The sequence below is a fragment of the Ascaphus truei genome, chromosome 2 (genome assembly GCF_040206685.1).
Source record: "Ascaphus truei isolate aAscTru1 chromosome 2, aAscTru1.hap1, whole genome shotgun sequence".
NCBI classification, from domain to species: Eukaryota; Metazoa; Chordata; class Amphibia; order Anura; family Ascaphidae; genus Ascaphus; species Ascaphus truei.
Window position 1 is genome coordinate 255,634,160 of NC_134484.1, and position 144,179 is coordinate 255,778,338.

At 43.3% G+C, this 144,179-nt stretch overlaps 2 protein-coding genes across 7 annotated transcripts in view; one reads left to right on the forward strand and one right to left on the reverse strand.

The window, feature by feature from the left end:
* Positions 1–36,942, forward strand: part of COL15A1 (collagen type XV alpha 1 chain) — a 378,174-nt gene extending 341,232 nt beyond the window's left edge. For 3 of the 4 annotated variants that reach the window (XM_075586146.1, XM_075586145.1, XM_075586143.1), the window contains 12 exons: positions 1,045–1,078; positions 3,533–3,622; positions 5,073–5,122; positions 5,576–5,659; positions 7,528–7,672; positions 25,904–25,968; positions 26,863–26,991; positions 27,122–27,181; positions 28,357–28,416; positions 32,008–32,193; positions 34,073–34,188; positions 34,955–36,942. In XM_075586146.1, the coding sequence (XP_075442261.1) occupies positions 1,045–1,078; positions 3,533–3,622; positions 5,073–5,122; positions 5,576–5,659; positions 7,528–7,672; positions 25,904–25,968; positions 26,863–26,991; positions 27,122–27,181; positions 28,357–28,416; positions 32,008–32,193; positions 34,073–34,188; positions 34,955–35,171 (1,236 nt within the window). In that variant the 3' untranslated portion in view covers positions 35,172–36,942. The remainder of the gene's footprint in view (positions 1–1,044; positions 1,079–3,532; positions 3,623–5,072; positions 5,123–5,575; positions 5,660–7,527; positions 7,673–25,903; positions 25,969–26,862; positions 26,992–27,121; positions 27,182–28,356; positions 28,417–32,007; positions 32,194–34,072; positions 34,189–34,954) is intronic. The other variant, XM_075586144.1, reaches the window with a different exon arrangement.
* An 11,704-nt stretch (positions 36,943–48,646) lies between these two features.
* On the reverse strand, positions 48,647–100,975 carry TGFBR1 (transforming growth factor beta receptor 1). Of its 3 annotated transcripts, none has more exons than XM_075586149.1 (9): positions 100,686–100,975; positions 71,410–71,655; positions 67,964–68,206; positions 67,244–67,474; positions 65,750–65,917; positions 63,253–63,409; positions 60,467–60,612; positions 55,105–55,235; positions 48,647–53,258 (listed from the first exon to the last, which is right to left on the reverse strand). In XM_075586149.1, the coding sequence occupies exons 2-9, from the start codon at positions 71,627–71,629 to the stop codon at positions 53,133–53,135; spliced, it is 1,422 nt and encodes a 473-aa protein (XP_075442264.1). In that variant the 5' UTR covers positions 71,630–71,655; positions 100,686–100,975; the 3' UTR covers positions 48,647–53,132. The 3 variants fall into 3 exon arrangements, with proteins under 3 accessions (XP_075442264.1, XP_075442262.1, XP_075442263.1); XM_075586147.1 differs by lacking the exon at positions 100,686–100,975 and adding an exon at positions 99,641–99,879; XM_075586148.1 differs by lacking the exon at positions 100,686–100,975 and adding an exon at positions 99,641–99,874 and having other exon boundaries at positions 60,467–60,591.
* Positions 100,976–144,179: the final 43,204 nt, after the last annotated feature.

Genomic DNA, 144,179 nt, shown 5'->3' on the forward strand with positions numbered 1-144,179 from the left:
GGTCTCCTACCCCTCAACCCCTTAAGGGGCTGAGAGCCTGTCTCCTCCTGGCCAGGAGAGACTCAGCTCCACTCCTCCTCAGACCAGACTCGCCACTAGACTCTGTAATTTAGGACACTTCCTCCCTAAGGCACACAGGGGGAGGGCACAGAGTCTGCACCATGATTGGCTGTACACAGACTCAGTTCACCTCCACCCCAGTCACTCAAGGAGGCAGCATGAGGGGGGGTAAACCCCACAGGACAGCCTACCACTGCCTATAACTACTAGGACTTACGTGACAGGAGGTAGAAAGTATACTCTGGACCAGCCATGGCTACATATACATCTGTCACACTGTCGGGAAAGATGTCAAAGTAAGCACAACAATTTTCTAAATGATATTTTTATGCCAGAGATGTTTAAAGCATGCTCCATGATACAACAGCTTCTGACAAACAGAATAAAGGAAGGATATGCAAACATGTTTATTTATGTCAGCATATCTCTGAGATCCGGGCTGGAAAATATTTGATGATTAATGTAGTTGTTACTGTCAGGAAAGTGTCATTTTATTTATTGCTGTCTCTTATTCAACCTGTGAAAATAATCCATCATTACCCAAATCTTCTTTTTGTCTTTATAGTTTAAATGTATTTTTTTTTTTGCAGCTTTGTTAATGTAATAGGCAATAGTCAATCATTGCATGTAATTGACAGCATGGTGTATGTGAAGGCAGCATGCTAAGCACTAAACAATTAAAGGGGCAGTCCTGTATAGCAGAGCAAACATGTAACCAATGTATCTGTGTAATTGGCTACCTTTGAAAAGATGAGTAACCCCACAAGGCAATTTACAGCATATTGAATATGACCCATTCAAGTGAATATGTTATATATATATATATATATATATATATAAAATCATAGAGACTGCCTCTTTAAATGAACAGAATAGAGGAGAATGAATGTAATAAGACGTTTGGGTCCGAGCATGCTCCAATATCTAAATATTAATCACAGGATCAACATTAACATATGAATTGAATATGTTTGTCTTTTGCAGGTAGACACTACTGAAGGTGTAGCCAGTATGTGCGGTATGTGTATACTGTAAATATATATATATAAATGTATTCTGTATAGAGTCTTGCAATTAGCAGTTGAAATAGTTAATATGGATGGAATGATTATACTTCTTGGTAAAGGTTAAAAACAGTAAGGATAAAATGTAATAGATTGGTAAAGTAGGTTATGTTATTTTATGATACCGTTCTTGGAGTTTAGTATATTGTATATAGTATTGTCTTGTGTAATGTTATCCACTACTCCTGGACATAAAGGCTACTCACTAGAAAGCTACAGTCAGCTTGCCCTATTTAAAGCAGCCTTCCATTAAAAGAAACCTGGGTGGGAAAGAAGAGGTCTCCGGAGCTCAACCACATTGATTTCACTTCTGGGGAATCACTGCTTGCCAAGATACTGACTGTACTGTACCTCCGCAGGTGCTACTTGTGCTGCATGGAGGTTTAAATGTTTAAATCCCCTGTATCCTAGGCATCCCACCTGCTCCTTTAAACAAGTTCAGGGAATAAGGTTAAAAGGTGTGTGTACCTCTCTGTACATTCAGCAGCTTCCTACTTAGTCTGAAGATATTGAACAAACTTTTTTGGTGGCACCAGCTCTGAAGGGGTTATTTATTAAAGTGTGATGGTGCCGACTGGACACTGTCCCACGAAAACTCCCATCGTCTTCACGTCTTTAACGTCCCATCTAAAAAACACATCTGGAATGCTCAGCTAGGGTTCTCCTTGTACATATTTCATTTTACACACTTTAAAAAGTAATATTTTTATTATTTTTTTGCATTCCTGTTATTCTGTTTCTGCAGATGCGAACTTAATATGTTAACGTAGAAGAATAGCATGATAGGGTATATAGGTGGTACGCTATTTCCTCAGTCTTTCAACCATGTCTGTAATCCCCACAAGTTAAAGGGTAGATGTGTGATGGCCATTCACTAGAATGGTCACTTTTGCTTGATCACATGTATAGTCCATTAATGAATCTAATTTAAAAGCATATATATTATACACATTGTATATTTCAAATGATTTCAAGCCACTGTCCTACAACACTATACATTGAAAAAGCAGTACATTATGGCTGCCTTTTGTAGGTCCCCCCTTCCACAGTTTCACAAATCTATTAACATGTCAGCAGATAACAGGCAGGACACCTTCACCATAATTCCCAAGGAGAGGCAGGAGAAAGACTCGGCACTACTTGGCCCTCTAAACCATGTATTTTCATCTCCAAACATCCATGTCAATGTATACATGTGTCTCTGTGTGAACCCTGTTTCTATGTTCAACTGACACTTCAACTCCATTACAAATTCCCAACTGTCCCCCCTAGAACCCTGCGCTGGTGGCTCATCCAAAGGTTCCATGAGCAGCAGCTCAGCTCTTGCACTGTCTTTGCCTCCTTTAGGGCATTACTCTTTCAATATTCTGTGAAGATGTCTTTCTGGTGCTGGAGAAAAATGAAAGTCCCATTCATTTAAAGCAGCAGTCCAAACTGCCGGGTTTTTTAACGTTTTACTTTTTTCCTTTTAATATGGACATCATTACAGTCCACACAATGATACGTAATTAGCTAAGTTGCCGATCGATCGGTGAATATTCGGCTCGAGGGTTCAATAAATGGCTGTCAGTGCAGCATAAGAGGACCAAAGATGCAAAGTTCTGTGGGGAAGATCATGTGACCAGGCAGTCACTAGATACAATTAGTTCACTGCTAAAAAGAGAAGGGGCCTGTGTTTCTAGCATATACATTATACACATTCAGAGGAGTCCCTTACTGCAAATAACAGTAAAGCGAGTTGATAATCTCCGACGTTCTTTGTTAATATTAGTTGATTGTCCTGGCACATGTTCCATCTGGGATTCCAATAGTAAACGATTGAGAACTACTATTATAGACATATACACCGTTATCGGAGTCCAAGAATCCATATATATTAAATGAGACGTGGTAGTTCTGAACCAAAACAAAATGTGAATGGAACGAACAAGCTTCATTGACTTCAGGCCGGTTTTACCTATGGTGCGCCTTTAGGCACTCACCTTTTTGCCCTGACACCCTCCTCCTCCTTCAGTGTCACAACGTCAAATGACGTCGCAACGTCACGTGGCATCAAATCATGCCGTGACGTCGCGTTTTTATGGTAACGTAATGCCGAAGCTGGAGGAGGGAGGTGACGGAACGGAGCACCGGCCTTCCCAAATCTTCCGGAGGTGGTAAATGGGAGGAAATGGAGGCGGTGGGGCGCTGAAATGTCGCCCCCCCCCATGGATTTTGCCATCCAATACCTAGTGGGCCTATTGGGAAATACGGGCCTGACTTCACTGATGTTCGAAATAACCTTGTAATGAGTAAGACTTACTCCAAATGACTGTGGAGAATGGCAGATAAGTAAGCCTTCATGTATCAATAATATGTATAGTAAGGGATTCTTCTCAATTAATTATTCATTTTTTTTTCTCTCACAGGTCCCAAAGGAGAAAAGGGCTCTTTTGGACTACCTGGCTCATCAGGTTCAAAAGGAGAAAGAGGCGATGTAGGCCCACCTGGGCCACAAGGTGCAGTATAATAAATAGAAATATAATACACCAGTCATCACTTTTGTAAAAATTGTTGAATGTAATTGATATTTAATTCTATTGCCTATTATTGAACACAAAAATGAAGCTATTAGTTCTGCTTCAGTGAACTAATGAGTCGGTTATGGAAAGCGTTAAGGATCATACTTAGTAAGCAGCGCCACTCCATGAGACATATTTAATGCTGCAATAATCAGTGTGGCCCTTTTCGACCCTTGGAAGTGAATGGTCGTAAGGTGTTTTCTGGTACCAGAAGATGTCTTATGGAGAAGCACTGTTTAGTACATGTTACCCTTTAGGGTCTGTTCATTTTAATAGGTGGAAGGTGTCTTATGGAGTAGCACTGCTTAATAAATATGGTCCTGAGGGTGTATTTTAAGTTCTATGCTGCCAGATTTGTTATGGATCGTGATACCTTTTAATGGAGTTTCTCATGGTACATGAGCTTTGGAGACCTCACAAGTCCTTTGTTTCAGCTTTCGGTGTACCTGGAGAGGATACTTGGGAAACAAAATTTGGAATTGTACATATGAGGAGGTGGCTTGCCACGTCTTGAAAGTTCATGTACTAACAACATCTCTGAAGACATTGATATGTTAAAAGGTATCACAACCTGTAACATGCAACAAATTAGACCAATATGGCATCTGGATCTGTGAACTAAACCTTTTCATGCTAATATATGAGTCTCTTCCATCACTAATGGAGCCCAACTACTGTATATACATGTGTTGTATCTAAAACAGACTGATAGCACTATTTTATCAGACATGATTTTCTTTGTTAGCTTTCTTCTAGAGCTACAATGCATTTTCTGTGAAGAAGTTCTGGTAGACACTGTTGGACTTTATGGTATACAAGGTTTTATATAACTTGTGTGATGTGCATTGATTGTTACACACCGATGTAATACTAAAACAAAACAAAAATTGCAGTAAGGAAGGTCTACTTATCAAAGTCCCAAAACTGGAGTAAAATTACAGCAAAAAATTAAAACTGATTTATTAACGTAAAGGATTTATTTATTTTCTCCTTTGATACATTTGGTCCTGATCTGCACCAGCTTTGCCCCAGTTTGGTTGCTGGTAGACTTTGATAAATCGACCCAGTGGTATTACTATATAATCAAATACTCTTGAGATTCGCAGATCTGTAGCTATGATGTTTTTATATTTGTTACCTACCAACAATAGCCTTCTTTTATCTGGGTCTCAGTTATAAAAATGAATTGTCAAACTCCAGAGCCTGTTTACTTGACACCATCATATCACATGCTATTATGCATCAATAATCTATTTTGGGCATGGTTTGAAATTATTAATTGTCATGAAGTGTTCATTACATTAATCAGCATAATTGTTTTAATATTAATTAAATAGATAAATTGCACACACCATATGATAACATTAATGCTGTTAATTTATTTCAGGTTCACCTCTGAATACCCCTTACTTGAACCATTACCTTGCTGGCATAAAGGTAACATTTCTCTCTGTAAATTTGGTTGTAATATAGTTGTATTCTGCAACTAATTGAGTGTTAAGCCATAAGTGTTAGAAAGGCCAAGTAACAATCTGCCATGTATTGTAGGTCCATTCTAGGACTAAAGGAGTAACTAACTCTTCATCCTACACTTTTATGTCCAGTGTTCTTATTTGTGTACCTTCTCGTTTACCAGTGGTTGTAAATACAAATCATGTGTACACATTAATCAGAGACCTGTTAGCGCTATACACTATAATTTGATCTATTGTACAGTATGAGAAACTCTCATTATTAGTCGAACATACGTTATCACAGCCTAAGCTAAACCTACCCTTCTTCAGGACCAGTAGAACGACTTGATTTTTCAACAACATACTAAAACGCTACGCACATGGTTGGTGCTGTATGAAAATAATTTAGTGATGTTACTTGTTATTCATTTACAAGGGTGAAAAAGGGGAAAGGGGAGATTCAAACAATGGGGTTTTCGTACAAGCACCACCGGGGCCTCCTGGCAGACCTGGAGAAATGGTAAGTAATATTTTCTCATAAGAAGATCATTGTAGAATAGTAGATGTAGACAGCACATTTGGCAGTATTTCTCATTAGTGGTGTCTCTATGGCATAAGCAATCAAGGTAAATAACGAAGTTCAAGATATCATCTACACATTTGTGGACGTCATTGTTCTACATACAGTACTCATCAGTGGTAAGTGTACTGATTCAAACTGACATGATATGCATTGTGGTCCATATTTACTTAGCAGTCTTCTGCCTTAAGGCACATTCCGGCGCTGGTAGTCACCTGGCAGTCCATTGACGTGAAAGGGCTGTAAAGGGTCTTCCAGCAACAGAAGGCGTCTTATGGCAGAGGACTGATTTGTAAATATGGTCTTGTATTCTTGGCTAAGGAGAGAAGACAGTGGAGCCCTGTAATGTCGATCTGCATAGAAACTCAAAAAAGCTAGCATCACCATTGTTTCTGATTCATATGTAGGTAGTCGAGAGTGGGCAATTAGGAAGTTTGAGCTTTCCCCCCTTCATTCAATTTTACAGGATATAATTTTTTTAATAAGAGACTGTGGGCATTTTCTATACTGCCTGTGCCTCTTTCTGTCCATATTTTTTTACCCTTACCTGTAGCAGAGTCCCCCGACGTCCATGGAGACCCCAGTTCCTGAGATATTGTTGTTTTTTTGTGTCAGTTTTTGACAAAAAAAAACTCCAACAGATATGGCTGTTTGGTCACAAATAGAAAGTCACAACGTCATCTCCTAATGATGTTGCAACTTTCTATTGGCCACCGGAGTAAACCCACGTTCATTTTATAACCACCGGGCAAGTATTGCCGCTCGTCGATAGGGAATTGGGTGATCCTCAGAGTTCAAAGGACCCCGGCTAAAATCAGAGGGACCCATTGCTTCAAGCTATTAAAAGTATGGGGAACCGCACAGATTGGTACAGTACGTTAACATAATGGGAAAGCGTTTACATTTCTAATATATATTACCAAAGAACATACAGTATCAATTGAACTAAGAAATATTGAAAGGTTGGATAAAGTTCATAAATAAGAGGCTTTGGGCAGTATGTTAGATTGAGTTTAGAGACAGAAAATAATGCTAATGGATTTTGGAGTTTTATGCAGCATTATATAAAAAGAAAGAGAGAAAGGGGAGTTAAAAGGTTTTTTTAAAGGATTTGTATTGCTTTCACATATAAAGACACAGCACCAACAGTAATTTACTGTATTCTGAAGCAATTGTACTGTATGTCTATTGAGTGAACTTACCCGAATGTGTATTCTGCAGCAGCACTACAGGAATATCTACTTGGAAAGCATATAGAATGAGGATGCTAACACTGATTACAGTACAAGTTCCATATAGACACACAGCATTGTAAATCAGGGTTCTGATATTAACCTTTCACAGTGTTCAATTATGTTATGCCTGGAAAATACAACAGGTTATTCAAACACAGATCTTATGCATGGAGCACATGACAATTATCATGGATATGATGAACCTGTAAGCTCAGTCACCTTTCAAAGCAACTGATTTAGTTCATTTCATTTGAATTGTAAGCACCAACCCTTTATCTTCCACACTAACTTGGAATTAGTAAAGGAGATTAAAACTCCAATTTCTTAATAAGCAAATGGGATTTGTGACTTCTAACACGTATGGAAATGTTGCGCTTTCAAGATACCTAGAAATGCAGATAAACTTCATTTTGCTCATCCAGCCAATTCCAGAAATCCACAGGATGTGGCATGCTCCTTGTTATATTGATACAGAAGACTAAAGTCCTCCTCAGCCCCTTTATAAAAATTAGTTTACAGTATGTCTTCTTAGAGATTTTTGTTAATGGTCCCATTGCATTTTTGTTTGTATAGGGGCCAAAGGGGGATTCTATTGTTGGTCCAAGAGGTCCCCCAGGAGTGCCTGGACTTCCCGGACCTCCTGGATATGGCATCATTGGTCCACCTGGACTTCCAGGACCCCCCGGGCCTCCAGGACCTCCCGCCATATTTGGTTCAGGTTTGTCACTTCATGGTAGCCTTTATCATTGGGTGAATGTGTATGCTAAATCAACTAAGGTATTATTTTCTGGCAAATAGACAATATTTCAATAATTTCAGGAATAATCAGACAATACAGCAGGCAAAGTGATTTTATCCACAGAAGGAAGTAATACATGTTGATATGAAAACATATTAATCTGCATATTATTGAAGCAATAGAGCCTCATAAAGCCACTCAACGTTTACTCTAATTTGTAAAATAACAAAATATGGTTGTTTACTAATGCCTGTAGAGTGCATGCTTGTTCAAATCCTGCAATGTGTTGCAGTTCTTTCCGGCAGCAAAGTGTTTAAAGGACCATAATGTGGCTAACGTTTGGAAATCTAGAGCTATGGATCTCTGACACATAATACCAACTTCTTTGGGTTTATCACTGAATGAAACATATCCACATGTTGAATCATTTTAAACGCAATTCCCTGAGATAATGTCATATGAAATGAAATATTGGAAAGAAATGAAGCGGCGGTCAGAGAGGAATTTCTATAGTGTAGCATGTTATTTTTCAGTTGGAAAAACATGCATATAAAAGTTGCACTCACAAAAGATCTTGATTGACATTGCTCATCAAATGTAATGGTGGAGGATCCCAAGACTAGCACTGCTGCTGTTACTTCAGGCTCCGGTTCTACTGGTTTAATTGGACATTGAGCCGCTTACCCAGGACTGCCACTTCAGCCCTTTTCCCATGCGGCAGTCCTCCTTTCTGCTGTCAAATCCCTCCTTTTCACATGCCTCATGGGAGGTGACGTGTTAGTAGAAGCATGAAACGTGTTGGAGTAGGCAGTAGAGGATAGTAGTGAAGGCGGAGACAGGCTTGGGCACCCATAGAGGCATGTGACTGCAGGAAAGGGAATTTAAGATGGCATTGTGGGAAAAGAACTTAAGTGACATTACTGACAAGCGTCCCTGTATTCAATAAACCAGCAGTACCGGTGCATTGACAACAGCAATACCAGCCTTGCGATCCTCCACCAGTTGTTTTTTAAGAGTGATGTAAATCAAGAGCCCTTGTGAATGAAACGTGTACATGTATGTTATTCCAATTAAATAATAACATACTACACTATAAAAGTTCCTTACATGCATAAATAGTCCACAGATAATCTAAACCAAAAAGAATGACACAAAGCGTCCAAATACAAACCACTCAAAATGTTGTTAATAAATATAAAAAGCCAAGGTAGATGCACTTCATCTAAGGTGCTCCTGTATTGTGGCAGTCACCGGGTTAACAAATAAATAACAGGGTATACTGTAGCAGCAGTGACACGATCAGGGGTATAATAGTGTATTCCCACCAGGAAGTCAGTGTCTCTAGTGTATACCAGAAAACATGGAAAGTAGATGTAGCCAGGTCCCCTTTTTCCCCCTTACCTCTGATGCTGGGAAGGGGGTGGCAACGGCTGCTCAGCCGGGTGCGGGGGAGGCTGGAGCTTGTCCGGAGCACCAGAGCTTTGCGGTGGGACACCGGCACAGGACGCTGCCATTTTGGATTATCACGCATGCGCGATAGGACACCCGCACATGCGCAGAAGGAATATGTGCTGGCCATCTTGCCCACGGCTCCGCAAAGGGAACTACAAGTCCCATGAGCCTTAGGGGAGCTGGCAGAAAGAGTTACATTTGGCGCGCTTGGCACCACACATCAGTCGGGAGAGGGACCCCAACGGAGCAGGTAGTGTCCAGAAAGCAGTGCTTCCCTGGACTAGGCCAGATTGCCCCGTGGGCCCCAGCTAGGACCCGGCCACGGGTAGTTTGTGGCTGCTGCAGGGAAGGCCCATAGATAGGGACATTTACCCAGTAGTTACAGTGGTAGTGCACCGGTGGAATACACCAGGCGGTGTGCGCGGCCTGTGGTCTTGGACTAGACCGCAGACACCTTAAAGTGACATTCATAGGGACACACTCCAGCGGGAAACCCCTCAGAGGCGGACGCCTGCAGACAGGAGAGGATCCGGTAGACCACGTCGTGGGATCACGTTGCGGCCTGCGGACCCACCATCTTTCATCAACCCTGGTCTGGACGGAGACTGGGAAGGTATCCACAAGTGCACCACCGGCTGGACACACAGTGAGTAGTGCTACTCCACACACTTTGGGGTGGGCTTGGTTCTGTGGACACTCTAGGTGGTTAGGTGCCATGGGCATCTCAGTACTTTGCGGGAGCCTCACTAGGTTGGGGGTTCTACACTGTGGAGATATTATGACGGTACGGCTTTATTATTGGGTTGATGTTCAGTAAATACTATTGTTATATACCCGGTGTGTGTATTTACTGTCTGTATTGTGTTCCTCCGAGGGGTTATCCCGCTGCGCTGGCATCCCTCCCATGTGGAGGCGCTGCACCAGAGTGAATGAACGATCACCCCAGGCTCCCAGCGGCGGAGGCTACGGCCTTCTGTGAGCCACAGGTAACGGCAGCACGCATGGTTTCCCTTAGTCATGGGGAAAGGGGGCTACATTTGGAGGCGCTGCTAAGATTCAGACCTGGGATGCCGAGAGATTTTAGTACCAATTTAGAGAATAATGTTTGTACCGTCCAAACAAGAGGTCCGCGACTTCGCCTTGTAGCTCCACAAACTCCCCCACCATGTGGTTGCAGTGGGGATGTTCCCGCCAATACGTCCCACCGCAAAATCTGAAATCACCTCAAGCAACTCCCCGGTCTAGCCAATGCATGGCTCATAGGCTGCAAGTATTACCCTATGTAACGGTAGAGTATAGTAATAGCGGCCGCGGGCCACGAGATATGCAAAGAGGGTGCTCCACGGGCCCTGTATCTACCAGAAGCCCTGCCCATGGGTTGCCCAGTGATATACCCCAACCTACCAACCCTTCCGGTGACTTCTACTCCGGGACCCTCAACTGGGGTACCCTATCGGGCTGAACAATTCAATCGGCGTCTGACGTCACGGACTGGCTCCCTCAGTTATCCAGCAGTGAGGGGAGGATCATCTGGCTCCGTGATAGTCAGCGCAACACAGGATATCCAAGCGGGAGGGCGCAGCAGCAAAACAGCTGATATCACAACAGAGAGTCCATAGAGAGAACTGACTGCTTCACAAGGTTTGCTGGATAACTGAGGGAGCCGGTCCGTGACGTCAGACGCCAATTGAATGCAGAAGCAGAGGACGTGCAACAGCTGACTGGAGTCTATCACACAGCGTCTGAACCCAGAGTGGTTAAACTGCTTTTATTTGTTCTGGAGCATGTGAGTGTATTGGAGCCTCCTTGCTCGAGTATTTTTTATTAATTAAATTGTGTTGCACTATATTTTTTCTTCTTTTTCTTTACATATGCTGCCTTTTTGAGATTCCATGTGATTTATCCACCTTGGAGAGGAAGTTATTGCACTTTGTGTCCTCCCCCAGACGTTACTTTGAGTGATTGTGAAATCTCTCACACCAGCTGCATCTCCTCTTGATGATATTTATTTGTTTTGTTATCTATTAATGTATTTTTAAGGTTTGCGCTTACTTTCCTTGCACCGGTTCTGCCCAGAAGCCTGCAGTACCCTGTCTTATGGCCCATGCACGATGACCACGGACACCTGGGGGTAGATAAAACCTTCTGAATAATAAGGGACTGATTCTTCTGGCCTAAAATGCGGGAGTCCGTAGAACGCCATTGCCGGAAGTGCCTGTGGTGTATCCAGTGAAAGACACTGACCACACGTGCAGCCCCAATGGGTCATCTAAAAAGTTCCAGTCCCATGGATCTAGTCTGCATGGACTTCTTGTGCATAGAGTCCAATTCAAGAGGCATCGGGAACGTGCTGGTGGTGACCGACCACTATACGCGGTACGCCCAAGCGTTCCCTACCAAGGATCAGAAGGCGATAACGGTGGATAAATTGCTGTTGGAGAAATACTTCATCCATTATGGCTTGCCGAATCAGATGCACACCAACCAAGTGAGACACTTCGAGAGCAAGTTGATCAAAGAGCTTATCAACTTGCTCAACATCAAGAATTCTCGGACCACCTCATATCATCCAGAGGGAGATGTTCTGCCGGAGAGGTTCAACCTGCACCCTGAAGGGCTCCCAGAAAGCCGAGTGAAGCAGACATGTGGAGACACGAGTGCACGCATACAACTGCACCAAACACCGTAATTCATGATGTTTGGGCGAGAGGCACGACTGCCTGTGGACATCCGTATGAGGGTATCTACGGATGGGGTACCCAATGTGATGCATTATAAATATGTGATCCACGCATATCAGTTGGCGGAAAAAGCTTCAGTCCAGCTGAATGTGTGCAACAGAGACGGTATGACCACAAGGTCCGCTATCGGGAACTTTGGCCCAGAGACGATGTTCTCCTACACAACCTAGGGATCCCCGGCAAACACAAGCTGACCGACCACTGGCGCGATGGGTCCTTCGAAGTAGGATCCCAGATGCCAGGCCTCCTTGTCTACCGCATATGAGATGCGGATGGCAGGGTGAAGGTCTGGCACAGAAATCACTTACTGCCCATTCCTCAAGTGGGAGAAAGTGACCCCGAACCAGAGACAATAATAACGGCCAGTGAGCCAGAGGGGTTTGAAGAGCATTCAGAGTCAATAGTCGATCCAACTCAGGATCCGATGGAAGAAACCTCCACTAATTCAAACGGAGACTGGTAGGCACCACCCGAAGGAGCAACGGGTAATAGGCCTGCACCTCATGTATCCTCAGTAGTAGCTTCAGCAAGCTATCCACTTGACCCAAGAAGCCCGAGCTTCATTCCTCTAAGAGACATTGCAGAGACTGATTCACCCCTTATGAGAGGGTCAGGGCATTCAGCCCATGATAACATCTCCCAAGAGGAAGAGACTGCAGAAGAGACTCGCATGAGTCAGAGAGTGAGACGCCCTCCCACTAGATTGGCTTATGAGTGGATATGATGTGTCTCAGCAGCTGTCTCGGAGTAGGTTGGCATCTGTCATTGCCATGTTTAATGAGCTGTACAATATTGTTTAGCGTGTTATAACCGTTAAGTTGTACACATTTATATGCATTTTATTGTATAAATTTGTGTGTTATACATTGTTCCCAAGTGGGGACGTTGGTGTCTCCACCAGGGGGAGGATGAAGGCAGTTACCCTTTTTTCCCCCTTACCTCCGATTCGGGTGCGGGGAAGGGGGAGGCAATGGGTGCTCTGCCGGGAGGCTGCAGCTTGTCTGGAGCGCCGAAGCTCCGCGGTGGGACACCGGCACAGGTCGCAGCCATTTTGGATTATCACGCATGCGCAGAAGAAATATGCGGTGGCCATCTTGCCCACGGCTCCGCAAAGGGAACTACAAGAAACCATGAGCCTTAGAGGAGCTTGCAGGGAGCCGGCAGAAAGAGTTACATTTGGCGCGCTTGGCACCACACGTCAGTCGGGAGAGGGACCCCAACACAGCAGGTAGTGTCCAGAGAGCAGTGCTTCTATGGACTAGGCCAGATTGGCCCATAGACCCCAGCTTGGACCCGATCACGTGTAGTTTGTGGCTGCTGCAGGGAAGGAAAATAGATAGGGACACTTCCCCATTAGTTACAGTTGCAGTGCACCGGTGCGCATGACCTGTTGTCTGGAACCAGACTGCAGGCACCTTAAAGAGAACTTCATAGGGACACCCCTCAGAGGTGGGCACCTGCAGACAGGTGAGGATCCGGTAGACCGCATCGTGAGATCACGTTGCGGCCTGCGTACCCACCATCTTTCATCTACCCTGGTCTGGACGGAGACCAGGAATGTATCCACAAGGTCACCACCGGCCACACACACAGTGGGTAGCGCTACTCCACAGACTTTGTGGTGGGCATGGCTGTGTGGACACTTGGAGGTTAGGTGCCCAGGGCATCTCAGTACTTTGGCGGCATCTCAGTACTTTGGGGGCGCCTCACTGGTTTGGACGTTCTACACTGTGGAGGTATTGTGAAGGTACGGCCTTGTATGGCCTTGTTATTATTGGGTTGATCAGTAAATACTATTGTTATATACCTGGTGTCTGTATTTACTGTCTGTATTGGGTTCCTGAGAGGGGTTATCCCGCTGCGCTGGCATCCCTCCCAGGTGGAGGCGCTGCACCAAGGAGAATGATCGATCACCCCAGGCTCCCAGCAGTGAAGGCTCAGGCCCTCTGTGAGCCACAGGTAATGGCAGCACGCATGGTTTCCTTAGTCACGGGGAAAGGGTGCTACATTCTCCTGCTCACCTTTTGATGCTGCCTTTTGCTGAAACCTGGTATGATACAGTTGGATACATGTTGTGAGTGTTTCACCTCACCATCCTGTACAATCCTGAGATTCAGCATGAAATGTACATCACAAACATCTCCAAATGTAAAAAGTCCCCATAAGGGAATCTGCACTGTAGAAATCTTAATCCACTATTATCAGAGCAGTAATTCCCCAGATCAAAGGTTCACCTACAAGGGTAACCAAGAAACGAAGCACCGTTTTTAACCGATCACTCAGTGCTACCAAGTGTCCCGAGACCTACAGACCAGCGGATAATGGACGTCCTAGAACTGCCATACAAGTAATGAAAATCACAAATGCAATAAGTTCATCCAGGAAATAAGGTTGATGTTAACGTTATACTCACATGTATTTGTGCACCATCTATATTGAGCAAAAACGGAAAAAAATGCCAGGGCTACAAAGCATATCAAAAGCTAAAATATTTATTTGATCAAAAGTCATAAGACAAAAAAAAAACAGGGACAAAGAGTCCTCTAACGTGTTTTGCGTCCAGCTCGGTGCTTTGTTAATGGTCTTCCAGGCACTGCGGTTGCAAGCCTCCCTCCTCTATGTTGTTCCAACACATTTTATCATTTTCTCCTCCCATCTTACTTTTGGTTGGATTCCAAGGGATATTAAAAGGTCAAATATAACATTAATTTAAGTAGCAAACATTGAAAAAAATATGTAAATATATTTAATATATAAATGTTTAAATATAAATTAAAATTTTACTAAAGAAATACCCCCATATAAATGTATGTATTTAATGATCATTTAGCAAATATAAACATGTTGCCTCATAATCCAGAACACCAACTCAAGTGAGTACTTCTAATGTAAAGACCATTTGCTAAATGAAGCCAACGCTTTCTTATATTTTCTAAGAGATCATTTGGAAAGTGACAAATTCCTACCTGCCCTATGCAACAGTCAAATGATACATCTCCACATAAATCCATAGTTACAGTAAATTCAATAGTGTATTATGAAGTCAAGGTTCTTTCATCTGCCTTGGCAATTCATAATAAACGTAAATGGAAAGAGAAAATTGTTTTGACATGTAAATGAATTACTTCACGTGAAGAGGTGAGAAAAGCAAAGGAATATAGATATATATATATTATGTATTTGCATTTATATTGGTACATATATCATTCAGTATACTTTTTAATAAGATAAAGATTGCAGCTGTTAGTAATTTTTTAAACATATGGTACCTGAATCTATGCAGAAACACACACACACACACACACACACACACACACACACACACACTATAACAGTGTGAAGGAATTGGGTCACACACTTAACTGATATAAACCAGACTACTGGTGAAGGTGCTACTTTCAGAGTACCTAAAAGATATTATACAAAAATAACAAAAGAGTAGACACACCAAAAAGTTGCAGAAAATATTATTTTATTGGCCCAACATTTTGGCTACCCTCTGGAGTCTTTCACTGGGTTACTCTTGACCAAGGCTCCAGAGGTCAGAGGTAGCTGAAATGTTGGGCCAATAAAGTAAATTTTTCTACAACTTTTTGGTGTGCTTATCCTTTTGACACATATATATATATATATATATATATATATTGTGACAAACGGCTTACTCCGGGGCTCCGCCGTCTGTCCGGGACTGTTAGAACACGGTCTTTTAGGGTAGGTTAAATGATGAGACGTCACGTACTGTTCCTTTAAACAGGCTATACCTGGTTTATTCAATCCCAGGCACTGGGACTGCTACAGTGTAAACAGAAAACAAAGCCAAACAAAAAGCTGCTCGTCTGAGCGATAACTTAAAACTTAGATGTCCCTGACTCAGAGTTGGAAGTGGCTTGTCCACTTCCACCAACAAAATAAGTACCTTTGCAGTCTTTAGACAAACTAACAGAATGAATGAAGCGATTTGGGAAAGAGGCTTTCTCACCCCTCTGCAGTTCAGCAGCCTTCCAGGCTCTTGGGCGGGGCCCAGAGGAAACAGGAAACAGGTCTTATATACCTGAACTCTAATCAGCATGACAGGTGACAGAAAACAGGCAGCAGACAAACTGTGGAATGGAGTGCCTGTACTACGAGGCTGCCCTGTTCAGCTTAGACAGGACAGAAACTGTTCAGTATCCTGGGAGCCCTGTATATGGAGTTTATTACCAACCCCTGGTTTCTGTCACAATATATATATATACAAAAACACAGAAAAAACAGGCGCACTCATAGCGTAAAATTGTATAACAATAAATTTATGGAATATGGGATAAAAATATACACTCACAAACAGAGCTGAATAAAATGCATTTTTGAGTACAACTCAGCCCGTTCAGACGCAGGAACCCAAAGAGGAGGACTTCGGTGTGATGTCCGCGGTGTGTCTTGCCACAATAGCCCCTCTATGTCCCAGCAGGGACCGAAAGCCACGAGGGACGCCGCCTTCCCCTTGCTCCGGCGCTACACAGAGCATACACTGAATCAAATCTCGCGTGCGCTCGATGACGTCAGCGAGTGTCAGTATAAAATATACAAACTGGACAGTAGGCTCCACAGCAATCTCTACGCGTTTCGTCTCGAACGAGACTTCATCAGGAGTTATACTGACACTCATCTGCATATATTGCACTTTTGCTGCGTTGCTAGCATTTTGCTACCAGCCATTCAGACATTCAAGTTCCTGTTTACATTGTGAACTCTCTCCGGCTGAAACCTCGCTGACGTCATCGAGCTCACGCGAGATTTGATTCAGTGTATGCTCTGTGTAGCGCCGGAGCAAGGGGAAGGCGGCGTCCCTCGTGGCTTTCGGTCCCTGCTGGGACATAGAGGGGCTATTGTGGCAAGACACACCGCGGACATCACACCGAAGTCCTCCTCTTTGGGTTCCTGCGTCTGAACGGGCTGAGTTGTACTCAAAAATGCATTTTATTCAGCTCTGTTTGTGAGTGTGTATTTTTATCCCTTATTCCATACATTTATTGTTATACAATTTTACGCTATGAGTGCGCCTGTTTTTTCTGTGTTTTTGTAGATATCCTCAAGGAAGTGGTGTTCCCTTCATTCGGGCTGCAGAGACTCTTTTGGATAGCAATTGGAATATCTTGGGATTTGAATATATTTTTTATATATATTTTTCTGGACATTTTCTTTTTTTATGTATTTTTTATGCATTTTATTAGTTTAATACATTAATTTTTATTCTATCCACTGTGCTTAGCATAGGTTTTTTATTCTTATCTGTATTATTTTTACTTTTATTTTTACAATCACCTTTTATTTTTATAGAGATATTATATAGTGATAGGTTGGCGCTAATATTTTTTCTCTTGATATATATTCTGCACTATCGCAACTGGACTAACACGGCTATTTTCTGCTATATATATATATATATATATATATATATATATATATATGTATATATATATATATATATATATATATATATATATATATATATATATATATATAGTGATGCCCACACCACGTTATAGCATCTTTTAGTCCCAGATAAAGGCAGGAAACGTTATACTTCTCTTATATGGGGTTTATTTACAGGGATTCAATCAAATACTAACAGCCCATCGTTCCTTTAAAGCAAAACAACACATACAAATAATACCTATTCCCTTTAGGGAAAGCTATCTACACCATAGCTTTCGCCCTCACTAACCGCATGGCCAGCTAAGCTGGTTCCCAAGCCAAAAGATGCCCTGGCATATGCAACAATGTAACACAGTCACTGCATACAACAATAAAGTGTTTTTGCTTATCTGTCAGTTCTTTGGAGCAGACGTCACTGCTTGAGCACGGCCTTGCATCCTTTCTTCCTTGGGGAACTCAGCCCCACCTTGAGCCTAGAGAAACTCCTCTGTAAGTCCTCTTTACCAGCTTCCGCAGCTGGGGAGCACTTTCTATCTCCCCCCTCCCCGGGGAATACAGTCTCACGGTCTGGCAGCTTCCTGTGTCTTTTAAAACACTTTATCATTCAGTCAAGGAGTCTGATTAACTCCATAAGTTAGCAGCTGATGCAGGCTTCTCTTCGAGGAATTAACTCTCTGTGGACTGGAAAGCACACTTACTGCACTGTTCCAGCCCCTAGAAGACAGTGATGGTATCACAATGTATATATATATATATATATATATATATATATATATATATATATATATATATATATATATATATATATATATATAAATAGGTTTTACCAGATTGGAGTCCGGGAAAATTGAGACAGCACACAGTCTTGTAAGTCCAAAAGAACTATATTCAGTTTAACATGGCACCACATCCAACGTTTCGATCATCTAAACGTGACCTTCCTCATGGCACGTCCCTGAGGAAGGTCACGTTTAGATGATCGAAACGTTGGATGTGGTGCCATGTTAAACTGAATATAGTTCTTTTGGACTTACAAGACTGTGTGCTGTCTCGTTTTTCCCGGACTCCAATCTGGTAAAACCTATTTGTATACATGTGCATATGGGACAAGCATCAGCATTTTCTCTGTTGTTTACAGTGTGCCAACTGAGTGTGATTTTTTTCATATATATATATATATATATATATATATATATATATATATATATATATATATATATATATATATATATATATACATACAACAAAGACACAAGAAGTCTCAAAAACGAGCACTCAAAAAATCCCCAAAACAAATATAACTTTAATGTCCTCAATTGTAACAAACTAAAACATGATAAAAACACAAAGCAGGACCCTGAAATAGACTAAGTGACTACATATAACCTATTGCCCATATAAAAAGTCTAAACCTATACATAAATATCAAGCTAAATGCAAGAAAAAATGTCAGGTGAGATCCCAGGGAAACTAGTTCCCTGGATCAACAAGACCGGCAAGTCATAATATGAACCAAAAAGACCTAAGGGACACACTAATGAATAAACTGATATAATTCACATACAAATCATACACACTGCAAGATAGAAACCATAAGGTGCAAAAAAAAAAAAAAACACTGTGGTGGGAAGTGTGCCGAAATACAAGAAAAAATATGTGAGTATGGATTATAACGTTGGAAAAAATGACACAAAGAAATCAAAATGTCACAAAAAATCCTAACATAAAAATGAACAAATGTCCAGTAATATCCAGGATAACATAAGGTCTGAATGAACGAATAACATGAAAAGTCCATCAATTATGGCATAGGGAATAAAGAAAAAATGATATACTCATCCCCCTTTGCGATGAAGAGTGCAGTACTATAGCTCAAAGATGCCAGACAGTAGTTTCCGCCAGATATCAGAATCCAAATAATAGTAAGTCCCAAGGTCAACCAGGGAATAGGTGTCACTAAATAGAGTCTCAGGGTGACTGCAGCAGCTCCCACTCTACACGTGTTTCACCTTGTGGCTTCTTCACGGAGTGTGGAGACTGCAGGGATAGACTAACTATTTAAAAGAAAGATTGGAATTGCAGACAGCTGTCCCCAGTATAATATCACTTGCTATTGGCTGGAAGGTAAGAAGGGAGGAGGAAGGCGTGTCTTTCTGCTCAGCTGTCTGCTAATGATGCAGATGAACAGACCCTGATGGTATCCACGGACGAAGCTTTGTATCTGCTGGAGGCACGTACACCTCCGCATGGCGTCATGACGTCACAGAAAATCCATCCAATCACAGGAGTTGCTCTTCGATGCAGAACAAACAGGGAGAGGTTGTTACAGCGCCCCAATACATCTGCCAAAGACACTCGATCTTGATCTGCAATAATCAGCATTGACCCATGCCGCAAAGCTCAGGAATGTAGATCAAATCATGAGGTTTTCATTCTGGAAGTGTAGTCCAGTCAGATCTTTATGGCAGGATCCCGAACTGATGCTATGGAGGACAGGATATACATGGTTCATTACATCAGATAAAAAAGAAGAAAATTGATATATATTAAGAAAGAATGTACAGAAAATAATAAAAATCCTTTCAAACACATGAAAAGAACTCCAAAGGCACATAGTGATTGAGCTACTTCCCTTATTCTTAACAGGCTATCAATACCTGGGAACCATGAGATTACATATGTAAAGAAAGTCCAAATTACATACATGCATGTAGGTACATATACCCCACATATATGCAGGCACGTAAATATACATACCCTTGGTTTGCTATAGTTTGAACTAGGCTAAAAAGAAATGAAACCCAAAGTACATGTCACAGAAACATAGCGAAACCCAGGTAGTCGTTCAGCCCCTTAGATATCATAGTTCCGAGCTGCACGATCCACCTAGTTTCTCACTGTAATAAAGACCTTTCCAAATCCCCTCCTCTGATGCCCAATGATACCTTATCTATTGCAAAGGCTGACAAAAGATCAGGATTAGAGTCATGTTTAAGTTAAAAATGACGAGCCACAGTAGTGATCTTTTTTAATGCTTCGGTATCTTTTTGTGTATTCCGTATGTTCCTGCCATGTTCTATGATTCTGAACCTGACCTCCCTTGTAGTCATACCTACATAAATTAAGTTACAGGGACAGGTGAGATAATATATCACACCCTTACTTTTGCAATTCATAAATGAATTGATGTTATATCTGCAAGTCCCTGAACTATCCGAAAATGTATTGGTTTGGCTCATGTATTGGCAGGCTGAACAATTGTTACATTTAAAAAATCCCTTTTTGGCACAAGATGTCATGAAGTGTGGATTAGTATGTGCGGGTATAGTGACTCCTGACAAGTTTATCCCGAAGATTCGGTGATCTTCTAGTTGTCATGGTCACATGGTCACCCAGAGCTAATTTGAGCTCTGGATCAGTCAAAAGTACCCCCCAGTGTTTCCGGAAGATACTTTGCAGTTGTGGCCATTGTTGACTAAATGTGCCCACAAATCTAATTTTACCATCTTGCTTTTTGCGTACTTTGGGTATAAGTAAGGTGTCTCTTTTACAAGTACGACTATGTCTAAGTCCCTGAGATATACTATTCCTACTATATCCCCTTTGATAGAAGTTCTCCCTCATCTCAATCGCTCTTTGTTCAAAGATTTCATTTGTAGAACAATTGCATTTGATCCACAAGAATTCGCTTTTAGGTATCCCCATTATCTGATGTTTGGGGTGTGCAATATTTGCATGGAGTATAGTGTTAATAGATGTTTCTTTGCGGAAAATATCCATGGTAAGATTACCTGACTCCCCAATGCTAATCTTAAGGTCCAGGAAGTCCACAGACTCACGACTCTACTTATAAGTGAGCTTGATGTTCAGATCGTTGTGGTTGAGAACATCGATGAAGCCCTCAAACTCTGAGGCACTGCCCTGCCACATTATGAGGACATCGTCGATGTATCTCAACCACAACATAACGTGCTGTGTATCCCAAGTTATCATCTGAAAAAACATTCACACTCCCACCACCCCAAGAAGAGGTTAGCATATGAGGGCGCACATGTAGCCCCCATAGCTGTACCCCTTCGCTGGAGATAAAATTTACTCTTAACGAAATAATTATGCGAGAGTATGAAGGAGAGTAAAGTAAGCAAAAGATCAACAAGATGTGATGACAAATTCTGCATAGAAAGAAAATATCTTGTAGCCCTTAGCCCATGATCATGATGGATGCTTGTATAGAGGGACTCAACATCGCACGTAGCGATAATTGTATGTGTATCAACAATAATTGAGTCCACTCTAGACAAGTCATCCATCGTATCTCTCAAATATGAGGGCAGGGTCTCTACCGAGGGTCTTAGATAGATATCAATAAATTTGCAGATGGTTTCACAAAGACCCCCAATCCCCGAGATAATTGGTCTGCCCGGGGGATGAAGGAGGTCCTTGTGAACCTTAGGGAGCAGATAAAACATGGGAATTATAGGCCATTTGGTTATTAAGCCATTCACAATACGTTCAGTGATGATCCCCTCCCGACTTGCTTCCAAAAGGATGCTGTCAAGTTCTTTTTTAAATTTTGGAGTGGGATCACATGTCAAAATTTGATAGCACAAAGGATCCCTAAGCTGTCTAAAGACCTCTTTTTCGTACATATTTTTGGGCCAGATAACCACATTTCTGCCCTTATCTGCTGGTTTGATCTCAACTGTGGTCATTTTTTGAAGGCCCAGAAGTGCATCCCATTCTAGCTTAGATAAATTACCCGTTCCTGATTATACATGAATTTGATGAATGTCAGCCGAAACAAGACCTAGAGAATACTTCTACTGCAGAACAAGTCTGTAATGGTGGGCAGAATGTCGATTTGGCTTTCACTTGTGAGACACACTTGAGTTCGTTTTGGGCCTCTAACTCTTCACCCTCATAGATAGCAGTCATATCGTCCAAAATTTGAAGTTCTTCCGCACTCCATCTTTGTGCTTGATGTCCTTCCCGATGATACTCCTCTGATTTAGAGAAATGCTTCAGTAATAATAATTTTCTACAAAAAAGATTCAAGTCTTTCACCCACTCAAACTTGTCAGCCTGATGAGTGGGTGAAAAGGAAAGGCCCTTTTCCAGAATATTAATTTGGTCTGGAGTTAGAACAATATCGGATAGATTTATCACAGTATGTACTGTATGTTGTTTACTGTTGGGACCCCTTCTTCTTGCCTCTGTATCCATAGCGGCTGCGATCTCTTAGTTGACGCACGTCCCCGCCTCGTCCTCCTCCTCGGCCTCGTGTTTCGCGTCTGTCTAAAAAATGATGGTGATCCTCAGAATCAGATCTATGATTTTGTCTAGATTCCAAATCAGAAGAATCTATATCTGAAATTGTAACTCCTGAGGAAAGATTGGAAGATGCATGTAAAATAGTTTTAGCATTTTTCTTAACTTTTTTACCACGATTCCACTTATACAGTATACTTCTTTGGCTTTATAATCTTCTCGATCGCGGGTGAATTTCGTTTTTTTGGATATTGATAATATCTTGTTCATATTTATCCACCTCTGATGTAATTTTGTTAATTGCTGCCGTATCTATATCATCCAATTTCTGTTTGGTCAAATCAATTTTTTCTTTTATGTCTGCCAAAACCATAATATCATTTTCAATCAAAATATTCATTAGTTCCATTGAGCAAGTGCTCAGAGCTTCCTCCCATTTATCCTTAAGTTTAAGATCAAAAAATTTGTATGCTGGGAAAGTCTGTAAACGCAAACCCCTGGGTATAAGTTTGTGAAATATATACCGGTCCAGGGCAGTCTTATTCCTCCATGTTCTATCTCTTTTCTGCATGTATGATTTGAGATTTTTAATCTCATCCTTCCCCTGACTAGGAATTATTGATGTTTCACTTAAAGCTGTCTCATCTAATATGGAAAAAATGGCGTCAGCAATTGCTTGACTTCTTTCCTCACTTTCGTTAAAATCCATGTTACAATTGGAAAAAGGTGGAGCCGGAATCAAGAGCTAACTAGTAGTTATAAATAACAGTTACACAGACAGATAGAATCCGCATACACACCACATAATAACTAGGGTATTTATAGGACCATAATATGCACTCTCTAATAGAGAAAACCAGGTCGGTGCTCTGAGACAAAAATAGTTAGAATACAACAAAGACACAAGAAGTCTCAAAAACGAGCACTCAAAAAATCCCCAAAACAAATATAACTTTAATGTCCTCAATTGTAACAAACTAAAACATGATAAAAACACAAAGCAGGACCCTGAAATAGACTAAGTGACTACATATAACCTATTGCCCATATAAAAAGTCTAAACCTATACATAAATATCAAGCTAAATGCAAGAAAAAATGTCAGATGAGATCCCAGGAAAACTAGTTCCCTGGATCAACAAGACCGGCAAGTCATAATATGAACCAAAAAGAAATTAGGGACACACTAATGAATAAACTGATATCATTCACATGCAAATCATACACACTGCAAGATGGAAACCATAAGGTGCAAAAAATAAACCCACTGTGGTGGGAAGTGTGCCGAAATTCAAGAAAAAATATGTGAGGCTGGATTATAACGTTGGAAAAAATGACACAAAGAAATCAAAATGTCACAAAAAATCCTAACATAAAAATGAACAAATGTCCAGTAATATCCAGGATAACATAAGGTCTGAATGAACGAATAACATGAAAAGTCCATCAATTATGGCATAGGGAATAAAGAAAAAATGATATACTCATCCCCATTTGACATGAAGAGTGCAGTACTATAGCTCAAAGATGCCAGACAGTAGTTTCCGTCAGATATCAGAATCCAAATAATAGTAAGTCCCAAAGTCAACCAGGGAATAGGTGTCACTAAATAGAGTCTCAGGGTGACTGCAGCAGCTCCCACTCTACACGTGTTTCACCTTGCGGCTTCTTCACGGAGTGTGGAGACTGCAGGGATAGACTAACTATTTAAAAGAAAGATCGGAATTGCAGACAGCTGTCCCCAGTATAATATCACTTGCTATTGGCTGGAAGGTAAGAAGGGAGGAGGGAGGCGTGTCTTTCTGCTCAGCTGTCTGCTAATGATGCAGATGAACAGACCCTGATGGTATCCATGGACGCAGCTTTGTATCTGCTGGAGGCACGTACACCTCCGCATGGCGTCATGACGTCACAGAAAATCCATCCAATCACAGGAGTTGCTCTTCGACGCAGAACAAACACGGAGAGGTTGTTACAGCGCCCCAATACATCTGCCAAAGACACTCGATCTTGATCTGCAATAATCAGTATTGACCCATGCCGCAAAGCTCAGGAATGTAGATCAAATCCTGAGGTTTTCATTCTGGAAGTGTAGTCAAGTCAGATCATTATGGCAGGATCCCACACTGATGATATGGTGGACAGGATATACATGGTTCATTTCCTCAGATAAAAAAGAGGAAAATTGATATATATATTAAGAAAGATTGCACGGAAAATAATAAAAATCCATTCAAACACATGAAAAGAACTCCAAAGGTACATAGTGATTGAGCTACTTCCCTTATTCTTAACAGGCTATCAATACCTGGGAAGCCTGTCTGTGTGTGTGTATATATATGTATATAAAAACACAGATTTACAACAAGCGCTGGGAAACCCCAAACATTACCACATAATATATATGTATATAAGTGTCAAAAGGAGTGCTAGTGGGCGTGGCTACATGTATACAACAAAAAACAAACAAAGATGCCCAAAGCTACTTCCAATGTGACAACAATACACAGTGCAATACCTATATATTCTCTTGAAAAAGGGTCATTTAGTTCAACCCTTTGGCCAAAGCTTCTTAAGCCTGCTGCCACTTCAAGGCATGACCGTTAGCAGGTCCTAACACTACCTGAGATAAAATTCTTATTTACCTGTGTAATTACAGGAAGAATGATCAGCATTGGATCTGTTGTAACCCAGCAAAATGAAACATACATTTTATATATATATATATATATATATATATATATATATATATATATATATATATATATATATATAGACCATACGATACCGGTTGCAACACGACATCAAGGGACAGCACGCAGGTAAGTAAATCAAAAAGCAATTGCACCACCTTGAGAAAGGTCCCACTGGGGGACCGAAACGTCGGTTTTTGTGTCTTCTATCAAATATAGAACATTTTTGATTTACTTACCTGCGTGCTGTCCCTTGATGTCGTGTTGCAACCGGTATCGTATGGTCTGTTATTGCTTTATGGGATAAGCACCAAAACTTATTTACTTGCATATGGTGTGCCGGCTGTGCATTGGATTCTATATATATATATATATATATATATATATTATACTCACATACATTTTCGCTAAACGTGTTGTGTACAATTGGGTTAACCTTTATGGTGCCAAAAGTCAAGTGGCATGCAAGCGCCTACAGACTTCCAGCATTTGCGGGAATGTGATTGCTTCAGTAGCAACAGACTGACGTAAATGGAAGTGGAGAGACTCTGTTGGAGCAGTAAAAAATTATGTTTGCCATTATTTAAATCATTATTTATATAAAGTCCAGGTTATTCAGCTTTTTCTTTTTTCTTTTAGCAGTTTCAATCCCAGGCCCTCCAGGTCCACCAGGACAGCCGGGAATACCAGGATCCAGAAGTTTGGTAAACTTTTATGAGCATTCTTTCTAACTACAGCTGCAAGACTGCCCTATTAATTACTAGTCACCAGTGTTGATTTATCTAACCATTTAGCCCATAGATTGTTCATGCTTTATGCTTCTGATTAACAGGTTATCAAATAATCTATTGCACAGGGAAGAAGTGGTGTAGTACAATTTATGCAGTGCACTTGTATCCACACTTGAGTTTATAATAGATTGAGTTCATATATTGCTTTAAAATTAATACTCCGTGGCATTGATTTTAAGAAGACTTCAGATTATTGATAATAATGAGTCAAAGTTTTGATCAAGATTTGATTATTGATAAATTGGTCTGGCCACTGATCACATTGTTGATCAACAGCAGCAACTATTCAAATGTGTAATGCGAAAAAAACAAAAAATTAATGATCCTGTTCAAAAACCTGATACAGTATGATTGGCAAAACGTTTAATCACAGTACCTTTCCACTTTGCAGTGAAGGAGTTAAATAATTTTATTCAAATGGTCAGTCTCTGTGCAAAATTATTTGGCAAAATGAGTATATTGTGCTTAGTTTGCAATATTCTATATTAATGGTATTTGCTGTTGATGAATGATGATCCAACATATCTGTATATTGAGAGAGACAATACTTCAAAGTAAGAAAACATAGTGCAAAGATGCAGTCACAACAGATAGCAATGACATGTGGATTCTTAGCAGTAATTGAATAAGAATTCAAATCATTGGGTGAAGTAATACTACTGCAGTAGGGAATTGAAATCATTAGGTAAATCAATAGTACTGCAGTAGGAAAAGCAGTAACATTGGTGAAGTAAGGAATTAATTCACAATGGGAGAGTGTTGTTCACTTGTCATGCTCATGTCCTAAACATCATGTTTTACTGATAGGCAACAGCAACAAACAATGTTGACGACATGTTGCAGAAGACTCACCTAGTACCAGAAGGAACATTGATTTACTTGAGTGAAAGCAGTGAAGTTTACGTTCGTGTTCGAGGTGGATGGAGAAAAGTTCAGGTGTTGTACAATGCAGCTCTTTAACTATGCAAACATTGTATTAAAACCAATCATTCAATTTCATGACTCATTTGTTTTTCTACATGTTTATAACATCCTTACGTGCTCATGGCAAAATGTCCTCTTTTAGCTTGGTGACTTGATCTCCCTCCCTGCTGATAGCCCTCCACCTCCAGCAATTTCTGGCCACGTAAGTTGTTAATTGTAACTTTATACTTCTTACTGAATTGATCTACAGCTACAAGGTTGATGAGCTATATATCTATGTCCAATTAGTAACACCTCTGGAAGAGTCTCCACCCAGACCCCTGGTTGTTGAACGTTCTCCCCGTCACCAACCCTGTGTTTATGGTGTGATGAGCAACAATAAAACAAAACATGATATAGGATAATACTTAGAGAAGAGGTACAAAGTAATTCAAGGCAATAGGCAAATGATGAAAGGGTAAGTAGATCAGATGGAAAAGTTATGAACATTATGTATGATTAAGAGATGGATATAAGTAGTACACTTTTGTGTAGTTGAGGAATGGAGTATTCAATTGTCTTTCCCTAATGTAATATTTATCATATGGAACACCTTTTGGAAGGTAGCAGATATGGATGACGTGACAGTGATGGACATACAAATATGTACAAGACTGCTGCATAGTTCTCTTGGTGGAAAAACGAAAAAAAAGCCATAAAAATGCATTTTCCCAAAAGAAAAAAAATATTTTAGTAAAGGTTGCTAATTATGCAGACAAAAGTATGGCAACCTATACCTCCATAGAGTTCAAAATAGAAAAGAAGCTATTGCACATCCAACTTCATGCTCAGAAATTATATGCACATTTATTAATCACAAGCATCAAGGAATAACAGCAAAGGGTACTGCAGTTACACATCAATCTGAGCAGCATACATTACCTCCACCGAATTGAGAGTACATTACTGTATCAGAACAGAGCATTGTGTCTCTGGAAACTGGACGTTTTGGGATAAGGTCCTTTGTCAGATAATGGATACAATGTCAATAGTGTAGGAGTCCATACTAAAATGAACAAGAGGAAAAAAGTGACATACTGTACTTAGTGCTCATTCGCATGTCAATACCCAGAATCCCTGGCTGCAGTAGAAGCACTGTATGCTTAGAGATAAAGGGGAAAGGCAGGTTAGCAGGCCTGTTGAGACGTGAGTGTGCTCACAAGTGGTATTTTCTATTTGCTGTACACTGTGCTGTGAATGGTTTTTGCCACTTTTTTAACTCACTAGAACTTATTGTGGGTCTTGATATACATAAGTAATGCATTTATTATTCCCTTCTAGATGTTCGTCTAAGTAAATCAACAATGTCATAAAAGTACTTCTTTTTTCTAACCACAGGGATATCATCCCCTTCCTGCCCTGACTCCAGGTGTAAATACAGATTATGGAAGACCAAATGTGAGTGCAACATTTTCTTATTATGCGATATATTGATAGAAATTGCAAAGATAAGACGTTAATCTTTATACCTGCGTATTTCATAAAATGGAACCAAAATTGAATGTATTGGGCTGGGGTGCTAGGGCAATGTACATTAATTACAGTGTATAGTGTAATTAATGTACTACTACTAACTCATCTGGTAGTACAGTATCTGTCCATTACTGTTATTGCTGTGGACTTGCCTTCTCAACCCTTGCAATAATAGCCCAGGAATACATGTTCCTTTAGCTTTCCTACTCTTGCTTTTACTAATTTCTGCCCTTTGAGACAATTATTATTTATTGTAGATTCTGTTTTGTGTTTCCACAATGGATGTTCATTTATATCTGTTGCATTTGGGGGGGTGGGGGTGGAGGGGAGGTTTTTGTATCATTATTTGACCTTCCTTCTGAGGAAAAAAAGGAACAGCTCACAAAAGCTATGATAAAGTGAATTGACAAGATATACTGCAAACTGCTGGTGCATGGCTCTTTTGTAATACGCTGTAGGTATTAGCAGCAGGAATGTAACTGCAGCTTCTCACAGAGCAGAGGACTGGCTATTGGAGGCTTTACTTTGAAAGCCACAAGAGGTTGGCGGGTGTTTAAAACAAGCAAAAGACCAAATGTACTAACAAGGCAGGTGTTCTTCTCTGATGTTACCGTTTTATTTATTTGTTCAGGTCACTGTATGTTCTCTTAACTAGTTACCATTCTGTTCCTCATCCTAATTCATTTTTAGATAATGTCATTTTTTTTTAAAAGTGATAATGTCATTTATCTCCGTTTAACTGGTTTTCTTCCACAAGTTATGCTTTTACCAAATAAATATTTTGTTTTCAGCATCCATTGAAGATAGAAAATGTTCCGTGTGCAATGATTACTACAGGATTTGAGGAAAACAAACATTTGTTTAAGGTTTAGAAAATGGGGAGCCCCTTAAAAACTGTATCACAGTCTATTTTACATGATTCTGAGCCTCTCAATATATTCGAGATAATGTATTGCTTGGATCAGACTTATTTTAATTCAGATAGCATTTAATTATGCTGACAAATGTAGCAAATTCATGTAGAATACTTTGTTTGCCTCCGAAAAGAAAAAGTAAAAAAAATACCATAACATTATTACGTTTAGTTCTGTAGATTCAACAGAATTATACGTGCTCACACTCAGTTTATCTGAGTATCTTGGCATCGCCTGTGCAGCTTTCCTGTTCTGTTAGTGTGCTCCTCTCCTTGATTTCAACCCACAAGAAGGGAGAGAGTTTATAATAATGGAGTTAAGAATCCACTTCTATATGATCTCTTTTCCATGCTTCTATGACTGTGACAGTGAGGGGAGTAACCAGACCATCAATAAAGGTAATGCCGGCTGGTTACCTCCGAGCCATATTGTGGGGTTTAGAGTGTCAGCTCTTGGACCCGTTTGTTGTACATGAAATGCATGTGATTGTATGACAATAAAGAATGTGTGTGTGTTTTACCTTTCCAGGAGTGCTAACCAGTGGAGATTGAGAGGCTATGAGTTTCAAGGAGGGGGGGCGGGGGGGAGGTGTGCAGTAAAAGGGTTATCAGATTGTGACTAGGTAACCGGGGTCCAGAGTTGCTGGCCTCCCCAAAAATGTATCTGGGAATCAGGTCAGATTCCCGGGGACATATAGACACACCACCCTGGTCAAAATCCACCCTTGAAAACAATTACGCGACTCACCACCAGGTTTCCCTGCTTCAGCACAGGCCAGAAAGGTAAATGGGGGCATAGGGAAATGTGTATCCCGGGTACGGTCAGGGGTCCCTACGTTAGTGGGGAGCCCCCAGTATATGCCCAGATCACCAGAACCGGTACGGGGGTTCTGGGGTGCTTCAACCATCCCTAAGGTTGAGAGGATGTTTTTAAGTCTAAGTTCAGTGTTCAATGTATTTTGAATGTAGCCCTGAAAATGAACCTAAGCATTACTTCATTCTATTTAGATACAGTTTTCACTATAGGAAGGGCTAGGAAGGCTGAAAATGAACGTGCGCGTCTTTTTAGTCAATCCCTGTTACTAAAGGACTTAGAAGAAAAATGTGAAAATATTATTATTAATATTGTGTTTAAAGGGAAATGCTTATGCACAGTATATGAGCCGGGGACTTCCAGGTCCGTGGTTCAGAGAGACCATTTGGCTGCCAAGCTTGGTGCCAACAAGTCTGCTCGGGTTCCGGACATGAAAGCCTCATAGGTTGCCAAGGAGTGAAAGCCATTTGGGCACCGGGGCTAGACTCAAGTACTCACATCCTGGGATGAATGGCGGTCCCGGACCACTATTTGCCTCAAGTCATACTGTGAGGAGCCTAACCCCACAGGTGGCTTCTGACTGACAAGTGGCAAAGGTGCCAGGTTGGCGCATGCCCTTGTCAGAATCTGAATCCGTGCTGGCCTGGCTTAGATAGACTGGCAGCGCTCTGCGTTGGTAGGATTTCTCCCACGCTCGGATTGGCTGGAGTATTTCATGAATTAAGTCAAAATACTATAAGAAAGCCAGCAGCCAATTGGTTTGCGAGATTCACTCAGATTCTGAGCGCCAAGAAAGCAGCGGCAAATTCGAAATCGCCACAAGATGCTCTGAGAGAAATACCAGCGAGCCGGCTTCAGAAATTTCCAGGCGAGAAATTTTCAAAGTCCCATTTTTCGGGGCCAAGTTTTGAAAATAGAACGTAGCGGTCGCAGCTGGGATTGCAAGCTGAAAAGAGAACCAGGACGTTTGGTACTCTTATCCGGTCAAGGGATTTCAACAGCTCTGGAGGAGACACCGCGGTGGTGTCAGGAACTTCATGCCGATTTGAAGTCCCGGTGAATCTAAAGACTTTGTTTTACCTCTTATTTCACCTAGGAAAGTCTAGTTTTCTAGCACAGACCCCCAGTAAGTGTGTTTTCTCTTGTATTTTGTAATCCACTGTGTATACGTCTGTTTCAATGAAATAAATGACAATTTAACTATCTTGTTTTGCTCAGTGAATGATCCCGGTAAAAAGGTGTAAATAACCGTGACTATGGTTGCAATTAATTTGCCTGACTTCACACTTTTGCACAGTATTTCATATATGCTTGTATAAGTCCTTGCTTGTTTTTAGAATCGCTTCAGCATGTCTTTAGCAGCTATTGAGGTCCTGTAGCAAAGATTGCCTCTGTGGTGTTATTGCAGTTATCCTAACCTGATTCCTGCAATCTCGCTATTAGTCATCTCTATAGGCTGGTCATCTCTAAAGCCAGGCTATTGACATTAAATAAAAAATAAGCATGAACAAAAGTGTAACCTTCTCTTGAAATTTAAAGGCCAAGTTTGATGTGTATCACTAAGCAGGGTACATTGAATTGTAATGTAATGAATGCTTTATGATTTGAGGCACAGCACATCTGCAAATATAATTTGAGCCTCTCTCTCTAAACCTACAGAAGGATCTAACAAGAAACAATGTAATCGGGTTCACAAATGCAAAGAATCACAATGTGAAAAACAAAACTGCAGCAAATTAAATGATAAAGTTCAGATGTTAAACTAAGTAATCGTTGCTTCTCTTTATAGCTTCATCTTGTGGCTTTGAACTCACCCTTCACTGGTGACTTCCGGGCTGATTTCCAATGCTTCCAGCAAGCCCGTGCAGTTGGCCTAACATCCACATACAGAGCTTTCCTATCTTCACATCTACAAGATCTCCATAGTGTTGTAAGAAAAGTTGACAGATTCAACCTACCTATTGTCAACCTGAAGGTAAGAAACCCAAATGCTTTTATTGAACTCCTGCTTTACCGTTATAAATATCAGGTTACAAAACATTATTTTAAAATAACAAAATGTTTAAAATCAGCAGCTGAAAATCCCCTCTTTTGTGATACAGGCATACCCCGCTTTAAGGACACTCACTTTAAGTACACTCACGAGTAAGGACATATCGCCCAATAGGAAAACAGCAGCTCGCGCATGCGCCTGTCAGCACGTCCTGAACAGCAATACCGGCTCCCTACCTGTACGGAAGCTGTGCGCAAGTGGGGAGACTATAAAGCCTGTTACAAATGCGTTATTTACATCAGTTATGCACGTATATGAGGCTTGCAGTACAGTACATGCATCATTAAGTAGGAAAAAGGTAGTGCTTCACTTTAAGTACATTTTCGCTTTACATACATGCTCCGGTCCCATTGCGTACGTTAATGCGGGGTATGCCTGTATATTACATTTGGATAGATGTTACTGCTTTACTAAGCAGTCTGTCGCCATAAAACATCTTTACAGCCCATAGAAGTTATAAAACAGCACTAGAAGATACTTTATATCCCATAGAAGTCATGAGACAGTACTAGAAGATACTTTACATCCCATAGAAGTCATAGGACAGCACTAGAAGATACCTTGCATCCCATAGAAGTCATGAGACAGACTAGAAGATACCTTGCATCCCATAGAAGTCATGAGAGAGCACTAGAAGATACCTTGCATCCCATAGAAGTCATGAGACAGCACTAGAAGATACCTTGCATCCCATAGAAGTCATGAGACAGCACTAGAAGATACCTTGCATCCCATAGAAGTCATGAGACAGTACTAGAAGATACCTTGCATCCCATAGAAGTCATGAGACAGCACTAGAAGATACCTTGCATCCCATAGAAGTCATGAGACAGCACTAGAAGATACCTTGCACCCCATAGAAGTCATGAGACAGCACTAGAAGATACCTTGCATCCCACAGAAGTCATGAGACAGTACTAGAAGATACCTTGCATCCCATAGAAGTCATGAGACAGCACTAGAAGATACCTTGCATCCCATAGAAGTCATGAGACAGTACTAGAAGATACCTTGCATCCCATAGAAGTCATGAGACAGCACTAGAAGATACCTTGCATCCCATAGAAGTCATGAGACAGCACTAGAAGATACCTTGCATCCCACAGAAGTCATGAGACAGTACTAGAAGATACCTTGCATCCCACAGAAGTCATGAGACAGTACTAGAACAGGGGTGCGCAAACTTTCCCCCTTGCGCCCCGTCTGCACTCCCCCCTGCTCACGTCACCCTCCTTACCATGTCTCCGGCATCAAATGACGCAGCGGGGTCACGATGTCACGTTGCTATGGCGATGTGTTGCCAGAGACAAGGTAAGAGAAGTTACAGAGGCCTCACGCGATCCCCCAGCATTTAAATGCCTTGGGGAAGAGCGCAGGGCCTCTGCAACCGCCACACCCCCGCCCGAACTAGAAGATACCGTACAGCCCATAGCTGTCTTCCTGCACCTGAAGGCGTTTTGTTGGACGACTGCTAAGTAAATGTGAGACACAAATCCCAATTAGAAACAAAGCACAGTATGTAGCAGCGCTCCAGAGTATCTGCTTGAGTGACTTCAATTTGAATATATTTATTTCAATACAAATTATTTTAAAAGGTGAATAGATTTTGGAAATATTTTTACTGTTAAAGCTTATTATGAGGAAACAGTGCTTTCAAATCAGTGTCGAGATCCCACTATTGAGCTCTGTAGTGTGTGACAACTTTTTCATTATTTGTTATTGAATTTTCCTATGCAAAATCTGTGAATCCCAAATAAGAACTATGTTCTGTTTTACTGAAAGACCTGTTTTATCTTGTTAGGGTGAAGTACTTTTCCATAACTGGGAGTCAATGTTTTCTGGCAATGGCGGACTGTTTAATGCTCAGATTCCAATTTACTCTTTTGATGGTAGAAATGTTATAACAGACTCAACTTGGTAAGTTTCCTTAAAGTCCTAAAATAATAATACTGAGAATCCCAAGAAACCCCGACTTTCAAAACCCCGACTTTCAAAACCCCCATCTTCCTAGAAAATATTACTATGTAGACCTGAGCTTTGCAAAATGTTAGTTTGCCAGCCCCACTGTGTACAAACAAAGAGACCCTTTACAAATTGTGTGTGTATATATATATACTGTATATATATATTTTTGTTTTAATTGCTGGTGTATAATGAAAGTTTAATGGTATTAGGAGTCATCTCTCGGGATTCAGTAACTGAAATCTTTGGTGAAAGCCCCAATAATGTTCTCCATGTAATGGCAGCCATCAGAATGTCAAAACCTTCCATAGGATTGAATGGTAATGCTGGCACAGTACATTACAAGAATATCATGCTATTCTGGGCAATGTCATGAGTCTGTAACAACTGGATTGGACATCACAGAATAAAATAGAAACTGACAGCTATTAGACCAAAGTGTACTAGTGTTAGTGACATGTTTAAGGGGTTACATCTAGGTTATTGATGCATTTGTTACTAAAACCTGGCTCCTATAAGCATTTTTAAATAATTTTTTAAGTTTGTTTGTAAACATGGTGAGATAGCTTTGCTATTAGCATTCTTATGTGTTTAAGGACGCCAATTTTTCACAAAAGGTTTTCTGTCCACCTTTGTGAGACTGTACCTTTGGCGCAAATAGTTTGTCCACAGTACAAACGCATGTTCTGTTAACTAACTTTGATCATGTGTTATCATATAGGCCTCAAAAAATACTCTGGCACGGGTCAAGTCTGAACGGAATTCGACTGGTTCACAACTACTGTGAGGCTTGGAGGACAGCAGAGATGGCAGTCAGTGGGCAGGCATCTTCTCTCCGGAGTGGAAAGCTCCTGGATCAGAAGTCATACAGCTGTTCAAACAAGTTTATCGTGCTGTGCATAGAAAACAGTTTCATGGCTGATATAAGGAAAAAATGAGTGGTGCAACTTAGCAAAACAGAAATAACATTTAAGTTGAGAAGACACTGAAATCCGTAATGTATATATTGGACTTTAACAAATTGTACACTTTTATAGCCAAAGAAAACATACCTCATGGAACGTATAAACAATTGTGGTGGAACACATATTCCAGCCTGTACTTTGGTGCTACAGTGGAGGAGGGAGGTTCTGATAAGAACAAATCTAGTAATTGTGTTTGAGATGGGCTGGATAACAAACCTTATATAGCCCAATACACTGCAATTTATTTTCAATGTAATCAAGTCCGCTTATTTCTGAGGGTCAAGTTTTCTTCCAGTAATATTTAAAACTTCCGTTAACCCTCAAGATGCCAGAGGGGGCCTGCAACAAATTGCAATGTGAATGTGTTGCAAATCCCTCTGACAGCAAAAAGGGCTAATGTCTCCAGTTAGGCAAATGGCCAACTTGTATGTTGTGGTGTTTTTTATGACCTGTTATTTCTGTGACTCTTTGCCCTGTATGGGACTTTACAAAAGCTTAAGCCTTCTGCTGCCAGACGGGCCAGCAACTCCTTGGCCCCTCAGGCAGCAAAGGGGTAATAAGTAAGCTGCACTCATGTAAGATATTGGGTGTGCCAATCTGCCCTTCCCGACTAATACTATGGGGCTTATTCTGTAAGCTCCGTTAGCGCTGTCCCGAGAGATATGCATGGAAAGCCCCATTGACTTCAATGGAGCTTTCTGTGCAGAACGCATAGTAAAGCGTTAACCGAGTTTACAGAATAAGCCCCTATGTGTGTTGTATAGGTGATTCAAGCACCCCGTGCTGAGCAGGCGCAGTGTGTTTCAAGGTGCAGTCCCATTTAATAAATATATGAATTGCAATTAAATTAAAGTACTCAGCCATGGAAAGCATGTTCTACCATTGGTGACATCATTTAATAGATGTGCATGGACCTTAAAATATAGCAAACTTGCATAACAACATATCATGCAATAAATGTTATTTTTCTTCATGGAAACGGGGTATTTCTAGAGCTTATCTTTTCTTTAATAAAATAGTGGTCATTTTAAAGAGTCTCCAAAAAAGTGTATATCAATTCTGGTGAAATTTTGAACTATGTAATCTCTTGCAAAAATGCCACAAAACTAACAGAATTTGCAAATGTCTTCAAATTTTAAGATGTTAACTCATCTATAATAATATATATTAAAACATACATAGAGCACAAGAGATAATTTCACAATGGAGTGTGACAAGTGAAGAAAAAAATAACCAAATAAAATGATTTGACCGAACTGGACTGCACCTTTAATTAGAACCTTCCTGTAGCACATCCTGCATTAACGTATTTCTTTCTCACTCGCTGCATGCACCTCAAATCGGGAGGGTAGGGTGTGGGGGAAATACCATGAACTATTATTTCTATAGGTCATTTTCATGTGTTCATATTGTTCACACAATGAATCCATTTTGAATTCTAAATATGTGCTTAATATATCAACATAAACCGTATTACACTATATCTATATAAATATGTATTGAAGAGGCATCTCTGTACTTAATTAGTTATATTGCAAGAACCGATAGTTTTTAGCTCTCGTAACACTAATTTAAGAATAACCTTGATAATTTAACAGTACATTCCGCCCAACTAACAAGTTCTGATGCACATGAAAATACTCATTCTTGTAACATTTGATTAGAATCGTTAGTTTTCCTAGTGTCAAATGTGAACTCCAGTCTTAATGAATTAAAATAAAACTTGTTTACATGGTTTCCTAAATTGTGTTTGTATTGTATTGTATGTCTTTATTTATATAGCGCCATTAATGTACATAGCGCTTCACAGCAGTAATACATGTGGTAATCCAATAAATAACAGATAATATAAATAACAGATCATGGGAATAAGTGCTTTAGACATTAAGGAAGAGGAGTCCCTGCTCCGAGGAGCTTACAGTCTAATTGGTAGGTAGGGAGAACGTACAGAGACAGTAGGAGGGAGTTCTGGTAAGTGCATCTGCAGGGGGCCAAGCTTTATGTGCCATGTGTTCAGAATAGCCACAGTCCTATTCATATGCTTCTTTAAGCAAGTGTGTCTTAAGGTGGGTCTTAAAGGTGGATAGAGAGGGTGCTAGTCGGGTACTGAGGGGAAGGGCATTCCAGAGGTGAGGGGCAGTCAATGAAAAAGGTTTAAGGCGGGAGAGGGCTTTAGATACAAAGGGGGTAGAAAGAAGACATCCTTGAGAAGAACGCAAGAGTCTGGATGGTGCATAACGAGAAATTAGGGCTGAGATGTAAGGAGGGGCAGAAGAGTGTAAAGCTTTAAAAGTGAGGAGAAGAATGGAGTGTGAGATGCGGGATTTGATCGGAAGCCAGGAGAGGGATTTCATGAGGGGAGATGCTGAGACAGATCTAGGAAAGAGTAGAGTGATTCTGGCAGCAGCGTTTAGGATAGATTGTAGGGGAGACAGGTGAGAGGCAGGAAGGCCGGACAGCAGGAGGTTACAGTAATCAAGACGGGAGAGAATGAGGGCCTGAGTCAGAGTTTTAGCAGTCGAGCAACAGAGGAAAGGGCGTATCTTTGTTATATTGCGGAGGAAAAAGCGACAGGTTTTAGAAATGTTTTGAATGTGAGGGGCAAATGTGAGAGAGGAGTCGAGTGTGACCCCAAGGCAGCGTGCTTGGGCTACTGGGTGAATGATCGTAGTTCCAACAGTAATGTGGAAGGAGGTAGTAGGGCCAGGTTTGGGAGGAAGTATGAGGAGCTCTGTTTTAGCCATGTTGAGTTTAAGGCGGCGGAGGGCCATCCAGGATGATATAGCAGAGAGACATTCAGAAACTTTGGTTTGTACAGTAGGTGTAAGGTCGGGTGTTGAGAAATATATTTGTGTGTCGTCAGCATAGAGGTGATAATTAAACCCAAAAGATGTTATTAGGTCACCTAGAGAGTGTATACAGAGAAAAGAGAAGAGGTCCCAGGACAGAGCCCTGGGGTACCCCCACAGAGAGATCAATAGAGGAGGAGGAGGTATTAGCAGAAGAGACACTGAAAGTACGATGGGAGAGGTAGGATGAGATCCAGGATAGAGCTTTGTTCCGAATGCCAAGAGTATGGAGAATGTGAAGGAGAAGAGGGTGGTCCACGGTGTCAAATGCTGCAGAGAGGTCGAGTAATATGAGCAGAGTGTAATGACCTCTGTCTTTGGCAGCATGGAGGTCGTCAGTTATTTTAGTGAGGGCTGTTTCCGTGGAGTGAGCAGTACGGAAGCCAGATTGTAGAGGGTCTAGGAGAGAATAGGTGTTGAGAAAATGGAGCAAGCGAGCGAATACAAGACGTTCAAGGAGTTTAGAGGCAAAAGGCAGGAGGGAGACAGGCCGATAGTTAGAAAGACAGGTAGGGTCAAGCTTGCTGTTTTTGAGTAATGGTATGACTGTTGCATGTTTGAAGGAGGATGGAAAGGTTCCAGAGCAGAGGGAGGAGTTAAAAATGTGCGTGAGCGTAGGGACTATAGTAGGAGCAAGAGGTTTTAGGAGATGGGAGGGAATGAGGTCAAGAGGGCAAGTGGTAGAGGGAGAAGAGGCGATCAACAGCGACACATCCTCCTCTGAGACAGTGGAAAAAGAGTCAAGGAAGGCAGGAGGAGAGTTAGGAAGAGGTGTAGGATGGGGGGAAGAAACAGAGGGGATGTTCTGACGTATGGATTCCACCTTTTCCTTTTCCTTCCTGTTTGAATGTATTGTCTTAAATTAACATTATTCTAAAGCAAAATGTGGATATTTGGGTTATGATAATACCTCAAATGTCCTCTACTCCCATACATATCAAGTTGTATTTACAGTATTTAGCAGAGTGTTCACAGAGGGAAGGTGGTACTTGTCAAATACAAAGTCCTTCTTTATTTGTTTCATAGGCCAATTGGGAGTCTGGCTTTAAAATACCCCTGATGGCATTTCACTAGTGAATCCGCTCACTTTTCTCCACAGCAACACAGTCCTAAACACCACAAGTTCCATTGGGGTGACCTGGCAATACATACATGAATCACTTTGGTAGAAATGCTCAATGCCTGTATGGCTAGGGATTCATGGTTTCAGATTCATATATTTGATAAGGTACTCTGTTCACAATATATTTGTCCATTAATAAACCCATGTTTCTAGAAACAAAAATGAGTTGAGAGAGATATACATCTGTTATCTTAAATTGACAGGTAGATTGAATGGAAGTATGCAAAAGTAGCTTATAATGGAAAGCTGTCTCTGTACATAAATCAGGAGACGCTGTGAAGTGAAATGAGCATAATGAATTAAATGCAACTTGTTGGAAAATTAAAACTCCACGAGGGAACAAGGTAAAAATCCAGGTTGAGTCCACGGTTTTAAATCCATCATAAAAAAAAAAATGGGTAGACGGGTCCTTGACATTTTGAACGTGTCAAGATATTTTCTCCCAGTTTTATCCACGGGGTTTCGCAACATAGCTAGCATTTACATGGAGAAACAAGAAGTGTTAAGGAGGATCCAAAGGGTGCTCTCACTATGAGATGAAGTTAAGTTGCATTTGCAGGTCATCACTTTTTGGATGACCTAGTGCAGGGGTCTCCAAACTCAGCCCTCAAGAGCCGCCAACAGGCCAGTCTTTGACTGAGCCACCTGTGTTGAAACAGGGAAATCCATAAAAGCTAGCCTGTTGGCGGCTCTTGAGGACTCAGTGTGGAGACCCCTGACCTAGTGAAACCAAGACATCAACTAGACTTTGTAGTCCCTTATGACAAGTTTTTTTGTTTGTGTTCTCTCTCCTCATGCCAAACACCTTGCCAGAGTCTGATGAAATTGTGAGGGTACCTTTTGGGCATCCTAACTTAGACCTGCCAGAAGTTTCAACCAAAATCGGTGATAAAAAAAAAACAACTCAACAGTACATCTCATCGAGCAAATTCTTGACACAAAAAATTACATGTATTATTTTGCAACTTGTACTACATTTTCAGACAATTTGCTCGAACCGTTTCAGAGAAATTAATGTAAAATTACGCAAATAGGTAACCACGGTAACAACCACCTGTAGATGTATTTTGACATCTAGGTGGCAGTGATAAAAAATAAATAAAAAAAATATGGTTTTCTACAGTATCCACGATGTATACGTAACTGTTCATACATCACGGCCTTCTTGAGAATGAGTTGTGCTTTTTTTTTTTTTTTCAACTTTAGGACGGTTTGTGGGGAATGATGGTCATTGTTACATGGAAGTGTTTTGCAGTTTGTGGTATTCGGTATTTTCATTTGACTTGAAGACCGTGCTTGATCACTGTGACAAACAATAGCCAGCCTTTCTGGGCAACTTTGTCAGGTGCCTTGACAGTCAGTGGAAACTAGACTTGTATAATACTACCAAGAAAAAACATCTGGCGACTCCAGGTATAGACACCTTCTGGCTGATAGCCTGTATATGATTAATAAGTGGAGAAATGGAACAAGCCTAATGGAGGTATAGGGTTAAAGCTGTGTGCAGTTCCATTCCCAATATGTGGTGATCGGCTGCAGATGCACAGCTACACGGATGTTGTGAATACTCAGAATGACCCGTCCCCTCTGCTCCTGGCTGAACGTTCCCCTCAAGGAATATATATCTGCTGCATAAAGCTCTGCTACATTTGTGTCGGCTTTAGTATCAGAGCAGCAAATACAACAAATATAAGCACTTAATTGGTTTCTTAGATGTAAGGTTGCAGAAGGTGAGAAAAAAAATAAAAGAATGTGCATATACATGCATTTGATACTTTTGCCCACATTAACCAATTGGTTCTAATCCACTCAAGCTTCCGGTTCTGGAAAACACTTTAGAGCCCTTTCATTTAAATGGGCAGCAAGGTGTCTTCTGGCGCCTGCAAGTTTCTCCTAGTAAAGCACTGCTTGGTAAATGGGCGATACTCCCTTATACACCTATAGACCTAGCTGAGGGGTCAGCAACATAAAAGTTAAGTAATCATTCATATTTTAAGTTGCCAGAAAAGCGGTGATCTAGATAAAGGTGCACTCACAGTACTAGGTTACAAAAATGCCACGGGTGCGCAGCAACAAAAGTCCTGCTGGAGCCAGAACCACCGGTGTCATAGAAATAGAGGCACTACACTGGTCTTCCAAAGGTATTTATGATATTATCCACATGTGAACCTTTTATCAAGATAAAGTGTTAGTGACAGTACATGCCAAGTATACCCTCACAGGGCGCATCATCTTCCGAAAACAGCACCAAAACCTCCAATGAAACCCACAATATGCAGCAGGAGGGCCGTACCGTGCCAATTGCAGTAAAGTGAACAGTGACTCGATAGAGCGACAACACCAAGTAAAAAATATGACTGACAGGTTTATTGCCCGAGAATATATTAGACGCGATATTAACAAACAGGTCAGAAAAGCTCAGACTGTGAATAAGGAACTTCTTCAGACTGGCTCTAAGAAAACAGGCGAGGCCAGAATACCGATGCTGAGTTGCCTAAAGCAACTAATCACAATTCTGCTATCACACACTTCATCACTACAATCAGAGGAAAGAAAAATTACTGAGTATCATGAACCATAACCAATACAGCTGATATCTATAACACAAAACTGCTTGCTATCCTTATATCTTCGCTGTGTGTAAATGGTATCACCACCTGATGGTCAATTGTATTCACAATAATATCATAGAACCACTACATAGTGTCCAATTGCATTACTTGTAGCAATGATAGTTAACATCTGTTATTAACACATGGTAACCCTAAATGTCCATTAATGTGGATGCACATTACCCAGTAGATATATGGTGAATATGTCAGTGCATGTTGTGCCTAAAACTGGTACATAAATGCTGTTAATGTTCACAGCGCAGCTCCAACATCACTGCATAGGTTTAAACTCCTCTAATAATGATTAGATATAGTCATTGCAGTGTAGTGCATGATTGTACTTGTGCTGCAGAGTCCCTCATCTAGCTATGCTGGCATATAAAAGCTGTTTCTAGAAACAACGCAGCTCTAACATCACTGCCAAGTTGTAAACTAAACTCAATAAATCTACTGATGTAGCAAGATGCATCAGAAGTATCAATGGCAATGTATTGTAGTATATAGTACTTAGCTATTTAGTAGCGTCCGAGATACTTCTTGCAAGAGACTCTTTGCACAACAGCGACAGCAGTCAGAGGATCGCGAGCACCATGTGACGTGACCACGTCACTACGCCCTATGCGTTTCTCTCCAGGTGGAGCTTCGCCAGGGGCAGGTGAATACAGGGAACCCCCCTACTGTGTTTATATTGTATCTATTCTATTGTGAATGGTGAGCGCGTCACCAAACTAATGAGGCATGTGACGTATGTCAGCCTATAGGATGGCTCGGGGGGGGGGATAAAGACGCATTGACTGTATCCATACTGATGATAATGATCAGTGATTAAACCCTTCGGTATATAGGAAGGATGGTCCCAGGGGGGGCCTTGGCGGAGCACTACCGAAGAGGAGGGGGCTGCAACCAGTAGTGAATAACAATGATTTATTTGGTGGTCAAACAGAAGTACACGACCATGTACTTCTGTTTGACCACCAAATAAATCATTTTTATTCACTACTGGTTGCAGCCCCCTCCTTCTCTTCGATAGTGCTCCGCCAAGGCCCCCCCTGGGACCATCCTTCCTTCTACTACGCTGGACGTGATGCACCCACTCAACAAGGACAGAGCTGTGCTGCAAGAGGGAGATCTCACTATCATGGACTGATATGGTATGTACATTTTGGTTTTGCTGGGGCTTGTTTGGGACCTTTATGGTATATATGGAGATCTGAGCCAGCCACACAGCGTTACCTGTACTCATATACCACTGCAAATATTGCCAATTTGAGTCTCCCATAGCACTTATCACTGCTCTTATACACCTTGATCAAAGACTTATACTTAATTATATATACACATCCTTGGGACAGCTGAGACCCGATCATTGGGAGAATATCCCTCACCCACCCTTCGGTATATAGTGTCAGTCAGTCAGTCAGTCAATGTACAAAACCCTGTTTAGGCACTAACAGCTTGTAATCACTGTATGCGTGTTCGTATTTCTTACAAACTACTAAATTGGAAGAAAATAAATATACATAACGTTGGAAATAAAAACTGCATTATGTGAATCAATGTATAATACACTGACTGGTAAAAAAAACTGACCACCAGTGTGGGGCCAATGCGGACATGATGTATCAATGGGTTTAAATTGTCCAAAACTCTATATAGATTTGTAAGTGTAATACCATTACACATCCCAGTATTGTCACAGTATACCTAATACATACTGTGAATGTAAATGTAGATGTTGATGGCAAAACTACATGTAGACTTCCGCACCAAAACCTCATCCCAGAACCCTCAATGCACAGCTTATATAATGTGGAGGGTATAAGACTAGAGTTACAGATCTCGATCCTATTGATAATCAATCTCCATGAGGAGATGATGCTATATAATAGCAAATCTTCCTTATACTCTGGTGGAAATAGGACAGGAGATATTGAAGGGTATAATGCCTTTTGAGATTACTTAGAATCAAATGAAGGGAGCAAATGTGAAACCTTCATTTAATCCTGCCGGATTCAGAGTTTTAAGACGGTATTTCCACTCTGCTTCACGTCTTAATAACTTTTGGTAAATATCTCCACCTCTCATGTTGTTCTTCAAGTGATCAATACCAATAAAGCTTAGACATTTCACATCGCCATTATGTGATATATTTACATGGCGCGCTACCGGTGTTAGTGACTGACGTGTTCCAATATCCGTCATCTCAGTTCACGTATTGTCTTGCCTACATACTGTAGGCCACACGTACAACTAATGAGATAGATAACGTTGAAAGTTTTGCAATTTATGAAGTGTTGTATCTCATTGTTTTGTTTTGTCTGCATTGTCAAATGCTTTAGTGTTTCTGCATGTATTGGCACGCCTTACAACATCTACATTGAAAGCATTTGATTCTAGGTAATCTCAAAAGGCATTATACCCTTCAATATCTCCTGTCCTATTTCCACCAGAGTATAAGGAAGATTTGCTATTATATAGCATCATCTCCTCATGGAGATTGATTATCAATAGGATCGATATCTGTAACTCTAGTCTCATACCCTCCACATTATATAAGCTGTGCATTGAGGGTTCTGGGATGAGGTTTTGTTGCGGAAGTCTACATGTAGTTTTGCAATCAACATCTACATTTACATTCACAGTATATATTAGGTATACTGTGACAATACTGGGATGTGTAATAGTATTACACTTACAAATCTATATAGAGTTTTGGACAATTTAAACCCATTGATACATTGATTCACATAATGCAGTTTTTATTTCCAACGTTATGTATATTTATTTTCTTCCAATTTAGTAAAGTTTGTAAGAAATACGAACACACATACAGTGATTACAAGCTGTTAGTGCCTAAACAGGGTTTTGTACATTGACTGACTGACACTATATACCGAAGGGTTTAATCACTGATCATTATCATCAGTATGGATACAGTCAATGCGTCTTTATCCCCCCTCCCCCGGGCCATCCTATAGGCTGACATACGTCACATGCCTCATTAGCCTGGTGACGCGCTCACCATTCACAATAGAATAGATACAATATAAACACAGTAAGGGGGGTTCCCTGTATTCACCTGCCCCTGACAAAGCTCCGCCTGGAGCGAAACACGTAGGGCGTAGTGACGTGGTGCTCACGATCCTCTGACTGCTGTCGCTGTTGTGCAAAGAGTCTCTTGCAAGAAGTATCTCGGACGCTACTAAATAGCTAAGTACTATATACTACAATACATTGCTATTGATACTTCTGATGCATCTTGCTACATTCTTACCATCAGTAGATTTAGTGAGTTTAGTTTACAACTTGGCAGGGATGTTAGACTTGCGTTGTTTTTAGAACCAGTTTTTATATGCCAGCATAGCTAGATGAGGGACTCTGCAGCACAAGTACAATCATACACTACACTGCAATGACTATATCTAATCATTATTAGAGGAGTTTAAACCTATGCAGCGATGTTGGAGCTGCACTGTGAACATTAACAGCATTTATACCAGTTTTAGGCACAACATTATGCTCTGACATTCACCATACAGTTAGGTCCGGAAATAATTGGACACCGATACAAGTTTTGTTATTTCGGCTGTGTACCAAAATAAATTCAAGTTACAGTTAAATAGTGAATATGGGCTTAAAGTGCAGTCTATCAGCTTTAATTTGAGGGTATTCATATCCAAATTGGAGGAAGGGTTTAAGAATTACATCTCTTTAATATGTAGCCCCCTCTTTTTCAAGGGACCAAAAGTAATTGGACAATTGACTCAAAAGCTGTTTCATGGGCAGGTGTGGGCTATTCCTTCGTTATTTCATCATCAATTAAGCAGGTAAAAGGTCTGGAGTTGATTCCAGGTGTGGCATTCACATTTGGAAGCTGTTGCTGTGAACCCACAACATGCAGTCAAAGGAGCTCCCAATGCAAGTGAAACAGGGCATCCTGAGGCTGCAAAAAAAAGAAAATCCATCAGAGAGATAGAAGGAACATTAGGAGTGGCCAAATCAACAGTTTGGTACATTCTGAAAAAAAAAAACGCACTGGTGAGCTCTGCAACACAAAAAGGCCTGGTCGTCCACGGAAGACAACAGTGGTGGATGATCGTAGGATCCTTTCCATGGCCAAGAAAAACCCCTTCACAACATCCAGCCAAGTGAAGAACACTCTCCTAGAGTTAGGCATATCATTATCCAAAGTCTACCATAAAGAGAAGACTTCACGAGAGCAAATACAGAGGGTTCACCACAGGGTGCAAACCATTCATAAGCCTCAAGAATAGAAAGCCCAGATTAGACTTTGCCAAACAATATCTAAAAAAGGCAGCCCAGTTCTGGAACAGTATTCTTTGGAAAGATGAAACTAAGATCAACCTGTACCAGAATGATGGGAAGAAAAAAGTATGAAGAAGGCTTTGAACGGTTCATGATCCAAAGCATACCACATCATCTGTAAAACTTACAATGGCACAGGGTCACTAGTGTTTACTGATGATGTGAAAGAAGACAGAAACAGCCGGATGACTTCTGAAGTGTATAGGGATAAATGGTCTGCTCAGATTCAGCGAAGTTGATTGGATCGCACTTCACTTTACAGATGAACAATGACCCAAAGCATGCTGCGAAAGCAACCCAGGAGTTTTTTTTAAGTCAAAGAAGTGGAATATTCTGCAATGGCCGTGTCAATCCCCTGGTCAACCCGATCGAGCATGCATTTCACTTGCTGAAGACAAACCTTAAGGCAGAAAGACCCACGAACAAACAACAACTGAAGACAGCTGTAGTAAAGGCCTGGCAAAGCATCACAAAAGGAGGAAACCCAGCGTTTGGTGATGTCCATGCATTCCAGACTTCAAGCAGTCATTTCCTGCAAAGGATTCTCGACAAAGTATTAAAAATGAACATTTTATGATTGTGTTAAATTGTCCAATTACATTTGAGCCCCTGAAATAAGGGGACTGTGTATGAAAATGGTTGCAATTCCTAAACGTTTCATAGGATATGTTTGTTCAACCCCTTGAATTAAAGCTGAAAGTCTGCACTTCTATTGCATCTCGGTTGTTTCATTTAAAATCCATTGTGGTGGCATACAGAGCCAAAATTATGAAAATTGTGTCAGTGTCCAATTATTTCCGGACCTAACTGTATATCCACTGAGCAATGAGCATTCACATTAATGGACATGTGTTAATAACAGCTGTTAACTATCCATGCTACAAGTAATGCAATTGGGCACTATGTAGTAGTTCTATGTTGTTATTGTGAATACAATTGACCATCAGGTGGTGGTACCATTTACACACAGCGATGATATAAGGATAGCAAGCAGTTTTGTGTTATTGATATCAGCTGGATTGGTTATGGTTCATGTAATTTTTCTTTCCTCTGATTGTAATGAAGAAGTGTGTGATGGCAGAATTGTGATTAGTTGCTTTAGGCAACTCAGCATCCACTCATACCCCATTGCATGAGTAGTAACTATCAGAACTACTTTCGGTGTTTTCCATGGCATGATTGTTTACGACAAATGATTTAATACGGCAGCCATACAACATAGATCAGAGCACCACGTGTTATTTTTAATAATTTTATTCTCATCACTTATTCACACTTTTCACTATACTGTATTCACTGTAAAATATAAAAATAATTTTTTGGAGTGCACCACTACAAATGTACTTTCTTTGAATGATTGATTTGACTTTTGCCAGCCTTTCATTTATATGTTAATCCGCCAATTTGAGTACATAGGTTGCACCCTTTTGTGATAGATTATACATCTGTCAATTATTATTACATTGAGTGAGTGGTGTGCTTTGTGTTGTGTTTGAGGTTTATGCCTTACCTTGAGACTGATCAGTGGTTCCTCTATGTATTTGGACATTGATACTCTATATATGTATACCCATAGGCCACGATTATAGTGCAAGCGCACGCAACATCACGAACCGCAAACACAAATGTGTTCTCGTCAATGAGGCCACCCACAGTGTGCGCGAGCGTGCAGAGCGACAACACATGCGAATTTTGAAAATACAATTCAATTTTTATTTTTTGGGCGCAACGCCTGTCACGTGAGCGGTTCAGTCAATGAGGGCGAACCAGCTGTGTGACGCATCCGCCACGGCTCACAATAGCCTCCAGCCCTGTGCAGGTGTCACTCACTAGACTTGCGGACTTAAGCTGGTTCTGAGTTAATGCTCTTTACAAGCATGGTACCTATGGGTTAGCCATTATAGAATTATGCAAATACACATATGCTCTTCTATGATTACTTTAGTGATGCTGTCCAGGACTCTCGTGATGCGAGACTTAAGGCACTGCTATATATTTTTCCATCAAATCTGGACACAGGATTGGTCCATAATAATGACCCTGTGACCATCTTTATATGTATCCTTATGCTGGCCGTGTGGTAATTTACATGTGCCACTGTGCCTATGGGCTATTTTGATGTAATCTGATAGTCATTTCATATGCGACTAAGAAACTGGTGTTGTCTGTATACGGTGCAAGACTTAAAGCACCTTTCTTCCTCTGTTACTGTATCTCACCTTTACATAAATCCTGTTGTGCATCTGTTGGGCGAGTCAGATTTATTATATGCTTAGTCCAGATATACTCATTTGTTTATGTAAATTAACACGTCGCACACATGCACACATTTATACACGTTGCACACATGCACTATATACATTTGTACACGTTGCACACATGCACTATATACATTTGTACACGTCGCACACATGCACTATATACATATACACATGTGGCTGACACACACTACATTTTTACTTAATGTGTACTTTCCGGCTCAATCATACTTGTTATTGAATTTTCTGTCTTAGACCCAGAGAGTAAAGGCATAACTCATTTTCAGTGAAAAATAATTGCATCGCTTTATTCCTTCTGATTTTCTACGTTGGTACTCAACATCCGCATCGCTATTTTCCTATTTACAAATGTAATACAACATTTCAGAAATTACAGAACACTTTAGTAAAAGTTAAAAAAAAAAAAACATGGAAACCCGACACTCGGCTATACAAGATTTAGAAATTTCTTATGCAAATGGTTCTTATACAAGGCATAGTTAGCACCGCTTTTCAATAGCAGTGCAATATTGACAGAGCAAAATGTAACGAAAAATGCAAATTCCAATAAAAACAGAAATGAAAAGCAATACACCGTTTTGGATGCAATAACTGTTAGTACCATTGAAAAACCACTATGGAAAAGTTGTGTATCAAAAAATGTATATATCTATATACACGAGGTAAAAATACCTTGGGCTTTCTAACCATTCAGATTCTTTATGCAGGTTCTTCTAGAACTGAAGGTTAAGAGGTTACATTAGTTTAAAGCAAATGACAAAAAAAAAAAAAAAACATGGTAGAATTCAAAGTTTACATTTGTGTGATGGCACAATAAGAAATCAGCGTTAAATTCAACAATGGAATGAATTCCATGGCACAATCAATACTCTGACGTAGCAGGACTGTCTCCGGAGCGACGACTGAAAAAGCAAAAAAGCTGCCGCGCCATCGCTGCAGGGGTTACATGCTTCCTGAGCAGACCCCACCCCAGAGATAATCCAATGGAGACACCAAGTCCTGCGACATCAATGCAACCAAAAATTTTTTTGTTGTTGCTACAAATACAGATTTCTTTTTTGAGCAATTAAGTTGCTCAAAACTTAACTCTGTTAGCATACAATAAATTATCTGATACCTGAAAATTTTGTATTTTTTTAGTTGAAGCTATTAAAAAACCAGCAACATCTGCATCAAGATAGGTTTAAAAAAATTGCTCTATAGTTCTGGATTAGAGAATGGATTCCCAATAATCTAGTCCACAGATTCATCAAGCTCAGTTACGGGTTAACGCACATGAACAGGTGTTAACACTATATGGGATCATAGCCCGTAACAGATTAATGAATCGACCCCTAACATGGGACAAAGATTATTTCCGTAGTCCAAAAATACTAATTTTTCTAGTTTTCCATTTTGAAAAACTGATGCAAAATAATATTTTAACAGTGATAGCCAGCATTGTGAACTCTAAAAGTGGCTTTAAAAATGCTGGTAATACAAATTTTACATTGCTAGGCCCTTCTTTCCTCAATTAGTTACGTATAAACAAGCTACTAACAAAACAGTATACATTGAATTTTCTGTGATATACGCTGTTTAGATTTAAACAGTGTATTATGAAACAGAAGGGGGACAAATGGCAATGACCTAATTTGACTGCAACTCCAAAATACAGTATGTTACTGAAACTGCTCTATATTTATGCTTTATATTTATTTTTTAACAGAAAGAAGACGGTCTACAGACCCTCAAAGTAGGAGGCCCCACTGCTCCCCCACAAAATGATTTTATTTAGCGTACGTGGGTTGGGGGTCACTCGGAGCTAGGTAGTGGTCCACTAGCTCCTGAGATACCGGTGTGCGGGTAATGCGACAACATATTTGCTGCTGAAGTCCGCTTGATCCCTGTTGTGCGTCAACCGGGCAAGTGTTCTATCCCAGTGGCCAAAATTGCTAGTGGGTGGGCTCATGGGTGTTAATATAAGGCAGTGTATCTATAAGTGGGGGGTGATGATTAAACTGCAATAATGCCCAATCTGGGCGCTACCGGATGTATACTTATTGATTCAATGTTTCCATGCAATAGTACCTCGATTGTCACTATTGTAGTTTAATGCATACGCACTTCAGAGCTGCAGAGTTCTACAAACCTCATTCATATTTATTGTTCAACTTTGAGATGGTTTTCTGGGTAAACTGCATGTTTATTTACCAAAATCTTGGTGTTCGCTACTTCAAACTAATCAACATTTTGAAGAGAAGACTGAACGACGTCTCTGCCAAATGGGCATGCAACTGATTGTACACCAATGCATTTCAAGTGCTCTGTCCATAAGAGCGGTTAAAGGTGAATTTGATGTGACCCGAACATGCCATATAAAATGAAAAAACCCCATTGTGGCAAATTAATGCAGGTAATTTTTAGACAATTTGTTGACTTCATAGATCTCTACCAAGTGTAACATATTTTCGCAAGAGGCAGACACTTGTGTACACATCCCCATTACAATATTACTTGGTATTGAAACCGAGAAATGTTTTGGCAACTTGAACATGAAAGTTTTATAGGAGTGCCAGGATATTGGTCCTATCTACAAATACGAGATAACATTCGTAAAAACATGAAAAATTAAAGCATGATTATAAATAAACATATATACCGCACAATGCATGAATAAAACAGTTCACTGTACCTTCCTAATGAACAGTGTTACATTTATACTTTGAACACTTCATGTCTGGTCTCTTACAAAGCAATAAGGTCTCATTAACTTCAGGAAAAAAATACTATTTAGAAAATATATATGTTTTCGTAAGCAAATCACAAATGACTTACCAAATTATGGTTCTGAGTCACTAGTCAAAGTGACTGAATCATGACAATCTACATTTAGTGTACTATAAAGTAAAGGTGCTTCTGCAAAAGCAGAACAGAGTACAAAAAACAAACATGGCTGTAATGTTTGAAATAATGACCTATATGAACCATCACAGCTCACCGTGTTAACCAAATTAGGCAGACAGGAAAGTTGCATATATTGTCCAAAATATACAAAAGGAAATAGAGCAGAAAAAATATTTTTGGCTAACCAGATATTTCATGACATGAAACACTGAGGAAGATGGAGTTTTTAATTCCCCTTGCATCATATTCAAGTTTTCCATGTTTGTGATTACCCATTTAACATCTTTCCTATTTTGTCGTTTGGTCTCGGATTTTGGAAACCTTTCTAGAAATCTACATAGACTAGTAAAAATGTGCCAAAGTATTTTAATAAAAAAATAAAACGTATTATTGTAGTAGACGAATTTGCCATATGCTTAAATGCTAGATGGCTGACCAGTTTGCATAATCACCGACCAGCTACGGTAGTTCAAAAAAACAAAAACAAAAAAACAAAAGTGAAACCCAACTACTACTTCTTGTGATCCATTGATTAATAAACTGATCCAGAGAAAATAGCTGCATATATGTATAGATAATTTCACACTGGCATGATTTACCCACTGACTGGCAATTACTTCAATAATGGCTGATCCCCTGCATTTGGACCACCTTTTAAAGCTTTATGTGAATAAGACGTGATGCATAGGGTGTGGAATGTAATAAACACTGGGCCTGTTTGAAAGAGGAGCTTAATTTTAGGTGCCTGGATCCAGTTAGCCATGCACGTCGCACTTCCTATATATCCAGATCACTCCCTTCCTACAACTGCTTTCATTGTATGCAATCTGTAGGAAAAGCAGATTTCACAAATGAACAGCTCTGCCTTTAACCCTCCTATTCTTTATAAACCCCATCTGAAATGGGTGGGGTTTTCAGTTCCTGAATTTTTGATCAGTCAAAAAGCCTTTCCACAGTGTCTCAATACAGTCTGTTCTTTGTGAATGGGTCAACCATACGTTAACCCTTTCAATGCCAGAGGGGCCTGTAACGCACCTTAGTCCTGAATTGGTTAAGAACAAAATCGCTTTGTTAAATGTGGAGGCTGGACTGCCGATAAATCTATTCTGTTCAAGATTGTAGTGAAAAGTAATATTTTCTAACTGAAAGATTTTCAATTACCAAATTATTAGCTTATTGTCCTAAAAGTTCCTTTTTTTTTATTTTCAATGTTAATATCGGATTGTTCTTGTACAATGAGAATTGGTGCATAACATCTTAAAGTACTGGCGTTCAAATATTTTTTAAAAATCCTTGTACGGTTAAGTGGCACTTACCGGTATTACAATTGAATGCTGAAAGCATGTAGTGTTGCATAAATCATATTCCCACGAGGTATTCTTTTTTTTGTAAGCAATGTACATATATTAATACGCATCTCCAACCATTACAAAAATGATTTGCAAAGGATTTGCATATTTAAAATGTACTGACCACGAAGAAAATGATATACACTTCAAAAATTGCATCAGATTAACACATCTGAAAAGTATTTTCCAAATTTCCAGCAGTTAAAACAGGAAAGATTAAAAAAAAAAAAAAGGGTTAAGACCGTTTTGTACCAGTTTGTTAATAGATACATGTCTAACTACACATTTACAAAATGTCCTGGGAAGGTGGAGATCCAAGTGCACAGCAAGAATCCAAAAAGTGTCCCTTCACTGTATGCACGCAATGACCTGGATCAGCACTGGCGTTCCTATGACTTGTCGGAAAGGCAGCATTGTTAATCAGTTCCTTCATCGAGGTAGAATATATCTTCGAGTCAGGCAAACCGGATAAAAAGAAATCAAGGGTTTATTTCAGTTCGAGAGACTTCCTTACATTTTTATGCCTTCTTGCTGACTCAGCTGCGACAGCGTTTTCTTGATACGTAAAGCTGTTAGGCGGGCTGCTCCGTTGGCGTACCAACATTCCCGCATTATTTTGGCCATCACGCGTAACACCTGTCATAGAATAAGGTGCATTTCATTACTACATTCCATCTTTGAATGTGACAAAGTAGCAGAAAGTAAACACATAAATAAAAATTAAACCAGGGTACCGATTATAGTTTAGGCCAGGGGGGCGCAAACTTTTTTCCCTGCGCCCCCCTGCCGGCTGTCCCCTCACTCCCGCGCTCCCCCCCCAACCCCAACTTACCCGCGCACCAGGGTAAACGTTGCCATAGCAACGTGACGTCACATGACCTCGCAGCGCCATTTTGATGCCGAGTTGCCATGGCTACGCAGGGAGGAAGCCGCCGGAGCCACGGTAAGTTAGGTTTACAGAGACCCTGCAGCTCCCCCGGCACTTAATTTAAGTGCCTTCGGGAGGCGCGCGGGGCCTCTGTAAATTCCGCGCCCCCCCGTCGGCAGTCCGCGCCGACCAGTTTGCGCACCGCTGGTTAGGCTACAATGCATTATTGAGAGTCTCAAAAACATTTGGGTTTACAATGTAGAACAAAACATTTTTCCACTGTCAGTTTGAGTGCCGACTAGATCTAAATTATCTCCATGTATCCAACATGTTGTAATTGCAAGTACTCCTGTTTCCTTCAGTTTATACCTCAAACTTTGCCATTGAAATTAAATTTTTAATATGTGCTTTATAAATAACCCAAGATTCACTGCTATTTTTGAGCCACACAGCCGCATACCTTTCGGCTTAGCATGAACCACCAACTAGCTCCAAGGAAAGCAGTGTGTATTGGATTTGAATACATTGCCTATTGCGATCATTTTTAGTCTGAGGCATAACACAAATTGTGAAACGCACACAAAATAAAGTATTGCACAGCTGAATGCTTTGGTATTATTACAATTTCTACTTCTGTTGCCAAGTGAGACCATGTTAAGTTTAATACATTTAAGTAGTAAATGGTTGACAAATCTCACTTCTGGAGAACAGGATTGTAAATGGTGATGTTATAGTATACTGAAGTATATGGTTTTACGTGTATAAATTGTTTTGCAATCATAAAAAGCAGAGTGTGGATTGAATGTTTTGATGACCAGACAGCTTGTGTGCAGAAACTTAATACCAGCCGTGTAACTACAGAGTTAGAAAATAATGCTACATATAGGAATACCCATGTATAAAATCAATGGAAAGTGGTTTATGTAGAAAGACTAATTTTCCTAACTATCGAATGGGTCAGTTGCTTACTACCCTCTATGAATAAAAGTGCTATTGGCACCACCATATATCCTAGTGTTTTTCAATATTATTTAGGTTTTGTTGGATAAGAAAATGTCACAGAAGTATAATGAAGACCAAAAAAAAAAAAAAAGACACCACCTCAGGAGTCTATCCGAATATTACAGAAGTCTGTACTAGTTTTTCAACCATAAGCCATACAGCACATAACTGCAGATATCAAGGGTGATGTGTATCAAGCATCGCAATGGGACTATATTAAAAGCAAACAAAGCACAAATTGATAAATTGAGGCAAGAGCGAGTCAAAATGGTACAAAGAGCCAAGTGTCAGTTGTGCTCCACCTGCATCAGTTTGCGATTTGGAAAGTGGCTTTGGAGCAGTTAGGGCAGGAGTTTGACACAATAGTATGCGTTTATATAATGGGAGCAGAGTTGCACCAATTGAATCCGACTGGTCTGAGGGGGTGTTAACCTCTTCTGCTCCATGCCAGATGCAAGAAGCTCAAATAACACGCTTCAGACACCTGGAGCAGGAACAAATTTGACACATGAAACATTATGCCCCACCTTGATGTGCATACTCCGAGATGGCGTGTGGACAAGTACGGCAGCACATTTACAGTGACCAAGCAGCAGCGGAGCAAGCACTTACTTCACAGCTCTGCCACCGGTTTGGAATGTTTGGTCTTAGTTTCTGCTCGCAAACCACCTTTCTCATTTCTTCCACAGATGGGTCTGATGGTACAAGGTCATAATAAGGTAGCTGGTAATCTTCATGGATTCCTAGGCAAAGACATTAACATATGGATTGTTTTTAACAGTTTTTAGAGGGGGAAAAGTGATACATCTATAAATGATGAAAGAATGCAAGAACAAAATAAGATTACCACGGTCACAGCACTTTCACCTTGGTGTCCATTACACCTACCCCACTTTGCACAAATTTTTTCTGTAATATTGTACAGATGCTTGAATAACATTTATGCAGAAAGAATGTCACTTGATAGACAATTATTTAAACTCTTTACATTTTTGACTACCATCCCAATCCTGTCCATTACAAAATTGAACTGCATTTCTCTATTGCAAAAGAAACAGATATACAGTATACTGGAACCAATATGGTCCTTCCATCAATGTTTGAACCAAACTGTAAATAAATACAATCATAAAAATACACGTCAAAACATTTGTTTATATAGCAACCAAACGCTTGGATAGTTTTTCACAATCTTCACCCATCAAGATAAATCCTGTTTTATATACATTATATGCCAATCTAATTATGTTGTCGTCATTGCCATACCGAAAGTGGAAAAACAATTACCAGGTAAGTTTGAATGGCTAGGTCCACAAGAAAATAGAAACATTCACTTTTGCACAGAAAGCAAAAATTGAACTTAAAGAATAAATGTACCTTTCCAGCAAGTCAATTACATGGAGATGTTGTGGGGGAGGGGGGTTGGGAGGAAGGGGTGTGTGGCGAGCACGCATATTTTAAGTGAAACGTAAAAAACTTGTTTTGTCACTGAAATTGTAATTATATGCTCAAACGTTTTTCAGTCAATCAAAAACACCAAAAGTAAAATACAATTTCAGTGATCAGACACTTGGACCGTGCGTGATCGGGGCACACCCTGTTTTTTTTTGTCCATCTTCATAAATGTCATGTTTTTCTGTGCAGATTTGCTCTATTTTTAATCAATTCTTTGGGATTACTGCAATCTCCTGTTTTGGAGCAAAGTTGATGGGTTTATTTACAAGTTAAAGCAAAGTCCAGACCAAGATTTAATGGCTTTATTCATGTGGAGAGCCATTGTTTCAGTTAAAGAACAGCCATATCTTCTAAATGGAAGCACAGTGGAAAACCTATTCAGATTCATTCGAGTTTCCCATTAGTAAGGTGTGTATAAAACTTTCCTTCGGTGTGTTGCAGCTGGAAGCTTTACTGAAACAATGCTTCTAAAAACGTAAAAGTTTTCATTGACAAAGAAAAATTAAGATGTCTGGGAAACTGGGATCCCTTTAGAAATCACACACAAAAACTTAACTCTATCGCCAGGATATGGCATGTACTGTAGATGCAGTGTGATATTGATCTGCTCCGAACAGGAGTTGACTTCATCCTCTGACGGTCTGATATTGCAGCCACACTGTGCTGTACATAGCATTTTATGCCAGTTTTAATCTTATGCCCCAAAGAGCATTCTTTCCAACTATGCTCTGTCTGATATCCAAAGGGGTGAGTATTATTACAGAAGGATTCTGACTGATGTTACCACTTGGCCAATCTTTTCTACCATAAAAACGGCATTTTCTTGGGGGAGGGGGATGTAGCCGCCCCTGCGCGTGCGCCGGCGGAGTCGAGGCCACCTCTCCGCATACGCTGAGAAGAAAGTGGTTAGTGGCTTCTGTGCCTGCGGGGAGAGGAAGATGCTACCGGCTGCGCATGTGCGGGCAGGAAGACGTCACTTCTGTTGCATAGTTTCACTTCAAAAGTGTTGTTGCCTGTATGTGGTGGTGCCCATTTAATAGGCACTGGCCTGTTTTGGGCAGTTTCACTTTACAGCACGGGACTTTTTCTAAAATTGTAGGCGCAAGAGATTGTTAGGATAAACGCTGGATTTAATATTCTCTTGCTCAGAGCTTTCTCCTGAACACTATTAAACACCATCATTATTTCTTAGGACCGTTTTTAGCCCCCCTGGGAGTTTTCCCTGAGCCGATTAGACAGGAAATGTCAGACAGGTATTTAGAGTGTCTGGCATTTAATGTGCTAAAACACTAATTAGTGCAAAAATAGCTTCTATAAAAACGATCTTCCACTTGTGGGAATAATTTTTTTTTTTTAAAACATTGATTTTAGATAATGCACAACAGTTTCTTCAAAAGTCAAATGCAGCTACCCCGCACTTGGGCAGCCATGGAATCCCTTGGGACATTTAGACAATTTATTCAGAACTCCATGACCGCCAATATATGTGCAATACATGCATTTTGCTTTGAAGTATTCTACTACATATGGCAGCATTGAGGATACCTGCACTGGCCATCTCAGCTCCATGTATCGATATCTTATTAAATATCAAGTACTGTAGTGACTAATGTGTGTGGATACCAAGACTTCTGTTTCACATGGGGAAAAATAAATAAATAAACAAGTTGAACCATGACTGATACTATACTTTAAGGTGGTATTTGTAAACTATTTATTTGTAAGTCTATACCCCAGCTGTATGGAATGAAACCAAACTTGGATCACTGGTAAATGACTAAAATGGGTAAATTAGCACCAAACATGCAATGAATGTTCAGTTTCATTAAAATCATTGAACTCCTTTTTAAGGAGATATTGTACATGATTTAGAAGAAATCAGTCTGCCATTCTAATAAACATAGGCCATTCGTCAACTGAAACAGAACGAAAAAAGTATAAAGACTTATTTAAAAAAAAAAAAAATTAGATTAGGTCAATACACAGAAGTAACATTTTGCGTGATGTCACGGTGTTGACAAGGACTTGACGTTCCTCTCCATTCTCCAATGACACGAGGCGGAGGAAATACATGACAGACGCATTCTTATTTCTGGTAAAATGCCAATTACATGGTTATGCTGTTTTCAAAACGTGTTTTGTGAGCTTAGTGGACCTGTCCATTTGAGGAATTAGAAACGGATTTCATTTAGTTACACTACCAGAGATGAACAAGTGAAAAAATACAGTGCGCAGCTAAATAAACCTCTAATACTATAAATTACTAGTGTAAATATAAAAAGCACCCTTGTATAAACCCTTATAGAGCAGATACTGTGTTAAATAATAAAAAATACGTGTCATTAGGCGGTTGCAGCTGTATCAAACGAGGGGGCACAGCACTCCGACAGCACTAGACAATAAAGACAAAAAACAACAGCGCAAAACCGCAATGGTGAAGTATATCAAAATAGGTTTAGTATATAAAAGGTGAGTATTCTACGTACATTTGATAGATAGATCATAGGCATATAGTGCATGGTTACACAACAGGTTACCACATGATCGAACTGCGGCAGATGGAATAGGCCCCCTGGTGATTTGGACTGGAATCGTGACGTCAGCTCTGCGACCCGTGCAGAGGGCGCGCTGTGAACTCAGTCTTCCTCTTGGGCCGGATCTCATTGGAGGAAACTCCCTCTCAGGGACGGAAGTATCGCGGTCCCAGGGTACAACGCAGTGTCGCCACTCGATGGTTAGAGGTCACGTGATGGAAAATCACTTGCGCATGCGTGAAGCGTAATAGTCCCAATAATACAGGGCTCGAATAAAGCCTTTCAATGGCACTTAGGCTTACGGCAATGTCCCGGTATAGGTAACAAAATGCAAAGAGATGATTCAATAAGCAGAAAAGGAGCACAATTATCATAAAAGGCGGGATAGGCACGAATACACTTAAAAACAATAGTCCTACGCATTTCGTAGCTATAAACGCTACTTCATCAGGGAATATACATTCCGGCCGAGAGGGAGTTTCCTCCAAGAAAATCCGGCCCAAGAGGAAGACAGAGTTCACAGCGCGCCCCCTGCACGGGTCGCGGAGCTGACGTCACGATTCCAGTCCATTGTGATTGGGCATTAAATCCTCTATTTTTATCCACCTGTATTCCTCATCATTGGCAGTGCGCTGCTGTGTGCTATTTGCACATTTTTTCTAACCAAATCACCAGAGGGCCTATCCCATCTGCCGCAGTTCGATTGTGTGGTAACCTGTTGTGCAACTATACACTATATGCCTACGATCTATCAAATGTACGCAGAATACTCACCTTTTATATACTAAACCTATTTTGATATACTTCACCATTGCGGTTTTGCGCTGTTTTTTGTCTTTACAATACCAGAGAGCAACATTTTAAATTTCATCTGAACAATATCCTAAAATTGGTGGTTTCCCATGCTTGACTAATGGGGCCAGTTTAATAGCGCAGAACACTTGAAATATACAACCAGTGAATATTCACTCATGATTTAAAAACAAAACAAAAATACTCTGTAGCCATAAATGGATCATCTTAGAGGGATAGTGTGCAATGGCCTCCGCTCAAGAAAATGTTACTTGGATGCATCAGATAACTTGCATTCAATCTGCTTGAGGCCCCTCAGGCCTTCAATCAGAAAACAAACACAAAAAATATATCTAAACAGGCACTGCTCAACCCGAGGATCCATGCATAAATGGATATGGAGTTTGCAGGAATATTCATTAGTTCAAAAAGACAGCGACGTATAATCTCTTAACTCCTATTCACAACGGATTGAAAAACCTTAACCTGTATGATGTTTAGTCATTTTTAAGGTAAAGCAAAATTGCAACAGCAGTCCTCAGCTCAACTTGCAAAGCAGCTTTATTAAAAAAAGAACACTTGGGCTTTCTGCTTGACTTAGCCGATACCAGTTATACAACCTCCACCGCACACCCGTCTCCCAGAAGCCTACATGATGATATTAACTCATGTCCTGTCTTTTTTTTTTTAAATAATGATTTTTCTAGTATTAAAAAAACTATTTTCCCAATCGCTAGATTGAGGTTACCATGGTAACGTTTGCACTGCACTAGTCCCTTGGGAAAGCTTAATTTTAATCTCACGGACAATTAACATTTAAAACGCTATATATCTCATCAGATTAAAAAATAAAACAGCTGTAGAAAGGGCAAAAAGGATCTCTTAAACAAAAAAGAAAACAAATAAAAAACCCACAATCAGCACGGACTGCTGCTTTATCACACGCACACGCCATATTAACCCCTTCAGTGTACACATGTAAAAGAAAATTTGATACCCACTTACACTTGCATTAACTTGCTGATAAAAAAAAAAAAAAAAAAAGAACAATCTTAAAATAGTGGTATCAATGACTGAAGGGGCGTAAAAAAGCCATCGTTCCCTTCAACTGACAGATTAGGAAATGCGTTCACATTGTAACATTAAAGTATGATTTAAACGAATATACATGCAATTGCAAACAGTCCACTTACCACCAATGGAACATCGACGGGCTATTTCCCAGAAGACTAACCCCATTGCGTAGATGTCCGCTCGCTTAAACGACTCAAAATGTTTCATATTTATGGAATCGTCCAGAACCTCAGGGGCCATGTACCTTGTGTAAGACAATTTTGTTCTGTTAATGTACAGCATGATCTTAAGTTGCGAATTCCGCAATTGCAGACGATGCACAACACAAATATAACCTATGTAGCCTAATAACCAGAACCTGTAGTTATACTGTAGAAGTGATTTGTTTAATAAATCAAAAGCAACAGGCAATCACAAGACCTTGGTCCTCAACTAGGATCTCACCATATCTTGTTGCTTCTAAACGGTCACAATTTAAGACTTTAAACTATACATCCAGTTTGTATTCGTCTCCTGAGAGAACGGGACAAAACACAAAGATGGCAACTATGCTTTGTACTACTCAAAATATTTAGATGTATTGTTAGAGTTTAATTTTTCCTAAGGAAAAAAAAAAGGAGTTATATTTAGTGTGTAAGTTACCCATTAATTTGGACCAACATGAAGTCAAAAAGATTTTGTACATGGTCTCTCAAGATCACACGCGTCTCTTCAGAGGTGAGTGTTTGGGGTTCATATGTATATGCTAATCCTTACAATATTGTCCTTCGTATTGTCCTTGGAATAAATAGTTCTTTTGAAAGCTCCTTGTACAATTTCCGAATAGATTTGTGTATATACAAAGTAGTTCTCAAATCCCCTCTTGGACGCCTCTTTTCTAATGTAAATAAATCTTATTTAGCAAATCAGATGGTCCACCCCCTTTATTCATTTGGTGTCTCGTCACTGCACTCTCTAGTTCCATAATGTATTTTCTAAGAGTGGTGCCCAAAACTGTACTCCATATTCAAGGTGTGGTCTTACTACTGCTTTGTAAAGGGGCATAATTATGTTTACTTCCCTTCCATCCATTGCCGTTTAATGCAAGATAAGATCTTGTTTGCCTTTGCAGCTACTGCATGGCTTTGGGCACTATTGCGAAGCCTGTCTACAAGCACTCCTAAATCCTTCTCCATCAAGGATTCCCCAAATTTATCCCCATTTAATTTGTAATTCGCCTTTTTATTCTTGCATCCCAAATGCATAACTTACATTTATCTGTATTAAATCTCATCTGCCATTTACATGCCCAAGTCCTTCTGGAAGGAAATTACATCCTGCTCTGATTCAACTACCTTACACAATTTACTGTCATCAGCAAAGACTTTGCTCTCAATGCCAACCTCAAGGTCATTAATAAACAAGTTAAAGTCACTTGAAGACCTGCAAAAAGTCACGAGAAGCTGTTACTCAGAGGTGTCTAGTGGGTAGCTTATTATAAAAATCTCATTTTTAGCTTATATATACAGCTAAACCCCGTTATAACGCGGTCCTCGGGGTCCCCCCCAGACCACCGCGTTACTAACGGGGTCGCGCTAATTTAAAAAAAAAAAAAAAAATGGCCGCCGCATCAGTGTTTTTACCCGCGGTCCCGGCTTCCCCCTGCCACCGCGTGACAGGAGATGGGAGGGGGGATTCCCCTCCGGTCCGGCTCCCCCTGCCACCGCGTGACAGGAGATGGGAGGGGGGATTCCCCTCCGGTCCGGCTCCCCCTGCCACCGCGTGACAGGAGATGGGAGGGGGGATTCCCCTCCGGTCCGGCTCCCCCTGCCACCGCGTGACAGGAGATGGGAGGGGGGATTCCCCTCCGGTCCGGCCCCCCCCCCGCCGCAGCACAGGGCCCTCGCGCCGCAATACAGGGCCCCCTGGCCCTGCCGTAGCGCAGGGTCGTCCTGCCCTCCCCCCCCCATGCCCCCCCGCGCAGCACCGGGCCATCCCACCAGCCCCCGCAGCATCGGGGGCCCCCGCAGCATCGGGGGCCCCCGCAGCAGCCATCATCCCCCTCCACCGCAGCACCACCCCCACCCTGCAGCCACATGCCTCAAAAATCATCCCCAAGGTAAGGTAAGGCTGATTTATGTATAAGTGTAGTGTGTGTGTGTGTGTGTGTGTGTGTGTGTGTGTGTGTGTGTGTGTGTGTGTGTGTCAGTGTGAGCAGTGTGTGTGCAGTGTGTCAGTGTGTGCAGTGTGAGCAATGAGCAGTGTGTGTGCAGTGTGCAGTGTGTGTCAGTGTGTCAGTGTGTGAGCAGTGTGTCAGTGTGTGCAGTGTGAGCAATGAGCAGTGTGTGTCAGTGTGAGCAGTGTGTGTGCAGTGTGAGCAATGAGCAGTGTGTCAGTGTGTGTGCAGTGTGAGCAGTGTGTGTGCAGTGTGAGGTGTGTGCAGTGTGAGCAATGAGCAGTGTGTGTGTAGTGTGCAGTGTGTGTCAGTGTGAGCAGTGTGTGTGCAGTGTGAGCAATGAGCAGTGTGTGTGTAGTGTGCAGTGTGTGTGCAGTGTGTCAGTGTGTGCAGTGAGCAGTGTGTGTGCAGTGTGCAGTGTGTGTGCAGTGTGTGTGTAGTGTGTCAGTGTGTGCAGTGTGTCAGTGTGTGCAGTGTGTCAGTGTGTGCAGTGTGTGTGCAGTGTGAGCAATGAGCAGTGTGTGTGCAGTGTGTGCAGTGTGTGCAGTGTGTGCAGTGTGCAAAAAAAAAAAAAAAAATTTTTTAAATGTAAAAATTTTTTTTTTTTTTTTTTTTTTTAAACGGGAGCCATGGGAAAACCGCGTTATAACCGAATCGCGGTATAGCGAGGCGCGTTATAACGGGGTTTAGCTGTACTTAACAAAAAAAGGATCACAAAGTTTCTAAGACCTAAAGAATATTAAGAGTTACCTTTTTGTTCCCACTCTGTGATTTGGTGCAATATCAATTGTATCTGTAGCCGAATCATGTCTGACCGCTAGTCCCAAGTCTGCGATACAGCAAGTTCCATTTTTTTTAACCAAAATATTTTTGGATTTCAGATCTCTATGGGCAATTGCTGGTTTTCCTATTGAGAAGAAAAACAAAAACGGGTTATAGGCAAGTCATTAAATCAATGATGCAGCACAAGCATTGCAATTCTTGGACTGTATTGTGAGGAAGGTCTAATGTAGTGCTAACAATGGGTAACTTCTTTAGTGCAACCCACCATGACCAATAACCATCTTAAATTAAGCAAAGAGGTTTTAATTCACAAAATAGGGTGTGTTATAATCTACAAACATCTGAAGGGTAATACTAAAAAAAGGCTCCCAAGTTATAAATTGTGAACTGAATAAATTAGGATAGAATGTGTAAATAAGACCAAAAGAAATGTAGTTCTTTTACAACTGACCCAAACATACTATACCCAAGAGAGACTAAAGTATTTGTTTCCCAATATATGTTGTGTTGGCGAGGCGGTGGAGAAAGGTTCCGGAAAGAAGTTGTATTGAGAATCAAATTAATCACAGGTATCCACGTGCCTGAGAACCAGGGGATAGCATTATTGAATAGACAAAATAAAAAGGAGGAGGAAATATCTGGTTATGCACTTAAACACAGCCAGATAGACTGGAAACAGAATGTCACACCCCAAATGGCAGTGTGGATAGCCAGAATATGGGATATTCTAGGGGAAAACTATTATCCATGATAGTTCAAAAAAATGTTAAGGGTTATGGACATCAGGCAATAGATCGTGAAAACTTGCATTTAGACATGTAGAAAATCTGAAACTTCCTTTATTAAGGTGGCACCTGGTACCTCTTGAGCCAGTCAATAGACATACTGTACAACTCAAAATAAAGAAGGTATATAAGTGGCACACCAATGCTTGCAAGTATAAATATTATAAATGTCTTTCCTCCTTGGTGCTCACCCTCTGTTGACCCCGGCGTCTAAAAGCTGGATCAGCAAGTACAGCTGAACCCTGTTATAACGCGGTGCTCAGGGGCTACAGAATGAGACCGCGTTATAACAGGGATCGCGGGGGGAAAAAATAGTTCAATTTTTTTTTTAAATGGCTGCCGCGATCCTGGGCCCCCGCTGCACGCCTGCCTTGTGTCCTGGCGGCGCGTGCACGATGCTTCACCGCGATCTGTAGGTTCCATTTCGGCTCGGAGGCATGGCCAAAACAGGTAAGGGGGGGCATGGCCATGACCTGCACAAAGCAGCCCCACAGAACTGAGAGCACACAATTAACAGGTAGGGAAAGTGTGTGTGTGTGTGTGTGTGTGTGTGTGTGTGTGTGTGTGTGTGTGTGTGTGTGTGTGTGTGTGTGTGTGTGTGTGTGTGTGTGTGTGTGTGTGTGTGTGTGTGTGTGTGTGTGTGTGTGTGTGTAAGTTTGCAAAATTTATTATTATTTTTTTTAAACGGGAGCCATGCTCACACCGCGTTGTAAGCGGATCGCGATATAACAGGGTTGTGCTGTATAGTACATATTGGAACTAGAGGTAGCACACAGGAGACTTAAAAAATGGAGTTCAAAAACGTCTGCTGTATTTAGTACATCAGAGCAAATACAAAGTAGTGAAGTTTCAGGACAATCCTGTCCCTTCCTCAGACTATACACATTCAATACTCGGGTGTATGGTCTGAGGAAGGGACAGGATTGTCCTGAAACGTCATTACTTTGTATTTGCTCTGATGTACTAAGTTTTTGAACACCATTTAAAGTCTCCTGTGTGCTACCTCTAGTTCCAATATGTACTATACAGCACAACCCTGTTATATCGCGATCCGCTTACAACGCCAATATCTAATATACTGTACAACTCAGGCGTGGTAGCAGAGTATCAGAAAAATGCAAAATACCTTCTCTAATGGTCATTTCTTTCCTCGCGCTTATTTCTACCCATATACTTATTGAAAATATAAATATGTTCATTACAAAATTTATGTTTAATGCAAAATCATGCTGTTAAAGGTTGGTGCACACATGATTCTTCGCTTACTATGTACAACATGACATCATTCATCTGTAATGAATAATAAGGAATGTGCGCACAAAACAGAACCAGTGAAATGGAATCAGAAACTGTCCAACATTTATTAAATCTGTGGACAAATTTGCATTCTGTGGTCATAAAAAAATAAGAATATATATGTTCTATAGTAAAGGCTATGAAGAAGATTAATCTTAATCATGTGTAAAAGAGCAAAAAAGTGTCAACAATTAATGTGCTAACTTTGCAGATTGGTACGACTAATTTTTTTCAAGGAGTTAGACATATACAAATTATCAGTTCCTAAATGTGATCATCTCTGCTCACCTAACTTCTAGGATCACCACCATTGTGCTACAAGTTCCTTCTAGCACAAATCTAGAAGAGATTGATAAAGTATCTTTTACTTTGCAAGAACATACCTTGTGTCCCAACAATCTCCATATGAAGATGAGCAAGGCCACTAGCCGTGGATAAAGAAAGCTTCAGCATTCCTTCCACGGTCACCGTATACCTGTTCAGGTAATCAAAGAGTGAGCCATGCTCGTGGTAATCAGAAACTAACCACAGCTGAGTCCAGGTTCCGTTATCTGTAAGACAAATCCACAAGCATAAAATATAGACACACGTAAAAACGGCATTCTGCTGCATTCATTAAAAAAAAAAAATTTAATTACTAGAGTCGCATGGACATTCTCACTAGTTCTTTTATTTTACAGAGAAAAGAAACCATAGCATTTCAGAGAATGTCCACTAGACTAGTAATTTTTCATGAATTAGGATGATCAAGGACTCTCATCAAGTCTGTATGCACCAACAGCAAGACACCAATTTTATTCTAGATTAGATCGTCAGCCCCCCACTTTCCCATTTTTTTTTACTAATAAATAAAAAATCTCAAAATCAATTTAATCTATGTTCATAAAAACACAATATGTGGCATAGTGCAATTTACATAACAGTTTTGGTTCTGAAGTTTTGATAAATAATTTGCTCACAATGCAGGCTATTCTATAGATGTTGGTACATTATACAACTTTGAAAACACATTTTCCTTTCATCAGATGACCAAGTGTGATTACTTTATGCTTTATTTGATTGAAGTTCCATTTAGAGATGGACACAACGAGTTAACAAGATAAATCTGAATACAAAATATTATTTCCTTTTTCAGCAGAGCCCATGAAACAGGAGGACGATTGTGAACCTGTCTTTGTCCATCATGACCTGGTTTAGTCATTGCAATTTTAACATTTTGTTAACAAGCCAACATTTTATCAGCTAGAAATTTAAAAAAAAAAAAAAAAAAAAACAGAATCTCGACAAATGTAATAGCTATGATTCAACTATAAAAACACTGATCAAATACGGCAAGCAATAAACACTATTTGGAGGCACTCCAACAGCAGGTGTTTCAAGTAGTACAAGAAAACGTCACAATAAGCTTTACTGGCCAATCATCTTGGCTCACATTTGATGCTTAAAGGTTGGTCAAGTTAAATTACCAAATGAAGTTCCAAGCATGCAAGTCTTGCAAATGGAAGCACCTAACTAAAAACGTACGTTGACCTTCGGACATTTACAAGTACAATTTCTTTGTGACATCTGCTACTGGAGTGTCACCAAGAAGTGTTTACTTGGCTACATACTACAAGTTGGAGTACCCAGGAAGGTTGGTTATAATGTTCTTTGTTACAATTTGTGGATGAAGCAATCATTTGTTTTTGTTTGTGTAGTGCAGCATACACCGACAGTTTTTAAAACATGAATAATTTCCTAAAATCTGAGAGATTTCGTTTCTAGTGAAAGAAAAGAAAGAAACTAGACAGTGCTGGAGACAAGATTTCCCGTGCCGAAAACTGTATTTAAGTCAAGGACATTCACACAGACAAACCTCGGTAAATAAAGATACAAACCTTTGTTGTCTGCTGCTATAAACCCAAGGATATTTTCATGGCGCAGCATCACAGTTTGATAAATTTCTGCCTCTCGAAACCAAGAGCGTTCTTCCCTTGAAGAGAAAATCTTCACTGCCACTTCTTCACCTCTCCACTTCCCACGCCACACTTCACCAAAGCGGCCTTTTCCAATACTCTCTTGCAACACTATTGTCCTGGCAATTGTTCTTTGCACAAGTAATGGCAGACCTTGAAAGACAATATCAAGTCTTTATCTTAAACCACTGAAATGTAATACAACTTGACAATTATTATTGAAAAATGCAGACTGTAATGCCAATATATGTTCTGGTTTACGTAACATGGACTTTTACCTAACAACGTATTAATGCAAGACCTTCAAAATGAGAAGGCTTATTATCGTCAGATTTGTATAATTGATGTTTGAAACGGTTTTCTTTCCAATCAATAAGTTACAGAGCAGGGTTCACAAATCTTAATATACACAAGCTCAGCGTATCCTTCCAAGTATACTAAATGGTTGAGAAAACACTTATGAAATATAGTAAAAGTATGCTAAATAGATCAGCACCACCTGTACATCACATGTGAAAGAAGTCTATGATTTTGGCATTAGGATCATGGGGGATTTCTTCCCCCCCCCCCTCAACAAAAAAAAAAATGAACCCAGTGCATTTTTTATGCTTAAGAATAAAAGGAAACTGATCGTTTTATTACCTGAGCCTGATCCCGACGTTGTCATATCATAAATCAAGTCTTTTAACGTGGCGCCCTCTGATATAAAGGGCCGATCCAATGAAGGATCTTCTTCGTTGGGAACCCGATGATGAATGACTGTGCGGGTGTGGCAGACGTACAGAATTAACATCAATAATATGCAAACCAAACAAACTGGGCCGGCAATAACAGCTGCCAGTTCCACTGGTCCTAGGCTGGTGACCCGCTTCAACGGTGAAGGAACTGTATTAAAGCAGAGAAAGGAAACACAATTCTATCAGGATAACAGTTTGCTTGGGAATTATGACATTACATCAAGACTGATGGAAGATCGGTATAGCCTTATTTGGGAGCTAGGATCTTTTTTTCCCTGCAAAAGTTATTCAAGAAGGATATTATCCAAAGACATACTTTAAAATGAGAGGTAACTCAATTACTACCTGGTAAACATTTTTACAAATAAAAAATAGAATAATATTTATTTAGGGGGTTTGTAACACAAACATCACACTGTTTGTGTCACCTTTTCAATGTGCTTAGAGCAAGTAGGTGGTACCATCACACAACCTCCCATCCAAATCAATGAGCGTTTCTGTGCGAGAACACTACCGATCAGCACCATTGCAGTTTAAAGAGAACCCCTTATGTCTTCATTGCAAACATGCCTCTACGAATTCTTAACATCTACCTATAATTTCTATGTTGGTTAAATAAAAAAAAAAAAAAAAAAATGGTTGAGAACTCAAATTTTTCCAGGGCAAGAGCTAATGGAAATCTACATAAATAGTGAGAGACTAATGTAGTCACAAAACAAAAAAGGTGAAAACTATAATTACCAGCTGAGCGACCTCTTCAGTTTTCAGCAAGTTACAAGGTACAGGAGGATATCCGCTTCATACTTTTACCAAACTGAGCATTATGAATGTTCTTAATAAAAAAAATGTGGAGGTTTAAACGAGGAATTCAAGAGGTTAAAAAAAGGCAACCATCATCGTTTTAAAAGCAAACATTTTTTTATCATCTTTATTAATGTAAAGTTGAGATTTTCTTCTCAGTAGTGTATAGGTTGTCCCTTTGAGATTCACTGCAACGATATTCTGGAAGGGGCCTCCTTTCCAGCACAAATGCTTCAGGCATCCATCTCTGTGATCCACAAACCTGGAAAGGACCCGGCAGACTGCAAGAGCTACCGGTCCATTTCACTGATTAATTCCGATATCAAAATCTATGCTAAACTCCTAGCAAACAGGGTGGGTAGTGTCCTTCCCAGGTTAATCCATGCGGATCAGGTAGGGTTTAATCGGAGGCAGGCAAGCGGCAGACAACACCAGAAGAATTATTGATCTGATCGATTTGGCCCAAAAGAAAAAAAACACATTCCATGGTGCCAAGTCTGGACGCGGAGAAAGCCTTTGATAGAATAGACTGGCCCTACTTAAAGGAAACACTGGGAGCATTTGGCTTTAGAGGACGTCTACTGAGGGCCATCTTGGCGCTGTATGAGGGCCCAACAGCGAGAGTGAAGCGCCAGGGTTTTCCCTCTGAGCAATTTCACATAAAAAGTGGAACGAGACAGGGATGCCCGCTGTCACCGTGTAAGGCCGCTGCCCGCTGCAGTTCCTACCTCGGCTGCCGGGGCACACGGCACCCGGTCACGTGGACCTCCTCTTCTTCCTGAACTCCCGGCAGCTCCTGCTGCCCATGCGCGCCGCCGTGGAAAGGCCGCACGCGCGCCTACGGCTCCTGCCTTTCAGTCCGGCGAACTCAACCCGCCCCTTCCGTCGCGCGCGCGCTACTATGTCCATCTCTACTGCCGCCAATGTTATTGTTCCGTTCCCACCTGTTCTGCATCCTGCCTCAGCCTATCAGCGCTCTACCTACGTCTGACATCACCGCTGGAGGTTCTCATTGGTTCCTGTCAGTATTTAGTGCCTCCAGTCCTGAGCTGATTGCTGAGCATAGTCAGTCTCTAGTTGTGCTTGCTACAAGCTACTTCGCAGTCTGCTTTTGTCTTCCGTCACAGACCCTAGCCTGAACCTGGACTCCCGATCTCTGGCACCCTCGAACCCCGGCTCGCTCAACGGACTTCTACCTTCTCCTCTCCTCGACCCTGGCTTTGGACACCGACTACTCCTGATCTCTCCTACCCCGGATCTGGCAAGTACCTCTACCACTCTACTCTCTCCTCTCCCGAACAAGGCGATCTACACGACTCTGCTTACCGGACCCGCTCACGCGGCTGTAGGGCGGTGGTTTTCCTGTATCCCCACCTCGGCCTCGCGGTCCAGTCCGGTTTGTGGTGAGCACTCCTATATTCCCGTGACACACCGTTGCTGTTTGCCCTTTGTATAGAGCCACTGGCGGCGCACATACGCAACAGCCCAGATATCACAGGCATCTCAGATGGAGAGCACGAGTATAAGGTCGCTCTATATGCAGACGATGTTATCCTAACGCTGTCCAAACCTGGTTTGTCTTGTCTGTCCTTTATGTGCTGTCCTTGTCCTGTACTGTGGCAGTTAACGTTGCCTAATGTATGTTTAAAAACATTATTGGGGGGAAGTAACACAATGGGATGTGATACAATGTACGAATCTGTGACCCCAATAAAGAAAAATTTGAAGTTGAAAAAAAAATAAATAAATAATGCTCGGGTGGGGGGAGAGGGGGGAGAGAGAAGAGAACCCATCTCCTTTAACCCTTACAGTGCTCTGACGTTTCAGGTAGGTCCCATATTCAATTGCTCTGTTTCTAGAGGGCTAGAGTTGCCAGCCCAACCGAGCTGGTGTCCAGTGCTACAGTAAGCACATGACTGAAGTAGTGCCGGAGGTCTGTACTCTGATGCCGTCCAACCTCCAGGACGCTTAATGAATCTTAAAAATCGGACATTAAGTAAACATTTGGCTCTTCTAGTTTCATTAGAAATTAAGGAGAATTTAATTTTCATTGGGGTCACTGAATAGGGGGCCAGGGAATGGGAGTGTGTGTTAAGTATTTATTTGAACTCTAGAACAGGATTGGCCAACTCCAGTCCCCAGGTTTTCAGGATATCCCTGTTTCAGCAAAGGTGGCTCAATCAGTGCTGAAGCAGAGATATCCTAAAAACCTGACCAGGTGGTGGCCCTTGAGGACTGCTCTACCCCTGCTCTAGCCCATCCTGTTCGTTAGAAGACCAATGAAAATAAGAGGGGCTTCATTAGCACAAACTTGTTTAGCAGTGATATCCCACAAAAGAGAGTAACACAAGGAAATCAAACACCAACCCCACCTTATCATATTTACAAACTGATATTTAAACATTGACAGTGGTTGTAATTAAAAAAAAAAAAATATTGGTGTAAATCACCCAGATTAAAACAAGCCACAGCCGTTTGTTCAGTTCAGTCCTAGTTGGGATTGCACCTTTATAAAAAGGTACAATCCTGCTTTTTAACGATTGCTTTTACCTGCTGTGGGTGGCAGTTTCACATTGCATAGCTCCTTAGCACAACAATAAGGCACAGTGGTGAGTCCTTTGCTGGAGGAGGGAGAGCAAACAAACGGACGGTCTCTGGGTACGAGTTCCTTTTCAGCAATGCACATGCTGTTGCGTGTTTCTCGGTCTCCTTGCCGGGTCACGGAAATGAAACACAGCCCGTCTGTCTCGCAGGTCTGATTGTCTTTCATACACGCCTCGCAGTAGCATTTTAACGCTGGGTAGAAGAAAAAAAAAAAAACACGGGACGTTTAGGGGGTAACTGATTATAGTGCGATTGCATAGATCGAGGCACCATCGCTGTTTTAATAACCTGTTAAAGTTGCTTAACCATTTCAATTTTAGAAAATAAATGTTTAACATAGAAAATGTAGCTTTTATAAATAGACACCCAAAAAAAAAAAAAAGTGGCTTCTACAAGTTTGTTCTGCAAATGTTATTGGTTCAAAACTGTGATATTTTGTATAGCAAATTCTGATGACATCTTTATTCTTTATGTAGCGATTCTATTCTTCCTTATTGTATGCTGCATCCCCTGGTGCAGCGGTGGTTCTCTTTAAGGCTGCGTCCATAGAAGGACAAGCAGCGCTGAGGCGTGCGGACGCTCCGTGCTGAGCCCCTGCATCCTCAATGAGGATGCCTTGAGAGGGGGCTCACGCGTGCGTCCGCAGGCGTGCGGAGGCTTTGGAGTTTTCAGCCGAGCGCCAAGCTGTTTTTCAGCGCGCTGTCGGCTGAAAACATCCAATCAGCCTTAAGCAGCATCAACGTCATGGCGCCGTGACGTCGGCGCCATGACATTGACTACAGTGCGTCGCGGGCGATTGGCCCAGCGACGTCACTGCCCCTCCAACCACCTCCCCCCGGCTCCCTTCGCGCACGCTGGCTCGCCTGCAAGTCTGTGGAAACGCGCTGACTTAAGCAGGCGAGCCTCAGTGTTAGCGCGCATCCGCTCTCCTCACCCCTCTATGGCCCGGGCCTAAGGCTGCGCTTATAGTGCCGGCGACGTGACAAAACAAACGCATTGCCACCGTCGCGTGCGCCTATAGTAAGCGCGAAGCGACGGATTGGTCACGATCGCTGGAAGTCATCTCTATTTGATTTTCCAGCGAGCGTCGCTGGCACTATAAGCGTAGCCTTACAAATACCAATTGTTTTATGCACTACTAAGTCAGGGTAACAGGATTTATAGCAGCACCATCCAAGCGAATTAAAAAAAAAATTAGAATTGAAGCAGAGGGGGTCCGGAACTCTGATTTCAGCTTCAGGGACCCCCGGCTTCTAGATACTTAGCTCTGTAGGTGCTACTGGTAGCGGTATGCAGTTCAAAGCTCCCACATCACGTGGGCCAATAGGAAGACATAAAGGAGGATGTTGCGGCTTCCGCAGAACGCTGAACTTTTAAACCGCCAAATTGTGAAACCAGCCAGGACTCCTAGCGGCAGCATCTACGGAGGTAAGTATCTCGTGCAGCAAGGGGTCACCAGAGCTGAAATAAACGCGGTTCAGCTCTGGAGATTCCCTGCTTTCCTCCCACCTTAAGAAATGTTTTAAAAAAAAAAAATTGTTAATAAACTGCCACTTTAAAAAGGAGACGTTATAAATAGAAATATGGTGTTCAGGGTTTTTTTTACATTTTATTTTTCCCCCTTGTTCCTGCACTTTTTGGAAATACAAGTAATGTGATGGAAGGCTGGTGTAGTCATACCGATTCAAAGTCTCTCCCTCCCCCCTTATCAATATGTTCACAGCTCTGCAAAATCATTCATAATGTTCTACACTGCAGGAATATGCAATACATACGATAAAATATTTATGGTAACCAATGTATGTTAACTACATTCTGGTTAATGAAGCAACAATGCGTTTATGAGGATTTACCACGCAGACCTAGTCACTGCCACTCATGTCAATGGTGGTACATGTCCGATGAGGGTGCGATATCCCGCATCGGACCATTGTGAATCCAGGCATAAGAGATACACAACTAGCTCTGATTTTTACTTATTGTACTTTACACAATTCTAGCAGAAAGTGATATTAAATATGCTTTTTTGTTTCCATAGTAACAAGTAGTCAACATGCCTCTATCAATGTACCTTGCTATTATTGCTGGTTTTCAATAAGAGTCAAATGGGAGAATTACACATACAGAGCGTTAAACATACAATGGAACAAATTCACAAAAGCACTGACAGAGAATTGCGATTGTACATTTGGAAAGCTTTTATCACCAATTTATTGCAGAATTACATTAGCTCTCTGGGGCACATATTAATTTTCCCATTGTGCATTTGCACATCAATGCAATTATTTGTTCTAATCCCCTGTATTAGCAGGAATAAAGCAAAGTGGACAGGTAACCAGAACCACAGCTCTTGAAGATTGAAGACTTCCCAGCAATCAAAGGGTTAGATTCACAAACCCAATTGACATTCCATTCAACTGGTTCACTTTCTAATATCGCAAGAGTGTTGATACAACACAGTGGACAGATCGATTCATTTGCTCTAATTTATGAGTAAGACCTGACAGGATACATTACATCACTGAACGATAACTTTCGCCAAGTACTCCTTAGGGCAGAATACCTGACTGCTCCAATAAATGTTTGCCCATGGAGGCACGTTCATTACTTCCAGTGACAAGAGCAGGTATAAGGAGAATAATTCAACAAGAACTGAATTAATTGAATGATATGGGTCACAGTCATAAGATTCAAAGTAGCAAAAACAGAAGTATTGCACGTGTCTTGAGTCTTAGAACATACAGTAACTCAACTGTGACTAATACAAACTACTGAACCAAACTTGAGACCCGTTGAGTCATTTCTCATTTTGCCAAACCATAATGTTATCCCACACTCCTAATGCTCTTATACCAGTGATTCCCAACCTTTTTTGTTTGGAGGAACCCTTTAAGTATTTTGAAAAATCTTGGGGAACTCCTATCTGGCTGACACATTAGGTTCGACAGCTGTAAATCATAAAATTTCTCACCTCACGAGCCCCCTCTATTTCCCACCCCCTACCCATGTATTCCCCCTCCCCCCCTACCGCCTTGCATGTATTTCTACCCTGCGTCTCACTCTTACTCCCTCTTTTCCTCACTCCCCCTCCTCTCTATTCTCACTGGCGCCCACCTTCCGTCAATTACCCCACTCACTCAATCCCCCCCAAAAAATACATACCAAAAAACCCCACCCCCTAAATACATATAACCCCACCCGCAATAATTCATAAAAATACCCCACCCTCACCAATACATATTAAAAAGACTCCCACCGCCCCAATACATTTTAAAAAAGACCCCCGCCACAGATCACCTTCGTTTTTTTTTAATAAATCAGTTCTGTACTATGAGAAAATACTTGCATTTTATTTTCAAAAAAGGTCTGAATGACGTTTTTAATGCATTATAATGTAACAATCCTTTTTTGTTTCTATAGCAACCATTTACAGAGTCACCCCCCTTCATCTTCTGAAACAGGCTCTGGCACACCCCTTTTGTGTCCTGCCCTCTAGCAGTGCACCAATTGAATCTATTGACTGCCTGGTCACATGATCTTTCCCACAGAACTTTGCATCTTGGGTACTCTTCTGCTGCACTGAGCCATTTAGTGAACCCGAGCCTAATCTTTGCAGATCGATCGGCAACTTGGCTAATTTCTTATTGTGTGGATTGTATTAATACACTTATTAAAAGGGGAGGATTATTTAAGAATTAAAAAAAAAAAAAAAAGTCGCTTGGACTGCAACTTTAATCCCTTTCCATCAACAATTTCCTATGTTCAGGGCTAGGAAAGTCATAGGAATTTTATTTGAAAAAGTTAAATATGTAAAACACATTTAATTTGTAATAAATGTTAGATATTAGAAGTTATGAAAAACGAGTTCAAGTTCTTAAAAATGGTTAATGGTAATTGTGTAATAGCTTTTATGGTGGTGATTAGTGTTTAAACCTAATTTTGAACTGATAAATTCTGAAAAACATTGCTTTCATAATACAGGTTATCGTTATCAAGGGAAAATGTTATTGCACAAATTTGGCCACTGCTTCCCGTCAGAGGACTAATCCAACATACAGAATCCAATCCCTGCTCAACATACAGTGACCTCACACCAATGATTACCCCTCACCTCAGGTTTTAGTTTACCATGTTTATAAACCTTAGGAGGTTATGTAACAAAGTCTCATAGCTGCAAAACTAGGGCAAAAAACACCACCAGTTTTAGTCGAAATCTCTTACTTTCCATCTGATGTAACATTTTGCTCTAGCTTTGCAGCTGGGCAACTTTGATACATAACGTTCCAAACAACTTCCAATTGCCTTAAAACTGGTCACAGGCATTGGTTTACTATGGCCCCTATGGCAGTGAAAGGGTTAAGATCAACGCCAAAAAAGGGCAGAGACTGGAATTAAATAACGGAGTGCAAGCACGTGCATCAACAGTGTTCCTAAAGACAGTGTCATTGCAGAATCCAAAACTCTGGCACCCTACCTGACTTTTTCAGGGACCATGCAATAGTGTACTGTGGAAGGAAAATCAGATCACCCCAATCAAGCCCTAAAGTTCTCCTCACTAGAACATTTAGGAACTTTAACCCACAACAGTTTCTGGCTGATCTTGCCAGCTGCCCTTGGTACAGAATCGATTTAATTCCCGACCCTGATTCTGCCCTCGACTATTTCCAATCAGTTCTTAAAACTCTGTGATACCCATGCTCCACTACGAAAAATAAGGTTACGGGGGACACACCTACCGTGGGTTACAACTGACGTTATAGCACACTACCAGTTCAGGGATGCCTTGTGGAAAAGCTACAAAGTAACTGGCACTACCAAGGACCTGAATCACTACAGATGACTGCGGAATATGTACACAATTGCACAAATCACGCAAATACACAATATTACTCTGACAATCTTCATCAGAATACATCAAACCAAGCTAACTTCTGGAAGGTTATCAACAATATATTCCAGCCTTCTACCCATCAACAACCATGTAATATCATTAAGGAGGATATTACTCTGACAAATCCCACTGACATTGCAAATGCATTTAATGAATATTTTGTGGGGTGTGCTACTAATTTATAGCATAACGCAACCTGAACTACATACATGAACCTCATTCTGGGAGTACCTCTATAGCCCAACACTGCCCACAGTTTTCAATTTGTCCCAGTATCTGAAGAGGAGATTACACAAGCGCAAATTAAAACTAAGCAGCCAATGTGGACCCGACTTGCTGCAATCTAGGTTCCTACGACTTGGTGCACCAGCCATTGCCAAACTGCTTGCTTCCCTAATCAACTCTATCTTGTCTTCAGGCTATATCCCCAAAAGCTGGAAAACTGCCAGAGTTGTCTCAATCTTCAAAAGTGGGGACAAAAACACTGGTCTCAATCTACAGGCCAATCTCTTCTCCCAATACTATCCAAAGTCATGGGAAAATGTGTTCACTCTCACTTAAGCGACTACTATACCAAGACAAATTTTCCAAGTCAATTGCAATCTGGCTTTCGTCCCGAACACTCTACAGTAACTATCCTCCTAAAAGTTTGCAATGAAATCCAGTGTGGAATGGAACAACTCACTGGTGCAATATGCCTAGATTTTGCAAAGGCTTTTGATACTGTTGATCATGTTATCTTGCTAAACAAACTCCAGTGCTCTGGAATAGGGAAGCATGCTTTAAACTGGTTTCATTCCTACCTATCAAACAGATACCAACATGTGTCTCTCAGACTAACTCCAACCCCTTGGATAGCACCTGTGGTGTGGCGCAAGGCTATGCTCTGGGGCCCCTACTATTCTCTGTGTTTATTAATGATCTCCCTACAGCTTGTAAGGGAGCCTCAATAGACATGTATGCAGATAATCGTATATGCCCTAACCTCTCTGACCTTGGACACATACTTCAATCTGACTTTTTGAGACTTGAAAATTGGATTTCCCAAAACAAAAAAAAACAAAAAACTGTTTCTAAACACTGACAAGACTAACAATGGATTTGGGACCAAGGCTAAGGGCTGGGACCCGCTGCGCCCCTTGGCGCGGGCGGCGGCGTGAGCTCAACTTACCATTCCGGTTTGAACTCACGATCGGGTCCCAGTCCCTCCTCACTTGTAACTTGCGACATACTGTGACGCGGCAGCCAGCAGGAGACACGAGAGAATGGTGTTCTCTTGCGGCAACGCGTCACATGGTACGCGAAGGGGCCAATCATAGACTGGCTCCCTTCAACGAATGGCAAGTGCTGTGAGCCTGCTTTGTTTTGGTCCCCGCCCCCCCTCACGTCATGGCCGCGCCCCCTCACGTCATGGCCGCGCCCCCCCCCGACCCGTTTGGCCACGCCCCCCCCCCCCGCTCCGAGAAAAGTATCCTGTAGACCGCAGAACAGCGAGTTGCACGCGCCGCCGGCAAGCAAGCCAGCCGTGCGGACGCGTGCAACGGGACCTTAGCCTAAAGCTTCCAATGATGGAGTTACAGATCAGAACCAACTCTAATACTATCTTAGCCCTTGTTACTAGTTACAAATATTTGGGCATATGGTTTGACTCCCATTTAACATTCGGGGTGCACATTGATACCCCGACATCCAAAACCTATGCCAAACTAGGTGTACTTTACAGGAACAAATCCTCCATAAGTCTGTTGGTCAGAAAGCGTATCGCACAGCAGATGTTTATGCCAATTATAGACTATGGGGCATAGTGGCACGGCACCCCATATGGCACGGCACCCCAAACTCACCTCAGCAAACTTGACACCCTCTACAACTCAATATGCCGCTTTGTCCTCCAGTGCAATTACAACACACCACTGCCAAATGCTCAAAGAACTAGATTGGTCATCACTAGAGTCTAGGCGCAAAGTTCATCTTCCTGTCTTGCCTGCAATACTTTCTGGGAAAGTTACCTGCCTATCTGAACAAGCTCCTCACCCCTACCACATGCAGCACTTATCTGAGATCTGACTCCAAAAGACTGTTCATGGGCCCAAGGTTCAGCAAAGTATCTGGCTGCTCCTCCCTTTACCGTGCACCACAAAACTGGAACAGTCTACTGGAGACTCACTTCCACCACCAATCTAAGGCTTGTTATATAGTATGCGCTGCTGTGTGTGCGAGTGCCCGACGTTGCGCATGCACGTGGCTTGCACGTTTAGTTGCTATAGCGCATGCAGTGATGCACGCGGTTAGGGGACGTGACTGACATCACAGAGTTAGGCCACGCTGTGATTGGCTCGCGGCGTGGCAGCAGCGAGAAAATATACATTTTCTTGTATTTTCTCTGGTCTGCTGCGCCACCGCTCACGGCCGTGCATGTGCGTCCCAAGTATACAAACATCTGGTTAATACAGCCAATTATAATTGGCGCGCGCACAGCAGCGCATGCACGCGCACTATATTACAGCTCTAAGGTCTTTCAAAACTAAAGCGGTCTCCTTTTTATCTGGTCTGTAACATACATACAATCTTTAACTGTAGGCAAACAAAATTGGGGGTGGCTGCAAAAGACACAGAGAACCCCCTATAACCATTCTCCTATATAAGTGGTAGTCAATCTGATACTGTGACTGTTTTTTATTATTTCTATAAAATAAAGGGTTTTAACTCATCAATTTTTCACTACTGTGTGTAATGGGTTTGCTCATAGGTTCTTACATAAGAACCATTTAGTCCCATCGTCAGTGTCAGATTGACTACCACTTATATCGGAGAGTGCACCTAAAGGGGTTCTAGGGGGTTTCCTGTGTCTTTTGCAGCCACCCCTAAATTTGTTTGCCTACGGTCTACCCTAACCCTTGTGTACCCCTAACATTAGAAACTTTTTGGCCGAGCGGGTGGTCTTTTTTTGATCTTTAACTGTGCATGCAATGCCTTGTATATACAGGCATACCCCGCATTAACGTACGCAATGGGACCGGAGCATGTATGTAAAGTGAAAATGTACTTAAAGTGAAGCACTACCTTTTCCCCACTTATCGATGCATGTACTGTACTGCAATCGTCATATACGTGCATAACTGATGTAAATAATGGATATGTCACAGGCTCTATAGCCTCCCCACTTGCGCACAGCTTCGGTACAGGTAGGGAGCTGGTATTGCTGCTCAGGACGTGCTGACAGGCGCATGCGTGAGCTGCCGTTTGCCTATTGGGCGATATGTCCTTACTCGCGAGTGTACTTAAAGTGAGTGTCCTTAAACCGGGGTGTGCCTGTAATGTACTGTATAACCCTTTTCACTCATTGTAACTATGTATTTGTAACCACGTAATTGTCATTATAAGGCCGCGTTTATAGTGCCGGCGACGTGACCGATGAGGTCACCCGTCGCCACTGGCAAAAGTTGAACTTTAGTTTTAAGCGAGGTTGCTGGCAACAAGGCCAGTGACGTCACCAAGGAGGGCAGCACTCTGTGATTGGTTTAGAGACAATCACATGTGGCGACTGTCTAAAATAAATGACATTTCACTGGCTTCCAAATTTTTGGTCGCGACGTCGCCCCTACTATAAGCGCATGCGACGGATTCAATGGATTTGTTCTGGAGCGACATCGCATCGCCAGGCACTATAAGCGCAGCGTAACTGTGCCCAGGACATACTTGAAAACAATAGGTAACTTAATGTATTACTTGCTGGTAAAACATTTTTATAAATAAATAGTACATTTCTATTTCCCTGTGAATGAAGTTCACAAATTTATAAAATCGCAAGGCATTACAAGAACATTTCTGTTCCTCTCATGGAAAACCTTTTCTTAGGCAAGTGTATGATACCTTCAGATTACCAAAAATGAGTAACTGTACTAAGAAAAGCTTCAGTGCCAACTCATCTGTCTACAATGCACACCAAGTAATAAAGACGCGATCAGACCATACAAACCGTTGTCCAAATGCTGTACCCAACATGCATGTATTCCGCAACATCTTACTCCAGAGGGGTTAAATCAATTCCCACTCATTTTAATGATACATTTTCATTATGCTGGTCTAACTATTTCCACATGTGCAGAATTACATTGGGATAAGGGAACAGTAACTGAATTACAATGATGCTATCATGAGTGCATCACTCCGTCCCTCTCACATGGTTTATAGCAATGAGGTCTGAGCCACGAGACGCGATTAGAAATTTTACACTCACACTTCCCTGTACTTTATTTTACATAATAATGCCTGGCTGGCTCAGTGATCTTAAAATCACATATGAAGTTGTTCAGTTTAACCTCCTTGCAAACTCGCGGTGTGCAAATAGAAGAGAGATAGTTCTGTCGGTTATAAGGCAAAAAAAGAACTTATTTTTGAGGCCAACCACACCTAGAATTTAAATGTTTCTTATTTCTCCGTGTCCTCTCAAATTCATAACATACGTGTCCTTCGTGCACCTGGTTTGCCAATGTTAGAATCAAATCCCACCCACTTAAAAAAAAAAAAATACCTACCAGCAACCAACCACAACTAATTACTACTGGATTATGAAGTGGCAATGGTGGCTGCTCGAGAGCTAAACCACATTATCTTCAGCTTCGAGGTATTTACCCGTGAAATCATCATGGATGTGAACATTTTGAATCACACATTGATAATGTTTTATTTTGGGTTTCTTATGACAAGAGCCTTCCAACTATAAAAATTGCAGTTTACTAAAAAAAGGGTGGGGTGGGGGGAGGACATGTGGTGATCGATGGGGAAGCGAAGATATGGCAGACAACCCGCATAGAAAAGATTCAAATAGACAGGAAACGGGGGCGTGGCCTGGCACGCTAACAAGATGGCTGCTTAGAACTGGAGCTCCCTAGGGAAACTTAGTGAATCCTAATCCATCCATACTCCAAAGCTAATAAAACCACTTATAACTAGCAAATCTCTAAAGACCATTTCAGGAGCTGCATGCCAATATCAATATCATCTGTCAAGCTATACCTAATCTAAAGATTGCAGGAATAGGAGCCTGGCGCTGCTAGGGCCTGTCGTAGGGCCCGTCCCCTCAGACACCCAGACAGAGCGCGGCACTCTGTGACGGATCAGAAACTGAGGCAATCGCCCGTATTCCCTCCCGTGAAATCCTGCGCCTATACAGATTTCTGAGACTAGCCGGAGCCTCGCGGACATCCACCGAAGCGAGAGGTCGGGGAGGAGAGCTCGGCGGAGAGAGTGAGTGGATCCTGCCCCCCCTTTTTTCCCCGCCCGCGCACTGCCTGCAAGCCGCCCGATCCAGCGCAACTCAGCGGCAAACAAATAAATAAATAGAATAGAGGACCAGGAAAACCGGGATAGAAGACAGAATATCCGCATTCGAAATATCCCAGAGACGGTTCTTCCTGGCCTCCTCCATCCTTACCTCACAGACCTCTTCAACACAATCTGTGGCCCCCTAGACGAAAGGGATTTAGAGATGGACCGTGCCCATAGAGCACTAGGCCCGCGATCTGAAGACCCCAACAGACGAAGGGACGTGATCATCAGGCTGCATAGCTACACAATGAAAGAAAAAATCATTGCTGCCTGTCGTGGCAAGGACCCACTTACCTTCAGAGATGAACCCCTCCAAGTTTTCAGCGACTTGTCCAGAACCACGGTGATGAGGAAAGAGATGAAGCCTCTAACAGTCTTTCTGAGAGAGAACGACATCAAATACCGGTGGGGGTTCCCGTTTAAACTCACGGCGGGCCATGGAGGTAAATATCTCACCATCAGATACCCCGAGGATATGGCCCCCTACGTGCGGGCCCTCGGCCTGACCCCACCGACATCTTGGTCAGCTGACCCCCCGCTGGCAGTCTCACAAAAAGAAGACTCAGATGCAGGAACATCCAGCTCAACGAGAAGTACCGCGGCAGAACACCAGAGAACAAGCAGGCGCTAGTCGACCACACAGCAAGGAAGGAATACCCAGACTGAGACCAACCCCTACCTAAGATCATCTGCCCCCCTAGGAGAAATCAACCAGCCGCGCAAATCCTCTCCTCTCACGAAGCAGCAAGGCCGCCATTACAGCGCAGCATGCCACAAGGCCTTCACGGGTGGCGCCACGAGCTCCATGCTCCACCACACCTTCCAAGAGGAGGAGAGAAGAAAACGGCTCAGCGACGGCAGTACATCCAGGGAAACTGGTTCCTCGCCAACGAAAATTGCTTGAGCGCGAGACTGCCGGCCATACCGCCCTTTTAAAAGAGTGATGCTGGCACTACCTTTGGTTTGTTGGGGTCGGGGGTGGGAGAACAGAAATGGCTTACCTGAAGCAGAAAATCAAGAACTGTGAGTACTCTTTCTCCCCTCTCACAAATGTTGCTGGACACTAATCAGAACATTGCCCCAACACCCCCCGTAGTAGCTGCCCCCCCTCCCCCTGGTGCCCCCTTTCTCCCCCCCCCCCCTCCGTTTACCCTACCCCTCATCTGCACAGCCCATACTCCCCACCCTCGCTGGGTATAAAACTCAACCTCCCCATCCCATCCCACACGTTCCCCAACACCACATACCTCGGGCTAACCACCACACGCAACTGGATGATCATATTAAATTGTAAAGTACCCAAGAACCACATGTCAAAGTTACTATTGTTTACTGTTTGGATACACAGAATCGTTAAACTGTTGGGCTGGTAATCACCAGACAGAACCTTACGCTAAGAAATGCCTAGAAAATCAGTAATTCACAATGCTTAAATAGATCAAGCTTGGTTTATTAGGAGGCAATGAGGAACCTTGTTGTTAAAGTTGTAGACTGTATGTTTTTGCTCCCCCTCCCAGTTCTACCCTCGCCTTTGCCCCCCCCCCCTACATCCGATATATACCTGAACCCATTATAATCAAGCCCAAAGAATAACATTGAAGACACCCACGGCATCATATCTTATGCAATGCTATACACGTCAGGGATTTAAAGAGAAAATGCACAAATTACCTGAAAACACCCCCCCCCCCCCGACAAGATTAACCACACCCCACCCTTAGTGTACTCATGGAAGGGTACAACCCTCTTAACTCTTCGAGTCCGCACCACCCCCCCTGCACCTCCAATTTGATGTCAACGGACCCCTCCCATTGGGCCTTAAGCCCAAACGCCGGTCAGTACTACCAGTTGTGTCCACACGAGGCCACTCTCAAGCCTTGCTTCACCCTATCTCTACCTGACGGAACTGTCCCGGCAGGTCTTTACCCCGCCTCCCCCCCCCCCACCTCTCCCTCCTCCAACCCCCCGGGGCGAACCACACGGGCCTCCCCTCGCGGAGACCCCTCTCTCCCAGCAAGGGAAGAGACTCAATACAGAGTCCAGCATACTCTCCATAGTGGGAAGGGAGCCACACCAAGTGGAACAATAACAAAATGGCCCAATGGCTAGCCAAGCCCCAATAAATCTTATATCTCTAAATGTGAAGGGCCTAAACAACAATAGAAAAAGGAGACTAGCTCTCCAAGAGATGAAAAGGTCCAAAGGAGACATTGTTTTTCTCCAAGAGACTCACTTTACATCACAAGAGCTGCACAAATTATTCAGCAAAGCATTCCCCACTGGTTATTTCTCATCGTTTAACAGTAAAAAACGAGGTGTCGCAATCCTAATCCGTCAGGGAATCCCATTCAATCACATCAAAACAACTACAGACCCAGAAGGTAGATTTCTAATAGTGTACGGATCGCTTGCTGGTTCGCAAGTCGCTCTGATCAACATTTATACGCACAACGAAAATCAAATTGAATTTCTGAAGGCACAACTGGACAAAATAGACCCAGCCTACCTATCTTCAATGATAGTCGGAGGCGACTTCAATATGGCCTTAAAACCCCTAGAAGACAAGTCAAACCTACTAAACCGTCCCCACGCTAAAGCCTCCCAAAGACTCGGGATAAAGTTTAAGGAAATTATGGGTGAGTACTCTTTGTTGGATATTTGGAGAACACAACATCGGGGCCAGAGGGACTATACTTTTTTCTCCTCACCTCACCAGACTTACTCTCGTATTGACTATTTCTTTGCTACCAAAACTATCCTAGAAGCCTCAACAGCCTCGAATATAGGCCCAATAACGTGGTCAGACCATGCCCCAATAACTGTGACAATCTCGACCCCCCTTTCTCAAATCCAACTCTTTTAGTTGGAAACTCAACGATTCGCTACTGAACCACCCTGAGATTGAAAAGGAACTAAAAAAAGCACTAAAAGAATATTTCGCCCTCAACTCTGATTCGGTTTCCTCCCCGGTGATACTGTGGGAAGCCCATAAGGCAACAATTAGAGGAACCCTCAACTCTATCGCCTCCCACAGGAAAAAGGCCAAAATTAAGTCTCTTAAAGACTTGATGGACAAAATTGTAGAGTTAGAATGCCAACATAAAGCCAACCCTTCCAGAAAAATACATAAATTATTAACTTCCAATAGAGAGGAGCTTAAAAAAACAACAACTAGAAGATGTAGAAAAGGCGTCGAGTTGGACCAGTCAAAAATATTACGATAAGGGGAACAAGGCCGATAGACTTTTGGCTAGCAAACGAAGAGGCATACAGAAGAGATCACAAATTACAGCCATTAAAGGCAAGTCTGGTGAGGTTATATTTAACGATAAAAAAAAAATAAAAAAAATCGCAGAGGAGTTCACTGCATTCTACACAGAGCTCTATAACCTTAAAACCCAGGGAGACAGATCGACCGACACAAATTCGAGAAGAATCAATGACTATCTCTCAAACTGCCAACTTCCAAAACTTCCAGAAGAAGAAACCCAAGAGCTGACAGATGCAGTAAAAACATTAAAGATTTCCAAAACTTCTGGCCACTGTGGCTTCGCCAATACATACTACAAACGGTTCCTCCCAATCTTAGTTATTTAACTCTTTCTTAGATGGCTCCCCAATCCGCCCTCCATGACTAACGCCAACCTAGCCATAATACATAAGGACGGAGGAGATCCGTTACAATGTGGGAGCTATCATCCTATTTCCCTATTGAATAACGACCTTAAACTGTACAGTAAGATCCTTGCCAACCGGCTGAACCCGATCCTACCCAGACTGATAAACCTTGACCAAGTGGGATTTGTCCAGAACCGCCAAGCAGCTGACAATACCTGCAAAATCATAAACATAATTGACCATGTCCGCTTCACAAGAGCCAAGGCAGTTATACTAAGCCTTGACGCCGAGAAGGCGTTTGACAGATTTTTTTTTATATCAAACAATGCAGAAATTTGGCTTCAATTACTCATTCCTGGAAGGAGTCCGAGCACTTTATCGTAACCCATCTGCGACGGTCAAACTACCAGGGGGGGGGGGGGGGGGTCGACAAAGGCGTTCGAGATAAAAAAAATGGCACAAGACAGGGTTGCCCCCTGTCCCCTCTTCTTTTTGCCTTGACAATTGAACCCCTGGCATCACGGATAAGGGACAGCGCCAACATCCAAGGCATATCAATTGGTAAAACTAACTACAAAAATTCCCTGTTTGCTGATGATGTCATCCTCACACTCTCACCCCCACACCTCCCTCCCCAATCTACAGAAAGAACTGAGTTCGGTAGGATATCAGGCTACAAAATAAATAGTGATAAATCTGAAGCTTTGAATCTTAATCTTTCTGATTCGGAATTACAACTGTTAAAACTGAACTTCAGTTACCGATGGAGCCCTTCATAAATTAAATACTTGGGAGTAAATGTATCAAAGGACTATAGCTCCCTATATCAATACAATTATCCACCTCTTTTTAACAAAATCAGAAAAGATCTGGATAAATGGGAAGAGTACCAAATTTCTTGGATCGGGAGAATGGTCTCGGTTAAAATGAATATACTCCCCAGATTATTATACTTCTTCCAGACACTCCCAATCCAGGTCCCTGGGTCAGAATTGAAAGATATCCAAAACAGAATATTTAAATTAATTTGGCAAGGAAAAAGACTCAGGGTTGCAAGATCAGTTCTGATGTCACCAAGGTCGCGGGGAGGTATGGGGGTGCCAGATATTTCAAGGTACTAATCACGCAGCTCAGCTAAAACAGGCAGTTGAGTGGAACTCAGACCCAGATCAGCTCTGCTGGTTAAAGATCGAGTCTCACTACGCCAAAACTCCTTCTCTGCAAGCGCGCCTGTGGGCGACAGACAGAGGCGACAAGGGGGTTGGCAGATTCGAACTAGGAGCAATGGGCCATACGTGGAATACATGGCAAAAGACTAAGACTAAATATCAGCTTACGACACCAGGCTCACAACTTACTCCACTGTACAACAACCCAAAGTTCACGCCCGGGTGCGAGACAAAGCAATTCGAACAATACTCAAATAAGGGGATCAGAGCGGTGAGCGACCTGTTGAGCGACCAGAAGTTCCTGAGCTTCCAAGAATTCCGTAACAAATACGATGCGCCTGATCTGGACACATTCAAATTCCTCCAAATTAGACACTTTTTACAAAAATTGTCCCCCACATTGGACTTCCCAGTCCTTACAAAGTTTGAAAAACTGTGCCAAGAGGACACACCCCCTAAGGTCTTATTTCACAAATATACATGGTCCTTGAGAGACAAACAAGTCTCGCAGGGCATGACTACATGCTCAAGTGGGCAGCAGAACTAAACATAGAAATAGAAAAAAAGAGGACTGGGAGGATATGTGGGACGCGGCATCAGGAACTTCCGTATGCACCACGATCAAAGAAAATATATACAAAATAATGTTCCACTGGTATCTCACGCCAGTGAGACTGAAACAAATCTACCCCTCTGGCTTCTAATCTTTGCTGGAGAGGCTGTGGACAAAAAGGGGACATGGCCCACATATGGTGGCTGTGCCCAGAAATATTGGCCCATAATCCAAAATCTAATAAAAGAGGTCACAGACCTCACAATCCCCCTAGATCCACTGACCTTCATACTGGGAAGGCCGATAGAGGAAATCGACCGCCCAGTATGGAAATTGATCTCCTTCATCCTAATAGCAGCAAGGTGTTCAGTGGCGTCCTCTTTGAAGAAAACTGCCCCTCCCACAGTACAAATGGTGAGAAAAAGATTAAACGAGGTAATGTTAATGGAAAAACTGACAGCATTTCTCAACCATTCAACAGACCGGTTCTATACCATATGGGAGCTCTGGCTGACGCATTAATCTTTGAAAACGCCTCGATTATAGTAACAACCCGAGGCTACTGACCGAGAATGAGGGCCGCCAGGGGACGGAGGGGACCCCCCCCCTCCCTTCCACCCCCTCCCCCCTCCCTTCCACCTCTACCCCCTCCCCTCCCTAGGCTCCCTTCTTTCCCTCTCTTTTTCAGGAGTCTGTCACCCGGGACCATTGAGTGACCTGAGAGGTCGACCACACCCTCGGTTGGGTTATCAGTGCCCCCTCCCACCCCATCTTTTTCCTCTCTGTCAACAAAAAGTAAAAAAATCAATATTATGGTATTATGTAACTACTACTATATACTGTTTATTATGTAATGTATCAATACCTAATAGAAATGTTTGAAAAAAAAGAAAAATAGACAGGAAACAAGCACCGTGTACATTTCTATTTATTTTCTTTTTAACTATATTTAAGCATATTAAATGTTCAATACATGTAAACAAGTTTTCGCTAGTAAGAGAATGCAGTGTTAAAAGGGCTGTTCCAACCAAACTGCTGAAAAAGAATATGGCGTTCGATACAGATGTAGCAAGACTTCCCGACATCGGTGCCGCTACCACATGCTATCGAAGCACCGATGATTACAATGGTAGGGGGTTCCATTCAGAAGCATGGACCCCCTCACAGCTCCATCGCGACAAGACAGTTCCCAGCATCATGGATTTTTGCTTGCTGGTCTGTGGCTCCGGTGACAGCGAGTCTTACTACATCTGTATGCGTGCGCAATTCCTTTCCCCTCCCAGAAATTATTATACCCGCTAGTATTTAAAAAAACATTTTAAAAGGTTCCTTTGCAAACATGGTGGGGGATTTACCTCTAACTCATTGTATTTGCGTGATGTCTCTGTGTTCAAGAAAAACTGGAACAGTCAGACGTCCCCCACTCTAAGGCTAAGGCCCCGCTGCCTCAGACCACGTGCCCGCACTGCAGACAGGCGGCGCGTGGAGAGGCACTTGGGGCTTTTTCCGGTCCAAAGGGACCATTTTTGCAAGCGGGGTGGGGGGGCGTGGCAAAATGGGTGGGGGGGCGCGGCCATGACGAGGGGGCGCCCCTCAAGCATGTATTGATAGACACCAAGTTGTTTGATGTTGCATTTATTTAATGAATGTACATGTTGTATACAACCACTCCATAATAGCTCAACTGTTCAGCCCCCCTCAACTCCTCAGCCGCTCACACACACAGACAGGCACTCAGGCACACACAGACAGGCACTCACGCTGCTTTCCCCCCACACACTCCTCCCCGCTCCCCGAAGCCTCCCCTCCTCATTGGCTCACAGCCACACCACGTGACGCGTCACCGCTTGGGATTACAATTCTCTTGAATCCCCTGGCGTCTGACGCGTCACAGCGCGTAGTGAGCTGTGCAGCGAGGGGGGACTGGGACCGGCTCAGGAGGATTCCCCTGCTGGTGGGGAACGCTCGTGCGGCCGACCGCGCCGCCGGGCGCAGCGGGTCCCAGCCCTTAGCTGTGTCCCACGATGGGATAAGGGTAGATAGAGCAGTGTCTCCCAACCTCGGGACACCAGAGCCAGACTTCATGAACAAAGAACGATCAATTACCAAGCTCACATTTGCACTAATGACTAATACACATGTGTGACTAGCAGCTTGCCTAGATGAGGGATAAAATCCACGAAAAGTAGCTTAAAAAAAAATATGTAAAAAAACCTTGAATGACAGGAGCCCTGAAGTAAATGATTTTGTTCTTATATTTCAAAAGAAACAAAAAGCTCCCAATATTTTGTTTAAAAAGGAAAGCCAATTATTTTGCTAAATGCTTTGCAAAAAGGTGTGTATCTTGGCAAAAACTATTTTTTTTTAAAACCCTTTGGAGAGGTCATAACTTGTTTTTGAAATACAAGATTTTTTTTTTTAGGGAACAATTCATTTTTTTACAGTTAAATATGTGGGTGGCAATTTGCATTACAGCAATAAACAGTGCTATGAAGATGTTAATAATTTCCTTTTAATGAGTTCAGCATGTACTCCGAATGGGTTCCTCTTCTCGCTGGCGAGATTACATATAAAACATGCCGAAATTGGATTTTGCCTGCAAGCTAGTGAGGGCACGGGATTGGGTAATACGCAAGACAAACAAAGCACATGGTAAAAATAAAACGGCATTGTCAGACAAAGGGGCAAATAAAGGCTTGCAAAGCCAGTTCAGTTTACCAAGAAGTATATGAGAAGGTATACAACAACTAGGTGGGGGATTTCGCCTTAACATAGCTTTATGGTAGCTCTCTAACGGTACACAAAACTACAGAGCACGTAAAACAAGTAAAAGAAAATGAAGCAAATTAAGGCCAGGGCTGATCGTTTCTACAGACTACAGGTAACCCACTGCTTGAGCTGAAAGTGCATCAAGTAACCTGCAAATAAATGCTCTTAGGTTTTTCCAAAAATAAGGAGATAACACTAAAAGTAAGCTCACAATAGGACCAAATGCCAGTCATCTGTATATTTGTTAAGTAGGCGACCAATATAACAAGTATAAATATGTTTAGATTTTTTATTTATACATGCCCTAGTAGTATTTGTACACTGATTTTACAGTCTATAATTCTGGATTCTCTATCACATTGTGTGCTCGTTCCGAACACACATTTTTTGGGATGTGCATAAATCTCATTTTATGATTGCATGGGGTGTGGTTATTGTTCCACATAGAAATTAACAAAAAAATAAAAAAATAATAAAACACCACTTATTTTTATGAAATGCTGCATTCTGCGCACAATGCCATTTTTTTTTACATTTTACTTTGAGATCTTCGTGCCCCAGAGCGTTTTCTTATTCTAGCTTCCGAGGGTACCATGGTAACCTTTAAAATGTAGTGGGCTATGGGGAGAGCTTTATGTTAACCTTCCCAATACTTAATATTTCAAACGCTTAGATCTGCTGAATGGAGCATCAGATTTTAAAAACAGTAAATCGCTTTAGAAAAAAGGCAGCAATCTCAAAGTTTGTGTAAAAAAAAATATGACAATCAACGTGGAGTGCTGCATTAGGCCTCGTCCAGGGTTGCTGCTTGCTGGCGGAGGCGCACTTCCGCTCGGCACTGAGCCCCTACAGCCGCAAATAGAGCGGCTTCAGTAGGGGCTCGCGGAAGCGCAGGTCTTAGCAGATTTTTACATTTCAGCGCTCGCCGGAGTGCAGGGCCGCTCGCGTGAGCGGTTCGCTGTCACTGGCCCGCCCCCGACACGCCCCCTGATGGCGCGCTGTCTAAGGCCAGCGGGGAGCTTGGCCGAGGCCTCAAGCTACAAAAACACTACGAGTGTGTATGCTATAAAGAATAAATAAAACTGTCACTTGTGAGCACGTGCATGTCTCAGACAGGTCTGCAGAGCTGCTCCCCCCCCCGCCCCCATTATCTTAGCATACAGTGCATGTTCTAAAGTAAAATCTACACAATTAATCTCATCTGTACTTCAGCCTCAGTCAATAAATATTTCTTATGCCATTTTTAAATCTTGGCTCAGTTCATACACAGGTCAAAAAAAAAATGCGGTTCTGGACTGCAAAGTCTGGCTAATAGCAGGTAGCAAAGTTAACATTTACACAAAGGAAAGGGGTTTGGACCAATTGAAGTTCCCAGTGCTGGCGTTAACTCCTTCAACGCCAGAGAGGTCTGACAGGACGACGGTTTGTCACTTAACTCGCAAGAGGAAACGCCATCGATTTGCTTGCCCAACTTATGAAATCCCATTTAAAATGATTGCACACCGGCTTCCTCATGTCAGGGGTCAACAGCAAGTATATCAACTGCCAATTATTTACTATGCTTTGAAAAGGGCCGTCCCAATTAGCGTAAAACAACTTCAGAAATGTATTTGCCTCTAGAGAAATACACTTAATAGCTTCAATAAAAATGAAATGTTTTTTTTTTTTTCTTCTCGGCATCATATTTCACAGGTCTTTTATCTACCATCTAACTCACAGTAACAATTCGGGAGAAGAATACCTTTGAGACGCCAAGAGATTTAGTAAATGGCTACCAACGTGCGACTTTCTTATTCAGTATACTGTGAGGCCACCATCCCCGGGTCAGGGAGCCATTGAACTCCATTCAAATAGAGGACACTGCATCCCGGACCTGGTGAGGCGGTTTCTGAGCATACTGATTAGAAGCCAGAGATTGCAATCTAGGGCATCCTTTTCAAAAGGCAGTGTTTGTACCCCAAAGCCACCTATTCACCCTACACCGACCATACATTTATAATGAACACACCGATCAGAAACTACAGGGGGGAAACGTTTCACTGCATTTGTTAGACCATGCATTGCTTCCTATTGATCCCGGATATATACCAGTGGCTATTCTGGCCGGTTATTAATTTCTGGATATGTAGTTTTACCAAAAGTTACATTCCAATGTTATTTTTCTGCCGGCACATGCAGTCTGTTTTGTACATTTATTTTAAGTTGGCGTGTTGTAGCACTCGATACTTTTTTTTGGCCTTACTATTCATCCGAGCATCAGTTTTTCCTATCTTGGAGCTTCCATATGTCTTTAAAGAAGAGCACAGGTGCGTCCGGCACTCAGACGTCTTAACGGACACATTAATCATTGCAAAGAAACAGTGAGAAAAAATATATATGTTCCCTTATATTCACAAATACAAAGTTATCTTTCTAATCTATACCCTTTTTACATTAGCATCACATACAGATAAAACACAGAGAATAATTACATTAAAAAAGGTTTCAAATCTTTAAAACGTGCATTTATCATCCAGCAGAAATTTTTATCATTGTTCAAAACCAGTTAATTTATTTTTTCAATGTTAGGTTGCAATGGTGATCGGTTTTGTTCTGTACTATTATATTGCTGTTTAAATGAATAATTAGTGATAAAAGAATTACAGTCTCATAAAAACAGCTGCAGCGGCAGACTGAATCAGAATGAAACAGAAAAAGCAGAACAGATGAGACGAACAAGTAAAAAAAAAAAAGCCCCAACACAAAAAAAAGCCAAATAAGAATGGTCAAATATAAATATTGTTCTATCACCTTTCAAACCAAATGTTATCAAAAACTGATGAGGAATGGATGAAAAGTACACCACGAGAGGCTGTATATAACCTTATCACCCCCACAACGCAGACCGATTCGGAACAGCGCTCAGGCAGACCCGTAAAACAGTTCAGTAAATAAACGCTCACACGCTAATCTATAGTTGACTTTGCTATTACAAAAAGCAATTACAGGAAGAACATGCATTACGTCTGCCTGAAGCAACAGGGATATCATTTTCAGTGTGACAATCTGCAACCAGTGCTTCAAGGTGCCTTTCCATGTAGGACCAAACTGAACCCAGGGATAGTCACATCACGTTAACTCTTTCACTATCACAGGCCCTGTTGATGTTCTGAGATCTTCATGGAGGTGTTCGCTTGCTTCCTTGTGCAAGTCCGATCCCGTCATTGGAGCGACGAAGGTGAACAGTGGGCACTCCACTTCCATTCATGTCATTAGGGGACGGCCGCGATCACATAGCCGCTATTCTGGACATCCTGCGGCGCTCGGGTGTTGACCGTAACAAAAAGGGTTAAAAGGCAAATCAAGCCTTTTTTTAAAAAAAAAATCTGACCAGTATTTATTTGTAATTATCGTTTTGTGTTTGCTGGCAGCATTTCAAAACATTGTAACATAACAGTTAGGTGGCACTTGTTTACTTGTTTTTACTTATGCCTTAAAGCTGCAGTTCAGTCAATATCCTGCATGTGTGTTTTTTTAATAAATCAGTTCTGTAGTAAGAAAAAATACTTTTAGCATTTTCTGTTTCAAAAAATAAAAAAAAAAAACTTTGAAAGACCAATTTTCTTGTATTCTATTTTAACAAGCATGTTTGTTACTATAGCAACCATTTACATTCCCCAGATTTAAAGATGTCGCCAAACTTTGACGATCAATAGACGGAGAACGAATTGACCGGCAGCTATGTAGTTCTTTAGGTAATTAGAGATTGCCCACATGAAACTATTGAAGTAAAAAAAAAAAAAAAAAATTAAAAAAAAAAAAAAAATTTAAAAAAAAAAAAAAGCGGGAGCTTGAACTACAGCTTTAACCCTTTTGCTTCCAGAGGAGCCTGCAGAACTACATAGGGACAGGCATTTACATTCCGTATATTTGTATCACTTATTGCATTATAATGAGCAAATAAATGGATATATGGCGCACAGCCAAAGAGTGGGTCAAAATAGAATATAAAAAAAAATTATTTTATTAGAACCACATTAAATGGAGGTCTAGCAACCCTAGCAAAAGTGTGGACTCACTTAATCAAGGACTCCCCTGTACGGTATCTTTTGTAAAGCACTATACAGTACATTGTTGACGCTATTAAACAAACAAAAATATACAAACACTTTTCCCAGCGCTGCCAGGAAATGCTGCACTTGGGTTCCCAGTCTAGGGGTGGGGGGGATGGGGGTAGTAGTTTCGAACAGATCTTTTACTGCTTCTACTTTCTGTCCTTCTGCTTGGTCATTAACATGCACGGGCTGATCACCCATCCAATTAGAACTTCAATGGAGCAACCACAATTTCCAAATCAAACCCCACCCGTTCAAAGCATCTCTTGCAAGTTAAAACAATATAAAAAAAAATTTTTTGAATGATATTACTCAAAATGCTTTCGAGAGAGACTGTAGGAGCTTGGTAAATAGGGGAAGGGGGGCTCTCAACCCCCCTTTCAGCAGCTGTGTCAGGGCTGTTATATAGCGCGCGCGCGACACTTATAATTGGCTGTGGTTAGTCAACCTTTCTATAGTGGAGCCGGCCGACAGGGGAAATAAAGATTTTGCGCCGCTAAAGTGTGTGTGTGTGTGTGTGTGTGTGTGTGTGTGTGTGTGTGTGTGTGTGTGTGTGTGTGTGTGTGTGTGTGTGTGTGTGTGTCCGTCCTTAGGGGCACTGAAGGTTAAATATGCCAATCTAGTTTTAACTTAACATTAAAACAAAAAAAAAACATTAAAAAAAAAAGTGCATTCAATAAATTACTCTGCTTCCTCTTATTAACTATATGATATTCGCCTACTAAATTCACGATAGTTAAACAAAGCACGCTAAATAATGATAACGTCCCACACATTTACAATCACTCGACTACTTGACCTATAACAAAGGCAAGCAACATATGGATAGAGGGTAGCAAGTGAATAGAGAGTAGACAAACTAAATAGACATTTAGTGGTAAGGTTCAGTAATCTACGGGTACCATAGTAATACCGCGGTAAAAAATAATAATAAACGGTAACCCGATATGTGATTATGTATTACTGGGTGCGGGATTGTGGGGTCACAGGTGCAGCTTTGAAGCTGTCGCATACGGAGTCTTTCACGGTGCTGTCAGACTCAGACATGCTCCTCTCACTCCCGGGCCATGCTCATCACCGCAGAGAGGGAAGAGGAGCGTCTGTCAGGTCCATGTGCGACAGCGTGAGAGTGAGCGAGTGAGCATCGAGAACCAAAAAGGGTCACAACCCCCCTCCCTTTAACACCTTCCTCCCCTTGGGGACTCTTAACCCTCCCTTATCTCCTAGGACTCTTGACCCTCGCCTCACCACAAACTTTCTCCTCCCACCCCTTATTAACCCTATCACTACTAGAGAGAAAGCCGAACATTGCAGAGATATTTGACGCAAATCCCTCCGGTTACCAGGGTTAATCCCCTCACCTACACTGCCCCTAAGGCAGAGCTCACACTGCCTGCTACGGCCGCGCGCTTCCGTGTGCGCCTCAGCCGTGCGCTCCTGCAGCCCAGCGATCTGTGAGCAAGCTGCAGGAGTTGGGTCGCAGCGATTGGGGGCGTGGCGAACACGTCACGGAGATGGTTCGCCTTTATTGGCTGAACCAGCTCACGTGACGCGACTGCAGCCCCAAATTTCAATTTGGGTTGTGGCGGCAAAATGTTACAGAATCAATGCTGTACTTTGCCGCCACAAGCAGTTTCTAGTGTAACAACTCTCATCCACTAGCCTCAAAGAGTGTCGAACGTGCGCATGCACGTAAGCGCAGGCACGTCGCATGGCAGGCAGTGTGAGCTAGCCCTAACAACCCCCCCATCACATCCTTAGATACTACTTCCATTTAAAAACACATTTCATTTACAAAATGTTAACACATTACATATTATTCAACGATTCTTAAAATATATTGTTTCTTTTGACAACACTTTTAGATATACTAGAACATTGACAAATGTATTGCGATAAATCTATTATCGCTAAGAGGTTTTTTTGTCCTCGCACAACTATTTCAGCAGCCGAAAAAATGTTTCCACGTCACCTGGATAGGACCCTGCAGCTTCCAATTGCTGACCCGCGGCCATATCTGGGGTCCAGAGGACATATTTGTCGTTTGTTTGCTGCAAAACCCAGCACACACAAAAATAAAAACAAATATCTGGGGATCCGTGGGATAACCAAATGTCGGGGGATTATGGATGAGCTCTGGGGTTTAGCCAACATTAAAAAATGTATATGTCCATTTGGGGTTGAGGGAACTGCATTACATATTTGTTTGATTTGCAGATTGTCAGAGTGTGTTGGTAAAACTAGACAGACTTGGCATGATTCATCTTTCAAATGACTCCATTATTTCTCTACCAATTTCAATATTCAAACAGTTTGCAGAACGCACACACACACACACCAGTGTGAAGGAGCATCTGCCATGGCATGAATACACAAACTCATGGATAGAAAGACACTGTGAGAGCCAAGAGATGTATTCCTAGAAAGCTTCAATAGATGTTTGAATTAGTGAGAAATCTGATGACACTTCATTTCACAAACCAAACCCATACAAAGAAACAAGCAATAGCACCGGTTATGCCATTGTTCACAAAACGTAGTTAAGTCTTAAATGGTATTGCTAGGGAATAGAAATAGCTTGCAAGATAAATAAACACATTTAAGCTTCTTTAATCTTCTTAGAGTACCATTTTTTCTCAACAGGCACAGTGATGTGCAATGTGCTCATGTTTGTACCTTCAAGCATTAAACGTATTCGGTCCAGTTAGTGATGTGCAACAAAACCACATATAACAGCAACAAATTTAACTCCTGTCTGTTGTGTCATGTATCAAGCTGGCCAAATTCATTAAATACATGCACTCTAAAGTAAAAATACTTTTTACTTCTACAACGCAGAGAACAGAATTTAACAGTCACTCCGTGTCTATCCCCCAGACCTCACAATTCAATTTCTGATGCATGAGGCAGAGTCGTGATAGACAATCAGGAATTTCAACTCCCACTTCAAAGACAGTGCTGGGACCTCTGGGCGACTCTACTCTGCTTGCATCAGCAGAGGATAACACGAAACAGGGGATGTGTTATTTGATGCACATGTAATGACATGTACTAATGCTTTAAAATCTCTCGCTGTCATTCCTCTACTTTTTGTTGTACTGTGCATGTGTTAAACACTGGTTCTATGGATGCTTAACACATTATTTGCTGAAGGCCAGGAACAAATTGCAAATCAGTACAATGAGAATCAATGACCTGCCAGTAAAGTGTCCAGGAAAGTTGGACACTTTTTTTTTTTTTTACCAGTGGACAAATTCATCATCATTGAGGATACACAAAGTTAGATACCCATCCCGGGTGCACAGCGTGGGCTCAGGCTCTGCCTCTGCCTCGACTACGTTGACCCACTTGTCTGATCAGTGTATGCCCCAGCAGAGACACACACACACACACACACGCAGCCCCTTAGCAGTCACACGCAGTCGCAGCCCCACACGCATGTACGCACGTAGCCACGCAGCCGCACACGCAGCCACACGCGCGCAGCCGCACACACGCACGCAGCCACGCAGTCACACACGCAGCCACGCGCACAGCAGTCGCAGTCACACACACACACACACAGCAGTCGCAGTCACACACACACACACACACACACACACACACAGCAGTCGCAGTCACACACACACAGCAGTCGCAGTCACACACAGCAGTCGCAGTCACACACACACACACACACACAGCAGTCGTAGTCACACACACACACACACACACACAGCAGTCGCAGTCACACACACACACACACACACACACACACACAGCAGTCGCAGTCACACACACACACACACACACAGCAGTCGCAGTCACACACACACACACACACACACAGCAGTCACACACACACACACACACACACACACACACACACAGCAGTCACACACACACAGCAGTCGCAGTCACACACACACACAGCAGTCGCAGTCACACACACACACACACAGCAGTCGCAGTCACACACACACACACACACACACACACAGCAGTCGCAGTCACACACACACACACACACACACACACACAGCAGTCGCAGTCACACACACAGCAGTCGCAGTCGCACACACACACACACACACAGCAGTCGCAGTCGCACACACACACGTCTCTCACACACACACACACACACGTCTCTCTCACACACACGTCTCTCTCACACACACGTCTCTCTCACACACACGTCTCTCTCACACACACGTCTCTCTCACACACACGTCTCTCTCACACACACACGTCTCTCTCACACACACACACACACGTGTCTCTCACACACGTCTCTCTCACACACACACACGTCTCTCTCACACACACACACACACACACGTCTCTCTCACACACACACACACACACACACACACACGTGTCACTCTCTCACACACACACACACACACACACACACACGTGTCTCTCTCACACACACACACACACACACACACGTCTCTCTCACACACACACACACGTCTCTCACACACACACACACACGTCTCTCACACACACACACACGTCTCTCACACACACACACACGTCTCTCACACACACACACACACACACACACACACACACACACACACACACGTCTCTCACACACACACGTCTCTCTCACACACACGTCTCTCTCACACACACACACACGTCTCTCTCACACACACACACGTCTCTCTCACACACACACACACACACGTCTCTCTCACACACACACACGTCTCTCTCACACACACACACACGTCTCTCTCACACACACACACGTCTCTCTCACACACACACACGTCTCTCTCACACACACACACGTCTCTCTCACACACACACACACGTCTCTCTCACACACGTCTCTCTCACACACACACACACACACGTCTCTCTCACACACACACACGTCTCTCTCACACACACACACGTCTCTCTCACACACACACACACGTCTCTCTCACACACACACACGTCTCTCTCACACACACACACACGTCTCTCTCACACACACACACGTCTCTCTCACACACACACACACACGTCTCTCTCACACACACACACGTCTCTCACACACACACACACACGTCTCTCACACACACACACACGTCTCTCACACACACACACACGTCTCTCACACACACACACACACACACACGTCTCTCACACACACACGTCTCTCTCACACACACACACACACGTCTCTCTCACACACACGTCTCTCTCACACACACACACGTCTCTCTCACACACACACACACACGTCTCTCTCACACACACACACACACACACGTCTCTCACACACACACACACACACACGTCTCTCTCACACACACACACACACACGTCTCTCTCACACACACACACACACACACACACACGTCTCTCACACACACACACGTCTCACACACACACACACGTCTCACACACACACACACACGTCTCACACACACACACACACACACACACACACACACACACGTCTCACACACACACACACACGTCTCTCTCACACACACGTCTCTCTCACACACACGTCTCTCTCACACACACGTCTCTCACACACACACACACACACACACACACACACACACACACACACACACACACACACACGTCTCTCACACACACACACACACACACACAGCAGTCTCACTCACACACACACACACACACACGTCTCTCACACACACACACACACACACAGCAGTCTCACTCACACACACACAGCAGTGAGATGCATTAGGAAGTGTCCCTCCTCCCCCAGCAGTCACACACACAGCCCCCAGCTCACCCGCAGCCTCCGGGAGCAGCGCGATCCCCACGAGCAGCCAGAGCAGTCCGGGCAGCCCCGGGGAGGAGGCAGCAGCTGCAGACATGACCCGCACAGACACTGATTGCTGCTCCCGCTCCCCTTCCTCCTCCTCTCCCTCTGTGTCCGCTTCTCTGCAGCGAGCTCCTCTGTTCACCGTCTCGCGACGTTTCCGTTACCACGCGCCCCGAAGCCGATTTCCCCATTGGACAAGGGCGGCCATTCTCGCCCCTCCCCGCCTGACAGTGACGTCGCCTCCCCCTTCCTAGACATCCGAGCATCTGCTGTATACAATCACAGGCCGGCCTTCCATTGTTCATTGGCCGCGCCTTCCTCCACCCAGTTCCTGGTGACGCTGCGGATGCAGTGGCCTCTGAGGCGTGTGTGTGTGTGTGTGTGTGTGTGTGTGTGTGTGTGTGTGTGTGTGTGTGTGTGTGTGTGTGTGTGTGTGTGTGTGTGTGTGTGTGTGTGTGTGTGTGTGTGTGTGTGTGTGTGTGTGTGTGTGTGTGTGTGTGTGTGTGTGTGTGTGTGTGTGTGTGTAAAAAAAAAATAGACTTGTAAGAATAAATAATTTATTAACATGTGCAACTTTGATAAATATATGTAGCCCTTTTTCCCTCTAATGTGAAGGGTCTACCAGTGCTGGTGGTACCTGTCACCTCACAGGGATCTGAGCCTCCGCTACTGGGAGCCTGGGGTAACGAATATACTGAGTGGCAGCGCCTCCACCTGCATTGGATGGGATAACCCCGAGCAGGAACTATTAATAACAGTCCACAGATTATAAGAATAATAAAATTTACTGTGAGCAATAACCATAAACCACATACAGGCAATATCAATACTAATGGTTACAGCTATACCTCCCAGGGCTTGTCCCACCACATGTATCCCCACACCGTGTCCACAGTACCAGAGGTGTCCTTTGGTCACTTCACCCAATAAGTGTCCCCAAAAGATGCCCACCCCTCTAGGCTTGATCAGCGCCTTATTATACCGGTGTTGGTGCACGTTTGGTGAATGGTACCTTTCGGGTGTGTCCACACCCGGGCGCGCTAACAACGAGAAGCAGGGGATCCGCCGATCCAATGATATCCTCCGCTGGATGGGATGTCTCCCTCTGGAGTGACTTCCGCAATGGTGGTCGCTCCCTCTCTGGCAGTCTGGTCACTGGCTAATCACTAAAAGGGCAGGATCCCTAACTGAAGTGGCCTTCCCTAAAGCAGTCACAATTTAGGGTGAGTTGAGGCCTATGGGATCTCTGGCCTAGTGCAGAGGGTCACAGACCCCTGCACCTATACAACCTCCCGTAGCTGTGTCCCAGCTCCAACTGACAGCAAGCCCTCAGAGTTCCAACTGTAACAACTGCCTCAGCAGGGAATCCTAACACTCCATTGGCCAGGCCTAGTCACCTGACTTCGCAGCAACCTCCCTTCTCCCAAGCTGCAGCAGAGGTAAAAGCCAAACCAGGGAACCCAGGCCACATTCTCCCCCGGTAATACACCAACATCCCCGCTTGGAAACAGCGAAACATAATATGACCATACACATATTTTGCACAATAAAAATGCAGATCATATATATACAACTTATCACGTCTTATCAGCTCTACATGAGATTATACATTTCACTGAACATCACTATGACAGATCTCACTTTACTGCGAGCCCACTGCTGAGCCTCATAATGGCGTGCCCCAAATTGATCATAGGTCATCCTCATTGGAGGCTGACCAACTCTTTGGCTCCGGCGGAGCTGCTCTTCGGGCACGCCCTCTGGAGAGTAATTCACATAGTCCTGAGGCTCAGCCTCTTCCCTTGAGGGGACTAATGTCTCTGCACAGTCTTGTTGAGGTACAAAGCAAGGGCTCTGTGGATCCAGAGGCTGGCTCGTGGGAACCACCCTATATGGTGTTTGTTTACAGGGCCCTTTACCCGTAGCTCCCCCGGGAGATGCCTTTGGAATTTGGGGGCCCCTTTGAGAGGGTCCCTCCATAAGGGTCATCAGAGGTGGTATCAGCTACAGTCTCTTAACAGCGGTTGGTCAAGTTCGGTTCTACATCTAAAGGAGTAGCTGGTATTTCCGGCTCATTATCTCCTACTTGAGGAATGGGAGGCAAGTGATTTCTATGCCATACCTTTACCCTGCCTTCGCAGTCTTTTATATGATAGACTGGGAGGCCAGGCATCTGAGACTCAACTTCATATACTCCATCCCTCCAACGATCAGCATGTTTATGCTTCCCTGGAATCCCTAGATTTGAAGGAGGACAGAGTCTCCATGACGAATTTCCCGATAACGAATTTTATGGTCATAGCGCCGTTTGTTACTAGCATTCAATTGAGATGAGGCTTTCTCTGCTAATTGGTATGCTTTCTGTAAACTGTCTTGCAACCGTTGCACGTACTTGAAGTGTGTCCTATTGGATACCCCATCGGTAGATATCCTCAGACGTATATCCACTGGTAGCCGAGCTTCTCGTCTGAACATCAGAAAGTAGGGAGTGAACACGGTCGATTCATGACAAGTGCAATTGTAAGCATGCACCAAGGATTCCAAATGTTTACTCCACTCCCTCGTTTGAGCGCCCGTTAGGGTGCTTAGCATGTCGAGGACAGTTCGGTTGAACTTCTCCGACAGAGCGTCTCCCTCCGGATGATAGAGAGTCGTTCGGGACTTGGTGATATTTAACAGCTTAAGCATTTCCTGGATGAGACTACTTTCAAAGTCCCGGCCTTGATTGGAGTGCAGCCGTTTGGGCAATCCATAATGAACAAAGTACTTTTCCCATAATACTTTGGCTATGGTAACGGTGCTCTGATCTTCGGTTGGAAAAGCTTGTGCGTACCGGGTATAGTGGTCTGTAATCACTAATACATTGCCGATGCCTCGGGCATCGGGCTCAATACAAAGAAAGTCCATGAATACGAGATCCATGGGCCCGGAGCTTTTTAAGTGCGCCATTGGAGCAGCCATGGTGGGTAGGGTCTTCCGTTGAATGCACCTGGAGCATCGCCGGCAGTGCTGTTCCACTGAATCTCATGCGTGGCCAGAAGAACCGTTCTCTTACCAACCCGAAAGTTTTATCCACTCCCAGATGACCATGCTCATCATGTAATGCTCGAAGGAACATAGGTTTCAGGTTCCGGGGTAGAACCAGCTGTCTCCTATCTGGGTGATTATGGTACTGCACCACCCTATAGAGTAGGCAATTGTCAAGTTCGAATTTGTCCACTTCCCTCATTAGAATGGCCACCGTTTCCTTGGGAGCACGTTTTAGTAATTCCGTCTTATCCTGTTGAATCACTTGACGGATGATACCGGCCACAGGATCCTGTATTTGGTATTGTAACAGATCCTTCCACGCGATGACCTTGTCAGGAGTGATATTCATTCCCTCTGGATGGCAATAGGCGACTGGAATAGTCTTAGATTGGCATCCCAAGGAATCTGCTACCCTCAGTTCAGAGAAAGCCACCCTATCTTCCACGATAGCAGCCATTGAACACATAGCGCGTAGCCATGGTCCAGGGATTTCTTCCCAGATGTCATCGTCTGGGAGGGTAATCAGTCCTGGCCGTCGGGACAGAGCATCGGCACCGATATTCAGGGGCCCTGGTTTGTACTTTAGTGTTAACTGGTAATTTGAGAGAGCAGCCAGCCATCGGTGGCCCATGGCGTCCAATTTGGCGGACGTCAGTATATACGTTAATGAATTGTTATCTGTCCTTACTTCGAAAGTAACACCATATAAGTAATCGTGGAGTTTGTCCACAATAGCCCATTTGAGAACTAGAAATTCCAATTTGTGTACTGGTTGGTTTTGTTCACTAGGGGTCAAGCTGCGGCTGACATAGGCCACTGGTCGGGCCAAGCCGGATAGTTCTAATGCAAGACGGCCCCCAGTCCATTGAAACTTGCGTCCACATACAGAATGTAAGGCCTCTCAGGGTCGGCATACGTCTGGAGAGGTGCCTTGGTTAGGTTCCTTTTCAACCCGATAAACGCCGACTCACAGGCGGTCATCCACTTGTCGCCAAAGGGTGCTTGAGCGGATGTGGCTTTCTGACCGGTGTCTTCTGGATACATTTTAAGAAGGTTATTGAGGACCTTGGCTTTGTTGGACTACCCTTCCGCAAACCGACGATAATATACACAGAACCCCAGGAAGGAGCGTAATTCCATGACGTTCTCTGGTCGGGGCCAGTTCACCACAGTGTTACGCTGTTCTCACCACGGACAAGGAGGGACCCCGAAACTGAGGTGAGATGGGTAACAAACTGCACCCACAGCTACGGGGACATGCCTGGAAAGTGGAAAATAGGCGTCTGGAACCGTCTCGGAGTATAAGATAAAGTAAAATACTCGCCAGACGAGAAGGGAGGTTCCAGAAGATAGTTGGTACCGAGAGCCTGGGGTCCAGAGCCGGGAGGTAGATCGGAATCCGCAAACCGAGGTAAAGGGGTCGGGGAGTCCAGGAGGTCAGGATAAAAACCAAGGGTAGAAGTCCAGAGCGGATCCACAGCCAGGCCGGTTCGGTACACAAGGGATCACTAAGGAGACAAAGAGACAGGAAATGAGGCAGGCACGACCGTGGGTAACACAGGTCATACAAAGCTATGCTCAGCCAAAGAATGAATGGCTGAGCAAGGTATAAGTAAGAGGAAGGACCAATAGGGAGAAGGCGAGTAACAAGGGAGCGGCCCCAGGGAAGATAGGGATTGGTAGGGAGAAACTTATCACAGCTACGCTAGATGTGCAGCTTGTGAGCGGTGCACGGGCGTCAGGCATGTGCGCCGCACGGGAGAGGCGCACGCGGCCTCAGCTGGGGGCGGGAACTCCTCCTGAGGGAGGACGTAAAGGTCCTCGGCCATGCGCGCGCATGCGTTCGTTCAGTAGCCGCCACGGGAAGCGGAGGAGAAGGAAGATCCCGCCCGCGGCGGCGAGGAGGCAGAGCTGGAGCGGAGGCAGGTAAAGTCGTGGGAGGAACCCCCTTAGAGAGAGGTGTTCCCCCGGACCTTACACACAGCTTCGATTTTAGCCATATCGGTGGCGATTCCATCTGCAGATACTATGTGGCCCACGTAGGTCACCAAAGTGCAACAGAAATGACATTTATCCAAGGATAACTTCAATCTTTCTTGGCCCAGTCGACCTAGTACTTTTAGTAGCCATTCCTCGTGTTCTTCCAGGGTTTTACCGAACACGATGATGTCGTCCAGGTACACTAGACATTCCCAAGGATTCATATCCCCAATTGTCTTTTCCATCAACCGCTGGAACGTGGCCGGGGCACCACATATTAGTTGGGGCATACGCTTGAATTGATAGAATCCAAGTGGACACACAGGCCGTTTTATTCTGATCCTTGGAGCTCATTGGCACTTGATAGTACCCTGACCTCAGGTCCAGTACGCTGAACCACTGGTTTCCGGATAGCGCATTTAGGAGTTCTTCAATCCGGGGAAGAGTGTACTGGTCGGATACCGTGCGATTGCTCAAGGTCCGATAATCCACACATAACCGGACCGACCCATTTATCTTCCGCACCACCACAATCGCGATGCATAGGGGCTACGGGATTTTGTGACTATGCCCGCTGACTCCATCTCTTGCAGGATGTCTCTCACATCTTCCACATCCCAAGGAGCTATGCGGAGGGACCGCTCCCGAAAAGGAGTAATATCACTTAACCGGATGGTGTGTTGGGCGCTGCGACTGCAAACTGTGGCGAGAGAGGGGTTAACAGGCCTTTAATAAAGGTATTATATCCGGCTGATTAACCCCAACTCGTAGTGGCAGTGAAGGGGTTAAACGTATCTGTATAACACTGATGTATGTGTCCGTGTCCCAGCCTTTTTATCACCATTTTGCAGACTGCTCCCTGCCTGCAGTAATAGAAATAAAGGCAAGTGTGCTATATTATTTTTAGGCACAAGATGGCGTGGTGAGCGCCGAAGCCAGCACTGATTGAATAAGCGTGGCAAGCGCTGGGAGGTCTGCTGTATAGTATGTGTAAGAGACGTGTTCAGAGGTACGCAATAGAGACTGGTTTTAAGGTGAACTAAAATAAGGCTTTTATTGCGCCTGCTTCTTTAACACATGAAAATCATCAACTGTATGCAAATAAGGGTCAAACAAAGCTTTTGCTCCACTTGAGAGTATTTCTAGTTAAACATATTAAGTCCAGAACTTCCTTTAGTTAGTATGTTTCCCAGCCCCAAACATATATTTTGATATGTGCAGATATACAACAGTCTTAGAAAGTAAAGCTTATCTGTCTCGCTAATAGCTGTAGGGGGGATCCTTCTCTGCTCTCCTGGCGCAGCCTTTTTGTCCTAAGGCACTTTCAGGTTTTAGAAGTCTTCTCCCCCTTGTTTTCTTGTTGTCTGGCTGTCAGTCTACAGCGCACAAGACCTCTCTGGCCCTTCCTGGTTCAGCCCACGTGTGAGCTCAGGAGTATCTCCTTCCTGTCTCAGGAGGAGCCTTTTCTCTAACAAACCTCCACTCAGCCAGGTGCTGGTCAATTAACCAGCACACTGCTGGATTAGAGGCAAGTTTTCTGAACAGGGATACGTCCCCTGTTACATACCTCCCCTGTTTGTGGGAAGCTCGGGCTTGCCACGGCCAAAGCCCATCCTTCCACTTTCATTCGAGATATCTCAGTGACTTGAATGAGAGTGAATGGAGGAAGAGTACCCTCAGTCACGCTGGGATTGGAGCCCTTTCTCCAGTTTAGTAGTGTCTCCTCCCAAAGGTGCTTGAGATCAGCTGTCCTCAGTCGCTCAAGGAGAACTTTTTCCAAGTCCAGTCTTTCTACTGACCACGTGGTCATGAGCTTTCCCCTGTGTTGGGCGCTCCTCTTTATGTATTGCCGACTGTAAGGTGACAGTCGCAGAGCGTTTATGCAAATAGCATTCTCTCACCATCTTTCCCATGTACTCCATTTTCGCACCAAATGTCCACTTCATGGTATCACAAGAGCGCCCAAGAACAGCCACGGAGCCCTCAGTTCTTGAAGCTGTCTTCCTGCACTTTTTCCATTCAATGTAGTTGCCAGTTCAGCTTCTTTGGGATTAAGTTGCGATTCCAGCTCCATTTCCAGAGAATGTCCTATCTTTTCAGCTTCCTCAGCTAAGGATTCTTCTGGCTTTGATTCTGCACTCCTACCTCTGTATGTTGCCTGTTGGGCGGCTGCAGGTTTGGCTAGTGCTTTCTTAGGTAGCTCAAACTTCGTAATCTTGTTTTGAAGGTGAGTGGTGTCCCCAGCTCTCACTGTACCCTTGTCTTCACGGGCATTAGTTACTGTGGGATACCGATGCTTGGGCAGAGCCAATACCTTTTCCCGTATTTGAGGCATCTGTAAGTTACTGGTCTGCAGAGTCTCACTCTGTTTCTTGTGTGTATCCTGACATTCTCCTTTCAAGGTCTTTATTTCTTCCTTATGCTTTCTCTGAGCTTGCTTCCGCCTATCATTCATTATTTTGTGGAGCACTGTGAACTTCTTCGCTTGGGCCGCAGATACTCGTCTCCGTTTCTGGACCTTTTTGTGCTGCCTCTTGTACCGAGTCACCTGGCCTCTAAGCTTAGCCTCTAGCAATGCTTTGGTGATGGTTAGAGTAGCCTTCAGTTTACCATGCTGCTTTGCGAGGACACACTGGGTAATTAGACGTTCCTGCAGCACTTGTATTTCCTTAGCAGCCTGCCGATTTTCTTCCTGCAGAGTTCGCTGCTTCTCCTCGGCATTCTGGAGGTGTGTATGCAGACCTTGCAGTTGGTTCTGCAGTCGGTGCTCTGCTTCAAACTTTTCATCTTCCAACAGTTTCTTTATTTTTTCAAGCTCGTGCAGCTTTTCATTCTTTCCATTGATGTGGTCTGTCAACTCAGAATTTTTTTTTTTTAAATCTTAATTTTTTTTCTTTTTTCAGTCTCTGTACTATTCAGGGCCTCCTTGCAGTCCACCTTCCATTTTCGCACATCTGCTTGGAGGCGGGCTGTCTCCTGGCGTGAGACTTCCATCTCCAGGTTGAGGGTCTGAAACTCCTTCTGAGAGACTTTGAGATCTAAATTAAGATGGAGGATAGTTTTCTTTGAAATGTCGAGCTCCTCAGCGAGACTGCGAAGTTCCTTTCTGGAGACTTCCAGTTCTGTGCGGGCGCTGTTGATCTCATGGTGTGAGGCATCTAGTGCTGTGCGGAGTGTATGAACTGCCTTCTGGGATACGTCCACCTCTGTCCGGACACTGTTGACCTCTTGTTGTGAGGCATTCAGTTCTAGGCGAAGAGTGTGAACCTCATTCTGAGAGACTTCCACCTCTCTATGGCATTTGCGAACGTTTTGCTGAAAGACTGTAATCTCCTTCAGTGCCTCTTCATACATCTGCTTCAGAATAGCAATCATTCTATCAGATTGAGTCTGCTTTCCATCAATGGTGGTAATAGTAGTGTTTGCAGTATCTAGCTCAGTCTTGAGATCGTCCAATTCTGTCCTGGCCAAAGAGTCAATTGTGAGCACATTCTTCTGTAGCTCCACGTTATTTTTCTGTAGCTCTGCGTAATCATCTTTCTTCAGTTTCAGTTGTTCACGGAGCATATCACAGTCATGCCTGGCAGTTTTCAGGACAGCTTCAGGGCTGGTCAAGGGATCGTCACTCATTGGTTCCGGTTCCGCTTCCCTGGTATGGTTGGTTGAGGGTTTCTCACTATTAGCACCGGACAGAACACTTCTCTGGAGTACACGACTTCTGCCTTGGGCCCTCTAGATATTCGGTCATCCGCGGGACGAATAATCCATTTTCTCTAGGCTGCAGGGCATCTCGGTCCACTTTTTCCTCCGCGGGATCTGCGGACGTGTCTGTTCCTTTCACGGTAAGTGAAGAAACGCTTTTCTTTTTCCGCCTTTTTGTTTTGGATGACTCCATCCCATCAGGAATACTGGGGTCTCCGTCTTTATTTGATACTTCAGCAGCTTCACTGCATCCGCCAGGCTTTTCTTGCAGTTGCGTTAGCTGACAGGAATATTCGGTGATCTGGTGCTCTCGCTCTTGCTCCTGCCGATCGCATTCGTCATCATAAAGAGTGGCTTTTTCGGTTCGTACTGAGTGCAGGCAACCCCACCATTCTTGGGGTGTTTGATGGTTGTTACTCGGTTCGGGTTCCCATAAGAGATGTCTTCCTCCTTATCGGACTGTAAGGGCCACTCTTCCGTGGGGTAGGGTTCATTACAGGAACGCCGCATCTTGTCCTCCATTTTGGGGCTACGAGGTGTATTTTCTTTCCTGACCTAAGAAGGCGCTATTGCAGCTGTTGCCACTGTTTTTGCTAGAACCCCAAATTGTGGTAGTCCTACAGGTTGGCATATTTTGCTTGTAGAGGTCGTAGCTCTCACAGGCATCTCTGTAGACTTTTTCTTCTTCCCTTTGGTGAGTTTTCCAATATCAGCAGTTCTGTGCACGCATTCTCTCTCCTTAGTGATACTGGCTGTGCAGTTGCCAAGTAAAACTTCTGTTCCTCCCTTGGGTCTGCAGCGTATTGCTTGCTGCTGCAGTTCCTTGGCTCGTTGGAAAACATAGTCCTCTGGCTGCTGCCCTTTTTCTGGGGCCACGTAGGGACACTGCTCCGTGTGGCTGGGCTCTTTACACCAGGAACATATTTTCTTCCCCATTTTTGCAGAGTCTGTATTTGACTTCATCTGGGCAGCCATTTCAAATTCCCAGGGTATTTTTTTCTTCTTCTTAGGTGTACTCTTCACCTTGACCGATTTGGCACTATTTCTTTCACACAATGCCTGCTAGTGAAGCTTCCCATTTCCTTGCTTCAGCAAAGGCATTTGCTTTACACCATTTACTTGCTATGTGCAATCCCTCCGCTTCAGCAAAATAATTTTGTTTTCTGCTTGAGTTCAGTCATTTTCAGTCTCATCTTTGGGTATTATGACATTCACTCTTCACACTTTGGGTGCATGTTGTACTCCCAAGATACATACAGACTTTACTTGGAGAAAAAAAATATTCTCTTTTTTTCACTTTCACTCCCGGCAGGGCGACTAAACACTCACAGTTCAGCAATCCCTTTTTACCCGGCGGGGCAATTTTACACTCAGCACTTGCTTGCTGAAAATTCCACTGCTTCAGCAATTTTTTTTTTTTTTTACAGAAAATAATAAACAAAGCCTAGCTTCTATCATTGGAGCGCTACCTCACTTCTTGAATCCTAACTACAGCTGGAGGGCTAAGCCTCTTTACCAATGACAATATTACATCTTATTGTGATAGAAAAGTTAGGTTTACCTGCTTCAGCACAGTCTCTTTCTCTCCTCTTGGGATTGAGGAAAAGAGTCCAACTGTGGCTTTGTTCAGTGCAGTGTAGTTTTCCTGTTTGGGTGTATATCCCTTTAATTCTGGTCACAGCTGCAAATGATTCTGTGTTTTTTTTGTCAGGCTGTTTGCAAAACTGTATGTAGGCACAAGCACAAACATTTTCACAGGCAGTCTCCGGGGCCCCTTTTAACTTCAAGGGCCACCTCTTATCCCAACTTCTGACACCATATGTAAGAGACGTGTGCAGAGGTACGCAATAGAGACTGGTTTTAGGGTGAAATTAAATAAGGCTTTTATTGCGCCTGCTTCTTTAACACATGAAAATCATCAACCGTATGCAAATAAGGGGTCAAACAAAGCTTCTGCTCCACTTGGGAGTATTTCTAGTTAAACATACAGCCGCGGACCCTTTTATTCTCCAACATCTCCGAATTTTTTCGGGGATTTTTTCCGAATGCCACGCACTTCACCGCACTTCACCGCGTTCATGCCGCATTCATACCGCATTCACGTTCATGCATTCAATATTACAAGCGCTACAACACCGGAACATATTCCGGAAAAAAAATACTGCATCTGCCCGCGGTTATCAGATTTGCGCCGATACGGCCGCATTAGGATAAAGGCGGCCACAGCTGTATGCAGTCCAGCCCCAAACATATATTTTGATATGTGCAGATATACGGCAGTCTTAGAAAGTTAAGCTTATCCGTCTCTCTATTAGCTGTAGGGGGGAATCCTTCTCTGCTCTCCTGGCGCAGCATTTTTGTCCTATGGCAGTTTCAGCTTTCAGGTTTTAGAAGTCTTCTCCCCCTTGTTGTCTTGTTGTCTGGCTGTCAGTCTACAGCGCACAAGACCTCTCTGTCCCTTCCTGGTTCAGCCCACGTGTGAGCTCAGGAGTCTCTCGTTCCTGTCTCAGGAGGAGCCTTTTCTCTAACAAACCTCCAATCAACCAATTTAAGCGGGCTAACTCGGGAACGCAGACACTCTAATTTTTGGTGTGCAAGTGTAAATAAATAAAACACTCACATACAGATAAATATGGAGACTATAGTACATATGGGTGTCTAGCAGGCAATCCTATATTAAGTATTACACCCTAGAAATATCTCCTCTTATTTACGCTGGGTTCAATCACAGGTATATTAATACCTTACCCCACGAGCCACTCAAGAGGAGTTTTCTTTGGGAAGGGCTAAGCTGAATGAGTTATAGTTATATCACTTTTGTATATATCTCCCTCACTTGACATATATCCTTGAGCTAGTCAAATCTAGCACCAGTGAGGCACTAGGAGCTTCATGGTTTTAAAGTTATTTCTGTAGTGATTTAGTCTATTATGTCCTAATAAACTTTTATATGTTGTATGTTTGCGCACTCAAGGACCATGATATAATACTACTCAGGTCTGCGGTGCACCCTATTGGAGATCTATTTGTTTGCTCTTCACACTCACATCCCGTTAGCCTACGTATCTATCCCTGGCAGCACGCGACCTCATTCACCCATTCAGGGGTTTTGAGCGAGGCACTACAATTACTATTAATTTCACCATAACAAGTCTCCCTTGCATACCTCTGTGCGCGTTCCTCCTACATATGGTGTCAGAAGTGGGATGAGAGGTGGTCCTTAAAGTTAAAAGGGGCCCGAAGTTTGCCTGTGAAATTTTTTTTGTGCTTTTTGCATAAAAACAGCCTGAGCAACATAAACAAAAACTCATGCAGCAGAGACCAGAGTTAAAGGGACACACCCAGGCAGGAAATCTACACTGCACTAAAACTTACAAAACCACAGATGGACTCTTTTCCCCGATTCCAAGAGGAGAGAGAGAGACCGTGCTGAAGCAGATAAACCTTATTTGCCTATCATAAATAAAGTGTAATATGGTCACTGAAATAGGGGTTTTTCCTTCCAGCTGTAGTCAGGGTTCAAGAAGTAAGTTAGCCCTTAAAAGGGATAGGCGTTTGTTGTTTTCAAATGTTTAGCTGAAGCAGTGAATACAGATGATGACACGCGAGCGGTACTGATTCTGCAAGTAAAGGCTGCCACACCGCATAGGACTACCAGTTGTGAATAGAGTATATGCAGAAAAGTGTGAACATTGATGCAAGACTGTGCTGAAGCAGGGGAATTTTCAGTAAACAAGTGCGTAGGGTAAAATTGCCCTACTGGGGAAAAAGGAATTGCTGAGCTGGGTAAAAGGTATCCCAAAGTGTGAAGAGTGAATGCCATAATACCCAAAGTTGAGACTGAACTCAAGCAGAAAACCACATTATTTGGCTGAAGCAGAGGAATTGCACCTAGCAAGTAAATGGTGTAAAGCAAACAGAAGTTTTTACCTAGCAACTGCACATCCAGCATACCTAATGAGAGATTAAACCTAGCAAGTAAATGGTGTAAAGCAAATAGAAGTATTTTACCTAGCAACTGCACATCCCATATACCTAATGAGAGAAAATGCGTGCACAGCACTGCTGATATTGTAAAACTTACTCAATGGAAAGAAAAAGTCTACAGAGATGCCTGTGAGAGCTACGACCTCTACAAGCAAAATATGCCCACCTGTAGGACTGCCACAATTGGGGGTTCTAGCAAGTACAGTGGCAACAGCTGCAATAGCACCTCCTGAGGTCGGGAAGAAAATTACACCTGATAGCCCCAAAATGGAGGACAAGATACAGCGTTCCTGTAATGAACCCTACCCCACGGAAGAGTGGCTCTTCCAGTCCGATGAGGAGGAAGACCTCTTATGGGGAAACCAAACCGAGTCACACCCACAAAACACCCCAAGAATGGTGGGGTTGCCTGAACTCGGTACGAACAGAAAAGACCGCTCCCTATGATGACGAATATGATCAGCAGGAGCAAGAGCGGGAGCGGTGGATCACCAAATATTTCTGTCAGCTATTACAGTTGCAAGAAAAGCTGGGTGGATCCAGTGACGCTGCTAAAATTTCAAATGAAAATGGAGACCCCAGTATCCCTGAGGGGACGCTGTGATCCAAAACAAAAAGGCGAAAAAAAGAAAAAGAAAAGCGGTTCTTCACTTACCGTGGAAGGAACAGACACGTCCGCAGATCCTGTGGAGAAAAAGGGGGACCGAGATGCCCTGCCGCCTAGAGGAAATGGAGAATTCGTCCCGCGGATAACGGAATATCCAGAGGGCCCAAGGCAGAAGTCGTGTACCCCAAAGAAGTGTCTGTCCGGTGCCAACAATGAGGAACCCTCAACCAACCATCCCAGGGAAGCGGAGCCAGAACCAGTGAGTGTCGATCCCTTGACCAGCTCTGAGGATGCCCTGAAAAATGCCAGGCGTGACTGTGATATGCTCCGTGAACAATTGAAACAAAAGAAAGATGATTGCACAGAGCTACTGAAAAATAACGTGAAGCTACAGGAACATGTGCTCGCAATGTACTCTTCGGCCAGGACAGAATTGGACGATCTCAAGAGCTAGATACTGCAAACGCTACTATTTCCACCATGGATGAAAAGCAGAGCCAAAATGATAAAATGATGGCTAAGCTGAAGCGGAAGTATGAGGAGGCACTGAAGCAGATGACAGTCTTTCAGCAAGAGGTTCACACTCTTCGCGTAGAGCTGAATGCCTCACAACAGGAGGTCAACAGTGTCTGGATAGAGGTGGACGTATCTCAGAAAGAGGTTCATACACTCCACAGAGCACTGGATGCCTCACATCATGAGACCAACAGCTGCCGCATAGACCTGGAAGTCTCCAGAAAGGAACTACACAGTTTCACTGAGGAGATGGACATTTCTAAAGAAACTATTGTTAATCTTAAGACAGATCTCAAAGTCTCTCAGAAGGAGCTTCAGACCCTCAACCCAGAGAAGGAAGTCTCATGCCAGGAGACTTTCATTCTCAAAGCAGATGTGCGTAAATGGAAGGAGGACTGCAAGGAGGCCCTGAAAAGTACAGAGACTGAAAAAGGAGAAAATTTCAGATTAAAAAGAGAAAACTTAAAACTGAAAGAAGAAAATTTTTATTTGACAAACGACGTCAAGGAAAAGAATGAAAAGCTGCACGAGCTTAAAGAAATAAATAGACTGTTGGAAGGCGAGAAGTTTGAAGCAGAGCACCGACTGCAGAACCAACTGCAAGGTCTGCATACACACCTCCAGATGGCCGAGGAGAAGCAGCGAAATCTGCAGGAAGACAATCTGCAGGCTGTTAAAGAAATACAGGTGCTGCAGGAACGTCTGATCACCCAGTATGTCCCCGCAAAGCAGCATGAGAAACTGAAGGCTACCCTGAGCCTCACCAAAGCATCGCTAGAGTCCAATCTTAGAACCCAGGTGACTCGGCACAAAAGGGAACACAAGAAGGTCCAGAAACTGAAACAAGTAACTGTGGCCCGAGCAAAGAAATTCATAGTGCTTCACAATGCAGTGAAAATGTGGAAGCAAGCTCAGAAAAAACAAAGTGTACAGATAAATTCCCTGAGAAGAGACTTGCAAGACGCACTCAAAAAACAGGGATCTCTCACAGATGAGATTACAGTTCTACAAGGACAAGTATTGACCCTGACTAAGCGTCAGTATCCCACAGCCACAAATCCCATGAAGACAAGGGTACAGTGAGAGCTGGGAATACCGCTCGTCTGAAAAACAAGGTTGCAAAATTTGAACCACCTAAACAAGCACTAGCAAAACCTTCAGCCACTCAACAGGCAACAAAAGAAGGTACACATGCTGAATCAAAACCAGAAGAATCCTTAGCTGATGAAGCTGAAAAGATGGGACATTCTCTGGAAGTGGATATGGATTTGCAACTTAATCCCAAAGAGGCTGAACTAGCAACTCTATTAAGTGGGAAAAGTGCAGAGAGACAGCTTCAAGAGCGGAAAACTCAAAGGGCTGTTTTTAAACACTCTGCAACTGCTGCCATACAGTCTACCGGCAATAAAACGAGCACCCGACGCGAGGGAAATCTCATGACCACGCACGTAGCAAAAAGACTACACTTAGAAAAAGTCCTCCTCGAGCGACTGAGGAGTGCTGATCTCAAGCACCTTCGGGAAGAGACACGAATGAACTGGAGTATGGGCTCTGATCCCAGCAGGACTGAGGGTTCTCTTCCTCCATCCACTCTCATTCAAGTCACAGAGATATCTAGAATGAGAGTGGAAGGATGGGCTTTGGCCGTGGCAAGCCCGAGCTTCCCACAAACAGGGGAGGTATGTAACAGGGGAGCTATCCCTGTTCAGGAAATGTGCCTCTAATCCAGCAGTGTGGTGGTTAACTGCTGGTAGTCAATTATCCAACACCACCTGCCTGATTAGCTTCTTAGAAAAGCCTGTCTTTTGAGACAGGGAGAGAGATTGTTCCTGAGTCTCACAAGCTGTGAGACTGGCCATTGGGACAGATGGCTTGAGCCTGCCAGAAGAAATAGCAGAGCTGCTTGCAAGACACAGGGGAAAACACCTCTAAACCTGAATGCTGACAAAACCTGAGGAAAAAGGCAGCAACCCAGGAACAGAGAAGACTTTCCCTCCAAACAGATAAGACTTTCTTTTATAAGACTTTTGGTATATCTCCTCATATCAAGATATATGTTTGGGGCTGGGAGACATGCTTATCTAAAGGGAGTTGTGGACTGCATAGGTTTCACTAGAAATACTCCCAAGTGAATAGAAGCTTTGTTTGACCCTTTGTTTGGATGGTTTTCTGATGTTAAGGAAACAGGCACAATAAAAGCCTTATTTAATTTCACCATAACAAGTCTCCCTTGCATACCTCTGTGCGCGTTTCTCCTACAAGGTCCCTGAAGATTTCATTAACAAAGTCTTGAAATACGGCTGGTGCATTGCAGAGACCAAACGGCATCACTAGGTACTCGTAGTGCCCATCGTGAGTATTGAAGGACGTTTTCCACTCGTCCCCCTGACGAATCCTTACCAAGTTGTAGGCCCCTCGTAAATCCAACTTAGTAAAGATGTTGGCGCCCTGTAGCCTATCGAACAGTTCGGAGATTAACAAGAGAGGATAACGATTCTTTACGGTAATCTTGTTGAGGCCACGATAGTCTATACAAGGGCGGAGCGAGCCATCCTTCTTTTTTACAAAAAAGAAGCCTGCGCCAGCAGGTGAGGAAGATTTTCGAATAAAACCCCTCTGAAGATTCTCCTGAATGTAGTCTTTCATAGCTTTAGTCTCAGGCAGAGACAGTGGATAGGAGCAACCTCTAGGCGGAATGGCACCGGGCAACAAATCGATGGGGCAGTCATACGGGCGATGCGGTGGAAGTTCCTCTGCTTGCTGTTTGTTGAACACATCCCGGAAGTCTTCGTATTCTACTGGAAGTTGTACTCTGCCTGGATCAGGTACAGATACTCCGGCCAAAGCCTTGGAAGGGGGTAAGCAATGCTTCTGACATTGAGGGCTCCAGCGGATAGGCAAAGACTCCGTCCAGTCGATTAGGGGGTTGTGTGTCTGCAGCCACGGAAGCCACAGTATGACGTAAGCTGAGGGGGTATGGATGGCGTCCAATTGTATAGTCTCAGAGTGAGACTCCCCGGTCAATATCTGGATGGGTACCATCTGAAGGGAGATGAATGCGGGTTGAAGCGGACTGCCATCTATTGCTACGAGACCCACGGGACGATCCTTAAGTACCAAGGGTATTCGGTGTCTCTCCGCAAATTCTTGGTCAATAAACTTTCCCCCCGACCCGGAGTCCAGAAAGCCCTGTGTCGTGACTTGGAAGGGCTCTCCGGATATGGTGATGGGGAGGTTGATCCTAGTGGAAGGTTGCAAGGGAGGTAAGGATGCGGTGCCCAGCGTGATCCTCCCGACTCTTACTGGGCTGTGGAGTTTTCCCGATCTCTACGGGCAGGTAGCCAGTAGGTGCCCATTGTTCCCGCAGTAAAGGCATAGGCCTGCGCATCGTCTGCGCTGCCTTTCACCAAACGAAAGCCTGGTCCCTCCTAGTTGCCTAGGTTCATCTAGCGTTGGTGCTGCAGGAGGCACGGATCCTGCTGGATGACAGGTAGAAGGTTGTATACCTTGTTGTCGTCTGCCCCTCTCCATTCTTCTCTCCTGAAGATGCAGATCCATGCGGATGCAAAGAGCTACCAGGTCTTCGAGTCCTCCGGGACGGTCCTGGGACGCCAATTTGTCTTTGAGACGCTCGGACAACCCCTGCCAGAATGCTGCCGACAGGGCTTCGTCATTCCAGTCGGTCTCAGAGGCCACAGTCCGGAACTCCAGCGCATAGTGGGCCACGGTACGGTCCTCCTGAGAAATGTTGAGAAGGGTAGAAGCGGCATTTACCTCGCGACCAGGTGTGTCGAAGACCCTCTGGAACTTAGCAGTGAAGAGATTGATATCGGAGGTCAGGTCTGGTCGTAGCTCCCAGATCGGAGAGGCCCAGGCCAGGGCATCGTCGGTCAGAAGGGAAATGATGTATGCCACTTTCGAGCGTTGGGAGAAAAAATGAGAAGGAAGCAGTTCGAACTGTATTGAACATTGGTTCTGGAATCCCCGACAATCAAAAGGATCACTAGCATAGCGGTTAGGGGTAGGTAATCGTGGTTCAAAAGTTGGGGCCACTGGAGTGGAAATAGGTATAGATGCTGCGGGGTTAATAGTAGAGGCAGAAAGAACCCTGACCCTGTCAGATAGGGTGGCTAGGTCTTGCTTAAGGTGATCTAGCAGTTTGTCCCTTTGAGCACAGGATCCAATGATTTCCTGAAACCACCCGTCATATTTGTCCAATCGTTGAACCACCTCAGCGGGGTCCATGTTTGTGTGGCTGAACATAATGTCCGCTGCGCCCACCACAAACAGGACTAGACCGCGGGGCTGAGGTGGGGATGTATATAACCGCCGCCCTACAACCACGGAACCTGGTCTGGAATGCGTAGTCGGAGTCATGGAGCTGGGTCAGGGCAGGAGCGTTCGGGGGAAGCCGTGGTACTTGCCGTGATCCGGGGTTGGAGAGAGAAGGATGGTCGTTATCCGAAGCCGTGATCGAGGAGAGGAGAGAGCGGGGGTCCAATAACAAGCCGAAGTCCAGGGGTAGAGAAGAGACAGGTCCAGGTACAAGCAGGGGTCACAACACGAGTCAGGCAAGGCACAGGAACAGAGAAGATCCAAGAAGCAGCAAGCACAGCACAACAGTGTTTATGTTCAGCAAAGTGAAAGTGAAACAGGAAGGCATTTAAAGGGGAAAGCACCAATCAGGAACTAGCAGATGATGACCTCACATATAAGCCACGAGCCGATAGGGTAGTGCAGGATTGGCTGCTGGTGTAACACAGCTGTTGCTGCTTGTGTTCGTTGGAGCGCGGTGTGCACGCGTACGAGGAGTGCGACGCAGAGTGGGTGCTGTGGTGATACTGCGGGAGCGCGCCTCCACGGATGAAGCATTGCGCAGCTGCGTGCGCACAGATAGTGGTCTGTGAGTGCCAGAGGTACAGCCGTGTGACGCATGCTGGGGGCGGAGCCTGGCGGCGATTCTGACAAAAATGTACAGACAGGTACTGTTTTCTGTAAGTCCGGGAAAAAATCCCTTTGGCATGTAAATATGCTAGGGGTGCATGAGCTGAGGGTATTTTCCTTCCTGCATTTCAAAGAGGTCCCTCTAAGTGGAAGCCTCTAAGTCTAGTGAAAATGCAGGGATGAAAAGCCTCAGAGATCCAACGTGTGGCTGGGATGTTGCGGAGTGCTAGATCCCAGCACCCAACATGAGCCATTCGCACCTTGGAGCCAAATCCTAGACCAAGGGTCGCCAGGGAAGGCGTGTACCCCAGGTATGCTAAGTCGCGTAGGTGTCAAGCTGACCCATGCTCGGTGCCAGTCGGAAAGTTTTTTTGCCCGGCTTTGCCAACTACGAGCAGATTGGGGATTGGTGGGTTAACTATTCCCACAAAGGGGATTGGGTATGTTTGTTGTAGATAGGTCTGTGAACCCTATAAGACTGCCCACCGAACTATCCCCTGGGTGATTCGGATGTAATTCATGACGTAACCAAGATCGGCACAAGATTCTGTTCACGTACAGCGGTAGCGGTTCCAGGACGCAAGGGGTTAATAACATCGCAACTAAGGATTTGCCCCAAACTCCGGAATTCGTTAGCCCTGGTGACTCCTGAACGAATTCTTACGAACTTCTATGAAATTCCTTTATTTGACGAAGATATTAGATCGGCAACTTGCGATCTAGCCAAAGGACTTGATACCAGAGACTGCATTTCTTGCGCTTTCTTGCAAATGACATTTTATTTAGTTTCCCCATCCCGGTAAGTGTTGTATTAAGTGTATTCTGAAGCTGTCGTGTGTTTGCCTATCAAGGAAATAAATGACAATTTATTTTGCCTCCTTGTCATGTTCAATCGAGAATCCCAAAAATATAAAAAATGTGTTTATAAGTAAAGGTCCACCGTTACACAACCCACATCCATATCACTAGTTGAGAATACTTCTCGTCTTGCTTCCAGTTTGGCCCTTAGTCGTTCTCTCCACTCAGTCAGGGTGGAGCCTCCAAAATCGAAGGCAAAGCCGGCTGCTTGCACTCCTATCTGCTCGACGGGAGTGACAGGATATATTTGCCCTAGACTTTGACCATAATCGAAGGGCATGGGATACGGGGAGATATTCTGAACAAACACCTGGACTCTCCTTGGCACCTCGGAGCTCCATTCTCTCACTTCAGCCATTAGCTTGTAGCCTCGCCCCTCGTCATCTTCAGGTGTAGTTTCTAGAGAGAGGAGATGGTCGTCTTCATTCCTTTCCGGATAGCAGCATTTGGCAGTCATGAGTTTCACTCCCCCTGATAAAATCTCAGTTAACCCGCGTTCAATGTTGTAGAGAATAAAACACAAAAATAGGAGCGCATGGAAAGAAAACCAAAAAAGACCGAATTTAGTACATAAATCTTTATAAAAAATAACATAAAATATCACAAAAATTGTATCAAAATGAAGGCCACATAGAAAAAAGAAAGATTACCGGCGCCTTTAAAGTCCAATGAATAAATACAAAAAATGTCCAAAACGTTACGTGAACAGTCCCAACAGTGTCCTCTGGCGTATGAGCAGTAGAGGGATAGATGAGCAGCTCCCACCGTGCAATAGTGCAATATGTGGAGAGAAAGCAAAACAAATTATGGTGCAGTATGCCAAACAATCTGTGCTGACATATGTCCAATAAAATTACTAACAACACAAAACGGACATCACAGACAAAACAAACAAGACAAACACTAGCAAGGCTAATATGATTTAAAGCTATTTAATAAACAACATATAATGAAGGGTTCCGGAGGGCATAGGGAATCGCAGCAGGTCCAGATGGGGTAAAATTGAGACCCTACTCACAAGATAACAGTCATAAGCAGGCAATGGAGATGTGTGCCGAACTGGTAGTCCACTGTGGTAGCAACCGAAGAGCCTTCCTGTGAGTCCCCACGTGTTTAGGGCGGATGTTGCGTCACTAGGAGGCGGAACTTCTAGGCGGATGTTACGTCACACAAGGCGGGACTTCCTGGAACGGTACTCCTTCTCTCTCCTTCCCTCTCAAACCTGGATCGGCTGCTAATCTATGTCCTCCTTAGCCAAAAGCAGCTCTAAAATGATAAGATAACTTACCAACGCGTTTCGTGCGCATGCGCACACTTCTTCAGGGTCATGTGAAGGCCACATAACACTACATTAAGATTTGGACCACATAGATCAAAATCGCCCGTGACACACTCTAAGGATCGGGTACTGACACCCAAATCTCACATCAGGGGTACTCCCTAGTTGATAAGTATGAGAGAAAGAGTTCAAGACTGCAAAGATAGTGTGACACAGACCGTAGTACACAAAGTCCTCCTAATGGCGTCCTCGTGTTGTCTCTAGGCTGCAGCACGGAAGTCCGTCGTCACGTACGCGTTTCGTGTCAAATGACACTTCTTCAGAGGTAGTCATGTGATCTCATGGTGATGTTTAAATACCTATGTAGGTTAGTACATCAACCAATGAGAATCGCCGTTTGGGTAAAATAGCCCAACCTTCCAATCAGTTACATACAAACAACAATTAACTAGCTAAATATGATATAAACAAGAAACAAGAAACCCACAAACAAAATAACACACATATAAAACACTTAAGACACCTTATAAATCAATATATGAAAGGATTAGTTGCCTGTGAACAATAAATATATAAAAAAAATATATATATATACACTTGCAAGAGATGGTGAATTACAAATTTTTCCAACCCATCGCAAGGATCAGAGCTAAGATTGCAGGACCCTTGACTGCCAATATTATATCAGTACTTGTTACTATTGGAATGTGACATAATTGGCAGTGCTAATAACTGTTGTTGTATTACCCTATAAATCAAATATATAATATGAAAAATATACATAAAAAATTATAAAAATGTATATATAAAAAATAATTATATATATATATATATATATATATATATATATATATATATATATATATATATATATCAAACACACAAAAAAGTATGTTGCTCAACACTGTATATAAGTAGTTAAGTCAGACCCCAAAATAGATACTGCCTAATAGGGTACACAAAAAATATATACACCCAGGGAGGCAGAAAAATATATAAATATAAAGGGGTAAACTGATGGTGCTGGGGGAGAGTTACAAATATAAAAAACACACGAAGGGAGAGACAAAGACAGTCCCCTAAGCTAGCACTCTAGATATACTACAAAAATATGCTTGAAAGAGTTTGACAAAAAAGACCCAAAGGCGACTTCAGGGCAAAAAAATGAACAAGATTTTATTAAAGCAGCAAGACACACTAACTTAAAAACATGAACAAACAAATGGCAGCTGAAAAAATGAAGGCAGTGAAATTACAAAAATAAATGCTGAAAATTGAACCAAAAAGCTATGATGCGTCTAACTTATAAAAATAATAATATAATGAAGCAATCAAAAGCCAAATTAGGGACAAAAATAATTTAACCAAAAAAGAAATTCTATCTGGTTAAACCCTATTGCTATAATGAGCAAAAATGTACTAAAGGCATGTGGAAAAGTATGAAATCAATAATACTATGTGCAAAAAACATGAACATAGATAAAAAATATACCTTAAAGCCAAGGGAAAAACACAGGGAAGAGAAAAGAAAAAAATATTTAAACCAACTCATACCCTGATCAGCAAATACAATGATGAATACAAAAATCCTGCAGCATAGAGAAATAGAGTAACCATGGTCATAGCATATGAATAGATGGAGACAAAGTTAAGTTCTGTTGCACAAAACATATGCTAGAAAAAGTTGCAAATATGCAAATTGACAGGAACCACGATAGACAGTATCACCAGACAGCAGAGGGGATTATACTCAGCTGTCGCCAAATTGCACATGGGTACAGTCCTCTGTGGTGGAGTTATCTCTGTCTTTAAAAAATTCAAATAAAGTCCATAGTTACTGTGCTGCAGGGGTCACGCCAGAGAGATCACATAAAGCTGCCAAATGAATACACTCTACGCGTTTCGGCCGTCGGTGGCCTTCATCCCGGAGTGATGGATTAAAAGTAGAGGCAAGCTAGTCTATATAGGAAATCAGTTAAGTATACAGAGTTACTCCCACATCTCTAAACCAATAGCATAGGCAGTATTCAATAGATGACATCATCAACACTATTGCTGACACTTAGCTAATCAAGGGCAATCCCCCTGGGGCATATGCGCGGTAATAATGTACATACCCATTGGACCTGCTTATTCAAAAATAGACATCATAAAAAGCAGTATACATAATGTCAAGATCATGAGTTACATTATACATCCATCCCACTTGCAATAGTAAGTCTAAAGCCTTATTTGCGACCTCCTCGGCACTCATTAAGGTATCATGATGATTGATCTCAAAACCACCCGCGCAGGGTATGCCGGTCCTTGTAGTTTCCAAGCTTCTAATGCTTAGTTGCAGCCTCCTCAGATCACGTTAGGGTATTGTGATGATTGATGTTGAAAAACACGGGCGCAAGGTATGCCGGTCCTTGTAGTCTGCAAGCAATGAGTGATGGTATCGAGGACTGAATGTGGTGTGTCAGGGTCTTTAGTGACGGGCGCAAGTGATGCCGGTCAATGTAGTTACTTCATTGATCATGCGCAGGAGATGTACTGACTCCCGATCTGTAACCACCTCCCACTTGACAGGCCATGACTGACGTCATCTTTGGATGTATACAGCGAGTCTGATGTTGTAGTAAAGCGGTGATGGTAATAATGAAACATGTGCGAAAAGAGACAAGAGTGTTAGGTATACACATAACAGTACTAGAAATTCAGTATAATACAGAGCAAATGTGAATTTAAAAGGAACTACTCATTTAAAATAATAAATAGTAAAACAGAATAACAGAGAGACAGAAACAAGAAAGAGTGGGTAAGTAGCCAATGATGCTGCAATGATGTTGCAAATCCCACTGCTACTCTGAAAGAAGGGTACTCACTTAAATAGAGTAAGAGGCAGAGCATATCAAAAAGTGGGGAAGGGGAAGGAGAGGGGAATACAAGAAAGGGACAGGGGAGGTGAAGGAAAGAAAAAAAGGGGGGAAGGAACGAAAAGGGGGAAAAAGGAGGGGAAAGGGGAGAGAAAGAAAGAGGAGGAGAAAGCCCCCAAAGAGACACTACAAAAACATAGCGAACCCAAGGGAATCATTCATTCCCCTAGGTTGCATGGTATTGAGGAGAACGATCCAGCGACATTCCTTTTTAAGTAAAGCTTTTTCTAGATCCCCACCTCGAATGCCCAAAGATATTTTGTCAAAAGCGAAGGCCGACATGCAAGTACTGTCTGATGCATGACACTGAAAAAAGTGTCTGGCTACAGATGTAATTTTCTTACAGGCATCCAAATCCCGCTGTGCTGATCGAATGTTCCTTGTATGTTCAAGGATCCTGAACCGAAGTTCGCGGGTGGTCATGCCAACATATTTAAATTGGCTGGGGCAGGTAAAACAGTAGATAACACCCTTAGACTTACAATTAAGGGTGTATCCAATGTTATAGATTTTGGTCTGATCACTATTTGAAAATTTGTCAGTCTGCAGCATGTATTTGCAGGCTGAACAGTTGTTACATTTAGAAAAGCCTTTTTTTCTAATAGTGAGGAATGTTTCGCTCGTGTGGGGAATATAATGACTGTGTACAAAATGGTCTTTTAAATTAGGAGACCGTCGACCCGTTAAGTTGACCCTATCGCCTACTGCATCCCTAAGTTCCCCATCAGTGCAAAGGATAGGCCAATGTTTCTGTAAGATTGATTTGAGGTCTCCCCACCTGTCATTATACAGTAGGTACCAATAAAACGTGTTATAGAATCATTAACCTTCTTTTTAGGTTGTAGTAGCGTCTCACGTTTATTACTCTTACTATGTTGATACCCTTGATAAATGTATTTACAACTGTAGCCTCTGGAGGCGAATCTGTCGCGCATTTCAACAGCACGAGATTCGAAACATTCCTCAGTTGAACAATTATACCTAACACTCCACCGCTTTACTACAACATCAGACTCGCTGTATACATCCAAAGATGACGTCAGTCATGGCCTGTCAAGTGGGAGGTGGTTACAGATCGGGAGTCAGTACATCTCCTGCGCATGATCAATGAAGTAACTACATTGACCGGCATCACTTGCGCCCGTCACTAAAGACCCTGACACACCACATTCAGTCCTCGATACCATCACTCATTGCTTGCAGACTACAAGGACCGGCATACCTTGCGCCCGTGTTTTTCAACATCAATCATCACAATACCCTAACGTGATCTGAGGAGGCTGCAACTAAGCATTAGAAGCTTTGAAACTACAAGGACCGGCATACCCTGCGCGGGTGGTTTTGAGATCAATCATCACGATACCTTAATGAGTGCCGAGGAGGTCGCAAATAAGGCTTTAGACTTACTATTGCAAGTGGGATGGATGTATAATGTAACTCATGATCTTGACATTATGTATACTGCTTTTTATGATGTCTATTTTTGAATAAGCAGGTCCAATGGGTATGTACATTATTACCGCGCATATGCCCCAGGGGGATTGCCCTTGATTAGCTAAGTGTCTGCAATAGTGTTGATGATGTCATCTATTGAATACTGCCTATGCTATTGGTTTAGAGATGTGGGAGTAACTCTGTATACTTAACTGATTTCCTATATAGACTAGCTTGCCTCTACTTTTAATCCATCACTCCGGGATGAAGGCCACCGACGGCCGAAACGCATAGAGTGTATTCATTTGGCAGCTTTATGTGATCTCTCTGGCGTGACCCCTGCAGCACAGTAACTATGGACTTTATTTGAATTTTTCAAAGACAGAGATAACTCCACCACAGAGGACTGTACCCATGTGCAATTTGGCGACAGCTGAGTATAATCCCCTCTGCTGTCTGGTGATACTGTCTATCGTGGTTCCTGTCAATTTGCATATTTGCAACTTTTTCTAGCATATGTTTTGTGCAACAGAACTTAACTTTGTCTCCATCTATTCATATGCTATGACCAATGCTAGGTAAAATCCATCTCTAAATCCTCTGCTGTGTATATTATATAGTATATGCAAGTGATCCAATGCTAGATAAAAAACATATTTTAATGCTGTTTTCTGTCTACCCCTAATCAAATTAAGTGTTGCCACCTAGGCAGGGAACACCCTGTGTAGAAAACCATTTGTTTGAATGTGCCTCAGATGTGCTAATTAAGCAGACAGAACAACATTGTCAGGTGACTTTTTAGGCCTATATAAACCCAGTCAGAACAGCTAGTCTGCTTGCAGCCCAAATCCAAGTGGCCCATTATAAGTGGCATGACTACTGAACAACTGAAGTTTAAAAGGAAGTGCAAAAGAAGTGAGGAAGAAGTGGACACCCCATCTGGCCCTGATTCCTGCATTTGAACTACGCTGGAAAGGAGGATATCATCTATACCAGACTGCATCATTACTGCTGTGATGCTGCCTTTACCATTTATATTTGCTGTGACTTCACTTCTTCTCAAATTATGCACTTCTTTCTACCAGCCTCAGTATGTCTCAAACTCTATTCATATATCTCCATCTCTCCTTTCGTCACCACTTCTCAGTTCACATGAACTCCTTTCTTACCTGCGTCCTCTGACACCACACAGCTATATCCCCTGCACTAAAAAACACCCCTACAAATCCTCTTCACACATCCTCTTTCTATCATGCTTCTCCTCCTTGCTTCTGGGGATATCTCTCCCAATCCTGGTCCCTGTCTTATTTCAACATGCTCTCGCCCTCGCCTCCCACATGCAACTTCTACTCCTTCTGGTGTCAACCCCTCCAACCTCATACCCATCCCCTGCCACCCTCCCTCCTCTCTCCCTTTCTCCTGTGCCCTTTGGAACGCACGCTCTCTTTCTAACAAGTTCCTCTCTGTACATGACTTCTTTCTCTCTCACTCCCTGCTTCTCTTTGCTATAACGGAGACCTGGCTCACTCAGTCTGACTCTGCTCTGGAAGCTGCCCTCTCCTATGGTGGCCTTTCCTTCTCCCACACTCCGCGCCCTGATGGCAGGGGTGGAGGCGTGGGGCTCCTGCTCTCCTCTGTCTGCCATTACCGAACCCTTCCTATTCCCCCCTCTCTTGCTTTTCCCTCCTTTGAGGCTCACACTGTCCAGATATTCTCTCCTCTCCCTGTTCATGTGGCGGTCATCTATCGCCCACCTACCTCTACTCATCCCCCTTCTGCCTTTCTCTCTCATTTTGAATCCTGGCTCTCTTTCTTTCTCTCCTCAGACTCCCCTGTTCTTCTCCTTGGGGACTTTAATTGCCACATTGATGACCCCTCTCTCTCTTGGGCTTCCCGCTTTCTTTCTCTTACCTCTTCTTTTGGCCTTCAACAGTGGACTGCAGCCAGCACCCACAAGGATGGCCACTACTTAGACCTGGTTTTCACTAAAAACTTCTCTCTCTCCGATTTCTCCATTTCCCCTTTTCCTCTCTCTGACCATCATCTCATCTCATTCTCTTTATCTCGCTTCTCCCCTTCTCCACCTCCATCTACCCCCCGGTTCTGCAGAAACCTGCGCTCTATTCACTTACCTGACTTTGAGTCCACTTTACACTCCTCCCTCTCCTCTCTCAGCTCTGCTACAGACCCTGACAATCTGGTCAGAATGTACAACTCTGTCTTGTCCTCGTCTCTTGATCTACATGCCACGCTTTCTCTCTGCCGCCCTCGCCCTTTTAACCCCAGACCCTGGCTAAATTCCCACACGCGCATGCTGCGTTCCTCCACTCGTTCCTCTGAACGCCTCTGGAGGAAGTCTCACACTCTCGCAGACTTCCTTCACTACAAATTTATGCTATCCTGTTTCAACTCTGCCCTCTCGCAAGCTAAACAAGCCTACTTTTCTGCACTAATCAACATGCACAAGTCTAACCCACGCCGACTGTTCTCTGTCTTTGATGCTCTACTCAAACCACCCTCAGCTGCCTCTCCTTCCTCCATCTCCGCTCAGGACTTTGCTGACTATTTTAAGGAAAAGGTGGAATCCATATGGCAGAACATCCCCTCTGTTTCTTCCCCCCATCCTACACCTCTTCCTAACTCTCCTCTTGCCTTCCTTGAGTCTTTTTCCACTGTCTCAGAGGAGGATGTGTCGCTGTTGATCTCCTCTTCTCCCTCTACCACTTGCCCTCTTGACCCCATTCCCTCCCATCTCCTAAAACGTCTAGCTCCTACTATAATCCCTACGCTTACACACATTTTTTTTTTTTGTAACTTAAATTTTATTGCATTTTTCCAAACAAGTGATACAGAATACAGTATACATTACATTCATTTTTAGTGTTAATCTCCGCTATAGACAGTACCGTATGTCAGCTTGTGAGACATATCCCGGTTTTTCGGGCCCTACTCGACCGGATTGTTTTGGGTAGACTAGCAATAAAGATAATAACATAATTCACATAGTACGATTGATTCAAATTGACAAACACAAAATCAATAAAGAAAAAAAAAAAAAAATAATTAAAAAAAAAAAAAAAAAGGAGGTGGGTAGGAAGGGGGTAAAGGGGTGGCGCGGCCGGAAGAGGAGCATCGACTCGTGCTAGGTCTCTTCACCGCTCCTAGTAAGGTTCTTTGTGGGTTGCGTCCTCTCCAGTTTAACACCTCTGTAGGCGTTCTGTCTATTTGTCTGTGTAGTCGTCGTGAGCTGAGTTTCCGCTCCTAAAGGAGAACGCACCTTCATCTATCACAGCCAAATTGTGTTCCTCTCAACCCCGGGGATATCCGTCTGCGCCAGCCAAGGCGTCCATACTTTGAGATAATTGGTGCCAGTGTCGTTAACTAGACTCGTCAACTTTTCCATCTGGCAGATAAACCACAATCGATTTCGAATCTTTGGGATACTTGGAATTTCGGGGCGTTTCCATAGTGCTGCTATCTCGCTCCGTGTGGCTATTGCAAAATGTGCTATTAGTTTATTGTTTGCTTTGGACAGGCCCGTTAGTGGTCTATTCAAGAGGAATAGCCATGGGTCTGGGGGAATAGTGAGGTCGAAGACTCTCTGTATCCAATGTCTAATTTCTTCCCATAGTGGGGAGATCCGCGGGCAAGACCACAGCATATGTAACAGATCGGCCGATCCTCCGCACTGCCGGGGGCATAGTGAGGAGGATCCAGGCACGAACTTGGCTAATTTCATTGGGGTGAGGTACCACCGCATTAGGACCTTATATGCGTTCTCCTTTAGTGTGGTACATATGGAGCTTTTTGCCGTGGCCATATATATAGCGTTCCACTCGTCATCTTCTAATGTCTCTCCCAGGTCTCTTTCCCATTGGGTTCTAAATGACGGTGGCTGCTGTCTAAAGCTCGCAGAATCAACTACTTCCTTGTACAATTGTGATGTGAGTCCCTTTGTGTCGGTCTCTGCCAGACAGAGCTTTTCGAATGATGTCAGGGGGGGGGGGGGGGGGGTATGGGGCAAATTTGTTATAAAATGCTCGAAGCTGGAGGTACCTAAAAAATTCTGAGTGGGGTATATCTTTTTCTTCTCTGACGTGATCAAACGTTTTAATCTTGCTATTGTAACCCTCCAGATCTTTAATTCGTATATAACCTTTATGTTTCCAAATTGATGCATCTCCCTCCAGAAGGCCAGGAGCGAACTTGGGATTGTTCCAAATTGGGGACATCGAAGAATTACTCGTTGTGAGAGAGTATTTAGTCTTATTAGCCTCCCAGATAGACAACGAGTTGGTCATTGAGGAAAGCGGCATGTTAGCAGATCGTCGTGCTGTTTTAGGTAGCCAAATCAAGTTGCGTATTTTTAAAGGAGCGCAGGCAGCACTCTCTAATTCCACCCACCGTTTTAAATGTGGACTGGATTGCCATTGAACAATTTGGCTTAATTGAGCCGCTTTGTAATATGAGAGCAGGCAGGGTACCGCTAGGCCCCCTGCTAGGACAGATCTTTTCATATTTAATTTACACACATTTTTAACTCCTCCCTCTGCTCTGGAACCTTTCCATCCTCCTTCAAACATGCAACAGTCATACCATTACTCAAAAACAGCAAGCTTGACCCTACCTGTCTTTCTAACTATTGACCTGTCTCCCTCCTGCCTTTTGCCTCTAAACTACTTGAACGTCTTGTATTCTCTCGCTTGCTCCATTTTCTCAACACCTATTCTCTCCTAGACCCTCTACAATCTGGCTTCCGCACTGCTCACTCCACCGAAACAGCCCTCACTAAAATAACTGACGACCTCCATGCTGCCAAAGACAGAGGTCATTACACTCTGCTCATATTACTCGACCTCTCTGCAGCATTTGACACCGTGGACCACCCTCTTCTCCTCCACATTTTCCATACTCTAGGTATTCGGAACAAAGCTCTATCCTGGATCTCATTCTACCTCTCCCATCGTACTTTTAGTGTCTCTTCTGCTAACACCTCCTCCTCCTCTATTGATCTCTCTGTGGGGGTACCCCAGGGCTCTGTCCTGGGACCACTTCTCTTTTCTCTGTACACACTCTCTCTAGGTGACCTAATAACATCTTTTGGGTTTAATTATCACCTCTATGCCGACGACACACAAATATACTTTTCAACACCTGACCTTACACCTGCTGTACAAACCAAAGTTTCTGAATGTCTCTCTGCTATATCATCCTGGACGGCCCTCCGACGCCTTAAACTCAACATGGCTAAAACAGAGCTCCTCATACTTCCTCCCAAACCTGGCCCTACTACCTCCTTCCACATTACTGTTGGAACTACAATCATTCACCCAGTAGCCCAAGCACGCTGCCTAGGGGTCACATTCGACTCCTCTCTCACATTCGCCCCTCACATTCAAAACATTTCTAAAACTTGTCGCTTTTTCCTCCGCAATATAACTAAGATACGCCCTTTCCTCTGTTGTTCGACTGCTAAAACTCTGACTCAGGCCCTCATTCTCTCCCGTCTTGAATACTGTAACCTCCTGCTGTCCGGCCTTCCTGCCTCTTACCTGTCCCCCCTACAATCTATCCTAAATGCTGCTGCCAGAATCACTCTACTCTTTCCTAGATCTGTCTCAGCATCTCCCCTCATGAAATCCCTCTCCTGGCTTCCGATCAAATCCCGCATCTCACACTCCATTCTTCTCCTCACTTTTAAAGCTTTACATTCTTCTGCCCCTCCTTACATCTCATCCCTAATTTCTCGGTATGCACCATCCAGACTCTTGCGTTCTTCTCAAGGATGTCTTCTTTCTACCCCCTTTGTATCTAAAGCCCTCTCCCGCCTTAAACCTTTTTCACTGACTGCCCCGCACCTCTGGAATGCCCTTCCCCTCAGTACCCGACTAGCACCCTCTCTATCCACCTTTAAGACCCACCTTAAGACACACTTGCTTAAAGAAGCATATGAATAGCACTGTGGATATTCTAAACACGATACATAATGCTTGGCCCCCTGCAGACGCACTTACCAGAACTCCCTCCTCCTGTCTCTGTACGTTCTCCCTACCTACCAATTAGACTGTAAGCTCCTCGGGGCAGGGACTCCTCTTCCGAAATGTTACTTTTATGTCTAAAGCACTTATTCCCATGATCTGTTATTTATATTATCTGTTATTTATTTGATTACCACATTTATTACTACTGTAAAGCGCTATGTACACTAATGGCACTATATAAATAAAGACATACAATACAATACAATACAATACCATGGTTACTCTATTTCTCTATGCTGCAGGATTTTTGTATTCATCATTGTATTTGCTGATCAGGGTATGAGTTGGTTTAAATATTTGTTTCTTTTCTGTTCCCTGTGTTTTTTCCTTGGCTTTAAGGTATATTTTTTATCTATGTTCATGTTTTTTGCACATAGTATTAATGATTTCATACTTTTCCACATGCCTTTAGTACATTTTTGCTCATTATAGCAATAGGGTTCAACCAGATAGAATTTCTTTTTTGGTTAAATTATTTTTGTCCCTAATTTGGCTTTTGATTGCTTCATTATATTATTATTTTTATAAGTTAGACGCATCATAGCTTTTTGGTTCAATTTTCAGCATTTATTTTTGTAATTTCACTGCCTTCATTTTTTCAGCTGCCATTTGTTTGTTCATGTTTTTAAGTTAGTGTGTCTTGCTGCTTTAATAAAATCTTGTTAATTTTTTTGCCCTGGAGGCGCATTTGGGTCTTTTTTGTCAAACTCTTTCAAGCATATTTTTGTAGTATATCTAGAGTGCTAGCTTAGGGGACTGTCTTTGTCTCTCCCTTCGTGTGTTATATATATATATATATATATATATATATATATATATATATATATATATATATATATAAAGGAAAAAAGGAGGAGAGAGCGCACGCCCATAGCGTAAAATTGTATATTTAATGAGGGGAAGGGGAGGAGGGGGTAAAAGATGCACTTACAAAAGTACAATAAAATCAAGCATTGCGTGATATAATCACCACCATCCGGTTAGTGCTGCATCATCTTGGGGCAGTCCCAGTCTTGCAGTATACAGGATCGATGTCCCAGCAGGTATCCAGGGCAGGTAATGCTGTATAAGAGTCCTGGAAAGTGGCTCCGTATGATTAGAGCCTCTGTAGCACTCGCGCATGGATCAGTCTGCTCCAGCGATCGGTGATGACGTCAGTGTCAATGCGTCCGACGTAATGACGCTCCCTGACGCGTTTCGTCACTCACGGGTGACTTTTTCAAAGGGAAGTGTGGAGAAGGGGAAGGTCCGGTATTTAAATACACAACTTGATGATGTTAATTGATTGGAACGCCCCCACTCAGCTGAAAAAGTGCTTCGTGCTATTACAAATGTACCACCAATGCATTTATAATATATATAATACAATATATAATAAAACCTATAAGAATTGGAGGAGAAAGGGTATAGGAGATAAAGTATAGAAGATGAAACCGCAAATTGTAAATACTGAACCTAAGGGGAACATACATATCCCATATATAATCACATTGTCTAAACAAATAAGCATTAAACACATATTGAAGAAATAATAAAATTCTAAAAACAAATTAGACACCCATTTAGTTATCTAGAACTATATGGGTCAATAAAAAACCCCTTGGTAGCAGACAATTGTGATAGCGCAGTTCCCATCAAGGGCTATACAAATAGAGACAATTTACAAATACATCAGAACTAAAACAATATGTGAGACATATATATATAATATAATATAATAAATTATATATACCATATATAGTAGTTTTAAAAAAATCGCAAAAACAGTAAAAAAAACGTAAAACACCAGATAGTTAACCCTTTATCATGGATAAATTCCATACTAGCCTATGTCCTGCGGATATACAGTTATAATAGGATTGAATAAAGACATTAATGTTAGGAGTCTATATGCCACGAACAAAGCAAGATGTCTGGAAGGAAACACATATTGAAGTATTGGTGTAACCTATGATAATATGAATAAATATAGTGTGTATATTAATATATCATATGTGTATATGAATCAGTGTACAAGTGAAAATTAGTGAATTCTTACATATAAAAATATTTTTATATTATTCTAAAATACTAGTGATAATAATAATAATAGTATCATTGATAATCCCTAATCTACCATGTATAAACATGTTCATCAATTATGATGGTGCTAACTCCAAGTGATGGATGAAAGTGGCTAGGGTGTGATATAGTATGTGAAAATGATTATATATATTAATGTATAATCTAACCCAATAAACCCATATTAATGTATAATTATATAAAATAAATAATTTATTGTGATTAAATATGAATATAACCCGAACTCCGGACTAGGAGGAGGGGAGGGGGGGAGGGGGGGGGAAGGGGGAGGGGAAAAAAGGGGGGGGGGGAGGGGGGGAAAGGGGGGGGAAGGGGGGGGCAGGTGAAGACAAGCACCGAGGAGAGATCCAGACAAAGGATGGCAGAAGGCAGAGGAAGTGAACCAGGAAGAGATGTCCAAGGAACCATTAAACAAATGTACTAACATCCAGGCATTCGTTAAGTCCACCCGGGCTTAGAGTGCCCAATTTTATTTATTTATTTATTTATAAAATATTTTACCAGGAAGTAATACATTGAGAGTTACCTCTCGTTTTCAAGTATGTCCTGGGCACAGAGTAAAACAAAATAATACATGGTTTCAAATACAATTGGTGGATCCAGAAAGTTTCCCGCCTGCACAGGGCCTTGAACCGGTCACCACCAAGAGCACACGGTGAGAAAAGTCTCAATTCCCATTATTTTCATAGTTTTAGGATCTTGTTGATGGAATGATTTAAAGTGTCGAGATAAACTATGGTTGTTGAGACCTTTAATTACATTTCTCCTGTGTTCCAGGAAACGCGTTCCAAGAGTCCTAGTGGTGCGTCCAACATATTAACATATGATGAACATGTTTATACATGGTAGATTAGGGATTATCAATGATACTTTTATTATTATTATCACTAGTATTTTAGAATAATATAAAAATATTTTTATATGTAAGAATTCACTAATTTTCACTTGTACACTGATTCATATACACATATGATATATTAATATACACACTATATTTATTCACATTATCTTGGTTACACCAATACTTCAATATGTGTTTCCTTCCAGACATCTTGCTTTGTTCGTGGCATATAGACTCCTAACATTAATGTCTTTATTCAATCCTATTATAACTGTATATCCGCAGGACATAGGCTAGTATGGAATTTATCCATTATAAAGGGTTAACTATCTGGTGTTTTACGTTTTTTTTTACTGTTTTTGCGATTTTTTAAAATCTACTATATATGGTATATATAATTAATTATATTATATTATATATATATGTCTCACATATTGTTTTAGTTCTGATGTATTTGTAAATTGTCTCTATTTGTATAGCCCTTGATGGGAACTGCGCTATCACAATTGTCTGCTACCAAGGGGTTTTTTATTGACCCATATAGTTCTAAATAACTAAATGGGTGTCTAATTTGTTTTTAGAATTTTATTATTTCTTCAATATGTGTTTAATGCTTATTTGTTTAGACAATGTGATTATATATGGGATATGTAGGTTCCCCTTAGGTTCAGTATTTACAATTTGCGGTTTCATCTTCTATACTTTATCTCCTATACCTTTTCTCCTCCAATTCTTATAGGTTTTATTATATATTGTATTATATATATTATAAATACATTGGTGGTACATTTGTAATAGCACGAAGCACTTTTTCAGCTGAGTGGGGGCATTCCAATCAATTAACATCATCAGGTTGTGTATTTAAATACCGGACCTTCCCCTTCTCCACACTTTCCTTTGAAAAAGTCACCCGTGAGTGACGAAACGCGTCAGGGAGCGTCATTACGTCGGACGCATTGACACTGACGTCATCACCGATCGCTGGAGCAGACTGATCCATGCGCGAGTGCTACAGAGGCTCTAACCATACGGAGCCACTTTCCAGGACTCTTATACAGCATTACCTGCCCTGGATACCTGCTGGGACGTCGATCCTGTATACTGCAAGACTGCTAACCGGATGGTGGTGATTATATCACGCAATGCTTGATTTTATTGTACTTTTGTAAGTGCATTTTTTACCCCCTCCCCTTCCCCTCATTAAATATACAATTTTACGCTATGGGCGTGCGCTCTCTCCTCCTTTTTTCCTTTTAGATTCCCTGTGGACGTGGTTTGTCCATATTGAGAGCAGCCGGAGACCCTCTACACCAGCACCCACATTTTCATTGGACTTATTTTGAGGACTGGTTTACCACTTTTTTGCTTTTTCCTATACATGTTGTTATTTAGTTATATGTATTATTCTTTATATGGTTTATAGGTTTAATATAGATTTGTGCTAGATTTAAACATTTAAGTCATTCACTATTATTAGTTAACACTGTGTAGATATAATATTATATATATTAAGTTTACACATATACACTGGATTAACCATAAGCTGAGGCGCTGCTTTCTTTTTCTGTTTGTCATATATATATATATATATATATATATATATATATACTAGCTGAGAGACCCGGCGTTGCCCGGGATGTAATGTTCCCGTTCCTCTCTCCCTCCTCCCCCCTCTCTCTGTTTGTCCCCCATTCACATCAATCCAGTCCCCCCCCCTCCCTCCCTCCTTTACAGCTTCATGTAGCGTGTGTGCGTCAGTCACTGTGTGTTTGCGCGCGTCAGTGAGTCTGAGGCAGAAACACAAACACACACAGACTGACTGACGCACACACAGTCAGTGTGTGCGTGTGTGTGTGTGCCTCAGTCAGTGTGTGCGTGCGTGTGTGCGTCAGTCAGGGTTTGTGTGCACGTCAGTCAGTGTGTGCATGCGGCAGTCAGTCAGTGTGTGTGCGCGTGCGGCAGTCAGTGTGCGCGCGTCAGTCGGTGTGTGTGTGTCAGTCTGTGTGTGTGTCAGTCGGTGTGTGTGTCAGTCGGTGTGTGTGTCAGTCGGTGTGTGTGTCAGTCAGTGTGTGTGTCAGTCAGTATGTGTGTCAGTCAGTGTGTGTGTCAGTCAGTGTGTGTGTCAGTCAGTGTGTGTGTGTGTGTGTGCGCGCGTCAGTTAGTGTGTGTGTGTGAGCCAGTGTGTGTGTGTGAGTCAGTGTCAGTGTGTCACTCAGTGTGTGTCAGTCAGTGTGTGTGTGTCAGTCAGTGTGCGTGCGTCAGTCAGCGTGTGTGTGTGTCAGTAAGTTGTGTGTGTCAGTCAGTGTGTGGGAGGTGATGTGAGTGGAGCGGCGGGGAGGGGAGCACCAGGGAGGGGAGTCAGGGGAGGGGAGGCGTCAAAGGCAGGGGGGGGGCGTCAAAGGCAGGGGGGGGGGCGTCAAAGGCAGGGGGGGGGGCGTCAAAGGCAGGGGGGGGGGCGTCAAAGGCAGGGAGGCGTCAAAGGCAGGGGTGGGGCGTCAAAGGGAGGGGAGGCGTCAAAGGCAGGGGGGGCGTCAAAGGCAGGGGGGGTGGCATCAAAGGCAGGGGGGGGCATCAAAGGCAGGGGGGGGGGCGCCTCAAAGGCATGGATTCCTCCCCCTGCATTTCCTCGCCTAGCAGCATTAAGTCCCTGCCGCCCTCCTCCTGCTCCTCGGGGATGTTGAGCCGTAGAGAGCGTGCTCTGGGAGGTGGGGGTAGGTGGGGAGGGGGGGGAGGGAGGAGTGTGAGGGGGGGAGAAGTGGGGGGGGGGGAGTGGGGGAGCGACACACGCGACACGTACCTGTAGTTCCGGCCGCCGCCATCTTCTCACTGGGCACCGCGAGGGACGAAGGGGGTCCTTCCGGGCGCCGCCATCTGTTCCAGTTGGAGCGGCGGCGGGGAGGGAGAGAGGTGAGTTGTAGCGGCGAGGGGGAGAGAGACCTGGCGTTGCCCGTGAGTAAAATTTCCCGCTCCCTTCTCTCTCCGTGTTCCCCAGAGGGGAGGGACGAACAGTGGACAGGAGGGGGGGGGATGAACAGTGGACAGGAGGGTGTGGGGACGGACAGTGGACAGGAGGGGGGGGACGGACAGTGGACAGGATGGGGGGACAGTGGACAGGAGGGACGGACAGTGGACAGGAGGGGGGGACGGACAGTAGACAGGAGGGGGGGACAGTGGACAGGAGGGACGGACAGTGGACAGGAGGGGGGGCAGTGGACAGGAGAGGGGGAGGGGGGGGAGGGGGGGAGGTGGACAGGAGGGGGCAGTGGACAGGAAGGTTGGGCAGTGGACAGGAGGGGGGGCAGTGGACAGGAGGGGGGGCAGTGGACAGGAGAGGGGGGGGAGGTGGACAGGAGGGGGGAGGTGGACAGGAGGGGGGGGAGGTGGACAGGAGGGGGGGAGGTGGACAGGAGGGGGGGGAGGTGGACAGGAGGGGGGCGGTGGACAGGAAGGGGGGGCAGTGGACAGGAGGGGGGGGCAGTGGACAGGAGGGGGGGCAGTGGACAGGAGGGGGGGGGCAGTGGACAGGAGGGGGGGGCAGTGGACAGGAGGGGGGGGGCAGTGGACAGGAGGGGGGGCAGTGGACAGGGGGGGGGCAGTGGACAGGAGGGGGGGGGCAGTGGACAGGAGGGGGGGGCAGTGGACAGGAGGGGGGGGAAGTGGACAGGAGTGGGGGGCAGTGGACAGGAGGGGGGGGGGCAGTGGACAGGGGCAGTGCACAGGAGGGGGGGTCAGTGGACAGGAGGGGGGGCAGTGGACAGTGAGACACACACACACACACACACACACGTGTCTCAGTTGATGCGCCCTTTCTCAGTTCCGTTTGGCGCCGGAGGTGGGGGAGCGACACCTACCTGTACTTCCGGGCGCCGCCATCGTCTGACTCGGCGCCGCGAGGGAGGAAGGGGGTCCGCCATCTTACGCACCGCGTGGCAGCTGCCTGTTCCCCCGCCGGGGGGGGGAGAGGTGATGCCGCTGGGGAGGGGGAGAGGTAATTTGGAGGGGGGAGAGGTGATGCCGCTGGGGAGGGGGAGAGGTGATTTGGAGCGGGGAGGGGGAGAGGTGATTTGGAGCGGGGAGGGGGAGAGGTGATTTGGAGCGGGGAGGGGGGAGAGGTGATTTGGAGCGGGGAGGGGGAGAGGTGATGCCGCTGGGGAGGGGGAGAGGTGATGCCGCTGGGGAGGGGGAGAGGTGATGCCGTTGGGGAGGGGGAGAGGTGATTTGGAGCGGGGAGGGGGGAGAGGTGATTTGGAGCGGGGAGGGGGGAGAGGTGATTTGGAGCGGGGAGGGGGAGAGGTCATGCCGCTGGGGAGGGGGAGAGGTGATTTGGAGCGGGGAGGGGGAGAGGTGATGCCGCTGGGGAGGGGGAGAGGTGATGCCGCTGGGGAGGGGGAGGGTGATGCCGCTGGGGAGGGGGAGAGGTGATTTGGAGCGGGGAGGGGGGAGAGGTGATTTGGAGCGGGGAGCGGTGTGTGTGTGTGTGTGTGTGTGGTTTTTTTTGGACCTTTGGCCCGTCACTCCGCCTCAGGCCAATGAGAGGTGTGGGGGGCGGGCCAAGGGGGTGGTGTGAGTGTGTGAGGCCAATGAGAGGTGTGCGGGGGCGGGCGGGCCAAGGGACCAATGAGATTGCCCCTAGGGACACCGGACATCCAGGCAGGCAAACATACAGTGCTTTCACTAATATAGTATAAGATATATATATATATATATGTGAAAAGAAATATAAGACAGCGTCCGTATCAGCATACACCCAAATTGCTGCAACCCCGGTCCTGACCTGCAAGACAACACACCCTGCACAGATGCCTAATAACAATGAAATTATCAATATAAAAACTGTGATATGGAACAAAGTGTTGTATCAAATATAAAAAAATATATATATGAAAAAATATATAATAAAAAATGAAAAATATGTGTGGCAAATTTAAAAATATAAATACCAATAACATATGTGAAAAAATCACAAAAGTCTAATCATATGAACAAAATAAAACATGAAAAAAATATAGTCTCTGTAAAAAATGTAGAAAAATAACAAAAATTGAATAAAAATAAAACAATACTTATGTGTCCATATGAATCCTTTAAAAAGAAAAATATGGTCCGGGCAGTTTTCTTCTTGGGCTCACCAACCTCCCAACGATACCTATTAGAACAAAAGAGAAAGAAAAAGCACCCGATCCATGTGTAAATTCTGATATAAAAGGTTTAATTTACCATAGACAGACAATTGCACACTCACACTTTTTCAGTGTTTTAAAAGCATTTTATGGGACAAGCCCATGCACCAGGCGGACGTCAGACTTCCACTGCTTTCTTCCGTTTTCATGCGGTTGTTTGCACTGCAAGATGTTACTGTTGCTAATGGTGTCACCGTTTAAGCCTCTCTCCGACAACCCGGATGAGCTTCTTGTGGTTCCCGGTCTGCACGGCTGTACACGAACTTTCACCAATGAAGAAGCAGGGAAGCAGGGAACTCTTGTACTGGCGTCTGCACTCAGGCGTCTGGGCTGCTCCACCACCGTAGTTCCTATACCACGTGACCCTACGCGTTTCTTCCGTCTCAGCGGATTTCATCAGGGGATATATATATATGCACAACCTTCCCAAACACAATCAATCATAATGATAGCATAAATCTTGACTACTAACAGAAAATAAATGTAATAGAAACCATACAGTAAACTTATATAATAAAAATATATATTACATAAACAATCCAATGTGTGCATAGTCATCACATAATTTTTACAGGATGCTTGTTGAACTTTCCAAGAATACACTTAATAACCCATAACCAAAAATCAACCAAGTTGACTGAAACATCTCCTAATTGGAAAGAAAAAACAGGCAGTCGGTCATTATAGGGTAACTAAAATGATGTGTCCTACTGAACTAAGGACCTGTAAGGAATACGCTCCTGGGTTTTGCTTAAACCTTGTCCTTACAGAACCTTGCAGCTTCTAGGAAACTCTCCCTTGAACCTGCAATCAAGAATGACCTGCTTCTGCAATTAGACTGCAGCCTGCTTCTCGCTGCCTCCTATGCAGCTCTGTCTCATTGGCTGTCTGTTCTATTTAACTCCTGCCCCGCCCACCAGAAAGTTGCTGGACACAGACTTTCTTTAGTAACTGTGTTTGCCACAGCCTGTGTTTGGCCTGCCTGGCCTTCTTGTCATAGTTCTCAGTTTAGGCAGACCCCACCGCGCGGTCGCGGTTACACTGAATCCTCAGTGTTTCTTGTCCTGCCTGCAGTACCTGTGCCCTGCTGCCAGTCCTGCAGAGGCCTGCATCGGTGCTTCCTGTTACCTGTTGCATACTCTCCATTGCAGAGGCCTGCATTGTTGTTCCTGATACCTGCTGCAATCTCCTGCTCCCAGTGGTCTCCACTACTCATAGCTGTACCCGGCTAGGGGGTGCTGTTTTGTGCTGACGCACTGGATCCCCCGTTTCTGTTCCTGTCTTCATTGGAGCACCTTCGCTCAAGCGTCCTATTGCCGAACCCCAGCATGGAAATCGTTTACCCAGCCTTCTCTTATCCTGACCCCGGCTTGTCCACGGATTATCCTGCCTTCTCCAGTCCCGACCCTGCTACGTACGACCATGGAATTTGCAACCCGGATCAGGCTTCGTGGTCTAAGGTCGGTGTATATCTATTCCCACCTCAGCCCCGCGGTCCGGTCCAGGTTTGTGGTGAGCACGTACGTTACAGGACCATACATTATTTATTGAAAAAATGGGGCCAATTCAATAAGCTCATTCAGCCCTCCAGGTGATTTACTTCCCAGGGTATAAATCCAATATTGTTCCCTTTGGAGAAGGAAATTCTCCCTATCCCCTCTCCTGGGATCTCTAGGGATAGCTTCAATTCCCCGGAAGAGTAATGTGTCAACTTTCCCATCATGGTATGTTAAAAAATGTTGGGCTAAATTGTGAATAGTTTTGCCCCTATCTAAATTGGATGGTGCAATTTTAATACCATTGATATGCTCACAGATGCGCACTTTGAGTGGTCTGATCGTTTTCCCAATGTATAAAAGTTGGCATGGGCAATCTATTGCATATATAACAAACTAGCTCCGGTCCCCACTCTACAGTGTCTGAGACACAGTGTAACACACACACACACGCACACACACACAGACACACACAGACACACACACAGTGTCCCACACACACACACTGTCACGCTGTGACACACACACACACACACACACTCACCTCTCCTTCTGGCCGCCGCCATCTTAGTTAGTCCGCGAGGGAGGAAGGGGGTCCTTCCGTCCGCCGCCATCTTAGGTGCCACGTGGCAGCGGTAGGCTGCCCTGGCCAATGCCTGTCCCCGCGCCAGGGAGGTGAGCGGGAGGGAGGTGAGCGGGAGGTGAGTGGAGGGAGCTTGAGGTGAGTGGAGGCAGCAGCAGGCTGCCCACTGCCTGTCCCCGCGCCGGGGAGGTGAGTGGAGCGGGAGGTGAGTGGAGGGTGCGGGAGGTGAGTGGAGGGAGCGGGAGGTGAGTGGAGGGAGCGGGAGGTGATTGGAGGCAGCGGCAGGCTGCCCTGCCCACTGCCTGTCCCCGTGCCGGGGAGGTGAGTGGAGCGGGAGGTGAGTGGAGGGAGCGGGAGGTGAGTGGAGGGAGCAGGAGGTGAGTGGAGGCAGCGGCAGGCTGCCCTGCCCACTGCCTGTCCCCGCGCCGGGGAGGTGAGTGGAGCGGGAGGTGAGTGGAGGGAGCAGGATGTGAGTGGAGGGAGCGGGAGGTGAGTGGAGGCAGCAGCAGGCTGCCCTGCCCACTGCCTGTCCCCACGCCGGGGAGGTGAGTGGAGCGGGAGGTGAGTGGAGGCAGCAGCAGGCTGCCCTGCCCACTGCCTGTCCCCGCGCCGGGGAGGGAGTTGAGCGGGAGGGAGGTGAGTGAAGCGGGAGGTGGTGGGAGGTGAGTGGAGAGGGAGGTGAGTGGAGAGGGAGGTGAGTGTGATGGGGGAGGAGAGGACAGAGAGAGAGGTGTGTGTGTGTGTCCCTGTGTGTCCTTTGGCCCATCACTCCGCCTCAGGCCAATGAGAGGTGTGCGGGGGCGGCCCAAGGGACCAATGAGATTTCCTCTAGGGACACCGGACATCCAGACATCCAGACATCCAGACATCCAGACAGGCATACAGTGCTTTCAATTTTATATAGTAAGATGTAGTCAAACAGTTAATAAACTGATCTACAACATAATTGTTGCCATTTTTATTGTCATAACCCATTTTATCTTTCCTCATATATTTGCAAACTACACATCTGCCACATGTGTAGTTCCCAATAGGTTTGACAAGAAAATTGCCAGTCAGAGATGCATTAGTATCAGCCTTTTTTTAAACACTCGGCGCCAAGCGATTCTTAATATTCTTAGCTTTCCTGAATGCTATTTTGGGATTTGTAGTTATTGTATCTCGTAAAATGGGATCCATTTTTAGGATATCCCAATGTTTTTTTTCAGGATTCCTCTTATTTTATTTTCTTGTTTACAGAACCCTGTCACAAATATTGGTGTGTCACTATGGACACTTTTTTTAAGGTTAAATTTTTTATTTTCTAGAAAGTCCTCTGCTTTTCCTAATGGATTTGTTAATAAGTTTTTCATCATATCCCTTATCAATGAATCTAGTGGCTAGACTTTTTGTCTGCATATCAAAATCAGTTATTTGTGAACAATTCCTACGGACATGCAACATCTGGCCATAAGGAATATTATCTAGCTATAACCTCAAATGATTACTGTTGCGGTCTAAGTAGGAATTTATAGCTACTGTTTTGAAAAATGTTTTTGTGATGATGCTTTTATTTTGAATCATAATTTTAAGGTCCAAGAAATTGATTTCTTGACTACTATTTTGCCCGCTGAGAGCGAGATTCCTATCATTGGTATTAAGATACCTAATTAATAAATCCAAGTCATCACGTGTCCCTAACCAAATGATTAAAATATCATCGATGTATCGCCGGTAATACTTTAAATATTTCCTATAAGCATTATTATTCCAGACGACATCAAGTTCCCATTTACCCAAGAAAAGACCCACATAATTAGGAGCAAAACGGGTCCCCAGGGCCGTCCCAGTGGTCTGGAGATAGAAGTGCCCTTCAAAAGAAAAATAATTGTGTTGAAGTATGAAATTGACACTGTCTATGATGAATTGTTGCTGTGTGGATAGAAAAGTGTTATCAATATTTAAAAAATAAGTGATAGCTTCGAAACCCTGTGTGTGACGTATGCATGTATATAGTGACGCAACGTCAAGAGTAACCCAAATAAAGTGCTCTTCCCATGTGATACATTCTAAAGAATTAAGTACATCAGTGCTATCCCGTAAAAAAGAAGGTAGTGAGTGGTCCTAAAAAATAATCAACATATTGTGAAAGATTCACTGTAATGGAATCTATCCCAGACACCATGGGACGACCAGGGGGATCCTTAAGTGTCTTATGTATCTTGGGAATATGGTATAAAATGGGAACTCATAGAAATGCCTTGTATATATACTGTAGGAGAATTCTTTACCGGACAATACCCCAGAGTTTAACGCTTTACTGAGAAAATCTTTGATAATAGACTGGTATTTAAGGGTGGGATCCCCTACCAGGCGTTCATAGGAGACACCATCATTAAGAAGATGATGTGCCTCTCTAATGCTAATGTAGTCATCTCTATTTTGTAAAACCGTGCCACCGCCCTTGTCTGCTTGGCGTATAATAAGATCACCATTAGAGTTTAATTCCTTCAAGGCACGTCTTTCTTGGTGACTTAAATTATCATGGACCTTACACAAACATTTATTTTTACACAATAACTGTAAGTCTCTTTCAACAAGCTTGCCAAATAGTTCCACATATGGAACCTTCGACTCATAAGGATAAAAGAGACTATTAGGTTTATAAGGGGTGTGTGAAATTGTTTTAGCATCATTACTCTCCAGATATAAACCATTATTAATTATGATCGACGGTGTGTAGGTGTCACCCATTACCAATATCCCAAATATTTCAAGAAGAGGATACCTTACAAGATCTTTTGGGTTTATACCTTACAAGATCTTATTGGGTTAGGGGGCTTCCCCGTCCTCCCCAGCGGGCGGCCGCTGCTCCGCAGGCAGCTGGTACTCAGACGGCTGCCATTACTCCTGCGTGCGTGCCTCCCCTCGTTACGGAGAGCGCGCCGGACCAAGATAATTTATTCACTGCTCTTGCAGTGAAGCCACGCTCTCCTCCCACCCGTTGGCTACCACTTAACCCCAAAGCTTCCCACCTGGCTGCCTATCA

Coding starts and splice junctions, on each gene's coding strand:
- TGFBR1 (XM_075586147.1), bottom strand. CDS start 99,725: ATGTCTGCAGCTGCTGCCTCCTCCCCGGGGCTGCCCGGACTGCTCTGG. Junction 71,656..99,640: donor GCTGCTCCCGGAGGCTGCGG/GTGAGCTGGGGG, acceptor TCTTCTACCCAG/CGTTAAAATGCTACTGCGAG. Junction 60,613..63,252: donor CACAGAGTGGGAACAAAAAG/GTAACTCTTAAT, acceptor GTACATTAACAG/AACAAAATTGTCTTACACAA.